The sequence below is a fragment of the Mytilus galloprovincialis genome, chromosome 10 (assembly GCF_965363235.1).
Source record: "Mytilus galloprovincialis chromosome 10, xbMytGall1.hap1.1, whole genome shotgun sequence".
Lineage (NCBI taxonomy): Eukaryota > Metazoa > Mollusca > Bivalvia > Mytilida > Mytilidae > Mytilus > Mytilus galloprovincialis.
The window spans coordinates 4,059,835-4,188,234 of record NC_134847.1 but is presented as its reverse complement, the minus strand read 5'-3'; the positions used below and the strand labels follow the sequence as shown (position 1 = coordinate 4,188,234).

The following is a 128,400-nucleotide window of genomic DNA, read 5'->3' as shown; positions in this document are numbered from 1 at the left end:
AAAAATGTTTGTTTCACCCTCAGCTGCCACTATATGTAATGATAAAATTGAAAGAAAAAAATTGTTTTCGACTTGTCGCGAAAAAAAATAGATTGTTTTTTCGCCGAAAAAAAAATTTGTCCAGAAAAAAAAACCATAGCCCCCCCCCCCCCCCCCCCAGAAAATCAAATGGTTGCTGCCTTATATCCTGAGAACAGTCAATGATTTATTTTCCTGGAGTTATCAGATGGAAACAGTCACAAGAAAATTATTTGGACTGAATTTGTAAAATTTGATATGTCATCTGAAAAGTATATTGTTTTGCACATCAATATTGATACTTCTTAATGTTTGGTTATACTTGAATATGCATGAAATATTTCCCACTGAAAGTAACGTAAGCAACAAACAACAAAATGTATCCGTATTTGCGTAATGCATAAGTCTATATGAAATGAGAAGATTTATACGGTATGATGAGTACCAATGAGACAACTCTCTACTAGAGACCAATTGACATAAAACGTTACAGTTTCTACATTAATGCTAGCAAGACAAATCTTTGTTTGGCTTGCTTGCTTTGTTTGTATCAATGTTTGCTCAAGCATGGCAATTAAGATAGGCGGGGCTTCAGCTTGTATACATCATACTTAAATTGTATTGGACGTTATGTTTGAGGTTAAGGACACATAATTTTAAAACATCACATGACAAATATTCTCACGTCATGTTTCCTCACCTGTAAAAATACAATAATTTGTCAATGAAAGAAAAATATAAACTTTGTTCTTGTATGAGGCTGAGAAACTGGCCTTGAACATTGACTTAATATTGTTTTTTTATATAACATATCAATCTATTAGTTCAGTCAGTTATTTCCATGTCTGGCTGCCCTTCCATTATGTTACTCAAGAAAATATTCCAAAAAAATGGGAAACAATTGTATCGAAAAAAGAAAATCGAGTGCACCTTTTTATGTTAGGGTGTGTTTGAGATGAATATTTTGTCTTGAAAACGTACAAAGTAAGAGTATTTGATACATCATCTCGCTTCAGATTCTATCATTTTTATATAGCAAAGCTACAGGTTGGCTTTATAACATAAAAAAAATCACAGTACTAAAAGATGAAATATGTATTGTATATTTACAGGTAAGGAAACATGTGAGAATATGTGTCATGTGATGTTTTAAAATTTAATGTCCTTAACCTCAAACATAACGTCCAATAAAATTTAAGTACGATGTACACAAGCTGAAGCCCCGCCTAGTTTAATTGCCATGCTTGAGCAAACATAAATACAAACAAAGCAAGCAAGCCAAACAAAGATTTGTCTTGCTAGCATTAATGTAAAAAAAAATGCAATGTTTCCAAATTAGATCCGAAAAGAAAAGAAGATATATATTTTGCTTTTATTAAAAAAGTTTGACGGGAATTGCAAGTTAGACGGGTCAGACTTGTCATAAAATTCACTTTACTTTCTTTAAAAACGGAACGATTAAATTAAGAAATGAAAGGATTGTCAGAAAAAAAGGGTTAGTTATATTTTCATCTCATATGTTTGTAAGCTTTGGATGATAAGGAGAGGTATATAGCCACGCGTCAGGCCCAATGTTATTTTCGTTTTCAAGTTTTCTATACATATCTTCTTCTTCTTCCAAGTAAGGAACCGTATTCATACTGAATGTGTATGGTCCCGCGAAAACTTAGCGCATTACCGGGCAAGGCAGCAAGTCCTCTCAAAGTTATATACATTTAAAACATTCGCAAATTTACATGTTCAATTAAAATTATGTACACTCTATGCTGTTCACTTCCTTCCAGAGCCTACTTTCAGAGCAGCTCTGAAACCCTCTATCGAGTCGGCTGATGTTGTTTTAGCTGGAAGTTGATTCCAATCCCTGATGGTCTTTGGGAAGAATGACTGTCCATAGGTTTCAGTTTTTGTTCTTTCTTGGTAAAAGCGGCCTATACCTCTGGTCCGGCTGTCATTGGGTATTAGATATTGTTGTCTATCTATATCAATAAGCCCATGCTGGATTTTAAATATAAAAAAGAAGATGTGGTATGATTGCCAAGGAGACAACTGTCCACAAGGGACCAAAATGACACGGACATTAACAACTATAGGTCACCGTACGGCCTACATAGTCTGTTGGGTTTTCTACGTTCTTCTAGGCTTTCCCACTGTAATTGTTTAACAATGTGTGCTACACAGCCAGTTGTTCGGTCTGAGTAGTTATTATAAACAAATCTTGCTGCTCTTTTTTGAACTTGTTCCAATGATTTAATCTTCTTCTGGTTCGATGGATCCCAAACTGTGCAGGCATATTCCACTGAAGGTCTTACCATGGCTGTATATGCTGTTGCTTTTAATGGTTTTGTGCAGTCTTTTAGATTTCTTCGGATAAATCCCAATGTTTTATTTCCTTTCCTTTGCACCAACATTGTCTAGTGTATGTCCGTGGAGTTTATATGATGTATCTCTCACTTCTTTGTTTTTCTGAGTTATTCTAATAAATATGCATTTTTTGGCGTTAAAACTCATTTGCCATTTATTCTCCCATTCTTCCAATGATGTTAAGTCTTTTTGCAAAAATCTTGTTCAGTGAAGGGAAATCGCAGTTTAACGCTTCCCAAATTTGAAAATTTGAAAAAAAGATGATTTTTTATCTTATCGTAATACAGAACCTCATCACAACTTAAGAACCTCATCTAAACGAACAACCCCAGTCATCGGATTTTTTTTTATACTTTATGGTCTTGTTGATATTATCTGACTATCAAGAAAATTCTATCTGAGGAAATATATGCAGATGATTCACCATATATATATATATCCATCGTCCCGAATCGACAACGTTGAAAACGTATGAAAATCGTCCAGTGGACAAACTTGCAAGACATTTCATTTCTTTTAAAACGAAGTCATTTTGACTACGCAAATTAAAGTTAAAGTACAATAACGGAAAAGCACTATTAAGCATGCAACAAATCTGAAATTTCAATAAATAACGTCGCAAATGACAGTTCATCTTGTAAAAAGCGGCGAAATCCGACATTGGACATCTTGCAAGACATTTGCCAGAAGCCGTTGCATTTTTATATGAGGTGTGAGTGCTGCAAAAAATTCGATTTTGAATTGGTCTATCTATGTACTTTTATGAGCATAATTTACACAAACGAAATATCATATTTATATAATAGTTCTCGAAAAACTGGTCATTATCGTGATATATGGACTGCCCGTAGGACAGTGGTATTCACTGCGACAGCGATAATGACCTCGCCTTTGGCTCAGTCATTATCACTATCTTAGTCAATACCACTGTCCTGTGGGCAGTCCATGTATCACGATAATGACCAGTTTTTGCAAGAACTATTATGTTTATTTCATTGAGAAACCATGTTTTGGAAAATTATCGTAAATTCAAAATGCCTAAAGCGAACTCGGGTAGTTGTACGATTTCTATGACAAAGAGTGAAGACCAGTCGTAGTAATACTGCCATTCATTTTAGTGCAATTTTTCAGTATATAAATACTTAATCAAGTTATATATATATCTTTAATTTTACATTTAACGAAAACATATAATAAACAATTCAACAACTTAAATATAATATTAAAATCAGGAACATGTTTCATAAAAGGTAAATCTCTCTAAACAGAGAAGCCACGCCTCAGCGGTCATTATCAGACGGAAACCACGCCCCAACGGTCATTATCAGACGGAAACCACGCCCAACCGGTCATTATCATGTAAAAGTTCGTTAACGACCGGTTTTCTGGTCCGTTTTTTCTGTTAATGACCGATGGAATTTATTACTGAAGAATAATGAATGCCATGTGACCTCTTTTTATCCAATAAGAGAATCTTATTCTCAACCGATATGAAATAAAATCTTATATTTTAAAACCTATAAATTTTGATAGCTTAACATTTTCCTAAATCTGACCATAATGAACACTATTTGTTTTTGCCAAAATATAGCGTTGGTCGTTACAGGAACGCATATTCAGTAATATTGTAATACTCTCTTTATAAAGCATGTCATTCATTCAAAAATCGCGGATATAACAGTTTTGAAGAACACAAACACCCCTGCTAAGGTTATTATGTGTATAGTCTGTTACGTCTGACACGCATATTTTTGACGTTTTGTCAATATGTTGTCCTTATTTTATACTATTGTTAAATATGATAAAACAATTTGTAGTATTTTTCGGAATAATACTTACCTGTCTAGTCTATGGATATAAATTTTATATAACTTAACTGTTATGATTTTATAGAAAAACTGTTTATTAGTGTTGACTGGTTGATTACACGGTATTGACGCAATAACGTCAGTGCACATGAACTTGAAGTAAAAAAGGGAAGGTATAATGGAATATCCGAGCCAAAAAGGATTCGGTAAATAATGTAACCATGAAATTGTTGAGTATACACAGTTTTTTCCTGTCAATGTCCACCACTTTACCCTTACTATGCCAAAAGCCGATAGTGGTATGCAAGGACAACATAAGACATATGGTCGATACAAAACACACACACACAACTAACAAAGAATTCAGACACAAGTTACCAAACTGAGATTACTAGCAGTTACTGACAGAAAGTGCAAAGCCTATAACAAGTAACAAAACAATTATGTATCCAAGGCTAAACTATCAATAAGAAAATGGATTTAAATTACTATAAAGAAATATTAAGCAGTCAAACATGTCAAAGAAACACGAACTTGTGCAATGCCAAAATTAAAAAGGACTGTTTAAAATGCTTATAGCTGGGGATATTATGGGGTTTTATATTTATAATATTATTTTTGTTTTTTAACTTGAGTTTGAGTTTGAGTTTGAGTTTGAGTTTGAATTGTAATTGGAGTTAAAATTTAAATTCAAATTCAAATTCAAATTCAAATGGCAAATTCAAATTGAAATTTAAATTCAAATTCAAATTCAAATTCAAATTCAAATTCAAATTCTTATTCAAAAATTCAAATTCAAATTCAAATTCAATTTCAAAATTCAAATTTACTGCTTAATCATCTCATCACGCTCCGAGTATCAGAGGTGGGTTTAGAGGGGAACAGGGGGCCATATTGATCCAAATTTTTTTGTTATTTATATAGAGAATTACTGAAGCATGAGCAGACCCCCACTTATGATTTCTATATAAAAATGAGAAGATGGGGTTTGGTTGCACAGGCACTTGTCTCAGAATATTTTTTTTCCTATATACCTTAATATAACAAGTTATATTAAGGTATATAGGAATTTTTTTTTTCTGAGACAAGTGCCTGTGCTTGTGATAATTAAAAGAATTATTTCCATATGTGTAGGTGTAAACCCCAAAAGGTGTCCCATGAAATTGTGTCTTCTTGAACTATATTTCACAGTTCATTTGTTTTCATTCACGGAACAGAATATCACATTTGTAAACCATAAAATAGTGTCTCTCTTAGTGAAAAATTGTCCCTAGTATTTGGACATAAATTCATGGATGTTTTATAAAAATATGTCACAAGGGACAATTTTTCATAGTGTAGCTATTTGTTTCTGTCCCTAAAGAAGGATAATAATTACAATCTAAATATTGATATAAATTGTAAATATGAGCTATACTAACTTAAGATATTTGTTTTTTGTTTATTGCTATTTGTACCAAAATATCTGTCTTTAAGTAGAACTATTTTCGAGTGTTTGTCCACAAAATGCATGAAATATTTTGTCACTGGACTTTAATCAAACATTAATCAATCAATCATTTGAATTGTTTAATATGATATACATGTAATTTGAATTAGATTGTTCGCAGTTCAGAATGTTGACAATGATTTTTGCCTTCTATTAGTTGTTTGCTTCTATATTTATAAATTTGGTGTTGAAGTGAGGTCTATTTTTATCTCGAAATTCATGCACACAAAAAAGGTCCAGACCAGAATTTCAGGGAATTAAGGAACGCTTGTTATCATCAAGAAATATATATATGTATAATAGGATGTATGAGTTAAACATATCGTCATATCAACGAGACACTTATTAAAGACAACAACATAAGGTTTACAAAAAATACATATATTTTGATTGCTAAACTGAAAAATTTCATGCATATTCGGGTCGATAATTAACATCTGGTAAGCTTAGGATATAACTTTCAACAAAGGAGAATCTCGTTTTCCTGTAAATTATATGTGTGTGCGTGTTTGAGTTTAGCTTCTTAAACTACTCCCCCAATTCTGGGTATTTGTTGAATGATGAACGAAAATTGACATTCTTGGAAATTCCAATTAATGAGAGATAAAGAATATATTGATGGTGCAACTTTGTCCTAACAGCATGAAGTAACAATGTATGCATGAAGCCTCTAAAACGTTTAGTTTTACTTTTTGGAAAGTTCCAGAAATAGGCTGTGCACACCGATGCTTATAGAAGCTTTCATAAGGAAGGGTTGAGCACTAAGTCATTTTTACGAACAGCTCAATCTTTATGAGCCTGTAATTCAATAGTTGTCATTAGTTGCTGTCTGTCATATTTGTTTTTCATATATTGCTATATCGTACTATAGGGTTAACAATATAGGTTTCTTTAAATACTATTCAGTGCCCTATTCTTGTTCAAATTATTATGCTGGTGCCTTGTGGTAAGTTATCTCGTATGATTTTTTTTCTCAATTTTCCTTATTTTTATATAACAGGCTAAGCGATTGGGAATACTACTTCATTAGTCTTCTAGAACTAAACAAATGGGAGGTATATCAGGCTGTATTTATAATGTGGTTAATTTGTGCAAAGTTAGGACTAATACTGTTAAAATAAATAGAGAATGTGTCCTTGGGACACATATATAAAGTTATAAAGGGACATAACTGAAGAACAAATAAAGTGACACTTCCCAAATTTGTACTACATCAGGGTTTTTATGGTAATATAAGCATTGTGTATAAGTTTTATAAATTTAGTTGCGTCAAACTAAAGTTAAGAGAACAGAAACAAATAACTCAACAGTTTTCTATTTGTAAAGGGCATAACTAACTCTAGTAAAGGAAAGTGAAACCCCAAAATTCAAACTTGATCTGTATTTTGTGGTAATAAGCATTGTGTATGAGTTTCATAACATTTGGGTGAGGCAAACTTCAGTTAGAGAAAGGAAACGAAAAATTTAGCAATTTTTCTATTTGTAAAGGGCACAACTCAAGAACGGTAAAAGTGACGCCACAAAAATTCTTTTTTGTTTTGTGTTAATTAGCATTGTGTTTCATAACATTTGGATGATAAACTTAAGTTTAGAAAACGGAAACCAACTTTGGGACGTACCTTCGTACAGATGGACAAGGGAAAACCTTAATGCCCCCCTGCACTACGGCTGCGGGGGCATAAAAATCAACTACAGAGTATATTTTTCTTTAAACTAGTCTTTTTCATATTGCTTCTGGTGATTTATTTAATTGAATCAGAATATAGTATCCAATTGGATGTGCCATATATGTAATACTCTTAAGTGACAGTCTTGTATTAAGCAGGGTCCATACGCACACAACATTGAAATGGTCTTTTCCGGAACGTACATGTAATGTCTGTATAAAAAAATAATTGTAGAAACAATATCTTAGAATATTTTTTATTATTGAAAATAGCTTCCTTTAACGAACAAGTAAATAAACCCTACAACATACAAATATAGCTCAACATATAATATCATTCATACAACAGGATTTCACAATGCAATGGATTTTCTTACATAATCAATATATACTTAGAGACTTTAATGTCACTACAGTTGAATTTATATTACTATAGAATAAAAATGAAATGTTACAATTTTTGGACGATTAAGTAACTACATGCATAAATTATTTTGTTTGGTGATTTCTTATTGCAGCTCAACTTTTTACCACATAACTCTGAAAAAATTTAAAATGCATTTTTACATTATTTCCACCACATTCTATCTTGATAAAGAAAAGATATATCAAGTTTAACGGTAAAAAATTAGTGTCATTTTATGCTTTATATTTAATACAGATAAACAATAACCCATTTCAACAACAAGTAAACTTTTCACCTACAAATAAATATTAACCCCTTTCACCTAACATGTAAAATTTCCATTTATGCATTATTTGTTCATACACACAGAAAAATCATTCAAAACCCTTCGACAAATGAAAAGTGATTTAACAATTTTAATGACACATTTTTAGTCAAAATCTACTAATAAGGTCACATTATGTAGCCTTTAAAGCTTTGCTAGTGCTGTTTAGTGAAAAAGTATTGACAGAACTTAAAAAACACATAGCAATTAGAATTGGTCTTTTAAACTATCTTTGGTACTTCAGTGCTAAAGGAGGATATATACCCCTTAAGGTAACTCAGGTAAGGACATGATTCTTAATAAATTAGTTACCCTTACAGTATCTGGTATTACGGGTATGTATCACATGGTAGTTTTAGAAAAATAGACTTGAAATTTCTATCTTTGTACCCGATATACACAGAATGCATTTGTGATTCAAATATTTATGATTAAACAGTCATACTTATGATACTTATAAACATTTAAATGAAATGCTGCAACAAAAAATACTCTGCAGGTAACTTAACCTACAAGAATACATACAATTGTGAATGCCGAAGAAAAAAAACCTTTCAAATATTCTCTCCCACATTTTACAATATTAAGATTGGTTACATTGTCATTTTATAGAATAAATATATCAAACTCTAAAGCTGAAAAACTTGCCATAATTGACAAAAAGTTTGAATATTTGCATCAAATTAAATTTAATTCTTAAATTATCATTGGAGGATCCAGGGGTGGGGTGGGGTTCCAGGGGTTGGAACCCCCCCTTTTTTTGGCTGATCAATGCATTTGAATGGGAGCATGTAGCTTGAACCCCGCCCCTCCCTTTACTCTGGGTTGGGACCCCCCCCCCCCTTTTTTAAACGGCTGGATCCGCCCCTGATTATTATACAGCTGCTTTTCTTAAATTCAAGACAAAAATATACAATGTGGTGATTGCTGGCTTGATATACTAGATATAATACCCTTCTCAATAAACATTTGCTATACAGTAAGCAATAGACATATACACTACACAATAATAATTTAATTCAATTGATTATAGAGGACGAAAACTACTTAAGTTCAAACACCTGTTCAAAATAAACTATTAAAGAACTAATAACATTGACAAAAACAGAAGATTTTTTATCTTTTAACACAGTGGCACATTGTTAAAACATAATATTGAAAGTAAAAGCATTTCAATATATTCACAAAAACTGACAATAAGTTTGACCTAATGCCTATAGTAAGGTCTTCAGAAGATATGTATTGTAAATTTCTACATCTTGCATAATAATATTTCTAATGTATTTAACTATCTTACGATTTTCTTTTTCTTGATATTTTTTTTATATTCTAATGCAACAAACTAAAATGATAAAAGGATTATTTCTACACTCAAAATGAGTAAGATTTTTCCAAATAAAGTTATATCTCCCTTTTTTTTTTTTTTTTTTTTTACATTTTTCCAATTGAAAACACATGTGTCTATAAAAGGTGATTATGTCAAACACCATAGAGACAGCAGCAACCCATTAACACAAATACAAAATTTATTACCAAGATTGGAAGATATTCACTTTAAACACATGAACTCCAAAACTGAAAAAATAAAGTATACACCAGGTTATCTCCCTTGTAAACTAAGACACTTTCCAACAACCAATGGAACTGTTCAGCTTTCAGTAGCCATTTTTGTTTTAGATTTTTACATTTGTGTGTATATTCAAAGCAAGGATTCCCAGAAATTCCACTTAAAATGGATGATGTTTCAATTATAGAAATAACAATAAAACATACTCAATTTACAGTTTCCTTAAGGAATGACTTATATATTTTCTGTCTATGAAGAAATAACATAAAAAATTTGGTGCACACTGAATAACCGGCGTAGCTGGTTATTTTGAAGTGTGCACCACATTTTTTATATTATTACGAATAGACAGAAAAAATATTAGTTATTTCTTATAATTTAATTCTAAATTCCATTTTAAATCTGAGAAAACCATGAAAAAACGTTGATGACGTCACGGTCACATGACTAAATGATGTCTATGGGCTGATAAACAAAACAACTTCAGCCAATCAGAAGACATGTTACATCCAAAATTAAATTATAAAGATATAGTTCATGTTTTCCATGATGACCAAACACATTTCTTTAACTTAACACTTAACAGAGCAAATGGGTTAATAAACCATTCTGAAATCTGTTGAAGCCAAACAGATAGAATAGCCCCCCTTCTAATAATTTATTATGCTTAAAAATAAGTTTTATTCCTTATATAACAACTGATACCAATAAAATGAAAGAAAATCTGATAAATGTGGGAAGGTAGAAATGGAATATTCAATAGAACAGCCCTTTTTTTACATTCATTGATAAAACAACTAGGTTGAGATGTACCTTTAGCAATGGTCTTTTTTCATAACATCTAGTCAAAAGTCAGTAATATAAAAATAGATTATTGCACTGGATAAGAAAATATTAATTGTAATTTAAATATAACAGAGAAGAATTCCTTGTGCCTTTGTAATCTGAACTTTGAAGATGATTTCTAGTCTGAATTCTTCTGTTTACTGAAATACTTCTGAGCTTCCTTAGGGTCTGGAATGATCTGAAAATAGAAAAACAATGATCAAATCATCCTTTTCTTATGTACTATTAAATACAGAAATTATTGTAATGGGTTTAATTTCTATTACGTTATGTATAGAAATAACTAACAGAATAAACCCTAACAAATAATTAACATAAAAAGAGCATTACTTTCTCAAATTGGAAACCACCAAAATAAATCAGAATGAAATCAGTTTAATGCTAAAAGGCATAATTTTGTATTGTCAAAATATATATTATATATAACCAAAAAAAGTCTTTAACAGAGACTAAATATGATATGAAAAAGAAGTTGTGGTATGAGTGATAGTTCTTTTGACCAGAAAAAAACATATTTTTTCAAACTTATCAGAATTGACAATACTACATACCGTATCACTGCCTGGTTTCCACCCAGCTGGGCATACTTCTCCATGCTTGTCTGTATACTGGAAGGCCTGTACTAATCTCAATGTCTCGTCAACAGATCTACCCACAGGGAGATCATTCATTGTGATCTGTCGTAATATCCCTTTAGGATCAATGATGAACAAACCTCTGAAAATATCACACAAAAATGGTTCAGAATAATACAATAGTGAACAAAATGAATGATCAAGTGAAACATGGGTTAAAAAATGTATATAATACATGTGAATGCGTATCAAATATTTGCAATGTGACATTTGAAATGTAATTTTAATGTAGCACACAAAGCCTGTTTAATCCTGACACATTCTTTACATGCATTTCACAAGTCAAGAAACTGTAATCCAGTTGTTGTCGTTTTATCCCGTCTTCTCAATATTGCGTAGTCATTTGTTGTATAGGTTAAAATCAGGCAGTTGTTTTCCTCTTTTCTTTTTTTTTCATATTTCATCATGTCAGGCATTTTATTGCTTTTTTCTTTTTTTTTATCAAATATTGTTTTTCTCATTGTTAAAAGCCTACAGTGACCATAGTTAAATACATCCACATCCTTGTCTCTAATGAGTAATTGTCTCATTGGCAATCATACTACGTCTCCTTTTTCATGCTTTTTTGGGGGAATCAAGAATTATACTTTGTGTTGTTTGGTCACTTGTTTAATATTTTTTTATATTTGAATTCTCAGATGATTTATTCTACAATCATTTGTTTTGAAGTAGTGAAAGCTAATAAACATAATAATTATGATAAAATTAGGACAAAAGTTTTTACCTTAAACTATGTCCTAAATCTTGTAAGAATACACCATACGCTTTGGAGATTTCATGTGTGATGTCAGACAAAAGAGGAATTTTGATTGGTCCTAGTCCTCCCTCGTTTCTAGCCTTACTTATCCTGAAATTACATAAATATTAAGAGGGAAAATTTTGTCAATTTTATCCAATATAAACCAGATGTTACATCCAATGGTTTGCAGATGACAGGGATCCAGTTTACTTATTGTTATTGCAGATGACAGGGATCCAGTTTACTTACTGTTATTGCAGATGACAGGGATCCAGTTTACTTACTGTTATTGCAGAGGTGTATTTATGTTACTACATGATTCTGCCTTGAAATTTCGGTTTTTAAAGGTTTAATTCATATACAACAGCAATGTATTGTCTTCTTGTAAGTAAACCCACTGATGATAGGGACACACCCATATCGCTAGCTTTTCAGTGTTCTAAATAAAACTTATGGGACTGAAAATTCCTAAAAATTAAAAGCAGAGGTTTCTGTTTACCCTCTAATAAAAAAGTGGTAATACAATGTATATACATTGTGTATACAAATAAAGTACATCATCATGATCATTGTACATACAGCGAAACCTTTGATTTTTTGATTTTTTAAAATTGACATTTAACCTCTAGAAGAATCAAGCTCTCCTTATCTTCACATAGGGAATATGATCATAGGCAGATCCAGGGGGCCCCCCTTTCGGGGGAAAAATTTGGTTGATTATATTGGGAATCATTGAGCATGACTGGAGCGGGCCCCCCCTTAGGTCAGTCAGCGGGCCCCCCCTTAGGAAAAGTTCTGGATCCGCCACTGATGATGCAAGACTGTATTTATGGTACAAGCAAGTTTGTGAGGAGTGGACAATACATAATAACAGATGTATAGATACATGTATTATAATTCTTTATCAGTTTTTCTTGCAAGGGAATGAAAAATAGACTAATATCAAAAAGAGGTATGAAAAAAATCAGTTCATTCACAAACAATGATGTTTTAACTTACCAAGCTAAATGAGTAAATTGTGAGTCTACAGAACATGCAATGACCTGAGTGTTTATCTTCTCAAACTCTTTAGCCCTGTCACTAAACGCAATAATTTCTGTTGGACAAACAAATGTGCTGTAAAAATAAAAATAAATATTTAAAATGCATAACAATTTTGTACTATACAGTCAAATATATTAATGATCAAATTTTCTTTAAAACCATACACCTTATGAAGACAACTTTGACTTACTACTTTGGATGATTGTTGACATTCATTTTCTTTTCTCTTTTTATGTATTTTTTAATTTACATTATTTGTCATGTTGAACATGTTGAATACATCATGTATGTTGTACACTTGGATAACACAAATTATCATACATGTAATATGTGCTTTAAGTTTAATCAAATTAAATATTTTGATTTTTTTTTTAAATAAATCTGTTATCATGGTTATAGTACATGTATTACTGTATTTTTGGATCACTGATCAAGTACAATGCTCTTGGATCATCTGATGTTGACATGTTGAAGAAAATAAATAAAAGTACTTCTGCTTGTTAATCATGTTGATCATAACATTGTGTCTTAATTCATACTGTATTAATTTTGATTTGCTCCTTGTGGGCACTTTGATTAGCAATAAAATATTTGTTTGTTTGTTTATTCAAGTGATTCAAGTTCTAACAACATAAAACATAATAAAACAAATATATAATTATCACATGTTTCTTCTTCTTCAATTAACAGGTAAGTAGGTATTTTTATTTCAAATATAACTAGTGTTCTACATGTTGTATGACAACATTCATGACAGTAGTAAATACCTTTTGTTACCAGAAGTTCACTACAAAGTGCTACTTACAAATCAAGAGGATAAAAGAAGAATACCAGCCATTTTCCTTTGAAATCTACTAGTCTGATATCCTTAAATGCTCCATCAATCACAGCTGTACCATTCCAATCAGGAGCTGGCTTTGAAACTGAAATAAACAAAATGACATGTATACCAGTGAATACTCTTAGTGTATGCGTCTTCCCTTAACTTTAGTTTAATTTTGACAATTTAATCTGTCCATGGATGGAGTTTACACTTCATATCCCCGTGGTAACCATTTAGTGTATCATTTCTTCAACTTTCCTCATGTTCATCTTGATATATTAATGTTGATTATAATAAGCATGACATGTAATTAATTTCGATATTTTAATAAAATATGACATTAATGATAAAAGACTGCATGTAATCATGGTTATGCCTTATGAGGGGGGATAGGAGGGGTCCTGTTCCCGAAATCCAGGGCTTAAAAACATGAAATCCCCAAATCCTGGGCTTAAAAAAACGAAATCCTGAGGTCCCAAAATTGGAATAAAGATATTCCCGGATCCCGAAAGTGTCAATCCCGAAATCCCGAGCATAAAAACACCCGACCCGGAGTCCTGATAAAGGTCCTATCCCCCCTCCCTTATGGATGTACTCAGTACTTGGAAGTTTATCCCAAATTGGTATATTTAACTTTATGAACTTGTGCTTATCTTATATTGTATTTATTATCGAACCCAAATGGGATTCTGTGTCTTGAGTGTAAGTTTTGTTTTTATATTAATCAATTGAATAATTTTTCATTTAAGGTGAAACATACTGACAGCTTGACTCCACTGAATTGCGTGTCCTGACGTTCTGCGAGTTTCCTGTGGATAGACATGCCCTCCTGGAGATGCATAACATTGCCTGTCACCACCAAATGTGTAGCACTGTCCGTCATCGGCTGAGGAAACTGGCAAAACACCGACAAAGAGGGAGAAGCAGACAACTGAAAACACATGTACCATTTTGCAACGTAGACTTCCGTTATGATGATCTCTCTAGATTTTACCTCAGACTCAGTGATAACACTAGAACAGCTCAGTTTAAAGTGTTAATTTGAGACATTATCGGACAATCATGTGTACCAACTGTGCACCCATGCCTTGATCAAATAAATTATAGAATACCTCTTGCAATATCTCAAAAGGAAACGAAACACAATTTTTATATAATTTCAATATATAAAAAAGTAACCATAAACAAACAAACTGAGAATATTTCACTTGCAAATCACGGTTTATAAGGCTTATATTGTTTAAAAAATTACCAGAAACGTTTTCACAATGAGGTCTGATTGCAGGGAAATTGACTAATTACATGTTATATATTCGCTTATTGTAAATTTTCACACACTATAATTTCTGTAAAGCATAAAAAGTAAATTCACAAAAATACTGAACTCCGAGGAAAATTCAAAACGAAAAATCCACAATCATAAGAAACAGGACGTTTCGGCAATAGATCCAGTTGGGACTTGGTTGATTCGGCCTTTGTCGTTACGACCGTGTACCACTCCGGCCATGTTGAAAACGTAGCAATCATACTTTTAATTTATATTAAAGATATTTGTTGTATATTGAAACGAAACTGGGGTACTGTCTATGCGACCTTAACCGAAACTTTATATAAACTAGACAGAACCTAATTTTTTATTTAATCTATCTCGAGGGTAATTTTCGGCCTATGCTTTCGCTCTAGGACTTCTATTAAAGTGATGCCCGTCTAGAATATATTAAGAGTTTTATTAGGTATAATTTTTACCAGTCTATGCCACCAGATTATAATTTATTTAAACATGTGTTCTGGAACAAGATGTCTGAAGTTCAGTACTCTCCAAGTCTCAGTTAAGTGTGACTTCTGGATTCTATCACCAATGGTAAATAAAGAAGGTCTAGACTACTCCGAGGGCCAACCAGATCCTAACCTTTGACCTAGACCGCAGTCATGCTATCCTAGTGTCAGACTAAATGAACAACTGGAATGACAATCTGGACCGTTACCAAATATACAAGGATCTGATAATACCAATTTACTAGAGAAATCACAGTCCCAACACTATAGTTTGGGTAGTGGTCCAGAAATATACTGCACCTATATAAGTATGTCTAGTTATTTTTATTGCTCAAATATGAAGTACCATCCCACGCTAATTCTATATTATAGATCTATATGGGTTAGAGTAAAACTAAAAACACTTCCAATAAACCTTGAGGTAAACAATAAATAAAGGGACAGACAGACCGACGGACCAAATGTGAAATAGCCCGACCCAACAAGTGTGGTCGTTTCAAGTACGACACCACAGGGGTAGTTCAGGATTTCCAAACACGTAATTAGATTTATATACCAAATACACAAGCAAAAAGAACCAGAAAATTTATTTATCATTTATTTTATATACCTTTTAAAACTTAAAGGCATACATAGTATTTGAAAGTTAGTTAGAAGCTGATTGCAGATAACACTAAACTTTGCTTTTTTATAATCGATGTGATAAGAACTTCTTAGAAGTACACAATGCTTAACTTCAAACGGTTGCAAATGGTCACATTAAAAAAATATTTGACATAATTAAGGAGATCTAAAAGTCCTTATAGCTGAGGTTAAGCTTATAATCATAAGAAGGTGTGGTATGATTGCTAATGGGATATCTCTCCACAAGAGACCAAATGGCATAGAAATTAACAACTAAAGGCTGGGAACAGTATATCTAATATAAAATCAATCAATTTAAATTAACTATGGAGCAGTCAATGAATTATATCAGAAGTCCATTTATACTAGTAATGGTAATGGACTTCTGATTAAATATATATTCCTGGGTTTACGAAATATGGGGGAGAGAACCGATAATCAAAATATAACGGAAGTTCAGGACATTTTTTTTTTTAAATACGCAGGTTAAGTACCTTGTGTTATATCAAGGTATTTAGAGTAAATCAAAGCCAAGCACATGTGCCAAAGCTGTATATTTATAAACAAAAGTCATAATTTTCAAACAAGATGTCTGAAGTTCAGTACTCTCCAAGTCTCAGTTAAGTGTGACTTCTGGATTCTATCACCAATGGTAAATAAAGAAGGTCTAGACTACTCCGAGGGCCAACCAGATCCTAACCTTTGACCTAGACCGCAGTCATGCTATCCTAGTGTCAGACTAAATGAACAACTGGAATGACAATCTGGACCGTTACCAAATATACAAGGATCTGATAATACCAATTTACTAGAGAAATCACAGTCCCAACACTATAGTTTGGGTAGTGGTCCAGAAATATACTGCACCTATATAAGTATGTCTAGTTATTTTTATTGCTCAAATATGAAGTACCATCCCACGCTAATTCTATATTATAGATCTATATGGGTTAGAGTAAAACTAAAAACACTTCCAATAAACCTTGAGGTAAACAATAAATAAAGGGACAGACAGACCGACGGACCAAATGTAAATAGCCCGACCCAACAAGTGTGGTCGTTTCAAGTACGACACCACAAATGTAACACAGACTTTACAAACAAAACTAGTTCAGGATTTCCAAACACGTAATTAGATTTATATACCAAATACACAAGCAAAAAGAACCAGAAAATTTATTTATCATTTATTTTATATACCTTTTATAACTTAAAGGCATACATAGTATTTGAAAGTTAGTTAGAAGCGGATTGCAGATAACACTAACCTTTGCTTTTTTATAATCGATGTGATAAGAACTTCTTAGAAGTACACAATGCTTAACTTCAAACGGTTGCAAATGGTCACATTAAAAAAATATTTGACATAATTAAGGAGATCTAAAAGTCCTTATAGCTGAGGTTAAACTTATAAACATAAGAAGGTGTGGTATGATTGCTAATGGGATATCTCTCCACAAGAGACCAAATTGCATAGAAATTAACAACTAAAGGCTGGAAACAGTATATCTAATATAAAATCAATCAATTTAGATTAACCACGGAGCAGTCAATGAATTATATCAGAAGTCCATTTATACTAGTAATGGTAATGGACTTCTGATTAAATATATATTCCTGGGTTTACGAAAAATGGGGGAGAGAACCGATAATCAAAATATAACGGAAGTTCAGGACATTTTTTTCAAATACGCAAGTTAAGGGAGCTACCATTTGATTTTTATGGGGGGCTAGAATGAAAAATTTTGTCCTGCATTTTTTTTAGTTGTAATCTTTGTCCTGCCTTTTTATTTTTCACTCTATTCGGTCCTTCATTTTTTTTTATTAGTTTATCCTGACTTTTTTTACCTAAATTGTCATCCTGCCTTTTTTTTTTTGCAAAGTGTCTCATCCTGCCTTTTTTTTTACTCAAAACTCCTGTCCTGCCTATTTTTTTCAAATTTCATTCTTGCCCCCCCCCCCCCATAAAAATCAAATGGTAGCTCCCTAAGTACCTTGTGTTATATCAAGGTATTTAGGGTAAATCAAAGCCAAGCACATGTGCCAAAGCTATATATTTATAAACAAAAGTCATAATTTTCAAACATATAAAAATAATACCAAATTCACTTTGTTAATATAAGTGTTCATGCAGTTATACATTACTAACATTAAAGAAGAGGGGGGGGGGGGGAGATACAAGAAGGAAAGTCAAACTCATAGATAGAAAATAAACGGATAACGCCATGGCTAAAAACGTAAAAAGTCAAACAGACAAATAATAATAATAATACATATGAAGCAACATAGAAAACTGAAGACTAAGCAATACGAAGCCCAATAAAAACTGGGGGTTATCTCAGGTGATACGGAAGGGTAAGCAGATCCTGCTCCACATGTGGCACCTGTCGTGTTGCTTATGTTATTACAAACCCGGTAAATAGTCTAATTCTGTAGGTCACATTCATGAAAAGGGAAAGGGGTTTTAGTTATGACGTAAGGAATTAATCATCTGATCACCACCAAAAAAAAACCATCAACTATTTCATTTATATAGAACGAAATATAAAAATCACGTGTTGCTTTTCTTTTCTCATGGTTGGTCTGATTTGGTAAATGAACACTTTATCACAATATCTATCATACAAAGCTAACGAAGCACCTGCTGGTATTTTCGAATAAATATATCGGTAATATTTTTCAGAAAGTTGCTTTTATTTATATTTTTTCGTCAATGATATTGTATTTTTATTTTCGCTTAAGTAGAAGTATGAGAAAACAACAATAAAGTATGAGTTCGAAACTGTGGCTTGATTTAGAGGAAGTGAACATTACCAAGGTATCGCCGTCCAAACAACATAAGCGTATCCGCTTCAAAGTTATTTCCGTTTATTTACATTTTATTGACTAAACCGATGAATTCATGACATAAAACAGGTAATACACTACCCATTTATATACAACACATAAACATTTTGTGGTTAAAATGTCGCAATAAAGGGCAATATTGATTCGTTCTTACTTGACAACTAGCATGTGCGTGTTCAGCTTCTTATTTGTGTTTACCTTACAGCTTACATCTGTACATGCCAGCTCCGTGAGATACATGTACAAGTCTATTCTGATCAAAAATAACACTAATCATAAGGGAACTTATTGCCACAGAAATAAGACCAGGCTGCAGGCAAAATTTATTGTTATTCTATTTATATTATGAAGACGGTGCTGACATCAAATACATGTTGCTTTATAACCTGGTCGATTCGTTACTACGCTGATTAGTAACCGAGACGTTTCGTACCTGGTGTAATTATATATAGTTATAAAATGTTAGTTTAAATCAAATAGTTTAAATGAAACAGTTAAAGTTATTATTTATAAATGATCAAATTTTTCATCTAATAATAACAATATTGTAATGTTTTTTAATTTAAAACTTTCTTAAATCTTTTTAATTATTGGCTACTTGGTAAATACGCTCGGTCACAGCTTTAATGTTTTATGACAACTAATGACAGGTAATACAGGGCTCACGCTACCAGGCGACTTGGGCGAAGAAGTCGCTTTCTCGACCGTCACTTCGCTTTCCCCGACCCCCAAAAGCGAAAACAAGTCGCCCTGTTCTTGACGATACTCGCTTTCAGTTGCTTCCGTCATCGGACATTTTCAAATTTTACCAAGTTGATGAAACATCAATTTTTTATTGATAATTAAAGAAATTCAGACATAAACGATTAATTATCTTTAGAAAAGAGGTTGAAGCATTGTCTTCGCAGTGTGTAGCAGGTTATTTGATAAAAATACGACCGCCATTGACCGATTTCTAAACTACGGATCTGAACCGGACCAGCTATGACCGAAATCCGTACTTTTACAATAATTACTACGGACGTACGGATGAAACAGCTGACAGAGGAGTATTGATCCCAAAGGGAAAAATTACGCATTCTACACGTATTAAGAGACTTTTGGTTACATCTAATTGATTGGTGTATATAATTCCCTATATATTTTTATGGATTGTTTCAAACTATTGATTAAAGTTGCTTAACTCTGAGACTATTATACTAATATCAATATATTTTGGTCCAGCTTAATAACTTTTATATTTTATATATGAGAAACACTGAATTTCATACACAAGATAATTTTTAATTAAATTGTAATTGATATACGTATTATAATTATTTCTTTACTTTTTTTAAAATAAAAATTATTTTCTTTTAGTGCTAGATATTTACTTGGTAGTTTCTCACAAGAACCTTAGTAAAACTTAAACAACTTTTAATTTCAAATGTTACTTTAATTGTAATTTTTTACTCAGATATGAATTGAACAATATAAAAAGAACATTATTTACATATATGGCCCTTTATACTATTGTAAAATCCAAACATTGTAGCGCACCGTGCGAATGAGCACTTCTCTTTCAAATCTCACCACTTCTCCCTATCAGTTTCAAAAAAAGAAGTCACTTCTCCCTATAATTCTGAAGTAGTGTGAGCCCTGGTAATAAAAAGTAATTATAGTAGGTGAAAAATAATGAAGTTGGTTAATGGCACACGACCTAAAAATAATTATTGTTTATTTTTTTCTCACTTTTACACGCAATTGCATTACCCTCCTCCTTTTTCACCCGTGCTGGGGACTGGCATTGGCGGAGTTAAAGTTTTTTTGTTTTTTTCATCACACACCACCTCAGAGATTGTACAACTCGCAAAATATGTCAAGCGCTTAGGTGTTCCTTCTGTAGTAATAGGCTCCAATATCGTCAGACTAAAAACAAGAAACATGAAAGAAACAACTTATGATAGAAAAAAAGAAGATTAATAAAGAACTCAGCATCATAAAGATGAGTGGTGTCAAGTATTGGAGACATCAAAGCACGTGGCAGAAGACTAAATATTTTGATAAAGACAGGGTACATCTAAATGATGATGGACAATTTAAATTCTTCTGTTCTATTCGCATGTGTGCAAAACTGTACTTGTAAAGTGTAAAATTATGTGCAATCAATTATTTAATAAACGAATATAGATATATGTATGTACATCAATAGGTCTTTTTATTATTTTTTAAGTAACCTAAATGTACGACTCATATTATTATTATATATTGATATAAGGTTACAAAACGCCTCAGGTACGAAACGACCTAGTAAGTTACAATCAACTAGTTACGAAACGACCTGCACCCTTGACGTCCTACAACAATCACTTTTCCATTGTGGCTTCAGATATTTTGTATTATGTCGTCAAAATTTTTCGGGAACCTGTTTGATGTCCAGTTATGGCGGATAAAAGCGATAAGGTGTAAGGGTATTTGATATCCACTTTCATCACAAGTCAAGTGTGTTATTCAGTTTGAAGGGTATTCTCTAGGTACGTGAAACATGTTTTGTCTCAATTTAATCAATTACAGACAGAATGATGAGTGTTTATTCATTAGAAATGCAAGGGAATGTTGGTAATATCTATGGAATAAAAACAATAAAACACTTTCATTAGCTACACGTATCTTGACCATGTGAATTTTCATACGAGTGTATATAGTAAACCTACAATTAACAGAAACAAGTGTCTGTGTCCTTTATATATCTCATGTTTTTACTTTTGATGTTTACAAAAAGAAACGAAAACCAAAAGACATGAAAGAGATAAATATTTTTCTGTTCAAGGTTTTTCAGGCCTATAGTCATGATAGTCATTAGTGGTATTGACCCTTCTATCATTTATGCCTCCTTCAGAAACAATTTAAGCTTCAGGGAAATTACTAATAAATTTTAAACATTTAAAAAAGTTCATCCAAATTTTACTGAGATATCCATGGATTAAACTAAGGTTTTGTAATTTTCATTTTGTAGGGTGCATGTGGAAAGCCAAGTATAGAAACATTTAGCCTTTTATGCATTTTAGCTGAATTGTCTCTACATTTTGTAGATATGTCTCTGAAATAAATGTTCTGATGTGATTGTCATGCAACAATATTTTTTTTTCATTTTGACAACAAATGTTTTAAAAAGAAAGAGATATACAGTAGGAACTTCACTTGTGTGGTTTTAAGTAGTGGCGGACCAATTTGCAGTGTAAAATTGTCTATTATAGTTAATTAGAACATTTTGCCCAAAAAATACAATTAAGCATGTGCATTACAAGACCTAACTTAATTTATAAAGTTAATACTATACTACATATACATTTAAAAAAAAAAAAAAAAAAATTCAATTATGATAAAGAACTTCACCAAGTTGGGGTTATGCTAGATTAATGCCTAAAGTATACACCACCGTATTGATAAACATTGTGAGCCAAATCAATTTTATGCCCAACTTAACGATAGTAGAAGGGCATTTTGTTTTCTGGTCTATGTGTTTGTTCGTCCATCTGTCCCGCTTCAGGTTAAAGTTTTTGATCAAGGTAGTTCTTGATGAAGTTGAAGTCCAATCAACTTGAAATTTAGTACACAAGTTCCCTATGATATGATATTTCTAATTTTAATGCCAAATTGAGTCATCTAGACACCCAAGTTCACAACAGTTTCTTTAATTACTTGTGTCATAATCAATTTCCCATTTTTACCAAGTTGATTGAACAGTAGTTCTTTCATTTATAAGCAAATAAATTTCTTTTGAAACGTGGGGAAAACATTGACTTAACAGATTGTTTGTTTGATATTTCAAAGAAACCACTTTTTAAAGAGTGTATCTTTTTTTTCATTTCCAGTTCTCAAGAGTGTATGTTTATATTACATTCTGACTTTCCACAAAATAAAGGAGAAGGTCTGATAAGGGCTTAATCTAGTAGTGTTGGATAATCTGTTGAAATTACCAACCGATTATCTATTACAATCGGTTGACAGCAACCAACCGACTATCAATTATAATCGCATCATAATACCTTGCCCTTTTTTTTTCAAATGAAATCCTGCATTTAGTCTCATTGTACATGTCTAATGTGTATATTCCATATCATTGCAGAGTTTATATATTCATATTTGATCTTTTGTTTCCTTTTCATATTTTATTTAGCAATTAAAACAATGAATTAATAAGGATCAAGATTCAGATTGAACATATTTTATCTCATAATTACAACATTGATTACCAACAGTGACACTTACATTTCTAAATTTCAATGGTGTAACTCACATTACAATTTCAATAACATAGCTGTACATATATATACATTTGAATGCTTCTAATTAAGAAACGATATATAAAGTTTTTAACTTTAAGAAATTTAAAATTAACAGAAAAAAATAAAACAATGCATTTGCATTGAAATATAAACAGTAAACAAAGGGGATTAAGCCAATGTCTTTTAATTCGTGTAGAATGCTTTTTTTCACTTTTGTGATCATTATTTTTCTGTCAATTGTGTAATTGGTGCGTCTGAACTTATAATTGCAAATGCGGAATTATTACATAGTTGAACTGTATCCGATTTGTGATTTTTATATTTTTCAATAGCGGAAAAATTTCAAAAATAAACAATGTTTGACAAGCAATTTGGAAAGGAATATGACGTTTTTGACGCTACAAATGGATAAAATATTAATAAAAGGCAATTTGCAACACTCTCAAGTAACAAGTTCCGGTATTGAAAGAAAGTATTTCATACAAAGTTATTAATTTTAGATAACATTCCATCAATCTGTATATATTTATAGTCAATGCTTTTGTCACATTTATAAAGAAGGAAATTGGTTATGTCTTTTAATTATAGGACGTTTGACATTGTTATTGTCATCGACTAATATTTTTTGTTATTATTTGTTTGACTGCGCATATAAAATGCAAACCGCAAACGGACCGAAAGTTGATAAGCTAAAAGTACGGAAACTATAACGACAATTGATTTAACAAAATCCCAATCGATTATTGACATCGCCAGGCCCAACCAACTGATTTTCGACTTATTCCGATCATCGGAACAACACTCTAATCTAGTCTTTAATTTGAAGGACATCTGGTGAAAATAGTTATTACATTTTAGCTCACCTGGCCCACAGGGCCAAGTGAGCTTTTCTCATCACTTGGCGTTCATCGTCTTCCTTCATCCGTTGTCGTTAACTTTTACAAAAATCTTCTCCTATGAAACTACTGGACCAAACTTGGCCACAATCTTCACTAGGGTATCTAGTTTAAAAAATGTGTCCGGTGACCCGGCCAACCAACCAAGATGGCTGTCATGGCTAAAAATAGAACATAGGGATAAATGTTGATTTTGGCTTATATCTTTGAAACCAAAGCATTTAGAGCAAATCTGACCGGTTGTTTATCAGGTCAAGATCTATCTGCCCTGAAATTTTCAGACAAATCAGACAACCTGTTGTTGGGTTGCTGCTCCTGAATTAGACATTTTAAGGAAATTTTGCAGTGTTTGGTTATTCTCTTGAATATTATTATAGATAGAGATAAACTGTAAATAGCAATAATATACAGCAAAGTAAGATCTACAAATAAGTCAACATGACCAAAATTGTCAAGTGACCCCTTAAGGAGTTATCTTCTCCTCTGAAACTACTGGGCGAAATTTAACCAAACTCTGCCACAATCATTAATGGGGTATCTAGTTTGAAAAATGTGTCCGATGACCCCGCCCATGAACCAAGATGACTAAAAATAGTACATAGGGTAAAATGTAGTTTTTGGTTTATATCTCTGAAACCAAAGCATTAGGAGCAAATATGCTGTGGAAAAAAATGTTCATTAGGTCAAGATCTATCTTTTTGTTGTGTTGCTGCCCCTGAATTGTAATTTTAAGAAAATTTTGCAGCTTTTGGTTATTATCTTGAATATTATTATAGATAGAGATAAACTGTAAACAGCAATAATGTACAGCAAAGTAAGAACTACAAATAAGTCAACATGACCAAAATGGTCAATTGACCCATTAAGGAGTTATTGCCCTTTATAGTCAATTTTTGTAAGTTTTGTAAATTTTTGTGTAAATTTTTACAAATTATTTTCAACTGTCACTTCTGGGCCAAATTAATTATAGATAGAGATAACTTTAAGCAGCAAGAATGTCCAGTGAAGTAAGATCTACAAACACATCACCAACACCAAAACACAATTTTGTAATGTGTTCTTTGTTTAATATGCACAAAGACCAAGGTGAGCGACACAGGCTCTTTAGAGCCTCTAGTTTAAACACTTTTAAAAGTGTTAACTTCATTATAAGGTATAATTTTTGCTGAAAGATAAGCCTTACTGTGACCTATACTTTATATCCACATCCATTGGTCTCCGGGGGATAGTTTTCTCATTGGCAATCACCACATCAATAAATCTTTGGGAGATAGTTGTACCATTCAGAGATCTCCATGGATGAAATTTAACAATGGAGGAACTTTCACCATGACAAAATTCAGCGTCTATACATGGTGTAATCGAAAGTATTTCCTTCCTTCATTTCCATGTATAAAGGAATTGTGGCCAGGCTGATTATATTGCTTATTATATTTATCTAATTATAGAATAACCAAAATGATCATTGATTGTTATTAATGACAATGGCAGTTGTTATCCAATTATCCATACATTTCAGTTAGCAAATATCAATGAATATACTATTTATCATTTCAACTCCATGAATGACAATAGTCAAATTAAAGAGATTCCCTTGATTTATGATATCATTGCATCATTTTATTTTTAGAATGATGTTAAAATTAGACCTGCACCCTTTAAAACTTGAAATGCCCTGTTATAAGCCTCATCTTCAAAATTCCTGACCAGCATATGGCATCCTTTCAGTCATTCCCTGAAACAATTTGTAGGTAAAACACTGACCAATATGTAAAATACAGAGTGATATTTCAAAGTGAACCACCCAGAATCACCAGCATTCACTGTGGAAAATCACCTGTAAGAGTGATTTTTACCTGAATCACCTTTTGTATACTGTACTACAATTGTATTGTTTTGTATATCACATGACAACAAATGAGAATTATTTTCTAAGGTTCTGTCAATAACATGGTGAGATAATTCTATGAATTATTCATATCCTTCATCACTTAATGTTCCATGATATAGCTTATTGATCTACAAACAAAATGATCATCAAATTAATTAATCGAATCGCTATGCATTTTTTAGTGGTAATATTTCTCGATTGGAAACTAGATAATGTCATTTGATTTGTATGTGATATTTTCACTTTATCACTATTTAATCGGAAATTGCATTGGATGGAAGCGTTGATTTATATTTTTAAAATACAAATCTAAAGAGTTTATTATTTTTGTTTTGATTAAAGCTATAGTCATGCTAGTTCATTACATACAAATTTAATGAGTTGATTTTCATTTTGGGATATGTGTTTTTGACTCATCCTTCACATACAATCCCTTAATAACATTATGATATTAAATATAGATATGAAAGTCTCTGATGTTGTTGTACATGTGTGTTAAAAGAATTCACTCATACATGTGTTTTGTTCTATAAATTTTGCTTCTAATCCAATAAGAAAATAAAAAAATAGATATAAAGGGCTTACATGTATGTTTACATGAGTTACATCAGGTGGTTTACATAAACATATTTCAGGTAGGACAACACTAAGATTTTAGTTCTCCCTAATTAGACAACTTATGCTGATGTACCCCAAAAAAATGAAATTACTCCTGTACATGTACATCTCTAAAATAAATGAGACGTCATATCCATTCTAAAGATACTTAATATGACTGTCAGCTTCTAAAGAAAATTCTGGTGATAATTTGAATTCAGTTATATTTTTTTCATGAAATATTAAATAATTGTTTTTCACTAAAATAAGTATTTTTGTTGTTATTTTGTTGTTGTAATTAATGGAATTCAATAACTAATTAATGGTTATTTTTATGTTTAAATTATTGATAATAAGTAGCTATAAACATGATAAACTGAAGAGACAAGGATACACAAGTGAACAGGTTACTTTTCTCTGGAACTTGCCTACAACAATACGTACACCTTATCGCTAATCCCGGCTGACCCGGCCGCTTGAACTTTTGACACACACAACAATCACTTTTCCATTGTAGCGTCAGATATTTTGCTTTATGACGTCAAAATTTAACGGGAACCTGTGTGATTTCCAGTAATGGCGGACAAATAGCGATAAGGTGTATTAAACATAAAGTCATAAGGATATTAGATTGAGGTGGATATAAAATCAGCAATTTATTTAACTGTGCTTGGAAATTACATCAGAAATTGATTTTAGATATATGGTAAAACAAAGTTCACACTTACAATCATGTCTATTAGTGCTAAATAGTTTTTAAAAGGTTTACAGACAATATTTCAAATTTTTTTATCTTGTTCTTTTTTTTTTTTTTAGAAGACAGTCAGGATGACCACTACAGAGTCTCCAAAAATAGAAGTCACCAGTTTTGATGATGATGATGATGACGAATTAGAGAAAGAATTAGACTCATTTATAGAAGAAGAAGAAAATAAAAAAGCAGATAGAGAGAAAGAAGATGACGAGCTGTCAGATAAAGATAAAGGAGATGACGAGGTATCTTTCTTTCTTATTCTTTCTTTCCTTTTTTGAGTACCTTGTATTTTTTAAGACAAGTCCTTAGACTCTATCTTTCACACATTATTAGAGGATTTTGTAACATCATGTACTGTAAACCTTGCTTTTTTCACTTATGGATTAAGTTTTCGACTTGATATTGATGTTTTTGCCTTAAAAAAAATTAATTATGTGCAAATGGTGTGAATGCAAAATTTTGGCAAAAAATAACCGTGAAAATCTCCATGTTTGCAGAAGAATAAAAAAAATATACATGTTCCCACTCTCAATTTTATAATCACATTTTATAGCTGTATGTCTGATGTAAAATTGCGGCAAATTTGTGATATTATTATTCAGAATCATTTATTGAAATTTGATTTTTGGTCACTGGGGAAAAATTGTATATTTATTGATATTAAATATTTTTGGTTTTAACCAAATTCTTCATAAATACCTTCAGTAAATTTGTGACTAGATTTCGCTTTTGACTGTCTTGCAAAGCAAAGTGACAGTCGTGAATTTGACTTTGTCGTCTGCTAGAGTGAGCCCTGATCATGACTTTGTTGTCTGCTAGAGTGAGCCCTGATCATGACTTTGTTGTCTGCTAGAGTGAGCCCTGATCATGACTTTGTCGTCTGCTAGAGTGAGCCCTGATCATGACTTTGTATGTTAAAATTTGTGGTTTAGAACTTAACCCACAAAATCCATGACATTTTGTTGGGAAGAATTATAATAAATCCACAGTATACCTTTAAATTTTATTTGATAAAATTTAATATAACGCTTAGAAATTTTGAAAGAAGACAGAATAAATGAGTTTTTGACAAAAAATATTTATACATCTCTGCAGCATATACATGTATAAACCATGCATAGAAACTCGCTTATATTATTAAATGCATTTTGTCTTGAATAATAAAATAACAGTTAAATGACTACAATATCTTTATTGTCAATCTGGCTGCCAAGCTGTGATTTAAAGGAACATTAATTTTAAAAAGAATTTAATTTATGTATTATGTAAATTGATATGGCGGTATTTAACAAACAAATATATGTAAATAAATGATCTTGTATGTATAAAGAGGTGATCTCATGGTGTATTTAGTGCAGAAAATGGTACTGTGCAGAGCTAAACCCAAATATTTGTATGCTCCTGTGATGGCGGCATTAAGTGTTTCCTTTGACCATTGATCTTTCTGTTATTCCGTCTTTCCATTCGTCCCATTTTTGTTGTAAAGCTTGAAAGGGGGCATTTATGTCCTAAGACACATTCTTCTTAATTTTATTATGATAGTAGTTTGTAAAATCTTTTATTTGTACATTTCATCTTTGGCTTGAAATGTTTTCTACTGTTTGTTTTTATTGTTTGTTTTTTATCTTTATTGAAAAATCTAAAAATTGTTAGCATTGACTGGTAATTTGAGAAATTTTTGTTGTTTTTGTTTTGCTGTTCTAAAATTGCTTAGTAATATATAAAAGGCGGGAGATTGCAGTAAGAAGATGTGGTATGAGATTTATTCAGGAAGGGTGTTTATGGTCTTGAGATATGATGAAGACCATCTTAAAGATATAACAAGTACTATAATGAGGGTATATTTAAACATTTCGAAAATAATAAATGGATTTTCTACACATTTTTTTACACACAGTTGTCGAGGCCATATTGTTTTACCCTTGTTTTTCTGTAATTTTAGATATCCTTGTTTTTTTACATTCCCTCATGTGTGGTACAATTTATACTTGATCAACTTTTAAACCTTTTTTTGTGGGGGTAACCTTTTTATGCCCCACCTACGATAGTAGAGAGGCATTATGTTTTCTGGTCTGTGGCTCCGTTCATCTGTCCAGTTTAAAGCTTTTGGTCAAGGTAGTTTTTGATGAAGCTGAAGTCCAATCAACTTGAAACTTAGTACACTTGTTGCTTATGAGATGATCTTTCTAATTTTTAAGCCAAATTAGACTTTTTACCCTAATTTCACGGTCCACTGAACATAGAAAATGAAAGTGGGAGTTTCAGGTTAAAGTTTTTGGTCAAGGTAGTTTTTGATGAAATTGAAGTCCAATCAACTTGAAACTTAGTACATATGTTCCCTATAGTATAATCTTTCTAATTTTAATACCAAATTAGATTATTACCCAATTTCACGCTCCATGGAACATGGAAAAGAATAGTGCGAGTGGGGCATCCGTGTACTTTGGACACATTCTTGTTTCTTTTGGTCTCTAATGTTCTCTAATAGATATATAACCCTCATCTCTTTTACAGGGATACACTTGCAATGCTTATCTACAAAGGGTCTGCTATTTACATAGGGTATAGAGAATTATGGTGATCAAACCGAATTACTAAACAAACTAAATTAGCATTGTAGATTTAAGTTTAAAGGATTATAAGATTAAATGGTTTGAGCATTATAATCTTAATTTAAAAGGAAAGACAGGTGTCCTTTTCACAAGAAGTGAAAAAGTTTGTCCCAATTTTTCTTTTTAAATATAGATACAAAAAAATGTGTGACTGAGTAAGATTATGTAATTCTTATATAAGAACATTACATTTTAAGTTTGCTAAGATATGACAAACGTTGTTAAGTTTAACTAAGATATGACAAACAACAAACTGAAAAAAACGATTCTATTTTTTTCTGTTATTTAATTGTTGATCAATAGATGAAAACGTTAGATTAATTAGCACAATTTTAGAAAGTGAAGCAAAGTGATGGAATTCAAGTTAGGAGATTTATCACATACCTTTTTTTTAAACGTTATATAGAAAGCTGCAACAGTTTCTGATTTTACAATATTTTATATCAATATTGTAAGGAAATAAACATTTAAATGACTTTTTTGTTGAGACAGAACTAAAGAAGATATTTTCATGAATTTTTCTAATTTATATAACATTATCAATCAAGAATGATAAATGAACTGATTTTTCTAATCAATCGGTAACCAATTTTGCAGGCCTATTATGATAATTATCTCCCTTTTATGATAACTTTATGACATGTGTCAGGCCATAAAAGAACTAATAAAGACTTCATACAAAAGAGCTCATAGACTTTCAGATTTATGTTTAGATAATCATTTTGTAATGAAAGCGATGGCATTTTGAAAAGATATGGGATTTAAATTTCAATGATACTTTTGTATCACTTTAAGAAAATTAATGGACTTAATCAAAGATAAGGGGACATAAATAGTAGTTTGAAGTATTTATAATCCCTAATAAAGGGGGAAGTTTTTGTTGTTAGATGATATACATACTTTGTCCTAGATATAGTTAATTAAGTCAGGCATTGTTCTTTCTTGTGTAAATTCAGAAATTATTGAAAGGTTTTTATTAAAGCGAAAAATGCAACAAAATTTAGAATCTCATTTTGTTATATTTTATAGTGGCATATCCAGGGGAGAGTTCTGGGGGTTGGACCCCCCTTTTTTTTTGGACAATCAATGCATTTGAATGGGGACATATAGTTGGAACCCCCTTCGTCCTGGGTTGGGAACCCCCCTTTTTAAAATGGCTGGATCCGCCCCTGTTTTATATGAATTAAACAGGATTTTCTCCAAATTGTAAAAATTAGAATTGCATTTAAGTTTAAAATGACAAAATCACATTAATAAATGCACGCAATAATTTCAGAATTTACAGTAAAGAAGTCTGCATTGTTCTTTCCTATGTAAGAAAAGCAGTGGTCTTTTTATTGTTAACATCTATTTATCCTATACCACAAAAAAAAAATGAGAACATTTGGTATGAGGGGGGAAGAGGATAACAATTTATTTCCCAAATATAGTTAATTCATGTGTAAATGGAACACTGTTTTGTTTCTTATATTTTTTTTTATCCAATACAGAAAAAATAAGGAAATTGGTGTGGTTGTAAACTTTGTACTACATATGTGTATAGTCCTTGATTCAAGGGAAAATAAAATAAATGTGATAATTTGCTGGTTTTTTTTAGTGTTAATTTTCTTGTTCTGAAGATAGATCTTAGGAGATGTAGGATGGTTGCAATAAGACAAATGTTGCACTTAACACATTTGTACATAACGTTGAAGGAACTTACTTTAAGAGGCATCTAATGTTGGCAAACAACAATTTATATAAAAAAAAAATTTTTCAAAGAATTAACATTTTTCGCAGGGTTTCTGAATCCAAAGTTTTAAGCTGTAGTTATGGCAAATCAGCAGAAAATATAAGCATTTAAAAAGGATTTATGGCTTTTATTTGGGGGCCATAATTTATGACTTATTGAAACAAAATCTACAAAAAAGTAATCCACAAATATGAGTGCTTACACATGCATACATAAGTGGAGAATACAAATAAAAATTGAAAGAATATTTATTATCTGTTTAACCATGATAGTCCTTGATAAAGTAATTTTAAGATAAAATTGTAAGTTGTTTATCATGGAAACAATGTATAATATAAATTATACGACTTTTTTTGCTGTTTTAAGTAGTTATATTTTGGATTGTGCTATAGAGTGTGGTCTGTTTAATTTGTAAATAAGAGCTTTGGATGCCAACTTAAAGGATGAAGAACAGCAATAAAATGATCCAATGATATTTTTTTAACAATGTTAAATATCCTCATCCTGTAGTTTTTTTCTCCTAATTATATAAAGGTAAAAAAGTCATCTTTAAATTCTTATTTTGTGTCACAATGTTAAACACGATCAATTCTCAACAAGTCAAAAGGGTGCACTACCGGTAAATTTAAATACACATTTGTGAATTTGAAACTTAATTAGATCTTGCTCCGCCTACTAATAGAATTTTATTTTTATAATATAAAGGTGACAGCTTTGATCAGAAGTATGATATTTGTATGATAATACCACAAGGGAAATGTCCGGACGAAATCAATAACAGTGGTATTGTTTGTGTCAATAGCAACAGATAAATCCGAACATCAAACATGAAAGACTTTTTAATACCGTCAAGTATAAGCCTAATAACTGATAACTGGTTGCCAGGCCAAATTTAAACGTGTTGTCATCGGTAGCTGTATAGAATAAACAAATACAGATGAGCAGAAATGTTTACTAGTGAATACCATTATTGAATTTTCTTTGTAATGCAAATATTAAATAATTAAGAGCATTTTTCTGTTTTTCTATTTTATCTGATTTATTCATTAATGTTTGGTTTTTGGATTAAAAATTATTTTGTCTTTACAGTAAAATCTGCATTTATCATTTTAACAGCTATGGCAACCCTTTTATAGCAAATGATTGTCTTTAAAGGATGGTTTGGTTCCTCATCTTTTAAGAGAGCTGTCTAGTTATATGAACCTCTGTATAAACACTAGCTGTTCATAAGCGTACATTATTCTCTTCACCCTGGGTTTTCTTTTGTTTACCAGTTTGACTGTTATTACTTTTTTAAATATTTTGATTTTTATTTAACATGCAATGCTTTTCATTTGAATGGTCAAATACAAGTTTTTCCAACTCATTAAAGTGAAATATTTAATTTTTTTTTACTCCTTTAAATTAAAATATTATTAAATCTCCAAGGTTTAAATTTGATACAAGACAATATTTATTAACTCTGTTACAAAGCTATTATTTTCTTATTTATAATCCCATTCATAGATAATAGACAAATCATTGGTTTCAACTTTCAGGTCGAAAGCCAGGATGTCTATCAGCAGAGTTTAAAAAAAATGTCTTGTGGAGAGTTGTCTCATTGGCAATGATACCATATATTATTTTTACATCATAAATCTCAGTGGTGGATCCAGCCATTTTAAAAAGGGGGGGGGGGTTCCCAACCCAGAGTAAAGGGGGGGTTCCAACTATATGCTCCCATTCAAATGCATTGATCGGCCAAACAAAGGGGGGTTCCAACCCCTGGAACCCCCCCACTGAATCTATGTCATTTGGTGGCTGGTGGAGAGTTGTCTGATTGGCGCTAATTCTAATTCTTATTTTCATATAGTATCATGAAGGTTTATAAAGATGATAGTTTTGCTATTTTATAGATGCTGTAAAACAAATGACCTTTTACTGAACAATACAGTGTTAAAAAGTTGTGGATAAATCCCATCATTAAATGTTTACTAGCGAGGGAACGTCATGTTTCATGATGTTACATGTATTTGATAGTACGATCAAAATAAATAGTTTGACAATTTCAGCTGTCTCTTAAGAGATTGGTATCTAATAAGGCCAGAGTTTGTAATTCTCAAAAACTATTAATAATATTAAAAATAATAAAGAAAAAAGATTCACAATAAATAAAAAATGTATACCGAACAGATGACATAAAAAAAGTCGCCTCCTTTTAATAACATGTTTGTTAAACTTTTTAATTATTACTTTCAATGTAAGCATAAAAAACGTTTTGATAAATGAAATGCTCCTCTGCACTGAAACATATTTTACTACTTTTGGCCTGGATTTATATTTATTGTTATAAATGTGTCTCTGCTGAGATAAATTTCCCAACAAAGGAAAGGTTATATTCTCCATTTCATTGTCGTTCATATTTTACTATCAAATTCAATTCTATACACAATTCCGTTTACAGGCAAATGTATGTTTATTTCTTAGTAACCTATCTTAGTGTTTTCGATATAATTATCTGCTAAAATGGAGTAGAAAGCAGAATTATTTGGAAATATCGTAGAAATGATAAAGAGACTTTTCACATGAAGTAAAGAGATAATGTTAATAAATTCAAAGGAAAATGAGGAGGATTTCAGATGCATGGAATTATATCTTCAGAAAAGTAATGTCAATAATTGGGGAATCGGCTTAGTATTTTAGAGAAAATGTAGTTAGTATGATATAAGGATTAGATCTTTCTTTGGAGAATAGAATATTGACATTCATAGTATTGGGATATTTATGCGGTTGATTGGTGCATATAAATTGGAATGGAAGTGCAATTGTTTATCATGTTAAAAAGATGGAATGGTAAAGGAATAGTCATCTTTGATAGCCAAGGGTTACGATCCACTCCCGTCCTCTTCAGTGAGGCTAGCCAAGATTAGGAATTGTATGGTGCTTGAGACATTACTTAAATATGTTAAAGGAGAAATTAGGAATACATTCAACCCAACAACACATTCCAAAAGCCAATTGGAGAAAAAAACTTAAAAAAACTTTGGGATTTGCTGCTTTTATAAAACATACTGATATATAGGCAATTGATAAGTAAATGATGAACATTTTTTTAACCTTTTGAAAATTTCATCAGTTTTAAAAGAGAATAGAAATGCTTTTCTCAAATGCATTATATTCCTTCAATCCATTAAAATTGATACTCATGGAAAAAAAATGAATCTACAGGTCAATGTGAATTCATTTTAATATTCGACTGTAAATAATGATAAAAAAACATAAATGATTTATTTATTTTGATATGGTAAAAATCTTATATTTTGTAGATTTAGCATACAACAGGGAAACAGCTTCAATAACAGAGACATTTTTTGCAGTTTAAATTATAAATTAAAATGTCTCTTATATTTTAGGATAATGATGAATTAAAGAATAAAAGAGATAAAATTGAAACTGAATCTCCAAATAAAAGTGATGATGAAGAAGACAAAGGTCAAAAAGGTCGATCAACTGATGATGAGGATTCTGAGCTTGAAGATTATAAAATAACTGAAGACCAGAAGAGAGCCTTGGAAGAAATGGAAATGATGAAAAGTGAATTAGGGTTACCAGGTAAAGCTGACTTGAAGGCTGTCTGGGAACCTATAATTGCTTATTTTTGTGTGAGGGCTGTAGAAGCTTAAATTCTTATTCTGTTAGGGAACATCATTAGAATGTGTATACTGGGTATTTTCTTATTCTGTAAAAATGAGGAGATTTTGGCCCAATACAAAAAAGAATAAAATGTGAAAGAACAACTTGAGGTATTAACATACATGAGGGTCTGGTGTTCCTTTAATTCTGTATTTTTAAAAAATCTTTAGGCAATTTTTTTCTATTCTTTCTATTTTAGTTTTTGGTCCATTTTGCTTGATTCTTTACATTTTTAGGACTGTCAGGTTCTGATTGCTGTTCCTTATCTTATGTATTTTTTTTAACCTTTTGTAGAAGAAGACCCCCCTGAGTATGATGTGAAAGATAAATTGAAAATTTATAATGAAGAGTTAGCCAAAGACCCGACTCCACCAGACAAAAGGAAGGATTCAAGAGTTGGATTCAAAGACACTCTTGTTGATTTGGTGGTGCCCCCTAGTGATGATGATGAAACACCACGACCCTCTGAAAAATCAAAGACAGATTCTGAAAATAAAAACAATAATAGTGAAAAAATTGTCATAGAACAAGATGGTAAATTTGAGGTTGTAAGTTCCGATGATGTCAGAGCCAAAGATATGGGACTACCACAGTTTATTGACGAATCGTTAGACGAGGATAACAAGGAAAATCGCTCATCATCGTCCTCCCGCCAACCTACACCGCCGTCCAATCCACGTCCATCTAGCAGTTCTTCCACTTCTAGAAGAGTTGTTCGTCCTGGTTCATCAAAACAGCGTGCTCAGTCGGCACGAACAACACACGACTCTCATCGACCATTAGAAAATTTTTCATATAACTCACCTTATGCAATGACACCTGAGGATAAGAAACTACTGAAGCAGCAACAGGAAGAAAAAGAAAGAAGAAAACAGGAGGAAAAGAGAAGAAAAGAAGAGGAAGAATATACAAAACAGCGAGATAATGATGACATTTTTCAATCTTGGTGGTCGAAAAAGAGAGAACAAAAGAAGGAACAACAAAAACAGGAAGATCAGGAACGAAAGAAGAATGGAAATCATGAAAAAGTAAGAATAATATATAGGTGAATGGAGGGGATCAGGGGTTTATAACATCAATAATACAAAAAAACCTAAGGTCATACCAGATGGGCTTAAAAAATCGTTTAACTTATCATCGGCTTGGGTGATTTATCTCATGGTTTGATAAAAAGATGGAGTCTTTATGAGAATTATTCCAAGATCATGTGAATTCTTAGATTATAACTTTTTACTTCTTATTGACTATGGAGAGGTAGTTATTAATTTGGACTATTTACATTGTTTGAAATGCCAGATAGATGGTTCATAAAAGAGGGGGAGAAAATACCATGGGACCAACAAAAAATTTAATAAAAAAAGACAAGACCTGATGACCAAATGAAAAAAAAAAAAAAAAGACAACTGTACAAAATATACTACACCGAAAACTAAAGATTGACTTTTATATTAACCTCAACGAAAACTGAATAAATATATATCCTTAGAATATCTTACCAATAATTTACACTTATGTAAAAAGCCAAGTAATAAGAATTGTGTCTTTTCAGTAACAAATCAGAAATTGATAGTTTAAACATATTTATTTATAGTGGATTGGGAAACAAGTTTTGCAACTTATATTAATCCCTTTCCACTTTGCTGGTGTGAGTGCTGCCTTGAAGCGGAAATTAATAGGGTACTACATAAAAAAAAGTATGTAAATCTTTTTCTATTATCAAAAGCATTTTATTCAAGGTTTCAAAAAACAGCCTCATTTTTCTGGTCATGACTAATATACAATTTGATTTTGACTGCTGGTGCACGGCTCAAGCGGATATAATATGTTGATTTGCCATTTAGATATTATTTAGAAAAAAAAGTTAGTTCACAGAATCCATATTAAAAGTACAAGTATAGTTTTTTCTAACCATGTATATTGTTGAGTATACAATGTACATATAATGGCCATATTTACAGGAAGTTTCATTGTGTTGTTGTCTTGTTGATGTTTGCCCCATCCTCTTATTATTTGTTTATCCTGCCTGTTATTTGTATTAACTATATCAATGATTAACTATCAATATTTTTTTTAAATACTGATTTCAATTTGGCTGGTTGTATCAATATATGATATTAATTTCCTTCACATTTTGTCCACTTGTCATTTGTATTTGTATAAGTAATTATTGCCAACTTCACAACTGCTGCTAAACTTTTTTTTTACAGAATTTGACAGGCTTTTCATCCTTTAAATTTGGGATTTTTGTACACTATACTTTTTTTTCGAAATTTTCTGATAATTATCTTAGCTTATATTTTGCAATCTACTGTCTACTTTTAGATACTGACTGATATTCAGACAATTTTTATACATGTACTATCTATCACTAAAAAAGTTTTGAAACAAATTCACTCATCAGTGCTCATTGCAAAATGCAATGTTGGGAATTCCACAGTTTTGATAACATCATTATTCCATGAAATCATTGCTTTATAGAAAATATATATACCTAGGACTTATGACACACTGTGTTGCATGGGGTGCATGTCTCATATATATACATGTAGCTAAGTTCTTAGTCATAGTGGCATGTACAAGTGCTTGTTCGTAATAAATAAATATTTATTTTTGCACAAATTAAAGGCCCTAATAAAAAAATCCTGGATTATCTTTCCCTACCACCCTCTTTCAGAGCATTTGATAAACAAACTAATTATTAATTCTGGTTATTTGTTTTATTTTGCTACATGTAGAATTCTCAAAATAAATAACCAAAGATAACTTACTCCTTTACCCTTCGCCCAAGTGTAGAAAATATAGGATACTGTGAATTCATTATTATATTTGGATGACAATTTTTCATGGATTTCGCTGGGAACCATGAATTTTAATGTCCAACGAAATACAAATTTTATATACTAAACCAAAATGCAAAACCACGAAATATATATCCAAGAAAAAAGTAAAATAAAAAAAATACTGAACTTAGAGGAAAGTCAATTCGGAAAGTCCATAATCACATGGCAAAATCAAATAACAAAACACATCAAAAACGAATGGACAAAAAGTGCAAGTTTTCCTCAATTCAAGAAAATTGGTACCCACGAAAATAATTGAATCCACAGTAATTAATGTTCTTAATAAGCAGCTGTAATGAAGTTGGTTTTAATTTTGTTTTGTGGCTGATTGTATGTATTTGCTGTGAACTAATATATTTAACTATCTGACTATAGAAATATCGCAGAGACCAGCAGGACGAAGGGTCAGGTGATCATCTCAATGACAGCGATGATGACGAGGAGGTAGGATAAATCTTCTCACTAGAGGGCTCTGTTGTTGTTCTATCTAAATTCTAATGCTTGTAGCATGTCATTATACTTCTAATATGGTTTCTGGGTCGGACCGGTCGTGTTTTCCCTATTACTATGCATGAAACAATGGTTACATTTATCTGTTGTCTATAACTTCCATTTTGTATGAAAAAAAATAAATGAACTTGTATGTTCACTGAATCATAAATGTTTAATTCTTTTAATTATTCATACGAATAAGATGTTAATTATTACGTGGTAATTCCAGAAATTAAAATCTTCTAAATTATGAATTTATAAAAAGAGATACAGCCTTGAAAACTTAACTGTAGACTGTCTACTAAGTACTGTACTAGTACATATATGTAATTTTCCTACCAATAAATTGTGTATTGATTTTTTATTGAGCTACTATATAATAATTGTACTTTGAGCCCTCTAGGAGGAGCAAATTATGGCTAACAACTAACAGCACAATGTTTCACTACTCTCATTCCAAAAAAAAAAAAAAAGAGGAAATTTTTTTTTTCAGTTTATCTCCATTAATGATTACTGTTTTAACTATGAGACTGAATGTTGACCCAAATTATTTTAATTTCATATTTTGGACCAGCATGGAGATGAGAATGAGTCCATTACTGAATCAGAGGTAGGCCCAAACTTTATACTGTAAGAGAACATAGCCCATTGACACCTTTTTGAGTGATTGTGCAGAATTGCTTTATTTGTCTGTTCTTGTAAAGCTTTAAAAATTCTTGAAATTTCTTTTTTGAGAACCTGGTCAACCTTCTTGTACACCAGATAATGATTTTAATTTGATTACAAGGGATTTTTATGGGACAGGTATCCAGTTTACTGTAGATCATCACTTGATCCCTGCTTCATAATTCTGCTGTTAGCCAAAGGCTTCATTTATTGCCTGTAAAAAAACAATGTCTTTGGGATATACAGGTGCTATGATCTTAAAAAAAACCAATACAACTTACACAAATTGAAAAATGATAGTTTTTTGTCTAATTTTTCAATTTTTTTTTTTTCTAATTGTACATTTGTTGTCTCCCTTTGGAAGAGGTATATTTTGCTTTTGTATAACAGCAGGTATGACATAACAACTGTCTTTATAAAATTTAGACAAGACACAACAAATACTTTATTAAAGTCCACTTGTTACATATAAAATTTAGACAAGACAAGACAAATACTTTATTAAAGTCCACTTGTTACATATAAAATTTAGACAAGACAAGACAAATACTTTATTAAAGTCCACTTGTTACATATAAAATTTAGACAAGACAAGACAAATACTTTATTAAAGTCCACTTGTTACATATAAAATATACAACTTTTTAAAACACAAGTTAACAAGAGCCACTCTATAAAGAGTTATGAGAGACTTATTATATTTAAAAATGTGAATATTGAAATGCTTTGAACCGCCTTAAGCTTGTATACTGTGAAATTAACCTTTATTTTATGATTACTTTCTAAGTTATGTTTCACAGACATATTCTAAATGGGAAAATTGAACTGAAACAAACTAATTCAATTACCGGTATATAGAATTCATGATCAATTAAATTTGATTAAAATATTCAAACTTTTAGTTCTTGTAAAAAATAGTTAATTTGTCGTTTAGCTTAAAAATATCTCCTGCTGATATAAGAAATACATGTACCTCTAATATAAGGAAGCTAGAAGGCATTGTTAAATGATTTTAAGAAACACTTCAAAAATTTAGATTTGCTTTTTTCTATATTTCATTTTTAATTCTAATATTTCATGTATCTATTACACTTTTAATTTTAATTTTGCACTTCTTTTATAGATCTGAATAATTCTATGATCTTTTTAACCCTGAGATTGTATGTTAGAATCCTACACATGGCAGGTGTGGTAAACTCCTATCTTAAATGACAAGGATTCTCAGTTTTCCTGCCAAAGCTCAGTTGTGGTTCTCCAGCTACAGCAACAAATAAAACTGACCCTCACAAAATAGCCAGTAGTGCCGAAAACAATGTTTAACATCATTCAATCAAAAACAATACATTTTAATTGATTGAATGAGAGTAGTGATCCATTTGCTGTTTATAAACTTTTTTAAGCCATAAATGATTATTAACAGTTGCCCTTCTTTGTATTGATTTGTTTTGCTGATGTAATCATTACTTTTATATAAATATTTTACTTTTGGTCATCAGTGCTAGTAAATTTTTCATTCTAAGAATAAGTGGACACTTTGATTTATCACTCATGACATTAATCTGTCACCAGAGATTTTAGTTATGGCAAGAGACACATAAGTTTGTCACCCAAAATGTGTGAGGTGGTTATCAAAAGAAATAATTAGAGATGAAGAACTTTTGATAACATTTGAAAAGGAATGAAGAGGTGAAAATTGTACCTTTTTAGTTTATACTTTATTTGATTTTTAGATTAAGCCACTGAAATTTGTACCTGGTTGATAATTATAGTATCACAATTTTTTATAGACATTGAAGTTACCAGCTATTACTTATGGCAGATTTTACAGTATTGTGTTCTGTCTCCTACTTTCATGTTGCTAATGTGACGGAGACAAAAATGAGTAACGTTAGCGACATTTGGACATGTCACATGAGCAACAACATCTTTAAAAGTTAACATGTATGCACACAGTGATGTTTAATATATGCCTGGAGTAATAAAATTGTACAGTCTGGTTTAGAATTTCTAAATATACAGAATGTCATTTGCAGGTGTACTTTATATCAAATGAATACACAAGAAACCAATTCGTAATAGTAACATTAGCAACATCTACTATCATGACATTATGTTTTGTTGCGAACGTCTTTTTGATGGACGGAATACATTTAAGGTCCTCTTGTAACGATATTACATACAACTTACCTTCTTTGCTTCCCCATCATGTGAAGGAACTGACTCCGAATCTATTTCTGCAAAGGGCGATATCGTAACTCCTATACAGGAGAGTTACAGATATAAATATATGTTGCTCACGTTACACTGATTTGGACGGAAACCTCGAACAGTAACGTTCGCAAAAAATAAAACAGCCAATGATATTGATTCCTCAAGTCCTTTGACCCCCTTACGTCATCCAAATTTAATATGATTGCTATTTTCAATTATTTATAAAACCCGGGATAAAAATAACTACAATGGGCTGTCTGAGAACTAACAAGAAAATTGCGATCGTGACATACCACAATGGACGGAAAAGACGTGACGTTAGCAACAATATTATTAAATTACCTTTTTTAGCCTTTACCAATAAAAATCTGCCTTAAAGTTATGATTAAAACACAAAAGAAGACTTTTTATTAAAATATAAGTCCATGTTATTAGGCTCCACTTATAAATAATACTTCAAAATTCCACTCCAAATAAGCTGGATGTCAGTAAAGTAGGTCATGATGTCTATTCCATGTCCAATATTTTGAAATTGAAAACCCTCTAATTCTAACATAAAACACAAACACAGAGTAATTTTTATTTTTATTTACTCAGAAAGACACATTTTATTCAATAACATAATGCATTACTCCATTACACAGTCTGTTTCACAGTTTCAGCAATTGCTTTTTTGATGGATACAAAAAACAATAATTCCTTCTTATTGTAAAATCTGCCTTACATATTTAAGTTGCTTATCATAAAAAGAAGTTTTGAGTGACAATTTAAGGTCTCTGAAGTCAGGTTGAAGGGCTTTAGACCGGCAAAGTCATAATACAAATTCGGACAGAAGCAATTCAAACAAGGGAAACTGTATGCTTTAAAACTTGTTTTATAAAATCATTGAGATGATCACAATTACAAACAAATCATAGACTTGTTCATGTTTAAAAAAAAAAAGACTGTCATATCATAGTTGGATTAAGAATAGTTGTATTATTTCAAAATCACTATTGAAGATTTTTTTGGTCACAGGCATCATTTAGCATGATTCATACTTTGTAAAATAATACGCTCGAGTATATTTGTGTTTAGGTAGATGTGCATTTGAATGATTTAATGTTATAATTTTTGGTTATATTAGACATAGCTTTAATCAAAAATAGGCTTTGTTTGTTAATATTAATTAGTATGTGTTTGTCCATACATCTTTCTTGTTGCTAATGTTCATATATTGATTTTTTGTTGCTATTGTCTGTAGTTGTCCTCACACTATTCTTGTTGCTATTGTCAGAACATCATTCTTGTAACGTTCTTGTTGCTATTGTCAGTACATCAATCTTGTAACTTTCTTGTTGCTATTGTGCTTCTGTACATCTTTCAATTGGAACAAAGAGGTAAAATGCAAGTATTGTCTTTTATCTAACAAACCATTATAGAAAGTGAAACTCTAAATTTCCAAGAAAGTTTTTTGTGTTTTTGATCCTTTTTATACGACCGCAAAATTTGAAAAATTTTTCGTCGTATATTGCTATCACGTTGGCGTCGGCGTCGTCGTCGTCGTCGTCGTCGTCCGGCGTCCGAATACTTTTAGTTTTCGCACTCTAACTTTAGTAAAAGTGAATGGAAATCTATGAAATTTTAACACAAGGTTTATGACCACAAAAGGAAGGTTGGTATTGATTTTGGGAGTTTTGGTCCCAACGTTTTAGGAATTAGGGGCCAAAAAGGGCCCAAATAAGCATTTTCTTGGTTTTCGCACTATAACTTTAGTTTAAGTGAATAGAAATCTATGAAATTTTGACACAAGGTTTATGACCACAAAAGGAAGGTTGGGATTGATTTTGGGGGTTTTGGTTCCAACAGTTTAGGAATTAAGGGCCAAAAAAGGGCCCAAATAAGCATTATTCTTGGTTTTCGCACAATAACTTTAGTATAAGTAAATAGAAATCAATGAAATTTTAGCACAAGGTTTATGACCACAAAAGGAAGGTTGGGATTGATTTTTGGAGTTGAGGTCACAACAGTTTATGAATTAGGGGCCAAAAAGGGGCCCTATTAAGCATTATTTTTGGTTTTTGCACCATAACTTTAGTATAAGTAAATAGAAATCTATGAAATTTAAACACAAGGTTTATGACCATAAAAGGAAGGTTGGGTTTGATTTTGGGAGTTTTGGTCCTAACAGTTTAGGAATAAGGGGCCCAAAGGGTCCAAAATTGAACTTTGTGTGATTTCATCAAAAATTGAATAATTGGGGTTCTTTGATATGCCGAATCTAACTATGTATGTAGATTCTTAATTTTTGGTCCCGTTTTCAAATTGGTCTACATTAAGGTCCAAAGGGTCCAAAATTAAACTTAGTTTGATTTTAACAAAAATTGAATCCTTGGGGTTCTTTGATATGCTGAATTTAAAAATGTACTTAGATTTTTAATTATTGGCCTAGTTTTCAAGTTGGTCCAAATGGGGGTCCAAAATTAAACTTTGTTTGATTTCTTCAAAAATTGAATAAATGGGTTCTTTGATATGCCAAATCTAACTGTGTATGTAGATTCTTAATTTTTTGGTCCAGTTTTCAAATTGGTCTACATTAAGGTCCAAAGGGTCCAAATTAAACTAAGTTTGATTTTAACAAAAATTAAATTCTTGGGCTTATTTGATATGCTTTATCTAAATATGTACTTTGATTTTTGATTATGGGCCCAGTTTTCAAGTTGGTCCAAATCAGGATTCCATATCAAGTATTGTGCAATAGCAAGAAATTTTCAATTGCACAGTATTGCACAATAGCAAGAAATATCTAATTGCACAATATTGTGCAATAGCAATTAATTTTCAATTGGAGTTATCTTTCTTTGTATAGAATAGTAGTTGATAATATATGTTGGAAATTTGCCAGACATGACTATGATGTCATTTTCTATTTTTATTTGCCAATAACTTTATGTAAATAACTTCATTGGAAATTTGCCAATATAAAATGTTGCTGATGAAGCTTTTTTTCCTTATCTTATCTAAAATGTTTTAGATAATGTATGTTGGAAATTTGCCAGACATGACTATGATGTCATTTTCTATTTTTATTTGCCAATAACTTTATGTAAATAACTTCATTGGAAATTTGCCAATATAAAATGTTACTGATGAAGTTTTTTTTATTGTTTTATACAATAAACAATGAATATTCACTTTTACTACCAACCAATCTTTACCATTCAGTGATAACAAGCACTTTATTTTACATTTTAATATTTTATGATGTATTTAAAAGAGTAGTTATTGTTGCAAACTCCATTAGAAATTTGAATTGATATCAGTTTTGGAAAAAGGGAAACGGGGATGTGAAAAAAGGGGGGGGGGGGGTTAAATTTTTCTCATTTCAGATTTCATAAATAAAAAGAAAATTTCTTCAAACATTTTTTTGAGAGGATTAATATTCAACAGCATAGTCAATTGCTCAAAGGCAAAAAAAAACTTTTAAGTTCATTAGACCACATTCATTCTGTGTCAGAAACCTATGCTGTGTCAACTATTTAATTTTAGATTTAAATAAGAAGAAATCTTTAATTGATTTGTAAAATCTTGACATTTGTTTTGTGTAAAAAAAACCCATGTAATGTCAAAAATTTGATCACAATCCAAATTCAGAGCTGTATCACGCTTGAATGTTTTGTCCATACTTGCCCCAACTGTTCAGGGTTCGACCTCTGCGGTCGTATAAAGCTGCGCCCTGCGGAGCACCTGGTTATATGACTGCAAAAATTAAAAATATTTTGGTCGTATATTGGTATCACGCCGTCAGCGGCGTCATCATCGTCGTCAGCTGCGTTCGAAGACGGATTATTTCTGGATAATAAATTTTGAATAATTAGAAAGAAATCAACAAAATTTTAACACAATGTTAATATCCACAAAAGGAAGCTCATATTATGTCAAAAATCTGATTGCAATTCAAAATTCAGAGCTGTATCAGGCTTGAATGTTGTGTCCATACTTGCCCCCACTGTTCAGGGTTCGACTTCTGTGTTCGTATGAAGCTGCACCCTGCTGAGCACCTGGTTTTCTTCTAAAATGGTAATTATATAAATAACCTTTGAAATGCAAAAGTGATTAGTAAGAAAAGATCAACAAATCTTTCAACATTGAGGAAATGGTAATTGTTTTGAAGGAGTTATTGACCTAAAAAGAGATCTTCCAAATTGTTAACATGGGTAAAATAGTTACTGTCTATACAGTAATTATTGCATGCATTTATTATTGCGATTTTGTCATTTTAGTCTAAAATGTTATTATAATTTTTGCAATATTGAGAAAAATTTTGTTTAATTCATATAAAAAAATTCAAAATACAAGTTACAATTATTGCAATCTGTCGCAATTTTTGTGATTATAAAAACACAGCAACAATTTCATCTTCTAAAAGATGATTTTAATACTTTCTAAAGGTTTTGCTCTATAATTGGGAAACTAAAATAGTCAAAGAGAAACTTTAAATTTTAAAATTTAATTGGACAGCATGGCAATATTTCCTAGTTAGACAATATATCTGAAATTGTAAGTCATGTAAGTAATGGACCAAAACATGACAACTGTAATTTTTACTTTTTTGTGTTTTTGGTAAAATTTAGTTGATAGAGAGTTATTGTTCTTAAATGTTGATTTTTAACCGACTTAACTGTTTTGTATTATATCTTATAAGTTTGAACAGCAAAAAATTATCAGCAACATTAGATCTACAGGAGTTGTTGCCCTTAATCACAATATTTATTTCACTTCTATAATTTTCAAAACTATATAAGCAATATACAAAAAAACAAGAATGTGTCCTCAGTACACGAATGCCCCACTCGCACTATCATTTTCCATGTTCAGTGGACCGTGAAATTGGGGTAAAAACTCTAATTTGGCATTAAAATTAGAAAGATCATATCATAGGGAACATGTGTACTAAGTTTGAAGTTGATTGGACTTCAACTTCATCAAAAACTACCTTGACCAAAAACTTTAACCTGGAGCGGGATAGACGGACGAACGGACAGACAGACAGACGGACGGACGGACAACGGACGGACGGACGAACGGACGCACAGACCAGAAAACATAATGCCCCTCTACTATCGTAGGTGGGGCATAAAAAACATGTTCATCAAAGTTATCAGCAAAAGACAAAATTTTGGCCCCTATTTCCTTCTCAATCCAAACATTGTTGTTGCAATTGTATCAATTTTATGCAAATAAACTAGTCATAAGCAGTAGCTCTTACTATACTTATTACCTTGTTTGTGATGAAAACTTCTGAAAGCAAGGCATTTATGCTTTTCCTAGGGTGGCAGTATTTACAATATATCTCATATCTAATTTTACAGAGGGTGACATAATTTACAATAAATCTCATTGTGAATTTCATCTAGGGTGAAAGCCTTTTCAATATATCTCATTCATACTAACATCGAGGGCAACAGTATTTACAATATATCTCATTACTATTTTCCCTGAGCCTGAGGTTGACATCATTAATCAGCATGTATGATATAAGATATATCTCATATCTACTTTACCTAGCATTTACAGTATATCTCATTGTTTCTCTCATAGGGTGACAGCATTCTAACTCATCTTATTATATTAATAGTGCTACAACTAAAGCATTAGTCAGTCAGTCATGTCAAAATATCCTTATTGCTCAAGACTACGTTTTCATTCTCCAGTTGACAAGTTCTCTCTTATCAGGAGGCTTTTATTCTAAATATTGCAGCGGGCATCACTTTTTATCTTTAGATAATTAAATATGGTATAAATATGATACCTCAAACACCTAGTTATATGTAAACAAAAGTGCTATCAAAGGTTTTCCTGGACTAGTGTTAGCAGTTCATTTGATACAATTGAATTTATTTTTAGGCAAAAGAAATAGAAGAAGCATATAACAATTGGTTAAAGACAAAATCAAGACAAGTACGAGAAGAAAAATTGCTGAAAAGACGTCAAGAAAAAGAACAGACTGATGGGTTTATTATCAGGAGTAGAACAGATTGTGATCAAGCTTTTAGAGGGTATGTGTATACAGGGTGGCAGGGTTTCTGCTGGCGGTTGTGAAAAAAAGAATTGTGACGATTAAAATTCATCATTTGCGAAAGAAATTGGCGAAAGAAATGCATAAACGATTTAATATTGCATCCATCTTGTTTTTTTTATTTATTTTCTGGGTTTCTCGGACTTTACCTGATCAGACAGTACTCAGAATTCACCTTGAACTTATTAAGATTTTGACAGAAATTAATAATCAGCTGATTGCATTTAATGGCTGCAGGCAACAAATGACTAATTAATAAAGGGGTTGATTATATTGTTTGACAAAAAGATATTGTTAAATTGCGTCCATCACATGTCACATAAAGGATTTATTAACCACTTTGAAACACACATGTTTGAAGCATACTTTTGACGTCTCGATCTATCCATCTTTTAAAGATAGTCCACAAAGAAAAACTGCTGTCATGAAGAAAAATGTCCAAAGGAATAAAAAATCGCCAACTTTAAACTTTATCTTATTACTATGATTTAGATAATTGATTTATGAGGGCACTTTAAAGTAGTTTTGCCGACGCACGTGTTTCACACATAGCTACGGTCTACGTCTCAAATTTTTCATTTACTATGGTCCGGAAAAGAAAACAATCGTTATGAAGAAATATATTCAACAGGGATAAACTCTCAATGTAATGACTATCCCTTAAATGAGGGAGCAATTGCAAGTGATAAAAAATAGTTTTGTTGTAAAAACCACTTCTCAGTATACTTACTAAAGAGCACATATTTATATTATTTGAAGAAACTTTTCCCAAAGAACTATTCATCTATCTGGTAATATCATGGTAAAACGTGTTCTAGAATTTTGTTATATTCCTGGACTTATATCTTCTTTATGATAAAAAAGTTATTTGATCGCACTTTTAGAAAAGTTGTTCCATGCAATTATGATGAATCCCCCCCCCCCTTTTAAAGTTGAAAAAAAGCAAAGATTTTCTTTTTAAAAGTAAAATGTTAAAATGTTTATTCATTACAATGTAAACTTGAAATAAGTTTAAGAGGATAATCATAGACAACAATGGGGCTAACTTATGACTTATGGTTGTTTTGTTGGGGGCGAGGGGAGGGGGGTGTCATGTGGTATATTAAAGGAAAAATATTTTAATCTTACTTGTCTAAAAAAATATTGAAGTGGCAGAAATATATTGTTTTGGCAAAAAAAGTGGCGAAAAAAATAATTGACCTAGGAGAAACCCTTCTGGGTGGGCAAGTGGGAAAAGCCAAATCCATGTGGTCTTTTGTCAACCTTAAGTGTTCTCCCCAGAACTTTCAAATAGCACCATGGAAATTAACAAGGAACTGGTTTTCCAAAAAATAAAGCACCATGGCACATTCTATTATAAAATCATCCAAGATAACACCATAGTAGAATAAGATGTGGGGTCACAGTGCTTTAGAGTAAGATTAAGATGAAGAATAGTTTTATTTGTCAATCAAGACGCCCATGAAGAACAGAATAATAAATACAAATTGTGATATATAAACATGATACACAAGATTAACATTGATTTTTGTCGAGCCTGCAACTTTTGTTGCAGAAAGCTCGACATAGGGATAGTGATCCGGGGGCGGCGTTAGCTAACTTTTTAAAAGCTTTATATTTAAGAGGGTGGAAGACCTGGATGCTTCATACTTTGTATATAGATGCCTCATGTTACGAAGTTTCCGTCAGTCACATGTCAAATGTCCTTGACCTCATTTTCATGGTTCAGTGACCACTTGAAAAAAAAGTTCAGATTTTTTGTAATGTTGAATTCTCTCTTATTATAAGTAATAGAATAATTATATTTGGTATGTGCGTACCTTGCAAGGTCCTCATGCCCGTCAGACAGTTTTCACTTGACCTCGACCTCATTTCATGGATCAGTGAACAAGGTTAAGTTTTGGTGGTCAAGTCCATATCTCAGATACTATAAGCAATAGGTCTAGTATATTCGGTGTATGGAAGGACTGTAAGGTGTACATGTCCAACTGGCAGATGTCATCTGACCTTGACCTCATTTTCATGGTTCAGTGGTTATAGTTAAGTTTTTGTGTTTTGGTCTGTTTTTCTCATACTTTATGCAATAGATCTACTATATTTGTTGTATGGAATGATTGTAAGATGTACATGTTTAGCGGGCAGATGTCATCTGACCTTGACCTCATTTTCATGGTTGAGTGGTCAAAGTTAAGTTTTTGAGTTTTGGTCTTTTTATCTAATACTATATGCCATAGGTCAACTATATTTGGTGTATGGAAATATTTTATGATCTATATGTCAGTCTTGCAGGTTTTATTTGACCTCAACCTCATTTTCACGGTTCATTGCTCAGGGTTAAGTTTTTGTATTTTGGTCTATTTTTGTCGAGCCTTCGACTTTAGTCGAAAAAGCGAGACTAAGCGATCCTACATTCCGTCGTCGTCGGCGGCGGCAACAAATATTCACTCTGTGGTTAAAGTTTTTGAAATTTTAATAACTTTCTTAAACTATACTGGATTTCTACCAAAGTTTGACAGAAGCTTGTTTATGATCATAAGATAATATCCAGAAGTAAATTTTGTAAAAATAAAATTCCATTTTTTCCATATTTTACTATAATTGGACTTAGTTTTTTCTGCGGGGAAACAAAACATTCACTCTGTGGTTAAAGTTTTTTGAATTTTAATAACTTTCTCAAACTATCCTGGGTTTGTACCAAACTTGGACAGAAGCTTGTTTATGATCATAAGATAATATCCAGAAGTAAATTTTGTAAATAAATAAATCCATTTTTTCCATATTTTACTTTTAAATGGACTTAGTTTTTCTGCGGGGAATCATTACATTCACTCTGTGGTTAAAGTTTTTAAAATTTTAATAACTTTCTTAAACTATCCTGGGTTTGTACCAAACTTGGACGAAGCTTATTTATGATCATAAGATTGTATCCAGAAGTAAAGTTTGTAAATAAATAAATCCATTTTTTCCATATTTTACTTTTAAATGGACTTAGTTTTTCTGCGGGGAACCATTACATTCACTCTGTGGTTAAAGTTTTTAAAATTTTAATAACTTTCTTAATTAAACTATACTGGGTTTGTACCAAACTTGGACAGAAGCTTATTTATGATCATATTAGATTGTATCCAGAAGTAAAGTTTGTAAAAAGATTACTCCGTTTTTTCTGTAATTTACTTTTAAATGGACTTAGATTTTCTTACAATCATAAAATAGTAACAAGAGGAATATTTTTATTGATTTTTTTCCTCATTATTGTTGAGCCTGCAATTGACAGCAAAAATAGGCTAGACACTGGGTTCCGCGGAACCCTTACAAATTTTTCTTAAACTATAAGTAATAGGTCAACTATATTTGTTGTATGGAAGCATTGTTAGCTGTACATGTCTGCCTGGCATGGTTCATCTGACCTTGACCTCATTTTCATGGTTCATTGGTCTTTGTTTAGTTATCTTGGTTAATGCTAAGTTTATGTGACAGTTTTTAATAAAGCTTTATACTTAGGGCTATCAACATAATATCAATAATTAGTAAAGAAGGCGAGACATTTCAGCGTGTGCACTCTTGTGTTGATTACAGTGATAAAAAAATAAAACAAAAAGTATCAATAAAAGCAGATGTAAGGTACTCAATGAGACAGCAATCATCATGAAATATAAAAAAAATAGTCTTTTAAAAATTAGAATACAGCATTTCATCCTATTAAAATGTAATGAACATTATCTATTTCTTTTCAGATGGTTGAAGAGAAAGAATTTAGAAGCAAAAAGACACAGACAGGAAGAGAAACAGCTAGCAAGAATGCATCGCCTTGCAGCACGGAAAACAAGGAAATCTCTTGCTCTCGCCAAAGCCATAAAACAATCAAATGCATTTAAATATGTGGACTATTATGGCTATAGGTTTTAATCATTGCTATGGAAACTAGCATGAAAAATGTAATGGCTTATGGGATGTATGACTGACCAGGAAGAGAGTAGATCTGAGAATTGCTATGGTTACTTCATTATATCTATTACTGCCAGTTTCTATGGCAACTATGATGTTTCCATGGCAAGGTACAAAGTTTCTGTGATATTTGATTAAATTTATCTCTTTAGGAATGGTGTAGAATGATGATTGTAATTTGTTATTATATTTTATCAGGAAAATCATGTTCACGATTGATGAATGTGTGTGTGTAAGTGTGCCATATTCTGTATTCATGGAGAACTTTGATAGATGCCTATTTAGGGCAGGAGATAGAGGGCAGAAGATGTACTTAGAAAATCAAGGTATCTTTTAGTAGACCAAAAACAGAAGAATATAGAAACGTTTTCGGAGAAAATTGAATGTTTTATATTTTTGGTAAAAAGCAGAACAGAGCTTTAAACTATGTTTATGTTTGGGTTTAAGGGTCCTTGTTTCTCTCCCCTTTCCTGCTGAATACAGAGTATAGAATAGAGTACAAATGCTTTAGTCATTGATATGTAATTTTTTGGTCAACTGTTTTATACTGTTAAAAAAATGAAATTTAGGAAAAAACATTCCATGTTCTAAATAATTCATAATTCTACTTATTCTGGTCCTTTGGACCAATATTTTTTTTAATAAAGTTAGTCAAAATATTTTTTCTGTAATTTTTTCCTGTTATTAATTTTATGTTGCTTTAATGTATCATGTCAGTGTCAATATAATCCACAGAACAAGTGTTTATACATGTCCTATAGAAATAGTTAGTATGTCATTTTCATTATATGTTTTTCCCGTAAGTTAAAAAAAATGAAGTTTCCTAGAAACAGTTTAAAAAAAATTATTGACAATATTAATCAAAATTATACCCAGACCTCATTTTTTTGGAAATATTAGTAATAAATGCAAAACTTAATTTTTTAATTGGTTTAATTCAGTTGAAATATATATATTTGATTTGCTGATGACTTTATTTAAAAAAAAAACACCTGAAAATATCAAAATAGTTAAACAAACATCAAGAGAAATTTGGGATATTTCTTCTTATGGATCATGTTTGACAAAAAAAAATTCAGAACAAAGAATATTGTTTTTTAATGGAATTATAGTTGGAGAATTATGCAGACCAAATATTTTCACTCAAAAATTTATATATTATGGATTCAATTTTTTTCCAACATTTTAGCAATATCTGTATTCATTTGATATAATCATGATACTCTTATAATTGTGCTAGGTTGTTCTGAATATGCATGAAATACTTGCCACTATACATTAAGGAAGCAGCAAGGAAGCTTATTATGAACACAGAATGGATGATATTTACCTGAGTTATCTCCCCTAAGTTGTTGTACAATTTGTGTTATGCAAGCTATATCTACAGTTGGCAAATTTTTGCATGCCAACTGCAAATTTTTTAATGAAATTCAGTGGTCCTTGTGGTGGATTGATTTGATGCTCTCTTTCTGTCAATTTTAAATGACAGATCTGCACTGAATATTCCGCTGAGAGATTATTTAAGGCCAGATACAGATTGTTGAATCTTCTTTATTTGTACTTGATATTTGGTTTGTTAACTTTCTGTTTAAATAAAATATGGCAAGGGTTTTTAGATTGGATAAAAATATTGCTCCCTTCTCCCATTTGAAATTAAGTGTTGTTGAAAAATCTACAGATTCATTGTTTATGGTCTCATATAAATGTTTCTCCTACGCATTATGGCCTATTATGTTTACTTCTTCTGTCATGTGAAATCTTGAATAATTAAAAACAAAAATAGATTTTACGCCTTAAATAACTTTATCATGTTTAGAATGGCACAATATCGACAATTTCATTCTGTTGAAATAACTCTTTTTGTTGAATATTCACATTGAATGCTTATGATTGTGGCCTTTTCACTGAAACATCAGTTTATCTTTACCTTTGCTTGTTGGAATTAAAAATTTCGTCTGGAAAAAAAACTTCATTGTATTTTTGTATTCCTTTTAATGTTAAATTGAATGTTAAAGGAATGTATTTGAATTTTTGACTATACTTCTATAAGACCCCTGTATGATTGGGTTGACCTAACTAACTGGGTTTTGTTTAAATTACTTCTAAATTTGATGTTTTAATATGCTTGATAGGTATGAGTGTAATCAATAGCATCAAGAGTAAAACTTACCTAGGAATTTTTTTTCTTGAATTTGTTGATTCATTTGCTAAATTTTATCAAAGAAGGTACCAATGATATACCACATGTTGAGGTACTGTCTTAGAATTATAATTTATTTCAAACATATGAGGAACACATAAGAGTAGGCACTACAAAGTTATACATAGATGAGGGGATTTGGAAGGAAATACCTAAGATTATAGATTTCCAGATTTAATTGTCATAGAACTAAAATTTTATCATCTTTTGTTTTTCCTTTTTTAACCAGGAAACATATTTCTCTCACTTTTATTCAGTAGAGTAGATAGACAATTGGAGCCATATAAATTTGCTTTCATTTGATTGAATAACATTTTGAGATACTCCCTTTCCATTATTAACTCATGTATCTGAATTAATGGATTTTACTGTAGTTTAATGAATTATTTATACTTATTATGCATACAATTGTTTTTATATTGTAACAGAATGTGTTTGGAAGTGAGTGCTGTCATTATACTGTGTCATTTTATCTGGTAGAACATTTTACAAATAAATAAATATTTTATAAATATGCCTGTTTTTGATTTATGTGTGGAAATAAGTTGTAAATTTTGAATCATCCTTCTCTAATATTGAAAATGAAAAGACTGTATAATATAATATTTTGAACATGCTAATCAGATAGTACAAAAGTAGTTAAGACCTTAAAAAAAATTACCAGGAAAATGACCTACTGTCCGTTTTCTTTTGGAGAAATTGCCCTTAAAATGATGATAATTATCATCTTACAATGATCTCAATTTAAGGGTTCATTGTTACCATGCCAGGCTTTCAATCCTTCCATACAGCAAATATAGTTGACCTTTTGCTTATAGTTAAAGAAAAATTAGAGGTCAAGGTCAAATAAAACCTATATGAGACTGACATGTACATTATTACATATTTCCATACACAAAATATAGTGGATCTATTGTATATAGTGTGAGAAAAAAGACAAAAAATCAAAAACCGAACTTTGACAACTGAACCATGAAAATGACAGTGCGACACGAACACCCTACAATAATTCAATATACTGAATATAGTAGACCTATTGCATACAGTATAATAAAAACAGACCAAAAACCAAAAACTTACCTATAACCACTGAACCATGAAAATGAGGTCAAAGTCAGATGACACCTGCCAGTTGGACATGTACATCAAACAATCCTTCCATACACCAAGTTAACTTGACCCATTGCTTATACATTTAGTATCTGAGATATGGACTTCACCTCCTAAACTAAACCTTCGACACAGATTATTTAAGTGAGGTTGAGATCAAGTGAAAACTGTTTGACAGGCATGATGACCTTGCAAGGAACTCACATATCAAATACATCTATCATACTCATAATAAGAGAGAAAGTAACATTACAATAAATCTGAACTTTTTTTCAAGTAGTCCATGAACCATGAAAGTGAGATTAAGAACAATGAAACATATGACAGACTTCATATGATAAGGCATATGTACAAAAAGTGTGAAGCATCCAGGTCTTCCACCTTCTTAAAAACAAAGCTTTTTACTTTCTACGACAAAAGTCGGAGGCTCCACAGAAATGGAGAATTAAACTTTGTATTATAGCTAGCTTAACCTCTCACAGACACATAAATTTCCAATATGTTGACAATAATGAGTGAGCAAAACAAACTGACATATGTAAAAATGTCAGAAACTGGGTTACAGCAGCTAACAGTCAAAACAAATACTAGTAACTATTTCAAAAAATAAAATAAAATGGCATACAGACACTCTATAGACAAAGCAAATTAGTAAAAATGAAAAATCAAAGCGCTGTAAGCACTGTAGGCAGTTAACCAAAAACCAAGGCAAACATAATTATGAAAACTGTGGCAAAGCTGCTTCAACTTTTTTTAAAGATTTAAAAGAACAAGCATTAAAAATTCATATATAATTGTACATTTATGTTCATTTAATGAATTAATCATTAAGGCAAATAATTCATATTTTATCAAGGTTTTCAATAGCAACGCACATGACCACGAATGAGTCAGCAGTGGTACAAATTTGCAATGATTGCAGTTCTTCTAGTTGATCGTAATTGTTCGTATTAGTTGACTGTTAGTAGTTCAAGATGACTTTAGTACGAGCTTGTAAAAGTATGAATGGACTTGCTTCCCTGGAAAGAAAACTGAGTTTGTGTTGTACAGTACAAAAGTTATGAGACACAAATCAGACAAATGTTTACTACTACAGGGATCAAGGGCGAGGTCTGACTGACCTGTCCATAGTAAATGTAAATGACGCCCACCTTCACACCAAGTCCATGATGTCTAAGTTTGGCATAAAATGAGGGTGTTAGGGTCTAGCAAAGTGATATGCATATGTGTCGCATATGACATTGACCTTGTATGTCATTCAATCTTTTTTGAAATGACAAACAGGAATGAATATGGTTTAGGCGTTGGTATCTCAATCTTTTACAAGTTCTCAAAACACACACAAGAGGGTGTGGGATGACCCTAGGGACTACCCCTATTTTCATTTGATTTTTTATATTGTCTTATATATGAGGGGGAGGACAGGGGGGTACCCTTCTCCCACCCCTCTTCTCCTTATTTTTTTTGATTTACCGGAAAAAAAGAGAGATATTTTATTTTTTCATATTTTATTTTTTCTCCAACTTTTTCTCCTTTCTCCCAGCCTTCCTCTCCTTTCTCCTACCCCCTTTCTCCTTTCTTCCACCCCTTTCTCCTACCCCCTTTCTCCCTGTCTCCCTTATCCCTGTCCTCCCCCTCATATATGGTTTATGGATGGGGATCTCGGCCGTTATCAAGTTTTCAAACAGGAGGGGGTTGGGGACCCCAGTGACTTCCCCTATATTTCATTTGATTTGTTATATTGTCCAATACATGAATATATATGGTTGAGGGGTGGGGCTCTCATCTGTTTCTAAGTTATCAAATCAAACAGGAGTGGGTAGGGTGATCCTAAGGACTCTCCCTATATTTCATTGGATTAGTTCTCATACATTAATATATATGGTTTAATTTAAAGGTTTATCTTGACTGTTTCCAATTTCTCAATCAGGTGACTGCAGGGACTCCCCCTCTATTTCATTTAATTTAGAGTTGGGGATCCCAACTTTTTCAAAGTTCTTCAACATGAGGGGTAGGGTGACAACAGGGACTTCCCCTATATTTCATTTGATTTGTTATATATATAGTCTTTATATACATGAGTATATATGGTTAAGGGGTGATGATCTCGAATGTTTCCAAGTTTTCAAACAGGAGGGTGTACAGTGACCATAGGGACCCCCTTATAATTCATTTGATTTGTAATATTGTCCCATACATAAATATATATATTGTTTAAGATTGTGGATCTCGACCATTATAAATTCTCAAACAGATAGGGGTAGAGTGGCCCCACGAACTCCACCTATATTTCATGATTTGTTATATTGTCCCCTACATAAATATATATGGTTTAGGGGTGGGGATCTTGACCGTTACCAAGTTTTGGTCATTTTTGACTCTTGTGGATAGTTGTCTCATTGGCAATCATACCACATCTTTTTTTTATATAAGAAACTTCCAGCTATTTTAACTGATTTATCAAAATTGAGAAGACAAAAATACCCCTTGAAATTGCAGTAATATGTTCAACTTGAAAAGCATTTAACATGCATTACCAACATTTATCACTGATAAAAAAAAATTATACTGTTACCAGGAAAATATATATTGTTAAATAAACTGTTCCCAACTGTCACAATGTATTGGATTTTCACATTCAAATTGGTGTACAAATTATTTTCTGCTTTTTCTTTCTTTTACATATGTCTTTCGGTTTTCAATTCTAGTGTTTATATTTATTTACCATGCATAGATGTATTTTGTTACCCTTATCCGCTTCCGGAATCGGATCCAATATTGTAATCTCGCGGCAGCCATTTTGGTTTCAATGTTGGTTTATACGACCGCATAATGAAATTTTAACACAAGGTTTATGACCACAAAAGAAAGGTTGGGATTGCTTTTTGGGAGTTTTGGTCCCAACATTTTAGGAATTAGGGGCCAAAAAGGGACCCAAATAAGCATTTTTCTTGGTTTTCGCACCATAACTTTAGTATAAGTTAATAGAAATCTATGAAATTTAAACACAAGGTTTATGACCATAAAAGGAAGGTTGGTATTGATTTTGGGAGTTTTGGTCCCAACAGTTTAGGAATAAAGGGCCAAAAAAGGGACCCAAATAAGCATTTTTCTTGGTTTTCGCACCATAACTTTAGTATAAGTTAATAGAAATCTATGAAATTTAAACACAAGGTTTATGACCATAAAAGGAAGGTTGGTATTGATTTTGGGAGTTTTGGTCCCAACAGTTTAGGAATAAAGGGCCAAAAAGGGACCCAAATAAGCATTTTTCTTGGTTTTCGCACCATAACTTTAGTATAAGTTAATAGAAATCTATGAAATTTAAACACAAGGTTTATGACCATGAAAGGAAGGTTGGTATTGATTTTGGGAGTTTTGGTCCCAACAGTTTAGGAATAAAGGGCCCAAAGGGTCCAAATTAAACTTTGTTTGATTTCATCAAAAATTGAATAATTGGGGTTCTTTGATATGCCGAATCTAACTGTGTATGTAGATTCTTAATTTTTGGTCCAGTTTTCAAATTGGTCTACATTAAGGTCCAAAGGGTCCAAAATTAAACTTAGTTTGATTTTAACAAAAAATGAATCCTTGGGGTTCTTTGATATGCTGAATCTTAAAATGTACTTAGATTTTTTATTATTGGCCCAGTTTTCGAGTTGGTCTAAATCGGGGTCCAAAATCAAACTTTGTTTGATTTCATAAAAAATTGAATAATTGGGGTTCTTTGATATGCCAAATCTAACTGTGTATGTAGATTCTTAATTTTTGGTCCCGTTTTAAAATTGGTCTATATTAAAGTCCAAAGTGTCCAAATTAAACTAAGTTTTATTTTAACAAAAATTCTTTCTTGTGCCTCTTTGATATGCTGAATCTAAACATGTACTTAGATTTTTTATTATGGGCCCAGTTTTCAAGTTGGTCCAAATCAGGATCCAAAATTATTATATTAAGTATTGTGCAATAGCAAGAAATTTTCAATTGCACAGTATTCAGCAATAGCAAGAAATCTTCAATTGCACAGTATTGTGCAATAGGAAGAAATCTTCAATTGCACAGTATTGTGCAATAGCAAATATTTTCAATTGCACCGTATTGCACAATAGCAAGAAATATCTAATTGCACAATATTGTTCAATAGCAAGAAATTCCAATTGGATTTCAATTGGAGTTATCTTTCTTTGTCCATAATAGTAGTTGAATCAACTTAAATCATTGTTTTATACAATATACAATGTATATTCACTTTTACTACCAACTGATAGATTAAAACAATCTTTACCATTCAGTGATAACAAGCACTTTTTTACATTTTGTTATTTTATGATGTATTTAAATGAGTAGTTATTGTTGCAAACTTCATTAGAAATTTGAATTGAGATCAGTTTCGAAATAAGGGAAAGGGGGATGTGAAAAAAAAATTGGGGGGGTCAATTTTTTTCATTTCAGATTTCATAAATAAAAAGAAAATTTCTTCAAACATTTTTTTGAGAGGATTAATATTCAACAGCATAGTGAATTGCTCAAAGGCAAATTTTTTTTTAAAGTTCATTAGACCACATTCATTCTGTGTCAGAAACCTATGCTGTGTCAACTATTTTTGACAGATAGTGAGATACGATTTTACTCGGATTTACACATTATTTATCGGCGATTTTATGTATAAAGCTAGCGGTTGAATAAATTGAACATCGCTGTCATGAATAGTAATGATGGAAATAAGTTTGAGATCGTTTATTAGGAAATTTCTCATTAAAAGTTTGTACGATCACGAAAAATAAATGAATTAAATTGGATTTAAAAATTACAGACAGTCTACCCTCTCGGTCTTAATGATAATATCATGGGAATTGGCAATATATCAAGAACCGATTATGTTAACATTTTGGATATAGTTTCTGAAACTGTTCTTAAAAATCGTTCTCATGGACGCAGAAAAAATCGCAATCAGGCAAAGAAAATTTCGGACCAACCATACAAATATTTTGGACCTAATTTCTATTTCAAAAAACAACGGCAGACATTATCTGTTAACCAAGCTTTGTTCTTTACCTATACATAAATTAAATTAAATTTTAGAGGATTGCAACACAATTTCATATTACAGTCCTAAGTATGAAATTGTCCAAATTATAATGGCATATTGTTATTCTAAACTGTTTCCAAAAATTGATCGCCCTGAAGATCATAAAAAAACATTTTATTAAAATAAAGTATGTCAATAAAGGTTTTGATTTTGTAAATATTGCCGGTATTTTTAACGACCATTCTGTTAAAGACCAAATTCCTGGATATTTTGATAATACTGAACTCCCTCTCATTTGTTATATTTACAAGAAATCTACCCGAAAATATGTGTTTAATTATATCCAATTGTGTAAAGATGTAAATATCACTGAAAATACACCTATGTCGTGAAATTGCAGTAATTCAGAATACACCTATGGCCCAATTTCCCATTTCGACTCACTCCGTGCCTACTGTTTGAAATGGGTAAAACGGGAAAAAGCTGACAAAAAATCTTTGGACTCTTTTTTTAATTCAGTAATTAAGATAGTTGATATTCGACTACAACATTTTAAAGAACATTTTACCATAACAAAAACTATAAAAACCCTATTTCGCGTTTCAAAAATAAACTAACAGAACTAGCCAAGGAATTTGTTATTTCCCGGCTGATAAAGCTGCTGATAATATCATTATTGTTTGACGTAAATTTTATATAGAGGATCTGTAAAAGGAAATCACGAATTCACCAACATTCCAACTGACTTCATTTTCAGAAAACGACATATGTAACAAACATAAACTTTTAGCTACTTCTTTACAAGCAGAACCAAACACAATGAAAGTCCCAACTATGTACTGGCTTCCGAAGCTGCACAAAAAACCTTACAAATATAGATTTATTTCATCTTCTAGCCATTGTTCAACTACTAAATTGTCTGTTTTACTTACTAGTACACTTGGTACAATAAAAAACCTGATAATAAATTGTTCAAATAAGGCCTTTGAAAATAGTGGAATTAATTACTTTTGGAGTGTCAAAAACTTGATACTTGATAAATTGCATGCATATATTGGTGATTTTGAATCTGTTCAAAGTTTTGATTTTTCTACCCTATATACCACTTTGCCTCATATTCTTATTAAGAAAAAATTCACATCCCTAATTAACTGGGCATTTAAAAAGTCGGAATGCGAGTACATATGTTCAAACTCTTTAAGATCATATTTTTAGTAGCAATAAACAAAAGAACTATGTCAATTGGACATGCTTTGATACTATTTATGCACTTGAATTTTTACTTGATAACATTTTTGTTCGCTTTGGAGATTCCGTATATCGTCAAGTTATTGGAATTCAAATGGGGACTAACTGTGCACCACTTATTGCGGACCTGTTTTTGTATTGTTATGAGTTACAATTTATGACTAAAATTAGCAAAGACCCATCAAAACAACATTTGATACAAAAATTTAACAATACTTTTATATATTTGGATGATATATTGGCTCTCAATAATGACGACTTCAGTATGTATACTAAAGAAATTTATCCTGTAGAACTTACTTTAAATAAAGCTAATGATAACAATGACCACTGCCCTTTCCTCGATCTTGATATCTATATCATAAACGGGAAGCTTAATACAAAAAATTATGATAAAAGAGATGATTTTTCATTTCCTATTGTTAATTATCCATTTTTAGATGGTGACGTTCCCTTGTCACCATCTTATGGTGTTTATATATCTCAACTTATACGATTCGCTCGTGTATGTAACAACGTATTAGATTTTAGCGAGAGAAATTTATGTATTACTGAAAACTATTACACCAGGGTTTTCGATATCACAAACTGGTCAAAACATTTACTAAATTTTATCACCGGTATAAGGAAATAATTCGTAAATATAACTCAACATGCAGACATCTTATACGTTCAGGGATTTCACATCCAATTTTTTATGGAAATATTCTTTATAAAGCACAAAAATGTCAGTATTCACCTCAGAAACTAACGAAACCTTTAAATAGACTTATTAAAAGGGGATATAGTTACGATACTGTTGTCAGGTCATTAAAGATTGCATATTTTGGCTTTAACATTGATTCACTGATAGGGTCTTTGCATCGGAACTAAACACATTTATTTCTAAAAAAAAACAGTTGTTGGCATGACACGGGTTATTTTCTTCCCATATATTTTATGATAGTATGATACTAAACCCCTAACGGGAGGGATTGTACCTGATATTCATATGATGAAGACATAATCTTTCAATCAGTTTAATTGAGGTCTGGAGCTGGCATGTCAGTTAACTGCTAGTAGTCTGTTGTTATTTATGTATTATTGTCATTTTATTTATTTTCTTTTGTTACATCTTTTGACATCGGAATCGGACTTCTCTTGAACTGAATTTTAATGTGCGTATTGTTATTCTTTTACTTTTCTACATTGGCTAGAGGTATAGGGGGAGGGTTGAGATCTCATAAACATGTTTAACCCCGCCGCAATTTTGCGCCTGTCCCAAGTCAGGAGCCTCTGGCCTTTTTTAGTCTTGTATGATTTTAAATTTTAGTTTCTTGTGTATAATTCGGAGTTTAGTATGACGTCCATTATCACTGTACTATTATGCATATTTTTAGGGGCCAGCTGAAGGACACCTACGGGTGCGGGAATTCTCGCTACATTGAAGACCCTTTGGTTGCCTTCGGCTGTTGTCTGCTCTTTGGTCAGGTGGTTGTCGCTTTGACATATTCACCATTTCCTTTCTCAATTTTATTTGGTAAAGATGTTTGCAAAGTTATTTTTTTTATATTCTTTCAAGGTCTGTCGGGCATAACGTGCGTAGCTAGTAACCAAGTAAAAAGTCCGACTGCAAAAGTGGAAGCTCGCAGACCTCGGACCACCTTTAATTTGAACCCCTGCGTCCAAATTGAAAAGATACGAAAATTTCGTCTTCTTTTAAATTCAAAATTGCCGCCAACAACGTGATCAGTTGAACTTATATACGTAGTTGACTACGTATTGACGACAAACAATATTCCTACGACTTTTGCAATTTGGGAAATCTTAACTACTTGTCTTTAGAAATTTTCGGCGATTAGATATTTCATACATTTGTTCTTTGACATCTTAGCCAAAAGCTCAGGGGATAATAAACTACATAAGGATTCCTAATGTGCTCTACTTCCTATGTGCAACTTTAAAACTTTTGGGGAAATCGACGATCATTTAAGGTTTTTCTGGTCATATTTTTTGTAATCCAGAATGAAAAGTATAAAAAAACCTGTCCAATAAGTTACAAATAATATAGTAGCCAGCTAGATGATAACAATGGCACGTATTTCAGCATGCTCGCATAAGGCAGCTTAACTGCCTAACAAAAAAATATCATAGCACAATAATACGGGGATGTATAAATATCAATCCACTCGAAAATTTTGATGTTAAAATATACAAACACAACAAAAAAGAACACTTTAACACGTAAGATTATAAACAACGTCGGTACCTAGAATCTGTACTTCAAGACCATCCTGTATTATTTGTAAAATCGATACGGAATATTTATCAACAGGGTTTTGATATCTTCGAATGAACTTTTTTTTTAAAGGATGCCATGTTCTTTGACATAACCCTAGCATGCCTAGTTCATCAACTTTCTGCTCGGACACTGGTAATGTTTTAAAAAGTCTGAGTAGCACCTTCAAGCTCATATATGTCCCAAATTCAGTTCAATTATGTGTATTGCTGATAAGGTGATTGATATTTCAAAATTATAATTGTCTCGTTTGCTTAGATTCTTTATGCTGAGATGACCACTTGATATGTAAAATTCGAGGTAATTGCATAAAAATTGTCGGTAAAAGCCGGGTACATTTGACCATGACCTCATTTTAATGAATTAATGGTCAGATATAAGGTTTTCTACGTTAAGTCGTGTATTTAGAATCTCATCAATAGGCCAACTATATCTGGTGTACCAAATCATTATAAGATGTACATGTCTGTCCGGCATGCATCATATGGCACTACCCCAATTTCATGGTTCATTTACCAAAATGCAGGTTTCATGATTATATTTTATATCAATAAAAAAATGAAGGTGATCTATTTTTGTTGTATGGAATTATTGGTATGTGCATGTACATGTTGGACGGGAAAGGTTTATCTTGATTATTACGGATGATTAATAATGATATGATTATGTGATACCTATATTTATATTCATACCTTTATTTACAATATTCTCAATACAAAATTAATCGTGATCAGTAAAGCGAGACATTCAAGCGTGTGCACTCGAATTACCACTTTTTTGCATTAATGCCTTTAATCTTCATAACAATCGAGATGGAAAGAAACTTTAAATAACATGAACGATTAACGCGACAAGGTAGGTCAAAAGTGTCGGAAATCGTTAGTAAACCTTTTTTTGAGACAGAGATTCTAAATGACGATTTTCACTGAGTTTTTGCCATTTAACTTGCAAAGCTTAAAAGATAGGTATAAACTTTAAAGAAAAATGACCAACAAGAAAAGATGTACAGATTGTGTCAACTCTGCTGTAGATTTTCAGTTGAATCATTATTAAGAGTCACATTTCTTCTTATAGAAATTACTGCCCTTCAGTTACAATTTGTGATTTTGTCAAAAACTCTATAAATAAAGGTATACTAAATTATGTATGTTTGTCATGTTGGTTCACACATCGTTGTCAATATAATGGAATATTATGCGACTGGCATACAAGTGAGATGTTTAGCTAAGTATCATACCAGATTTAATCCACCATTATCTTCTTAAGAACATGCTTGTACTAAGCTAGTCAGGAATATGGAAGCTGCTGTCCATTCGTTTGATGTGTTTAACCTTTTGATTTTGACATTTGAGTAGGGACTTTCCCTTATTTTATGAGTGCTCATTATTGAAGATGCACATAGACCAGGTGATCGACACATACAGTATGTTTAAGGTCTCTTGCTGTTAATTATGTATGCATTGGCGACGCTTATCTTGATTCTCCTTATCTCACTGTTACTTAAATTAATTCGATTCCCTAGATATATGTTTTCCTTCGTTACTGTATGACACAGAATGTGAACATCAGTAAAATAATATAACCAGTGGCGGATTCAGAAAATTTCCTAAGGGGGTCCCTAATTAAGCTCTGATAATGGGCTTATTGATATTTTCCACACCGTTTTTAATTGATGAAAACAGCATTAAAACAAAAACAAACAAAACAAGTATAATATCCCTGCAGACACATTGTAACTTGCTTTCGTTGTTTTACATTTCTAGCTTTATCGTTCAACCAGTGTAAAGTGTGACCTTTAGTTGTTTCTTTTTGCACATAGTGTCTTGGATGGGGAGTTGTTTTGGCTTTCATACCACATCTTCTGATTCTATTATGTCTCATATTCAAAACGTTAAACAAAAATACAAGAGCCAAATATGAATTCTGGCGTTGTATTTTTACAGTTTTATTGTAGTTATATACAATTCAGATATTAAACAAATAAGGTAGGAGTGCGAACGGAAATAAACATTGTTACCTTTTTTTCCATGTTGGTCATCAGTTAATGTATCTTACCTGAGACTACTATAACACAGTAGAGACACAATAGTGTTATAGTAGTCTCAGATCTTACAAACACATTTAAAAAGTGCAACGTGAAAATTCTTTAAGAGATGCATTTCAACAGTGCCGACTGTCATTCTTGTTATTCAAAAGCCCTTTTGTCAAAGAAGTAGGTTCAGTAAGACCCTTTTTAGCCCCAAAATTTAGCAGTTTTATAAAGTTGTTAAAATGTAGAATTGGAAAGAAGAAAGATATGGGCTGTTTTTGTCAATATAATGCACATTAATAGGGTACTCTCATCATTAAGATATGCTAAATTACTGAAATCCTCGAAATGTTTGCATTTTGGTTTATTTTAGACGGTTTCCGTTTGAAATGGAAGTGGCCGCATTTGTGGTCATTCTTCATATCTAAATGTTAGTTGTATTTGATGATAATGCATAACATATATAAAGGTTGAGAATGAACACCGATGCGCCCACTTTCATTTTTGACAAAAACCATCTGAAAAGTGACATATTATGACATATTTAATAGATTTTTCATATCTTATCTTGAATTGGAGCGTTTTTAGTGACTAAATCAATTAAAATATTTCGCACATACTAATTGATTCGACTAAAGTAGACACCTAGATCAAATTCATTCGTTCAAAGTGTGTTAATTTACGTTATTTTGTTATTTTGATTGAATTAAGCCTTCCAATTGATATTTATCGTGTGTTTATCTATGTTGTAATGTTATACTATTGTTCAGAAAAAGGGAGAACGTTTGGTACCATTAAAACGTTTAATCCAGCTGCAAATGTTTGCATCTGTCCTAAATCAGGAATCTGATGTACAGTAGTTGCCGTTTGTTTATGTAGTTTATACGTGTTTCTCGTTTTTCTTTTTTTTTTAATACAGATTAGACCGTTGCTTTCCCTTTTCAATGGTTTTACAGTAGTAATTTTGGTGCCCTTTATAGCTGGTTGGTCGGTGTGAGCCAAGGCTCCGTGTTGAAGGCCGTACAATGACCTATAATGGTTTACTTTTATAAATTGTTATTTGAATGGAGAGTTGTCTCATTTGCACTCATGCCACATGTACACAAGTGTTTAAAAAGTGTTCAAAATCTTTTGTCAGATGAACCTGAAATTTGAGTCCATAATCGGCACTTAACGGAAATACTCCTTTACGTATACAAAGCGGCGTTCTCACAAAAACCTCAAACAAGTGTTAAAGTTATCCCAAGTATTGTAATTGTAATATACATGTTATTCTTTATCAATGAATCTTTCAGAGTTAGCTGATTGTTTAAATAATAAAAATTGACTCTTTTTTATCTCTTGTTCTCGAAATATGAAATGTAATAACGTATCATTTAACGTTATACAAAACCGCGGTTTCGTTTCGATTTGCAACTAACATTTTCTTGGTAGATGTGTCATAATGCAGAACCTGTGGATTCACCAGTCCATCTTTACTTGATAAAAGTTGTCTGTAGCGTTGTCCATCAGGCGAGATGACGACCACATTGCGAGAAGTATATCCCACTACAAACACGTTACCATCATTGTCTACAGAAATACCGAATGGACAGCTCAGAACATTTTTATCACAGAACGTCCACAGTATGTTACCATGGTAATCACAACAGGTTATACTATGATTGTCACTGTTTGTGTAGAACAGTTTGTCACCGAATGTTGTAACGTACGCTAAGGACGAAAGTTTGTTATTGGTAACAGTTGTAATGGATTCATCACTAAGACAAATCTTCTGTAGTCCTTTCTCTTTGGCACAATAAATCAAATGTCCTTCTATGTATGCTACCCCATCAATGGCTGACGTAACTTCGATTGTTTTCTTTAATTTTTTGTTCTTTGTGTCGATTATTTTTATCTCCTTTTGATTAGCAAATGTGACAGCAATACAATCATCACCGATAAATGCCACATCAAATGTAGGTCCAATATTATCTATTTCGAAATCCTTTGATCCGTCAGCCTTGAATATGATTGTTTTGTCTTGTTTATAACAAGCGAATACCATCCTACCATCTGGGAGCAGTGAACAACCGTGGACATTTGACAACGATGTATTGATACGTTTCTGTAACGTCAATGTCAGGTTATCGATATTTTTGGTCGGAATAGCTACCATAATCTGAGCTTGTTTTTGCTTCCGTTTCTTGATAGACAAATTGCATGGTTCACAACTAACATTAATTTCTCCAAACTTCTGCACGCTGGCTGTGATTTGCGCAAAAGACTTGGTAAATTGGCATGAAATATTGACTCGGTTTGTGGTGTCACTCTTTATAATTGAGTGAAGGAATTTTTCGGCACCGGAAATATCTGTTTCGAAATGTTTTATGGCCAAAAATGCTTGCAGTTCGGATGCATGCTGTTTTATATTAGCAACGGTTTCTTTGAATTCTGTTATCTCTCTTTCCTTTGTTTTAAGATCAGTTAACAATTTCTGTATTTTGCTGTTCTCTTTTTCTTCGGTTGCTATTAATTCTTTCAACAAATCATCCTGAAGTTCATCGAGATGACGATAAATCTTTGTCCTGGTTTGTTTTATTTCTTCTTCAATTTCCCTTTTCTGTTTTTCTAACGATGTTAAATTATCTTCCCTGTTAGTTTTAATTAGTTTAATATTCTCAGCGACTTCCAGCAGGGTTTGTTCGATTTCGTAAAATGCATTTGAAGTTTTGACGTTTGTTATGAGTTCATTGATGTCGGTCAAACCTTTACAATCATTATGAGACTTCACACATTTCTTACAGCACGGACAATCGTGCTTTCTACAGAAAAGCTCGTATTTCTCATTATGTTTGTTACAGATCGTGGCGATTTGGAGAATGTCTTTTGGTAATTTCTTGTATTCTGCGATGGAAACAGTTTCGTGGTTTCTTGATGCCTTTGAAATACTATGATGTTCCCTACAACCTCCGCATAGTCCTTCCTCACATTCAGAACACCATACTACTGATGGCTTGGTAACCTGACGATAATCGCAGACACCACAATTACTCCATTTACTGGCCATGTTTCTGCAACATATATAACACAAATTGAAAGTGCATGTATTACTATAAGTAATACATAAAATGTTATTTTAAGGGAAAAATTCTTTTTCACGATTTCGAGAAAATATGTGACAACATTTATTATTGTGATAACCAATTTACAAAAATATGTGATGAGTAATTTCTACAGATAGAATCGCGATAACGAATTTAATCTGAAAGACAATTCGTCAGTGTAGTTCAGTATTTGTGCTGTTTTGTAACGAATCATATAATATGTGACCCTTCATATGTGATCACGATGTTTTATTCGTGCATGGTAGCGAATTGAATCCGTACCGACGAATTGGATTCGTACAGTAACTTGGCGAATTAATTTCTTTATGACGAATTCTGCAATGACTTATTCCTAAGATTTGTTATAAAAAATTGCATTCCAAGACATAGAATAACTAAATCGGTAGTATTGTTCATACTTTTTCTATGCAGTCTTAATATTAACCGTAAACAAAAATGAAATCAAAATAGGTAACCAAAATTTTATTAAATACAAAAAACATTAGTAATACATTCAACATGTTTAAACATATAAATCTTGTGAAAGACACAAAACGAAAGTTGATAAGACAAATAAAAAAATCAAGACATTGGTGCGTGTGTGTGTATATATGTGTGTGTCTGTCTAAGTTTTTTTGTTTGTGTAATGATTATTGAATGTATATTTTACAGGAAACAATTGAAACAAAGTACATACCTCAATCAAAATAAACTGTAAATATATCCTTATATGTCTACGTAAAAGGTAGATGGTCACGTGATTTAAATATGTTAAGTCAGGGCACATAACCCTTCGCATGATTGAATCGGGATACTTTTACCAGAGACATATAATACAATTATATGTCTCTGCTTTTACATATGTTGTAAAATGAACACATAGAAAATACAAATGATTAATTTGATTTGGTTTTGATGCATATTTCAAATTTCAAATATGTATTTTTGACAAAGAGCAATTGAAAACAGAAAGTGTACCTAAGATTCTATAAAAAATGTGGTTATAGTAAATATAAAATGCGTATATTAATAGGATACCGATGTTCAAAAGTCATATTAACTCGATTGAGATTGACATCGAACCTCCAACCAATTCATGAAGGGTACACTGATACCCGCGGTAGCCCGCTAGCACGGCCGTCCACGTCCCTTTACCCGCGGTAGCCCGCTATCAGGTCGACCACGTACACTGATACCCGCGGTATTTATATAAGTTTTTCTTGTTTCCGAATCCCTGTATTTCATATTGTATAATTATATTTTGTGCACTTCTTGAAATAAAATATTGTTTAAACTAACCAATTCATGATGGTGACCGTTAAACTTATTTAGTGTAGATTTCAGTCGTCCTTCTTCATATCTCTGTTGGCACATATTTTTTTAATTTAGGAAATCCCCTGTTCATGAATTTAATAAGAAATGCAATTGTCATGAGATGGAACTGAGAAATTGGTAGTTGGCAATTGAAAAGTTGAAATCTTCACGTCCTAAATCATTCTAGTTCCAGTTATAGTCAATATCGAAGAAAACATCGCAATGTAAAAAAAGATCTAAATTCTAGTTTCGGTAATAACCTGAATTCGTAAGTTCACTGGAATAAGGGTCATTGTCAAAAAAAACATGCAAAATATGTTAGTTGTTCTTTTTAAGTCACAGACATGAAAATATATCGAAATAACACTTGAATATATTAGTTATGAACGTTTTGTGATACACTATATAGAGTTTATTTAGTCGTGAGCCTAAATCCATCAATTGGAAATACAACTTTAAAATTTTGATGGGTCCAGTCAAGGATTGTGCCAGGCAATGGGCCGAAAGCAAACTGACAATGACAAAAAAATAAAAAAGACAAACGACCAAAAGACAAACTGTTCATAAAACACAACACAGAAAACTAAAGACAAAGAAACAATCATACTCTTTCAAATGATATTTTAATGTTATCGAAATAATTGAGTATTGCATCATCATGCACTTTTTTTCTTATTTCGAATTCATTACTCATCTATAAGGTATTATCGAAAATAATATTTCATTCCGTGGTTGTTAATTTATCGTTTAGAATTTCCCTTGGAGTTCTGTATTTTTGTTATTTTAGTCTTCCGTTTAGAATACTTTCCTCGGAGTTCGGTAATTCTGTTATTTTGCTTTATCTCTAAGCAAATGGCAAAACGATAACCTCAAACACACTTATAACGAATGGATAACAACTGCCGTGTTCCTGACTTTGTACAGGCATTTTCGTCTGTAGAAAAATGGTGCATTAAACCTGGTTTTATAACTAGCTTAACCTCTCACTTGTCACATTAAATTCCATTATATTGACAACGATGTGTGACCAAGATAAACAGACAAAATAGGTAAAATGTCAAAAAGGGACACAGCAGTCAACATTGCGTTATAATCTAAATCACTTTAAAAAAATGATGGCATCAAAGAAAAACAAAAAGGTAAATAGACAGAGCAAATTAGCATAAAAGAAAGACAAGAATACAAGTACACAATTAACATAGTAAAATAACACAATGATTTTATTTCAAGATCATCGTGTATTTATATTTGTGAAGTTGATAGTGAATATTTATCAAGAAGGTCTCGGTAACCTCCGATGAACTTTTATAGAAAAGGGACGAGAAGTTCTTTGACATATTACCCATGGCTTATCAACTTTCTGCTCAGACATTGGTGACGTTTTACAAAGTGAGTAGCAAATACAAGCTTTTGAATACTGAATTAGTTGGGAAATGTAGATCTTATATGCAGGTGAAGTTGGTGTATCGCTTACATGACTAAGGTGGTAAAATTTCAAAATTATAATCATCTCGTTTGTCATAGATACCGTTTATGTCAAATTTGAGGTATATGTCTAAAAATGAGGTAATGGAAGCCATATCTGTTGTTTCTTTAAGTTCAAACTCTTGGGAAATATCAATGAAATCCTATCAGAAAAGTTTGGATTTTTAATTGAAATAACAATGATCATTAAAAGAGGGACGAAAGATACCAAAGGGACAGTCAAACTCGTAAATCTAAAACAAACTGACAACGCCATGGCTAAAAATGAAAAAGACAAACAGAAAAACAATAGTACACATGACACAACATAGAAAACTAAAGAATAAACAACACGAACCCCACCAAAAACTAGGGGTGATCTCAGGTGCTCCGGAAGGGTAAGCAGATCCTGCTCCACATGCGGCACCCGTCGTGTTGCTTATGTGATTATAAATTCGGTAGGTCAAATTCATGAAAGGGAAGGGGATTGTAGTTACGACGTAAGGAACATATCCGATATCATTTGTGAAACGGTTATTCCATAACGGTCAACCAACTCGTGATGGCGTCCGTAAAATTTACGAAGGGATGATTTCAACTTCACCATTTGGAACTCTTGGTTTAATAGCTTCCTTGTGAGCAGTAACCCTCTATCAAGAAAATCATGATAGGAAATGCAAGCACGGGAATATCGTATCAATTGGGAGATATATAATTTATCTAAATGTGAAATCAAATGATCTAGCTTATTTGTTCTTATTGTATTTGAAAAGTGTCTTAAGGAACACCGACTTATTTTAAATCTAATGTCATATGAAACTTCAAATTAAAAAAAAAGGATGCATATGTTTTTATAAATAAATGGCTACTTTTTTTTATTATTATAAAACTAAAGTTCATATACTTTTTTCTGAAGAAACTTATTTAATTTGTTCAAATTAAAAAAAAAAAAAATTATTGTTGGCTTCCAGACAACAATTCACCGACATATTTTCCGTATGCAATTACCTCGGCGTGGCCTTTCTCTTAAAATTAAGGTGATCGCAATAAGTGCTGAAGTGAAAACCAAATTGGCAGAGAGAGTCAGCAAACGTTAACATCTCTCCGTCATCGAAATAAACAAGCTATATCTTATTCATGTTATTGTACATGTGATTTCCTGAATATCAATGCTTCTTTGTTGGTTGTTGACAATCGGTTAAATTCAGCTTCATTAATTAGGTGCCATATTTTCACAACAACACTGACCAAGAGAAATATTTTTGGGCTCGTTCACAGAAGACATAGTAACTTTTATGATATATGCATCATTTTTTTTCATAAATAAGGCCGTTAGTTTTCTCGTTTGGATTGTTTTACATTGTCTTATCGGGGCCTTTTATAGCTGACTATATGCGGTATGGGGTTTGCTCATTGTTGAAGGCCGTACGGTGACCTATAATTGTTAATGTTTGTGTTATTTTGGTCTTTTGTGGATAGTTGTCTCATTGGCAATCATACCACATCTTCTTTTTTATATCGTTTCATGTGACTTTTAGAAGAGGTCGGCAAGGAGAGGCGCACACTTCTTTTTTTTGTGTATATATTTAAATTTTCATATGAGTAAGTCAAAACGAACAATTTTATCGATAAAGTTGACGGCCTGGAAGACCGAGAGACCCGCGGTAGCTCGCCCGCGTCTAACGTGCGGCTTCCCGATGAAAATTTCACCCACGTAAAAATTTTTTTATCGAGGGTATAGTTTGCCGGCCTGGATGGTCGAGAGACCCACGGTAGCTCGCCTGCGTCTAACGTGCGGCTTCCCGATGAAAATTTCACCCACGTAAACAAAATTTATCGAGGGTATAGTTTGCCGGCCTGGTTGGTCGAGAGACCCGCGGTAGCTCGCCTGCGTCTAACGTGCGGCTTCCCGATGAAAATTTCACCCACGTAAAAATTTTTTATCGAGGGTATGGTTTGCCGGCCTGGATGGTCGAGAGACCCGCGGTAGCTCGCCTGCGTCTAACGTGTGCGGCTTCCCGATGAAAATTTAACCCACGTGAAAATTTTTTATCGAGGGTATAGTTTGCCGGCCTGGTTGGTCGAGAGACCCGCGGTAGCTCGCCTGCGTCTAACGTGCGGCTTCCCGATGAAAATTTCACCCCCGTAAATTTTTTATACCGAGGGTATTGTTTGCCGGCCTGGTTGGTCGAGAGACCCGCGGTAGCTCGCCTGCGTCTAACGTGCGGCTTCCCGATGAAAATTTCACCCACGTAAATTTTTTTTATCGAGGGTATGGTTTGCCGGCCTGGATGGTCGAGAGACCCGCGGTAGCTCGCCTGCGTCTAACGTGCGGCTTCCCGAAGAAAATTTCACCCTCGTTAAATTTTTTTACCGAGGGTATAGTTTGACGGCCTAGATGGTCGAGAGACCCGCGGTAGCCTGTCCGCGTCTAACGTGCGGCTTCCCGATGAACAATTCACCCACGTAAAGATTTTTTACCGAGGGTATAGTTTGCCGGCCTGGTTGGTCGAGAGACCCGTGGAAGCCTGTCCGCGTCTAACGTGCAACATCCCGATGAAAATTTCACCCTCGTAAATTTTTTTTACCGAGGGTCTAGTTTGACGGCCTAGATGGTCGAGAGACCCGCGGTAGCCTGTCCGCGTCTAACGTGCGGCTTTCCGATGAAAATTTCACCCTCGTTAATTTTTTTACCGAGGGTATAGTTTGCCGGCCTGGATGGTCGAGAGACCCACGGTAGCCTGTCCGCGTCTTACGTGCGGCTTCCCGATGAAAATTTCACCCTTGTAAAATTTTTTTTACCGAGGGTATAGTTTGACGGCCTCGATGGTCGAGAGACCCGCGGTAGCCTGTCCGCGTCTAACGTGCGGCTTCCCAATGAAAATTTCACCCTTGTATATTTTTTTTTACCGAGGGTATAGTTTGACGGCCTCGATGGTCGAGAGACCCGCGGTAGCCTGTCCGCATCTAACGTGCGGCTTCCCGATGAAAATTTCACCCTTGTAAATTTTTTTTACCGAGGGTATAGTTTGACGGCCTCGATGGTCGAGAGACCCGCGGTAGCCTGTCCGCGTCTAACGTGCGGCTTCCCGATGAAAATTTCACCCTTGTAAATTTTTTTTTACCGCGGGTATGGTTTGACGGCCTCGATGGTCGAGAGACCCGCGGTAGCCTGTCCGCGTCTAACGTGCGGCTTCCCGATGAAAATTTCACCCTTGTAAATTTTTTTTTACCGAGGGTATGGTTTGACGGCCTCGATGGTCGAGAGACCCGCGGTAGCCTGTCCGCGTCTAACGTGCGGCTTCCCGATGAAAATTTCACCCTTGTAAATTTTTTTTACCGAGGGTATAGTTTGACGGCCTCGATGGTCGAGAGACCCGCGGTAGCCTGTCCGCGTCTAACGTGCGGCTTCCCGATGAAAATTTCACCCTTGTAAAAACAGCGTTATCCAAAAATCCTGGGGAGAACACTGCATGTACAAGGATTTAGATTTTTGATATTTTGACCCAGTGGTCAAATTGATCCACATTCATGAGGTCTAAAGGATCCAAAATTGAACTTTATTTGATTTCATCAAAAAATTATTTCTTGTGGTTCTTTGATATGCTGAATCTAACCATGCATGTATTTATATTTTGGATATTGGACCATAAAAGGTAAATGTCCAATTTAAAATTATTAAGTTTAACTATTTAATTACAGTCCAAATTCAGAGCTGCATCAAGCTTGCATGTTGTTTCCATACTTGCCCCATCTGTTCAGGGTTCGACCGCTGCAGTCGTATGAAGCTGCACCATGTGGGACATTTTATTAAAGAGTGTATCTTTTTTTTTCATTTCCATTTGTTGTACCCCAAGTGTGTACGTTATTACATTCTTACTTTCCACAAAATAAAAGAGAAGATCTGATTAGGGCTTAATCTAGTCTTAAATTTGAAGGACATCTGGTGAAAATATCTATTTCATTTTTTAAACACTTTTTAACTTCAGTATAACATGTACATGTATAAGGTATAATGTAGCTCTCAAAGATAAACAAAAAAGCCTTACTGTGACCTACATGTATACTATATATCCATATCCATTTGTCTCCGGGGGATAGTTGTCTCATTCGCAATCACAATGCATCCACTGGTCTCTGGGGAATATTTGTCTTATTGGCAATCACACCACATCAATAAGTCTTTGGGAGATGCAACATTCGGGGATCTCCTTGGATGAAAATTTAACAATGGAGGAACTTTCACCATGGCATAATACAGAGTCTAGATCAATGCATGGTGTAATCGAAAATATTTTATTCCTACATTTCCATGTAATAAATTATGGCCAAACTGATATATTGCATATTATATTTATCTAATTATTGAATAGCCATTGATTGTTACTAATGACAATAGTAGTTGTTATCAGTTGTTTCAGTTGGCAAATATGCTATTAATCATTACAACTCTATGTACATTTTTGTAACCTCTATGACAATAGCCAAATTAAAGAAATTCACGGTTTAATTTCACCTGATTTATGATACCATTGCATCATTTTAGAAAGATGTTAAAATGAGACCCCCACCCTTTAAAACTTGAAATACCCTGTTATTAGCCCATCTTCAAAATTCATGATCAACAGCCATTCCCATAAACAATTTGTAGGTAAAACACTGACCTACAAATGTATATGTAAAATACAGAGTGATATTTCAGAGTGAACCACTCAGAGTCAGAATCACCAGCAAGAGTGATTTTTACCTGAATCACCTTGGCCAAGTTCGGATGGAACTCGAGTACTGACTCTAGTTCCATATGAACGGTAAATAATTTTGAAGAGTAAGGACTCTAGATTACCGGAAATACAAGGCCCCTTCTCTGAATATGCTTACATTCAAATTTGATTGGATTGACGTAATAACATCCGGGATATCGAGTCGATCTCTAGTAACCCTGCCACAACCCAGGGCTCATTGAGTTCTAATGGTGGGAAAGCTATATCCAATCATAACAGGTGTTATATATGACCATGTCAATCCTATCTACTCTAGATATCCATCCGAACTTGTATACTCTGCTACAATTGTATTGTTTTGAAGATTACATGACAACAAATGAGAATTATATTCTAGGTTCTGTCAATAACATAGTGAGATAATTCTATGAATTATTCATTTCCTTCATCACTTAATGTTCCATGATATATATTGCATATTGATCTACAGACAAAATGATCATCAAATTAATTAATCGAATCGCTATGCATTTTTTAGTAGTAATATTTCACCATTGGAAACTAGATAATGTCATTTAACTCGCAAGTGTTATTTTCATTTTATTATTAAATGGGACTTTGCATCGGAGGGAAGCGTTAATTTAAATTTTTGAAATTAAATCTAAAGAGTTTATTATTTTTGTTTTGATTAAAACTATATTGTCATGCTAGTTCATTACATACAAATTTGATGAGTTTATTTTCATTTGGGGATATGTGTTTTTGACTCATCCTACATGTACAATCCTTTAATAACATTATCATGATATTCATTTATATGAACGTGTCTGAGGTTGTTGTACATGTGTGTTAAAAGAATTCACTCATACAGGAAGACATGTACATGTGTTTTGTTCTTTAAGTTTTGCTTCTAATCCAATAATAAAAAAAAACTTAGATATAAAGGGCTGACATGTATGTTTACATCAGGTGGTTTACATCCCCATATTTCAGGTAGGACAACACGAAGATTTTAGTGCTCCCTTATTAGACAACTTACGCTGATGTACCAAAAAAATGAAATTACTCCTGTACATGTACATCTCTAAAATAAATGAGACCTCATATCCATTCTAAAATATGACTGTCAACTTCTCAAGAAAATTCAAGTTATAATTTAAATTCAGTTAATTTTTTTCATGAAATATTAAATAATTGTTTTTCACTAAATAAGTATTTTTGTTGTTATGTTGTTGTTGTAATTAATGGAATTCAATAACTAATTAATGGTTATTTTTATGTTTAAATTATTGATGATAAGTAGCTATAAACATGATAAACTGAAGAGACAAGAATACACAAGTGAACAGGTTACTTTTCTCTGGAACTAATGTCTGTAACAATTAAACACAAAGTCAAAAGGATATTAGATTGAGGGGGATATTAAATCAGCAATTCATTTTACTGTGCTTGGAAATTAAACCAGAAAATAATTTTTCTATTTATAGTTAAACAAAGTTCATACTTACAATCAAGTTTATTAGTGCTAAATAGTTTTTAAAAAGTTTACAGACATGACAGACAGTATTTCATTTTTTTTATCTTGTTTTTTTTTTTTTACAGAAGACAGTCAGGATGACCACTACAGAGTCTCCAAAAATAGAAGTCACCATTTTTGATGATGATGACGATGACGAATTAGAGAAAGAATTAGACTCCTTTATAGAAGAAGAAGAAAATAAAAAAGCAGATAGAGAGAAAGAAGATGATGATTTTTCAGATAAAGATAAAGGAGAAAATGATGAGGTATCTTTCTTATTCTTTCTTTCCTTTTTTGAATACCTTGTATTTTTAAGACAAATCCTTAGACCCTACCCTACCTTCACCCATTTCACAACATCATGTACTGTAAACATGGCTATTTTTCAATTGGATTAAGTTTTTAACTAAACTTGATATTGATGTTTTTGCATTCACAAAATAATTTTCAGTGCAAATGATGTGAATGCAATTGGTGAAAAATAACCGTGATAAAATTTCCATGTTTGCAGAAGAATAAAACTCTCAATTATATAATAACATCTTATAGCTGTATGTCTGATATAAAATTGTGGCAAATTTGTGAAATTGTTATTCTAACTCATTTATTTTATATTTACCTGAATATTAATCCTTGGTCAATGAGGAAAAATTGTATATTTATGGATATTCAATATTTATTTAGTAAATTTGTGACTATATTACACTTTTGACTGTCTGGCAAAGTGAACAGTTTTAATGCGAGTTTGTTGCCTGCTAACTTGACTGAGCCCTGACTTCTTTGTATTAAAATTTGTGGTTTACCTTTACCCACAAAATCCATGAAATTCTTGGGACAAATATTAATAAATCCACAGTATACTTTTGACAAAAAATATTTATGCATCTCTGCAGCATATATTACATTTGTATTAACTATGCAAAGAAAACGACTTATATTATTAAAGGTATTCTGTCTTGAATAATAAAATAACAGTTAAATGACTACAATATCTTTATTGTCGATCTGGCTGCCAAGCTGTGATTTAAAGGAACATTAATTTTAAAAAGAATTTAATTTATGTATTATGTAAATTGATATGGCGGTATTTAACAAACAAATATATATGTAAACAAATGATCATGTATGTATAAAGAGGTGTATTCAGTGCTGAAAATAGTACTGTGCAGTGCTATACCTTAATATTTATCCCCCCTGCTGTATGTAGGTAATGGGGCCATTAAGAGTTTACATTGATTGTTAGTCTTTCTGTTACTGTGGATTCATTATTACTCATTGGATACCAATTTTCGTAGATTAAGTGGGTATAGGTGAACCTCAAAATTAATGGTTTAACAAATGACAAGTTTTCTAAAGGCTTGTAATAAGTCTTCAGCAAAGTCACAGAATTCAATATGACCGAAAATGCAATATTTCCTTCATCCACGAAAATTATGTACCCACAAAAAATAAATGAATCTACAGTAGTTTGTAAAATCTTTAATTCGTAAGTTGTATCTTTGGCTTGAAATGGATCCAGGCAGTGGTTTCTTCTGGGTTTTCTTCTTCTCATTATTGAAAAATCTACAGAATTGTTAGCATTGACTGGTAATTTGAGCATTTTTTGTTGTTTTTATTTTGATGTTCTAATATGTTTAGTAATATGTAAGAGGCAGGTAGAAATTAGAAAATTTGGTATGAGTGGCAATGAGACATCTCTCCATCCATGTCACAGTGTGTAAAAAGTAAACAATTAAAGGTCAAAGTATAGCCTTCAACACAGAGCTTAAATTCAGATCAATTGGAACATAAAACCAAAACAAAATTTATCATGGTGATGTCTGGCAACTGGACATTGTTGAAGGCTGTATTTTGACAATGAATAAAAGGAGTGTAGTTTCAGGGGCGGTTCCAGCCATTTTAAAAAGGGGGGTTCCTAACCCAGGACAAAGAGGGGGGTTCCAATTACATGTCCCCATTCAAATGCATTGATCGTCCCAAAAAAAGGGGGGTTCTAACCCCTGGAACCCCCCTCTGGATCCGCGCCTGAGTTTGATGATCTAGTTAAGATTTAGCTGTTTGTATAGCAGTTATTACATTTGTACTTTAAAGCGCTGTTAAAGGTTTAAAGCCAAATTAGAAGTATTTTGATTTTTAACAAGTATTAATAATTATTTATATTTATCCAGATTTATCGAGGGAGGGTGTTTATGATCTTGAGATACAATGAAGACCATCTTTAGGATATAACAAGTACTATGAGGCACTATGAGGGTACATTAACACATTTTGGAAAATAAAATCTATTTTCTACACATCTTATTATGCTTAGTTGTCTAGTCCATATTGTTTTACCCTTGTTTTTCTGTAATTTAAGATATCCTTGTATATTTTTGGGTTCATATTTGATGTATCCCCTCATGTGTGGTACAATTTATCCTTGATAACTTTTTAAACCTTTTTTGTGGGGTGACCTATTTTCTTTTGGTCGGCAAGTTGCTCTCTGATAGACATATATTAAATCCACATCTCATTTAAAAGGGATACACTTTTAAAGCCTATCTACATAGAGATTTACATCGGGTAAAGAATTATGGCGATCAAATTGAATTACTCAACAAACTTAATTAGAATTGTAGATTTAAGTTTAAAGGATTATAGGATTAAATAGTTAGTGCGTTATAATCTTAATTTGAAGAGAGAGACAGGTGTCCTATTCACACCAACAGAAAAAGTTTGTCGCAAGTTTTCTCTTTAAATATAGATACAAAAAATGTGTTGGTGCGAAAGATTATGTAATTCTTATATAATAACATTACATTGTTAGTTAGCTAAGATATGACAAACGTTGTTAAGTTAACTAAAATATGACAAACAACAAACTGAAAAACGATTCTATGTATAACTGTTATACAACTTTTGATCAAGAGATAAAAACGTTAGATTAATTAGCACAATTTTAGGAATTGAAGCAAAGTGATGGAATTCAAGTTAGGAGATTCATCACGTACCTTTTATTTAAACGTTATATAGAAAGCTGCAACAGTTTCGTATTTTACAATATTTTATATCAATATTATTAGGAAATAAACGTTTTAATGGCTTTTTGTTGAGACAGAAGTAAAGAAGATATATTTTAAATTAATCTAATTTATATAACATTATCAATCAAGAATGATAAATGAACTGATTTTTCTAATCAATCGGTAACCAATTTTACAGTCCTTTTATGATAATTATCTCCCCTTTTATGATAACTTTATGACATGTGTCAGGCCATAAAAGAACTAATAAAGACTTCATACAAAAGAGCTCATAGACTTTCAGATTTATGTTTAGATAATCATTTTGTAATGAAAGCGATGGCATTTTAAAAAGATATGGGATTTAAATTTCAATGATACTTATGTATCACTTAAGGAAATTAATGGACTTAATCAAAGATAAGGGGACATAAATGGTAGTTTGAAGTATTTATAATCCCTAATAAAGGGGGAAGTTTTTGTTGTTGTTATAGTGAAAAGATGATACATGTAGATACATACTATGTCCTAGATATAGTTAAATCTGCATTGTTCTTTCCTGTGTAAGAAAAGCAGTGGTCTTTACTGTTCCAATCTTTTTATCCGATACCAAAAAAATGACATTTGGTATGAGGGGAAAAGAGGATAACAATTTATTTCCCAAATATAGTTAATTTTATATGTACAAATGTAGAACAGTATTTTATTACTTGTATTTTTTTTAATTTTTTTTATCCAATACAGAAAAATAAGGAAATTGGTTTAGTTGTAAACTTTGTACTATACATTTCTTGATTGAAGAGAAAATAAAATAAATGTGATAATTTGCTGGTTTTTTTTAGTGTTAATTTTCTTGTTCTGAAGATAGATCTTAGGAGATGTAGGATGGTGCAAAAAGACAAATGTTGCACTTAACACATTTGTAACCAACGGCGAAGGAACTTACTTTAAGAGGCATCTAATGTTGGCAAACAACAATTTATATAAAAAGTTTTTTTCAAAGAATTAATATTTATCGCAGGGTTTCTGAACCCCAAGTTTTAAGCTGTAGTTATGGCAAATTAGTAGAAAATATACGCATTTAAAAAGGATTTATGATTTTTATTTGGGGCCATAATTTTTGATTTATTGAAACAAAATCCATAAAACAGTAATCCACAAATAAGAGTGCTTACACATGCATACAGAAGTGGAGAATATAAATAAAAATTGAAAGAATATTTATTATCTGTTTAACCATGATAGTCCTTGATAAAGTAATTTTAAAGTAAAATTGTAAATTGTTTATCATGGAAACAATGAATAATATAAATTATTCGACTTTTTTTGGCTGTTTTAAGTACATGTAGTTACATTTTGGATTGTGCTGTAGAGTGTGATCTGTTTAATTTATGAAATTTTTTCTCATTACATAAAGGTAAAAAAGTCATCTTCAAATTCTTATTTTGTGTCACAATGTTAATCACGATCAATTCTCAAAAAGTCAAAAGGGTGCACTAAATTTAAATACGCATTTGTGAATTTGAAACTTAATTAGATCTTGCTCCGCCTACTAATAGAATTTTATTTTTATAACGTAAATGTGACAGCTTTGATCAGAAGTATGAAATGTATATATGAGATAATACCACAAGGGAAATGTCCGGATGAAATCAATAACAGTGGTATTGTTTGTGTCAATAGCAACTGATAAATCCGAACATCAAACATGAAAGACTTTGTAATACCGTCAAGTATAAGCCTAATAACTGATAACTGGTTGCCAGGCCAAATTTAAACGTGTTGTCATCAGTAGCTGTATAGAATAAACAAATACAGAGGAGCAGAAATGTTTACTAGTAAATTCCATTATTGAATTTTCTTTGTAATGCAAATATTAAATAATTAAGAGCATTTTTCTGTTTTTCTATTTAACCTGATTTATTCATTAATGTTTGGTTTTTGGATTAAAAATTATTTTGCCTTTACAGTAAAATCTGCTTTTATCATTTTAACAGCTATGGCAACCTTTTTATAGCAAATCATTGTCTTTAAAGGATTTGACTGTTATTACTTTATAAAATATTTTGATTTTTATTTAACATGCAATACTTTTCATTTGAATGGTCAAATACAAGTTTTTCCAACTCATTAAAGTGACATATTTAAATCTTTTTTACTCCTTTAAAATATTATTAAATCTCCAAGGTTGAAATTGAATACAAGACAATATTTATTAACTCCGTTACAAAGCTATTATTTTCTTATTTATAATCCCATTCATAGATAATAGACAAATCATTGGTTTCAACTTTCAGGTCGAAAGCCAGGATGTCTATGAGCAGAGTTTTTTTGTTTAAAGACTAATGTCTCTTGTGGTATTTTATTTTTGCATAGCTGGTTGAGAGTTGTCTTATTGGCACTCATTCCATACCTTATTTTATATAGTATCCTGAAGGTTTATTGAAAGGATGATTTTGTCATCTTATAGAAGCTGTATGATAAATGGAGTACACCTTTTATTGAACAATGCAGTGTGAAATAGTTGTGTATAAAGCCCATCATTATTATAAATGTTTACTGTTGAGGGAACGTCACCTTTTATGATGCTACATGTATTTGATAGTATCTTTATACATAGTTTTACTATCCCAGTTGTCTCTTAGAGATTGGCATCTTTCAGGCCAGAGTTTGCAAAATTACAAAAAAAAAAAAAAAGATTTACAAAAATTCAAAAATGTTTATACCAGACAGATGACCAAAAAATAATCACCTCCTTTTAATGATATTTTTTTTCAATTATTACTTTAATTAAAATCATAAAATAATGCTTAAACAAGTGAAAGGCTCTTCTAATGTGAATCATTATGTTGTTACTTTGGCCTGGATTCATATTTATTGTTATAAATGTGTCTATCCTGAGATAAATTTCCCAACAAAGAAACATTTCATTGTCATTCATATTTTACTATCATATATTCAATTCTTATCCCTGTGCAGTTTACTGGCAAATGTATGTTTATTTTCTTAGTAACCTATCTTAGTGTTTTTGATATAATTATCTGCTAAAATGGAGTGAAAGCAGAAATATTTGGAAATATCTGAGAAATGATAAAGAGACTTTTAACATGAAGTAAAGAGATAATGTTAATAAATTCAAAGGAAAATGAGGAGGATTTCAGATGCATGGAATTATATCTTCAGAAAAGTAATGTCATTTATTGGGGAATCGGCTTAGTATTTTAGAGAAAATGTAGTTAGTATGATATATGGATTAGACCTGTCTGTGGAGAATAGAATATTGACATTCAGAGTTACAAGGATATTTATGTGGTTGATTGGTGCATTTAAATAGGAATGAGTTGACTGCAATTGTTTTTTTATGATAAAAAGATGGAATGCTAAAGGAATGGTATGGTGCTTGAGAATATACTTGCAAGGCCGTTAGTTTTCTCGTTTGAATTGTTTTTCTTGCCTTTTATAGCCGACTATGCAACATGGGCTTTGCTCATTGTTGAAGGCCTTACGATGACCTATAGTTGTTTATTTCTGTGTCATTTCAGTCTCTTGTTGACAATTGTCTCATTGGCAATCATACCACATCTTCTTATTTATATTAAATATAAGGAGAAATTAGGAATACATGCAACCCAACAACACAATCCAAAAGCTGATTGGAGAATTTAAAAAATAACAACACTACTTTGGGACTAGCTGCTTTTATTGCACATACTCATAGGCAATTGATAAATAAATGGTGAACATTTTTGAACCTTTTGAAAATTACATCAGTTTAAAAAAAGAATAGAGATATTTTTCTCATAGGCATTATTTTCCTTCAATCCATTAAAACTGATACTCACGAAAAAAATGAATCTACAGAACGTGTGAATTTGTTTTTTATGTATTTATAGTAAGGGACAACATCAAAAAATCGATGAAGAATAACAAACTTAATTCAAATAGTTCGGGGGGTGGGGGTTATTTTGTTTAATTGACATTTAAATTGAAAAGGGGGGGGGGGGGTAGATGGTCAGTGAAAAAACTATGTGAATTAAGTTTTTTATCCTACATTGATCTTTTGATGTTGTCCCTAAATAATAATAAAATAAACATAACTGATTTATTTATAATGATATCAATATTGATATATGGTAAGAATCTTACTTTTTTTTAGTTTAACATTGAAGCCGCACATCGATAACAAGAGACATTTTTTGCAGTATAAACATTTTAAAATGTCTCTTATATTTTAGGATAATGATGAATTGAAGAATAAAAGAGATAAAATTGAAACTGAATCTCCAAATAAAAGTGACGATGAAGAAGACAAAGGTCAAAAAGGTCGTTCAACTGATGACGAGGATTCTGAGCTTGAAGATTATAAAATAACTGAAGATCAGAAGAGAGCCTTGGAAGAAATGGAAATGATGAAAAGTGAATTAGGGTTACCAGGTATAGCAAACTTGAATGCAGTACGGAAAACCTATAATAATTGCTTATTTTTGTTTGAGGGCTGTAGAAGCTTATTTTCTTATTCTGTTAGGGAATTTCATTAGAATGTGTATACTGGGTATTTTCTTATTCTGTAAAAATGAAGAGATTTTGCCACAATACAAAAAAGAATAAAATGTGAAAGAACAACTTGAGGTATTAACATACATGAGGATCTGGTGTTCCTTTAATTCTGTAGTTTTAAAAATCTTTAGGCAATTTTTTTCTATTCTTAATATTTTAGGGATTTATTTCCTCTATTCTTCATGTTTTTGGTCCATTTTGCTTGATTCTTTACATTTTTAGGACTGCCAGGTTCTGATTGCTGTTCCTTATCTTATGTTTTTTAAACCTTTTGTAGAAGAAGATCCTCCTGAGTATGATGTAAAAGACAAATTGAAAATTTATAATGAAGAGTTGGCCAAAGACCCGACTCCACCTGACAAAAGGAAGGATTCAAGAGTTGGATTCAAAGACACTCTAGTTGATTTGGTGGTGCCCCCTAGTGATGATGATGAAACACCACGACCCTCAGAAAAATCAAATACAGATTCTGAAAATAAAAACAATAATAGTGAAAAAATGTCATAGAACAAGATGGTAAATTTGAGGTTGTAAGTTCAGATGATGTCAGAGCCAAAGACATGGGACTACCACAGTTAATTGACGAATCGTTAGACGAGGATAACAAGGAAAATCGCTCATCATCGTCCTCCCGCCAACCTACACCTCCGTCCAATCCACGTCCATCTAGCAGTTCTTCCAGTTCTAGAAGAGTTGTTCGCCCTGGTTCATCAAAACAGCGTGCTCAGTCGGCACGAACAACACACGACTCTCATCGACCATTAGAAAATTTCTCATATAACTCACTTTATGCAATGACACCTGAGGATAAGAAACTACTGAAGCAGCAACAGGAAGAAAAGGAAAGAAGAAAAAAAGAGGAAAAGAGGAGAAAAGAAGAGGAAGAATATACAAAACAGCGAGATAATGATGACATTTTTCAATCTTGGTGGTCGAAAAAGAGAGAACAAAAGAAAGAACAACAAAGACAGGAAGATCAGGAACGAAAGAAGAATGGAAATCATGAAAAAGTAAGGATAATATATAGATTAATGGAGAGGATCAGGTGTTTTATAATATCAATAATACAAAAAAAAACAAAGGTCAAAACAGATGGGCTTTAAAAATCATTTATCTTATCATCAGCTTGGATGATTTATCTCATGGTTTGATAAAAAGATGGAGTCCTTATGAGAATTATTCCAAGATCATGTGAATTCTTAGATTATTACTTTTTACTTCTTATTGATTTTGGAGAGGTAGTTATTAATTTGGACAAGTTACATTGTTTGAAATGCCAGATAGATGGTTCATAAAAGAGGGGGAGAAAATACCATGGGACCAACAAAAAATTTAATAAAAAAAGACAACATCTGATGACCAAGTGAAAAAAAAGAAAAAAAAAGACAACTGTACAAAATATATTAACCTCACCGAAAACTGAATAAATATATTTCCTTAGAATATCTTACCAATAATTTACACTTATGTAAAAAGCCAAGTAATAAGAATTGTGTCTTTTCAGTAACAAATCAGAAATTGATAGTTTAAACATATTTATTTATAGTGGATTGGGAAACAAGTTTTGCAACTTATATTAATCCCTTTCCACTTTGCTGGTGTGAGTGCTGCCTTGAAGCGGAAATTAATAGGGTACTACATAAAAAAAAGTTTGTAAATTTTTCTATTATCAAAAGCATTTTATTCAAGGTTTCAAAAAACATCCCCATTTTTCTAGTCATGACTAATATACAATTTGATTTTGACTGCTGGTGCACGGCTCAAGCGGATATAATATGTTGATTTGCCATTTAGATATTATTTAGAAAAAAAAGTTAGTTCACAGAATCCATATTAAAAGTACAAGTATAGTTTTTTCTAACCCTGTATATTGTTGAGTATACAATGTACATATAATGGCCATATTTACAGGAAGTTTCATTGTGTTGTTGTCTTGTTGATGTTTGTCCCGTCCTCTTATTATTTGTTTATCCTGCCTGTTATTTGTATTAACTTTATCAATGATTAACTATCAATATTTTTTTTAAATACTGATTTCAATTTGGCTGGTTGTATCAATATATGATATTAATTTCCTTCACATTTTGTCCACTTGTCATTTGTATTTGAATAATTAATTATTGCCAACTTCACAACTGCTGCTAAACTTTTTTTTTACAGAATTTGACAGGCTTTTAATCCTTTAACTTTGAGATTTTTGTACACTATACTTTTTTGTCGAAATTTTCTGATAATTATCTTTTAAGTATTTGCTTATATTTTGCAATCTACTGTCTACTTTTAGATACTGACTGATATTCAGACAATTTTTATACATGTACTATCTATCACTAAAAAAGTTTTGAAACAAATTCACTCATCAGTGCTCATCGCAAAATGCAATGTTGGGATTTCCACAGTTTTGATAACATCATTATTCCATGAAATCATTGCTTTATAGAAAATATATATACCTAGGACTTATGACACACTGTGTTGCATGGGGTGCATGTCTCATATATATACATGTAGCTAAGTTCTTACTCATAGTGGCATGTACAAGTGCTTGTTCGTAATAAATAAATATTTATTTTTGCACAGATTAAAGGCCCTAATAAATAAATCCTGGATTATCTTTCCCTACCACCCTCTTTCAGAGCATTTGATAAACAAACTAATTATTAATTCTGGTTATTTGTTTTATTTTGCTACATGTAGAATTCTCAAAATAAATAACCAAAGATAACTTACCCCTTTACCCTTCGCACAAGTGTAGAAAATATAGGATACTGAGAATTCATTATTATATTTGGATAACAATTTTTCATGGATTTCGCTGGGAACCATGAATTTTAATGTCTAACGAAATACAAATTTTATATACTAAACCAAAATGCAAAACCACGAAATATATATCCAAGAAAAAAGTAAAATCAAAAAAATACTGAAATCAATTCGGAAAGTCCATAATCACATGGCAAAATCAAATAACAAAACACATCAAAAACGAATGGACAAAAAGTGCAAGTTTTCCTCAATTCAAGAAAATTGGTACCCACGAAAATAATTGAATCCACAGTAATTAATGTTCTTAATAAGCAGCTGTAATGAAGTTGGTTTTAATTTTGTTTTGTGGCTGATTGTATGTATTTGCTGTGAACTAATATATTTAACTATCTGACTATAGAAATATCGCAGAGACCAGCAGGACGAAGGGTCAGGTGATCATCTCAATGACAGCGATGATGACGAGGAGGTAGGATAAATCTTCTCACTAGAGGGCTCTGTTGTTGTTCTATCTAAATTCTAATGCTTGTAGCATGTCATTATACTTCTAATATGGTTTCTGGGTCGGACCTGTCGTGTTTTCCCTATTACTATGCATGAAACAATGGTTACATTTATCTGTTGTCTATAACTTCCATTTTGTATGAAAAAAAATAAATGAACTTGTATGTTCACTGAATCATAAATGTTTAATTCTTTTAATTATTTATACGAATAAGATGTTAATTATTACGTGGTAATTCCAGAAATTAAAATCTTCCAAATTATGAATTTATAAAAAGAGATTCAGCCTTGAAAACTTAATTGTAGACTGTCTACTAAGTACTGTACTAGTACATATGTAATTTTCCTACCAATAAATTGTGTATTGATTTTTTATTGAGCTACTATATAATAATTGTACTTTGAGCCCTCTAGGAGGAGCAAATTATGGCTAACAACTAACAGCACAATGTTTCACTACTCTCATTCAAAAAAAAAAAAAGAGGAATTTTTTTTTTCAGTTTATCTCCATTAATGATTACTGTTTTAACTATGAGACTGAATGTTGACCCAAATTATTTTAATTTCATATTTTGGACCAGCTTGGAGATGAGAATGAGTCCATTACTGAATCAGAGGTAGGCCCAAACTTTATACTGTAAGAGAACACAGCCCATTGACACCTTTTTGAGTGATTGTGCAGAATTGCTTCATTTGTTTGTTCTTGTAAAGCTTTAAGCTCCATGTTGAATGCCGTACATTGACCTATAAAGGTTTACTTTTATAAATTATTATTTGGATGGAGAGTTGTCTCATTGGCACTCATACCACATCTTCCTATACCTATTAAGTCTTGAAATTTCAGTTTTCGAGAAGTTGCCTTTATATCCTGGTCTGATACACCAAATATTGCTTTTAATTTGAATCCAAGGGACTTTGTTATATTTATAAATTACCTGTTTACAAAATTTTGAATTTTTCAAATACTAAGGCTTTTCTACCTCAGGCATAGATTACCTTAGCTGTATTTGGCAAAACTTTTAGGAATTTTGGTCCATAATGCTCTTCAACTTCGTACTTTATTTGGCCTTTTTAACTTTTTTGGACTCGAGCGTCACTGATGAGTCTTTTGTAGAGGAAACGCGCGTCTGGCGTATATACAAAATTTAGTCCTGGTATCTATGATGAGTTTATTATGAGACAGGGATCCAGTTTACTGTAGATTGTCACTGGATACCTGCTTCATAATTCTACTGTTAGCCAAAGGCTTCAGTTGTTGCCAGTAAACAGCAATTCTTCGGGATATACAGGTGCTATGATCTTTAAAAAAAAACTATACAACTTACACAAATTGAAAAATGATAGTTTTTTGTTAAATTTTTCAAATTTTATTTTCTGGTTTTTAATTTAACATTTGTTGTCTCCCTTTGGAAGAGGTATATTAACTGACTTTTTCATATATAGACAAGACAAAACAAATACTTTATTAAAGTCTCACCACTTGTTACATATAAATTATACAGCTTTTTAAAACACAAGTTAACAAGAGCCACTCTTTAAAGAGTTATGAGAGACTATATTTAAAAATGTGAATATTGAAATGTTTTCAACCGTCTTTTGCTTGTATACATTGAAATTAACTTGCATTTTATGATAACTTTCCAGACATTCTAAATGGGAAAATTGAACTGAAACAAATTAACACAATTTTTTTAATTCAATAATTAATTAAATTTATGTTTTACTTAGATTTTTAGTTTTTGTAAAAAATAGTTAATTTGTTGTTTAAATCCTCTGCTGATATAAAAAATACATTTACCTCTCATAAAGAGGAATTAGAAGGCATTGTAAAATGATTCTGAGAAACAATAAAAAATTTAGATTTGCTTTTTCTATATTTCATTTTTTAATTCTAATATTTCATATACTATTACACTTTTGATTTTAATTTTGCACTTCTTCTATAGATTTGACTAATTCTATGATCTTTTTAACACTGAGGTTGTGAGTTAGAATCCTACGCATGGCAGGTGTGTTAAGGGCATACGATACAGTTACATGGGAAGTAATGACGTTGCAAACGTAAATTGTTATTTTCTCGACGTCAAACTATGACTTATCGGGAAACGGTTCAGTTTTCGACTGATTTTTATCATTCAAACTTATTTAAATTAACTTGAAAAAGAGTTCATGGACCCCTATGTTTTAAAATGCCATTTGGTTTGATTACGTAAGTAGAACATGTGCGCAATTTTCATGAATACGTAAATAGTGCATTTTTTTTAAATTTTAATAAATACAGAGCAAAAAATGATGTTTTTTTTCTACATTCATTAACATTTGATAAAGATGAGTTATTTCTGAATAAAAAATGTGTAAGTTTTATGATACTTATAAAATACAGAAATTACAAATTATTTAACAAAAAACAATTTGTGTTTATCTGTTAAAACAAAAAAGTTATGTCTTTCTTTCAAAAGGGAAAATACAGCCACAAATCCGAATTTTGAGCAAATATACAAAATTTCAACCTCGTTTTACTCAAAAAGTAGCACATGAAGGTATATTTTTTATTACATATTTAATTTAATCAGATAAAAAGTAGTCTATATGGAAATTCTTATCAAAATGTAAATACGGGATCAAAACTGTATTGTATGCCCTTAAACTCCTATCTTAAATGACAAGGATTCTCAGTTTTCCTGCCGAAGCTCAGTGCACAATATAGCCAATAAAGCCGAAAGCAATGTTTAACATCATTCAGTCAAAAATCTTTTAGGTCAACCCAGATTGTTGTTAACCACATGTGTAAAACAATACATTTTTATTGATTGAATGAGGGTAGTGAAAAATTTGCTGCTTTAGAAATTTTATTTTGAGCCATAAATGATCATTAACAGTTGTCCTTCTTTCTAGTGCTTTGTTTTGCTGACGTAATCATTACTTTATATATATTTTTGGTTGTCAGTGCTAATAAATTTTTCATTCTAAGTAGAAACAAGACACTTTGATTTATCACTCAAGACCTTAATTTGTCACCAGGGATTTTAGTTTTGATAAGTCGGTCACCAAGAATGAAGATTTGTCACTAGAAATGTTTAAGGTGGTTTCGTGAAAAATTAGATACATAAAAGTTTTAATTTCATTTAAAAAAGAAAAGAATGAAGGGTTGACAATTTTACACTTTTGGTTATTACATGATTTGATAAATTCAGCCCGGGGGGGGGGGGGGGGGGGGTTACTTCCTATATTTTTAGTTGTATGAGTGTGCCGCAAAACAGGGTCCCTTTTTCATGCCCTGCTGGTTAGAACAGGGTCCCTTTCTCATGTCCTGCTGGTTAGAACAGGGTCGCTTTTCCATGCCTTGCTGGTGAGAACAGGTTCTTTTTTTAAACAAAAGTATTTGTCTAGTACAGGATCGCTTATTTAACTGTTTAAGATACAGTCTACAACCCGAGTCTAGAACAGCATCTATTTTATATGGTCTACAACAGGGTATACATTTTCTGAGCGTGTCTAGAACAGGGTATGTTTTTCCATATTTCTGTTTAGAACAGGGTATGTTATTCATTGTTTTCTGGTTAGAACAGGGTACGATTTGGCAAGTGCTGTCGGCACAGGTATACCCAAAAGGATAGTCAGTAACCCCCCCCCCCAGGATTCAGCCACAGTTTTTATAGAGAGTGAAGTCACTAATAATTGGTTAAACTCAGTCAAGCAATAAAATTTGAAATGCTGATGACCCAAAAGTAAATATTTACATTTTAAATCAAAAGCAATTCAAACAAGGGAAACTGTATACCTTAAAAGTGGGTTCATAAAATCATTGAGATGAGTATGACCATATATAAAACACAGAGATGATCATGATTATGACTTAACATCGGTATTCAAAAATAAATAACTGATTATGATTAAATTATGATTAAACAGGTATAATGCTGATTATGATTTAATCAAAAAGATGCTTGAGTATATTCCTGTTTGCATAAATGTGCATTTGAATAATTTACTATTATAATTTTTATACGCACGTCGTCTTTTAGACGGGACGTATTATGGTATACCGTTGTCCGTCTGTCCGTCCGTCCGTCCGTCCGTGCGTCGTCCACACTTCGGACAATAACTCAAAAACACTTTCACCAATTTCCATGAAACTTAAGTGAATTGTTTATATCTATTGACGTAAGCTCCCTTTCGTTTTTTTTTAATTTCAGATTTTAAGTTTTGGATTTATGGGGCTTTATTCATAAAAAAGGGGGGATTTTCAACACTTCGGACAATAACTCAAAAAGGCTTTCACCAATGTCCATGAAACTTTGGTGAATTGTTTATATCTATTGATGTAAGCTCCCTTTCAATTTTTATAAATTTCAGATTTTAAGTTTTGGATTTATGGGGCTTTATTCATAAAAAAAAGGGTGATTTTCAACACTTCGGACAATAACTCAAAAAGGCTTTCACCAATGTCCATGAAACTTTGGTGAATTGGTTATATCTATTGATGTAAGCTCCCTTTCAATTTTTATAAATTTCAGATTTTAAGTTTTGGATTTATGGGGCTTTATTCATAAAAAAAGGGGGATTTTCAACACTTCGGAGAATAACTCAAAAAGGCTTTCACCAATGTCCATGAAACTGTGGTGAATTGTTTATATCTATTGATGAAAGCTCCCTTTCAATTCTTATAAATTTCAGATTTTAAGTTTTGGATTTATGGGGCTTTATTCATAAAAAAAGGAGGATTTTCAACACTTCGGACAGTAACTCAAAAAGGCTTTCACCAATGTCCATGAAACTTTGGTGAATTGTTTATATCTATTGATATAAGCTCCCTTTCAATTTTTATAAATTTCAGATTTTAAGTTTTGGATTTATGGGGCTTTATTCATAAAAAAAAGGGGGATTTTCAACACTTCGGACAATAACTCAAAAAGGCTTTCACCAATGTCCATGAAACTTTGGTGAATTGTTTATATCTATTGATGAAAGCTCCCTTTCAATTCTTATAAATTTCAGATTTTAAGTTTTGGATTTATGGGGCTTTATTCCTAAAAAAAAGGGGGATTTTCAACACTTCGGACAATAACTCAAAAAGGCTTTCACCAATGTCCATGAAACTTTGGTGAATTGTTTATATCTATTGATGAAAGCTCCCTTTCAATTCTTATAAATTTCAGATTTTAAGTTTTGGATTTATGGGGCTTTATTCATAAAAAAAGGGGGATTTTCAACACTTCGGACAATAACTCAAAAAGGCTTTCACCAATATTGTCCATGAAACTTTGGTGAATTGTTTATATCTATTGATGTAAGCTCCCTTTCAATTTTTATAAATTTCAGATTTTACATTTCCGTGTTATGAATTTTTTTGCTTAAAAAAGGGGGGATTTTCCAATTTTGGGACAATAACTAACACTTTCACAAAATTTTATGCAACTTTGATAAATTGTTTATATCTATTGACATAAGCTCCCTTTCCATTTTTATAAATTTTAGATTTTACGTTTTCTTAAGTAATGAATTTTTATACTTAAAAAAGGGGGATTTTATGAAACTTTGGTGAATATATTAATGTAACACCCCTTTTGATTTGTATATATATTTCTAGTTGATCATATAAATTCATTTAAAGCATAAAAGACAAGTTAAAAGAGCAACGGGCGTATCATGCGCTAAAGCGCAGCCCTTTATTGGTTATATTAGACATAGCTTTAATCAAGAACATGCTCTGTTCATTAATGTTAGTCTGTAATTGTCTGTACATTTGTCTTGTGCTAATGTACATATATTATTTTTTGTTGCTATTGTCTGTAGTTGTCCTCCCACTATCCCTGTTGCTATTGTCAGTACATCAATCTTGTAACGTTCTTGTTGCTATTGTTCTTCTGTACATCTTTCAATTGGAACAAAGAGGTAAACTGCAAGTACATGTATTGTCTATTATCCATCAAACCATTATAGATAGAAAAATCTAACTTGCCAAAAATGTCCAGAAAATGTTTTTTACCCTTTGTCCACCTACAATAATGTATTTCATTCTGACTTTCATCAAGGGTGAAAATATTTACAATATAATCTCATTCTGACTTATCTAGGGTGCATTATTTATTAGCATTTACAATATATCTCATATCTACTTTTACCTAGGGTGACAGCAATTACAATATTTTTCAATCCTACTTTTACCCAGGGCTAGGGTGACATTATTCATGATATATATCTTTCTTACTTTCACAGAGGGTGACATCATTTATTATCGCCTCAGATTATCGCTTACAATATATCTCATATCTATTTTTACCTTGGGTGACAGCAATTACAATATTTTTCAATCCTACTTTTACTCAGGGCTAGGGTGACATTATTCATGAAATATATCTGTCTTAGTTTCACAGAGGGTGACATCATTTATTATTGCTTACAATATATCTCATATCTATTTTAACCTACAGTGAAAGCATTTACAATATATCTCATTCTAAATTTCATCTAGGGAGATAGCCTTTTCAATATATCTGATTGCTACTTTAACCTAGGGTGACAGCATTTACAATACATCTCATACCTACTTTCCCTGAGGGTAACATCATTTAAAATATATCTGATTCCTACTTTAACCTAGGGTGACAGCATTTACAATATATCTGATTCCTACTTTCCCTGAGGATGACAGCAATTCCAATATATCTGGTTCCTACTTTTACAGAGGGTGACATCATTTAAGCATTTACAATATATCTCATACCTACTTTAACCTAGGGTAGCAGCATTTACAATATATCTCATACCTACTTTAACCTAGGGTAGCAGCATTTACAATATATCTCATACCTACTTTAACCTAGGGTAGCAGCATTTACAATATATCTCATACCTACTTTAACCTAGGGTAGCAGCATTTACAATATATCTCATACCTACTTTAACCTAGGGTAGCAGCATTTACAATATATCTCATACCTACTTTAACCTAGGGTAGCAGCATTTACAATATATCTCATACCTACTTTAACCTAGGGTAGCAGCATTTACAATATATCTCATACCTACTTTAACCTAGGGTAGCAGCATTTACAATATATCTCATACCTACTTTAACCTAGGGTAGCAGCATTTACAATATATCTCATACCTACTTTAACCTAGGGTAGCAGCATTTACAATATATCTCATACCTACTTTAACCTAGGGTAGCAGCATTTACAATATATCTCATACCTACTTTAACCTAGGGTAGCAGCATTTACAATATATCTCATACCTACTTTCCCTGAGGGTAACAGCATGTATGATATATGATATACTGTGGATTCATTAATATTCATGGGATACCAATTAACATGGATTTCATTGGCACTGGAGAACCACAAACTTAAATGTTCAACAGATTACAATTTGTCTAAAGAAGTGTATGCAGACTTTGCCAAAACCATGAAATTAAATATCCATGAAAATACAAGTTTTCCGCAATCCACGAAAAATGGTATCCATGAAAATAAATAAATCCACAGTATCTCATATCTACTTTTACTAAGGGTGGCAGCAGTTCCTATATATCTTATTGTTTTCTCATCAAGGGTTACAGTGGCAGATCTAGCTATTTTAAAAAGGGAGGGGGTTCCAACTATATGTCCCTATTCAAATGCATTGATCGGCCCAAAAAAAGGGGGGTTCTAACCCCCGGAACCCCCTCCCCCCTCCCCTTGATCTGCCACTGGGTTACAGCATTCTTACTCTCATCTTAGGTTAACAACACTGAAGCATTATCAGTCAGTCATGGTAAAAAAATACTCATTGCAGATGACTGTTTTCATTCTCTAGTTAACAAGTTTTCACTTTGGAGGCTTTAAACTTGTTTCTTTCTAAATATCGCAGTGGACAAGACTTTTATCTTTAAATGATTAAATATGGTATAAATATGATACCACAAACTCCTAACTATATGAACGAAAGTGCTATCAAAGGTTTTCTTGGACTAGTGTTAGTGGTTTATTTTTTTACAATTGAATTTATTTTTAGGCAAAAGAAATAGAAGAGGCATATAACAATTGGTTAAAGACAAAATCACGACAAGTACGGGAAGAAAAATTGCTGAAAAGACGTCAAGAAAAAGAACAAACTGATGGGTTTATTATCAGGAGCAGAACAGATTGTGACCAAGCTTTTAGAGGGTATGTGTAAACAGGGTGGGCAAGTGGAAAAAGCTAAATCCATGAGGTCTGTTGTCAACCTTTGGTGTTCCAAACAGAATTTTCAAATACCGTAGCACCTTGAAAATTATTATAGCACTGGTTTTCCTAGTCCGAGATTACTCTGACGTCCAACGGCTGTTTTGCCACACGGCCCCAGCTTGTCTGGCAAAACAGCTGTTGGACGTCAGAGTAATCTCGGACTATGGTTTTCCAAAAAAATATAGTACCATGTCTCTTATACATTCTATAATAAAAATCATCCAAGATAACACCATGGTAGAAAATATAGCACCAGAATACCACAGTGCTTAAGGCCCTGGGGAGAACGCTGAACCTTTATAATGATTTATTTACTTTTTTGTCCATCTAAAATTGTCCATTGTTGTTTTTTTTGTCCTTTCAACTGATGCTGATTTATTGTTCATAAGGTAATAATTTTCATAGATTTCTTGAATATAGGTAAACAATAAATTTAAGGTTAACAAAATTGCAAATATCTAAAAGGCTTAAAGGTAGAAATATGACTGTATCTGTGAAAATACTATTATTCTATGTTGTGTCTTGTGTACTATTATTTTTCTGTTTGTCTTTTTATTTTTTAGGCATGGCGTTGTCAGTTTATTTTCAATCTATGAGTTTGACTGTCCCTCTGGTATCTTTTGCCCCTCTTTTGCCCCCAATCCCCTCATAAGGAATCTACATTTTTTAAACTTTTGCTGAAGCAGAGACAAGATTTCTATAAAAAAAAAGATGAATTTCTGGTTAACCTATACCCAGAAAGAGTAAAGCAACTGGTAATAAAATAATAATGAATCTACATGTATGTGTATTGTATCAATAAAAGGAGATGTAAGGTACTCAATGAGACAGCAATCCACATGAAATTAAAAAATAATTCTTACTCTTTGAAAAATTAGAGCCATTTATCCTATTGGAATGTAATAAACATATTCTGTTCCTTTTCAGATGGTTGAAGAGAAAGAATTTAGAAGCAAAAAGACACAGACAGGAAGAGAAACAGCTAGCAAGAATGCATCGCCTTGCAGCACGGAAAACAAGGAAATCTCTTGCTCTCGCCAAAGCCATAAAACAATCAAATGCATTTAAATATGTGGACTATTATGGCTATAGATTTTAATCATTGCTATGGAAACTAGCATGAAAAATGCCACGGCTTATAAGATGTATGACTGACCAGGAAGAGAGTAGATCTGAGAATTGCTATGGTTACTTCACTATATCTATTACTGCCAGTTTCTATGGCAACTATGATGTTTCCATGGCAAGGTACAAAGTTTCTGTGATATTTGATTAAATTTATCTCTTTAGGAATGGTGTAGAATGATGATTGTAATTTGTTATTATATTTTTATCAGGAAAATCATGTTCACGATTGATGAATGTGTGTGTAAGTGTACCATATTCTATATTCATGGAAAAGTTTGATAGATGCCTATTTAGGGCAGGAGATAGAGGGCAGAAGATGTGCGTAGAAAATCTAGGTGTCTTTTAGTAGACCAAAAACGAACATAGAAACATTTTTGGAGAAAATTGAATGTTTTATATTTTTGGTAAAAAGTGGAACAGAGCTTTAAACAATGTTTATTATTAATGGTTTAACAATCCATGTTTCTCTCCCCCTTTCCTGCTAAATACAGAGTATAGAATAGAGTACAAATGCTTTAGTCATTGATATGTTATTTTTTGGTCAACTGTTTTATACTGTTAAAAAAAATGAAATTTAGGAAAAAACATTCCATGTTCTAAATAATTCATAATTCTACTTATTCTGGTCCTTTGGACCAATATTTTTTTTTAATAAAGTTAGTCAAAATATTTTTTCTGTAATTTTTTCCTGTTATTAATTTTATGTTGCTTTAATGTATCATGTCAGTGTCAATATAATCCACAGAGCAAGTGTTTATCCATGTCCTATAGAAATAGTTAGTATGTCATTTTCATTATATGTTTTTCCCGTAAGTTAAAAAAAATGAAGTTTCCTAGAAACAGTTTAAAAAAAATTATTGACAATATTAATCAAAATTATACCCAGACCTCATTTTTTGGAAATATTAGAAATAAATGCAAAACTAAATTTTTTAATTGGTTTAATTCAGTTGAAATATATATATTTGATTTGCTGATGACTTTATTTAAAAAAAAAACACCTGAAAATATCAAAATAGTTAAACAAACATCAAGAGAAATTTGGGATATTTCTTCTTATGGATCATGTTTGACAAAAAAAAAAATTCAGAACAAAGAATATTGTTTTTTAATGGAATTATAGTTGGAGAATTATGCAGACCAAATATTTTCACTCAAAAATTTATATATTATGGCTTCAATTTTTTTCCAACATTTTAGCAATATCTGTATTCATTTGATATAATCATGATACTCTTATAATTGTGCCAGGTTGTTCTGAATATGCATGAAATACTTGCCACTATACATTAAGGAAGCAGCAAGGAAGCTTATTATGAACACAGAATGGATGATATTTACCTGAGTTATCTCCCCTAAGTTGTTGTACAATTTGTGTTATGCAAGCTATATCTACAGTTGGCAAATTTTTGCATGCCAACTGCAAATTTTTTAATGAAATTCAGTGTTCCTTGTGGTGGATTGATTTGATGCTCTCTTTCTGTCAATTTTAAATGACAGATCTGCACTGAATATTCCGCTGAGAGATTATTTAAGGCCAGATACAAATTGTTGAATCTTCTTTATTTGTACTTGATATTTGGTTTGTCAACTTTCTGTTTAAATAAAATATGGCAAGGGTTTTTAGATTGGATAAAAATATTGCTCCCTCCTCCCATTTGAAATTAAGTGTTGTTGAAAAATCTACAGATTCATTGTTTATGGTCTCATATAAATGTTTCTCCTACGCATTATGGCCTATTATGTTTACTTCTTCTGTCATGTGAAATCTTGAATAATTAAAAACAAAAATAGATTTTACGCTTTAAATAACTTTATCATGTTTAGAATGGCACAATATCGACAATTTCATTCTGTTGAAATAACTCTTTTTGTTGAATATTCACATTGAATGCTTATGATTGTGGCCTATTCACTGAAACATCAGTTTATCTTTACCTTTGCTTGTTGGAATTTAAAGTTTGTCTGGAAAAAAACTGTTCATTGTATTTTTGTATTCCTTTGATGTAAAATTGAATGTTGAAGGAATGTATTTGAATTTTTGACTATACTTCTATAAGACCTCTGTATGATTGGGTTGACTGGGTTTTGTTTAAATTACTTCTAAATTTGCTGTTTATATATGCTTGATAGGTATGAGTTTAATCAAAAGCATCAAGAGTAAAACTTACCTTCAATTTTTTTTCCTTTAATTTGTTGATTCATTTGCTGCATTTTATCAAAGAAGGTACCAATTATATACAACATGTTGAGGTACCTTCTTAGAATTATAATTTATTTCAACCTTTTGAGGAACACATACAAGTAGGCACTACAGAGTCATACATGGATTTGGAAGAGTATGCCTAAGATAAGAGGTTTCCAGATGCAATCTTCATAGAACTAAAATTTTATCATATTAATTTTTTTCCTTTTGTAACCAGGAATTTTTTTTCTCTCACTTTTATTTAGTAGAGTAGAGAGACAATTTGAGCCATATAAATTTGCTTTCATTTGATTGAATAACATTTTGAGATAGTCCCTTTCCATTATTAACTCATGTATCTGAATTAATGGATTTTACTGTAGTTTAATAAATTATTTATACTTATTATGCATACAATTGTTTTAATATTGTAACAGAATGTGTTTGGAAGTGAGTGCTGTCATTATACTGTGTCATTTTATCTGGTAGAACATTTTACAAATAAATAAATATTTTATAAATATGTCTGTTTTCAATTTATGTGCTGTAATAAGTTGTCAGTTTTGAAAAAAAGTAGAATCACAAAATACCTTACTCTGAGGAAAATGCAAAACGGAAAGTCTGTAATCAAATTGGGAAATCATAAGATAAAACACATCAAATGAATGGACAACAACTGTTATATTCCTGACTTGAATCATCCTTTTATGATATTGAAAATGAAAGACTGTATAATATAATATTTTAGAAATGCTAATGAGATAGAACAAAGTAGTTAAGTCAATATTTAATAACACAGACCAAGAAAATTTTACCAGGAAAAAAAAAACTTGAAATGACAAGATCTACCTACTGTCCATTTTCTTCAAACGTTTTGGAGAAATTGCTCATAAATGATGAATTGCACAATTTGCTTTTAAATTTTGACTATTATCTCGAATACCATTAAACATGTAGTTATAGTAGTTATCAAAGGTACCAGGATTATAATTTAGTACGCCAAACGCGCATTTCGTCTACATTAGACTCATCAGTGACACTCATAACAAAATATTTAAGCCAAACAAGTAAAAAGTTGAAGAGCATTGAGGATCGAAAATTCAAAAAAGTTGTGCCAAATTCGGCTAAGGTAATCTATGCCTGGGATAAGAAAATCCTTAGTTTTTCGAAAAATTCAAAGTTTTCTAAAAAGAAAATTTGTAAAAATGACCACATTATTGATATTCATGTCAACGCCGAAGTTGGAGTTATTGTCCTCTATAGTTGATTTTGGTAAATGCCAGTATGTGAGACTTGTGAATTAGTTTGGTGGTAGTAGAGAACACTCAATTGCATTATATTTAAGAAGACCTGAATATTTGATATCTTGTACATAGTTGCTCTTATATTTAATGTGTTTCCCTCAGTTTTGATTTGTGACCCGGATTTGGTTTTTTCTATCGATTTATGAGTTTTGAACATTGGTATACTACTGTTGCCTTTATGTATATAGTTAAATATGTGGCATATACTTCACCTGACCATTGTTTTTGAACTTATTTTTAAGGGTTCAACTATATTTATTGTCTCGCCTTGATTGAGTCAAAAAGCCAGACAAAGGTATGCTGTTTCCGGCGATGGCGGTGTTTACAATGTATTAGTTTGTGATAAGGTCTAGTTTATGCTGAACCACAAGTGGTAGGTCAATCACATTTAGTATGCAGTTGTATAAGCATTGGCACATGGTACTTTATTTGGCCTTTTGACATTTTTACCAGGCCATTCATTAGGAGGCGGTACCCGGTACTTTTACCCTCCTACGCTACTGATAAGTACCGCCTGAATTCAGGAATTTTTATATAAGATGTTCATTGAATACATTGAAAAGTACCATCTACAAATAGGAATGTACTGGTCAACACGAAAGATAATGAAATCCCTGTTTTACCTCACCTGGCCTAAAAGGCCATGTGAGCTTTTCTCATCACTTGGCGTCTGTCGTCGTCGTCGTCTGTCGTCGTTAACAATTTTTCAAACATCTTCTCCTCTGAAACTACTGAATGGATTTGAATGAAACTTAAAATGATTGTTCCTTAGATTATCCTGCACAAAGTGTGTGCTTCGATTTTTGATCCGTCAAAAAACATGGCCGCCGTTACTTAAAATAGAACATAGGGGTCAAATGCAGTTTTTGGCTTATATCTCAAAAACGGAAGCATTTAGAGCAAATCTGACATGGGGTAAAAATGTTCATTAGGTCAAGATCTATCAGCCCAGAAATTTTCAGATGAATCAAACAAACCATTGTTGGGTTGCTGCCACTTAATTTGGTAATTTTAAGGAAATTTTGCAGTTTTTGGTCATTATCTTGAATATTATTATAGATGAAGATAAACTGTAAACAGCAAAAATGATCAGCAAAGTAAGATCTACAAATAGGTTAATATGACCAAAATTGTCAATTGACCCCTTAAGGGGTAAATGTCCTTTAATGACAATTTTTCACAATTTGTTCATCATATTTGCTAACTTTAAAAAATCTTCTCCTCTGAAACTACTGAATGGATTTGGATGAAACTTAGCATGATAGTTCCTTAGATTATCCTGCACAAAGTGTGTGCTTTGATTTTTGATCCGTCAAAAAACATGGCTGCCCTTACTTTAAATAGAACATAGGGGTCAAATGCAGTTTTTGGCTTATATCTCAAAAACGGAAGCATTTAGAGCAAATCTGACAGGGGTAAAAATGTTTATTAGGTCAAGATCTATCAGCCCTGAAATTTTCAGACGAATCAAACAAACCATTGTTGGGTTGCTGCCACTTAATTGGTAATTTTAAGGAAATTTTGCAGTTTTTGGTCATTATCTTGAATATCATTATAGATAAAGATAAACTGTAAACAGCAAAAATGATCAGCAAAGTAAGATCTACAAATAAGTTAAATATGACCAAAATTGTCAATTGACCCCTTAAGGGGTTATTGTCCTTTAATGACAATTTTTTCACAATTTGTTCATCATATTTGCTAACTTTAAAAAATCTTCTCCTCTAAAACTACTCAATCAAATTCAACAAAACTTCAACTGAATGATCAGTAGGGTGTATAAAATAAAGTTTGTGTTTTATTTTCTATTTTGTCTAAAAACATGGCCGTCATGGCTAAAAATAGAACACAGGGTAAAATGCAGTTTTTGGCTTATATCTAAAAAAACTCCAGCATTTAGAGCAAATAAGACTAGAAGTTAAAATATTTATTAGGTCAAGGTCTACCTGTCCTGAAATTTTCAATTTGCAATTTGCCAAAAAAATAATTTGTTGTGCTACTTCCAAAAAATAGAAAATATTCTGACCAGAAAAAAAACCATGTCCCCCTACAAGTTAAATGGTCCATGCCTAACTGTTATTAATGAAATCATTTAACTGTTTTGCTGTTATTGGAGCCCCTTGCCCCTTCTCAGCAGTGGAATAAATCCAAATCATGAATGAAGAAATTCGAAAGAATAACAATTTAATAATGTAACAATAACAATTTTATTGTTAAAATTCTTTTATTGTAACTATAACGTAATAAAAATAACGTCCTGCCGCTCTTCTTGTATGCATATTATATTAGAAGGAAACGTGTATACAATAGACAATAGACAATATTTTATTGGCACAAACGCATTTACAATAAATGGTAATGACCGAATGGATAAACAATTTGCTATACATGGTAGTAAAATACAAACAATTATATATATATGTGAATAAACGATTAAAGGTATAATGAAAATCTATTACAATAGATTACTTCTTGCATTAAAACAATTTGTTACGAAAGAGGAAGATAATTTTAGTGCCTTATAGGATGTATTATTAAGTATGAGATTTATTATATTTTTATCACACAATGTGGTTACACTTTTTCCTGTAATATTAAACATTTTTAATACAAAAGACTCTCTAATACTGGAGTAACCGCTACAGTGTAGCAACATGTGCTGTTCATTTTCAATTTCGCCACTTTTACAGATTTCACAAATTCTTTGATCTCTGGGCATTTTTAAATATCTTCCTCTTTCAATGGCAAGGTTATGAGCACTAACTCTTAATTTACATAATGATGATCGATCTGATCTATTTTTTAAAGCATCAACATAACCTGCTCGTTCATTAATTTTGTAGACACTCTGGAAAAATATTAATTTAGGAGATGCTGAAATATTTGCATGTTGTTCCTGAAAACCCTGATCAGTTAGTCTTTGTTTTATGAAACCAAACAGGGGTTTAATAGTAAGGTTATCATTTGACAAATAAGATAAACCTAAGTTTTGAATAATAATATTTAACTTTTTAACCCATGGGTTGCTTTTTTTGTAGCATTATATATTTGGTGAACTAAACTTCCTTCTGAAGTGATTAAATGATCCCAGAATTTAATGCTAGATAACATTATCCTATTTTTCAATGGCAGTCTTGCAAGTTCGGAACGACATGCATCATTCGAGGCCTTACAGTGTACTCCCAAGATTTCTTTAATAAATTTTATGTGCAACTTTTCGTAGGCATCACTGTCTTTAAATGTCGAAATAATCCCCCAGATTTCACTACAATAAAGGAGAATAGGGGCTACTAAGGAATCAAAAAGTTTTTCCAGAAGTTTACAAGGGTTATCTAATCCTATTGTTTTCTTTATTTTAAAATACGCTTTCCTAGCTTTTTCCATAAGCGAAGTGATGGCGACATTAAAACTGCCATTATATCTAATATTTATACCCAAGTAACAATAAGTATTAACTGTCTCTAAGGATTTGCCATTATAATAAAATTCGTTCAGAAAAGACTTTCCGTTTGAATTAAAAACCATTACTTTTGATTTCTCTGTATTGACTTGCAATTTCCAAGAAGAACAATAATTACTTAATGTATTGAGACAATTTTGCAAACCCTCTTTGCTATCAGATAATAATACAATATCATCTGCATACAAAAGTGCATTTAATGAAACATCACCAACTACAACTGGATCTGTATTAATATTTTCCAAGTCTTTAAGTATGTCGTTTATAAAAAAATTAAAGAGAAGAGGACTTAATACATCTCCTTGTTTAACACCACAGTTTGATTCAAACGATTGGCTAAGACCATTAGAAAATTTAATTCTACTTGTTGTATTGGAGTACATTGAAAATATTATATTAAAAATATGTTTTGGTACATTACTTTGTAGTAGTTTATGAAATAATCCTATTCTCCAAATTGTATCAAACGCTTTTCTGAGATCAATGAAATCAGCAAATATTTTTTTGTTTTTGGATTTATAATTGCTGACAATAGATTTTAAGGAAAAAATGTGGTCTGCAGTTCGACTATCTTCTTTAAAGCCAATCTGGTTATTACTTATTAATTCGTTTACATTTATATGAGCAAGTAATCGAGAGAGGATTATTTTATTAAACAATTTTCCCAGGTTTGAAGTAATGGATATCTCTCTGTAATTACCAGGGTCACTTTTACTTCCCTTTTTATGTAGGAGTACTAAAAATGATTCATTCCAAACTTTTGGAAAACTTCCATTATTCAAAATTAAGTTAAATAGCTTTTGCAATGGTTTTGTTAAGACTGATATTCCATTTTTCAACATTTCATTTGAAATAAGATCAGTAGCTGTGCTTTTCCTATTTTTAAGGGACTTAATTGCCTTTACAATCTCACTTGTTGTAATTTGTATTTTACATGGTAGAACTTGTATTTCTCTCCGACGCTCTCGGACGCGTCCGGGTTGTTTTTAGTGTGACCGACCGGAAACAGGGTTACACTAATGTCCTGACAATGTCCTGACAATGTCCTGACAAAGTCCTGACAGAAATGAAAATGCTAAATACTTTTTTATTATTGGAAGGATTTACTTGAAATTTGGAATCAAGCAAGATTAGAACTTATATTTAATAAATAAAATTTAAAAAAATAAAAAAAATATTTATAAGAGTTAGAAAATTTGACCTGACCAACTTGACTTTGAAACTACTAATGTCCTGACCGATATGTAACGGATAAAAAATGTTTTATTATTGACAAGATAGACTTCAAATTCGATACCACGGAAGATTAAAACATTTGATACAAAAATATAAGAAAAAAAATGAAAAAAAATATTTTTAAGAGTTAGAAAACTTGACCTGACCAACTACTTCTTTCCTGTGACTAGTAATGTCCTGACTGATGTAAAATGCTGATAACTTTTTTATTCTTTGAAGGATCGATTTCAAATTTAATGTCAAGGAAGATTATAATACTTAATATAGAGATACAAGAAAAAGATTTTTAAAAAATAATTTAAAGAGTTAGAAAACTTGACCTGACCAACTACGGCTTTCCTGTGACCAGAGACATTGTACATGTTGTATTATATGTCTCTGCTGTGACGAATGTCCTGACCGATGTAAAATGCTTATAACTTTTTTATTCTTTGAAAGATCGATTTCAAATAGATTATAATACTAAATATAGAGATACAAGAATAAGATTTAAAAAAAATAATTTAAAGAGTTAGAAAACTTGACCTGACCAACGTCGACTCTGCCCTGACTAATGTCCTGACCGATGCAGAAAATGTTGATATCTTTTAATTATTGAAAAAAATTACTTAAGTTCCTTACCAAGGAAGATGATAGCATAAAATATAGGAATTTATTAGAAAAAAAATGTTTGTTAATTTTTGAAATGTTAGAAAACTTGACCTGATCAACTTGATCTTGGTCATGATGAATGTCCTGACCGTTATAAAAATGCCAATAACCTTTTTATTATTTAATGAGATATTACCAAGTTTGGTATCAGGGAAGATTACAACACTAAGTATAAGAATATAAAATAAAAATATTTTAAACTTGACCACTGTTTACCTTTGCAATGACCGATGAAGAAAAGACAAATATTATATAACCGACTGTTTTTTTTTCTCTCTAAAGACAGAATAGACTTAATTCTTGAAAATTATATTGATATTTCATTTTTTTAAATTTAAATATAGTTAAGAAAGAACTTGGATGCACTTTTTATAATTTATAATATATGTGTAGAAGAAAGCCAAAAGACAGTGACATGATAAAATTATGTTTATTATAAGTTTTTATATTTCTATGTGATTCTAACATAATTCTACTTTGAATGCTTGTAAAAACATTATCTTGAAATCAAAAGAAGCCCATTTCCTGTCCTTTTTTTATGTTATTTGACATGTTTAATCCCTCATTAACTAAAAAAACAATTTTGTTTTTATTATTGAAAGAAATGACTTAATTATCATGATAAAGATCAATTAAGTTGGTCAGGTCAAGTTTTATAACATTTCAAAAATTAACAAACAATTTTTTTCTTTAATTCTTATTTTGAATAATATAATTTCCCTTGGTGAGGAACTTTAATTATGTCAATTCTTTCAATAACAAAAAAGTTATAAACATTTTCTACATCGATCAGGACATTAGTCAGGGCAGAGTCGACGTTGGTCAGATCAAGTTTTCTAACACTTAAAATTAGTTTTTTGAATATTTTTTCTTATATCTCTGTATTCAATGTTAGAATCTTCCTTGACAGTAATTTTGAAGTCGATCCTTCAAAGAACAAAAGAGTTATTAGCATTTTACATCAGTCAGGACATTAGTCACGGGAGGACGTAGTTGGTCAGGTCAAGTTTTCTAACTTTAAAATTTATTTTTTTTCCTTTTTCTTCTTATATTTTTGTATTAAATGTTTTAATCTTCCTTGGTATCGAATTTGAAGTCTATCCTGTCAATAATAAAACATTTTTTAGCCGTTACATATCGGTCAGGACATTAGTAGTTTCAAAGTCAAATTGGTCAGGTCAAGTTTTCTAACTCTTATAAATATTTTTTTTATTTTTTTAAATTTTATTTATTAAATATAAGTTCTAATCTTGCTTGATTCCAAATTTCAAGTAAATCCTTCCAATAATAAAAAAAGTATTTAGCATTTTCATTTCTGTCAGGACTTTGTCAGGACATTGTCAGGACATTAGTGTAACCCCCGGAAACAGTCTTTCCGTAACTTGATGGTAAGAAATATTACTGCATTCAGCCTTTTGAAAATATTTTCCTTAATATTAGTAAATCTTAGTGTTGTTGTTCATCCAGCATTGTTGGTATTGTTTCTCCATCGATCTATAAAGACTTTTTGTTTCGATTTTCACCGCTAGTTCTCTTATATTCAGGAAAAATAATTAAAACATTGGAAGCACGCGTGTACGTAGTCCAAATAATTATGCCGTCTAGAAAGGCTATTTTTGATTTTTCTGTTACGCCTTCCTACGTTAGAGGAAGGCGTCCAAAAAAAGTTATCAAAAAGCCGTACTTAAACGGCATAATTATTTGGACTAAATAGAGGAAGGCGTCCAAAAAAAAAATATCAAAAAGCCGTACTTAAACGGCATAATTATTTGGACTAGCGTGTACGTTATTTTTTGTATATCTCTGTCAGATGTCATTTGGTTTGCATTTCCTGGACAAGACGTTCGCAAATATTATTTTATTAAGAACAATAATTGTTCTTGATAAAATAAGCGTACTCAAGCTCATGAAACAAGTGCTCAGACTATACAGTAATTGGACAAGATTGAGTTCCCACTCAAAAAATGTCCTATCATTTTTACCAAAATCGATGTTTTTAAAAAAAAATATTGCCAAGTAACTACAAGACCGATTTTTATAAAATAAACACCAAAAGATGTAGAAATGTTTCAAGTTTTATTGTTTGTTTAGTCATAATTTTAATCACTCATTTTCATTTTCTGACGAGGAGAAAACAAATGCAAATTTTTACTATTTTATTTTGGTTAGAATGCATAGCAAACTGCCACAAGATGTACTTACAAACAAAAATATATATAAAAGAAAAAAAAAACAGATGTAAATAGACACCAAACAACGGTTTGGAAATTGGCTTATGCAGCCCCTTAGAAAAACTGCTGTGGTACCATTGTCCCTATATATGTTCTTTGTCCCCTAAGCATAATAAACAAGATCAAATCTTCAATTTTTATGCCCCACCTACGATAGTAGAGGGGCATTATGTTTTCTGGTCTGTGCGTCCGTTCCTTTGTCTGTCTGTTCGTTCGTCCGTCTGTCCCGCTTCAGGTTAAAGTTTTTGGTCAAGGTAGTTTTTGGTGAAGTTGAAGTGTCCATATATATGTTCTTTGTCCCCTGAGCATAATAAACAAGATCAAATCTTTAATCTTTATGCCCCACCTACGATAGTAGAGGGGCATTATGTTTTCTGGTCTGTGCGTCCGTTCCTCTGTCCGTCCGTCTGTTCGTTCGTCCGTCTGTCCCGCTTTAGGTTAAAGTTTTTGGTCAAGGTAGTTTTTGATGAAGTTGAAGTCCAATCAACTTGAAACTTAGTGCACATGTTCCTTATGATATGATCTTTCTAATATTAAAGCCAAATTAAACTTTTGACCACAATTTCACGGTCCACTGAATATAGAAAATAAAAGTGCATGTTTTAGGTTTAAGTTTTTGGTCAAGGTAGTTGTTGGTGAAGTTGAAGTCTAATCAACTTGAAACTTAGTACACATGTTCCCTATAATATTATCTTTCTAATTTTAAGGCCTAATTATATTTTTTTTATCCAATTCCACGGTCCATTGAACATGGAAAATGATAGTGCGAGTGGGGCATCCGTGTACTTTGGACACATTCTTGTTTTTTCACAAATACAAGCACTATAGTGAATGATTATCCATACATATGATAAATTCAATTGATAAGAATAAAATCACCACAATTCAAAATTTTATGCCAAAATTATATTACACAATGCACTATACATGTATGTTAGTTTTTGGATTTCTCTAGAAATAGAAATAAGAGCAATATGGAGTATATCTGTATTTTTATGCAGTTCGTGTACATTTACAAGAAATAGAAATAAGAGCAATATGGAGTATATCTGTATTTTATGCAGTTCATGTACATTTACAATGTAGTGCATGTTTTTAAAGGCAGCTTTCCTTTAATGGTATCTAGGCTCCAGCGATTTTGTTTGCTTCATGGGGGGTATAATGAGTTAAGGCAAATTATCCTACTTCTGAATGTTATATGCATTGTTTTTAATTTTAATTAATTGCAACCAAGTCTTATAAAACAAACTGTGTTATGTTTTATTTTTAAATTGTTTGATAAAGCTGCATTTTGCATTAAAAAGTTCCAAAATGTAATCAGAACACAATAACTTAGTTATTTGTAGTGCAACATTACAAAAATAGTAGTTCCGACTGGTCAAAATCAACTCGAGATTTCATGTTTATTAGAGTTGTTTTAGGTACAGCACTTGAAATCTAGAGTGGCTAAAAGACCTTGCCAATTGTTTGTATACATGATATAGTGATGTAAAGTTGTTGTATATAAGATATGATAGAAATCATACTGTTCACAGGAATTCGTCATTTCGTCCATTGCCAAATCTTGTTGGTTATTAGATAATCTATTTATTCTAGGTCTTTTAAAAGTTTTATAGACTGAATGAATACAATATTCAGTGTTGTACAAATTTAACCCAAAAGAAACATTGCATTTGATATTTTTCCAAGCTCTTGTATATGCCTGATAACGATTACTAAGGCACATTAATGATCTTGTAGAAAGAATCAGAATGAACATCTGATTAAGTAAGAAACGACTTTGGCCAGAGTTTATTATGTGTAAATGTAAAAAGTAGATAATTCAGCGCCGTAAGTGTCTTCTATTTTTATATATATATATATGAAACACTTCAAGTTCATAACATTAAAGGATAATCCTAAATATTTTATTAAACTGAAACAAGAGTGCATTTTGAAAAAAATAACGTTTGCTCAAAGAAAAAATTGTAATTTATACAAAAAATATTTACCAACATGAAATACACATGTGAGTATTATTTCAGTCTGTATTAGAAGTCTTAGGTGCATGATGATTGATTACATGTACACTGTTAGTGTCAAAGTTACAGATGCTCCTAGCTTCAACAAAAACAGAGTTCATGAAAGCAATAAATAACAAATCAGTTTCTTGTCCCCACATGCAACAGAGTTCCAACTTGAGGATGCCTATGTTCGAAAGTTCTCTTGTTCATTTGATGATTTTTACACATTCTTTTGTGATTTCGCAGTCATTCAAGATGCCAAGAAGAAAGAACTGGAAACGTTCCAAAGCCATCATGGGGGCTGCCAATCCAATGACGAAGACTGGTGACCAACACTCAGTAGATGACAGAGAGGAGGAGTCTGCCCTCATTTATAAAAACAGAAAAACAAATGCCCCTTGTGGGAATACTATTGAAAATGAGCCTGAGGAGTCTGTCCTCCCTAAAAACAGAAAAACTGAGCATGCCCCTTATGGGAAAACTGAGCAGATTGTACATTTCACCTCTTGTAGGAAAACTGAACAGATTGCAAATTATGTCCCTTGTGGGAAAACAAGAACTATTCTTACTGATACTAAAAGTAAAAATACTAAAGAATATGCGAATGATACACCTATGAACTACTCAATAATAAATGCTCTTCATATTTTTGATAATGTTACGTTGACTTTTGGAAGGTTTGATCAATTTGATGGTCGTTTTTCCAATTTTACTAGAGGAAATCAATGCACATGCAATTGTTTAATTTATTTGGCCTTTGCAACTAAGAATATAGATGACCAACAGTATAACTTAGATGAAATTTTGGAAATAGGAGATCAAGTTTATCTCAAAACTGTGCAGAATCTCAAACAGGAAGGTAGATTTAGAAACATGTTATTGACTTTAAACGAAATTCCAAATGTCTTTGAAATTAGAGGACAAAAAATTATAGTGGAAAGAAAAAATGTCTTGTTTGGTACTGCTGTTCAATTTGATTCAACAAATGACTTCCTTACATTACAAGAAGCCCTTGTAGAAGCATTTAAAAAGGCTAAGGCTGCTTTAGTTATGATAGGCGCTATATGTTCTGGTGTTTATTTTGACAACGATACTTATTTTTTCTTTGACTCTCATTCACATGACAAGTCTGGTTTATATGAGCCACGAGAGTCTAAAGGCATGTCAATACTCATAGGATTCAGAGACATCCAAAGTCTGGTGAATTATATGTACTCTCACTACACAAGCATGCATATTGATTTACAGTCACAGTATGAAATTCTTCCAGTGAAGTTAATTGACATGGACAACTCATTAGTACTTCAGAGGCAGACTAATAGTTATTTTAAAGATCAAAATCGTAGAAATATAATTCAAATTTCGACCAAAGCCCTGACAGACGAATGTGATAAACGTAAGATATATATGAAAACATACATGCAAAGAAGAAGGGAAGATCCATACATACACCAAAGAGAGCTTAATGCTAAACAAAAGGCTAGAGAAGATGATGAAGTCAGACAGAAAGAACTTGATGCTAAAATATTGAAAAGACAAAATCAAGCTTACAAGTCTGAAGAAAGGAATAGAGATCTTGATGCAAGAAAGAAAGCTAGAAAGGATGATGAAGTCAGACAGAAAGAACTAGATGCCAAGCGAAAAACGAGAAGGGATGATGAAGTCAGACAGAAAGAACTAGATGCCAAACGAAACACGAGAAGGGATGATGAAGTCAGACAAAAAGAACTAGATGCCAAGCGAGAAACAAGAAGGGATGATGTAGTCAGACAGAAAGAACTAGATGCCAAGCGAAAAACGAGAAGGGATGATGTAGTCAGACAGAAAGAACTAGATGCCAAGCGAAAAACGAGAAAGGATGATGAAGTCAGACAGAAAGCAGTAGATGCCAAGCGAAAAACGAGAAGGGATGATGAAGTCAGACAGAAAGAACTAGATGCTAAGCGAAAAACGAGAAGGGATGATGAAGTCAGACAGAAAGAACTAGATGCCAAGCGAAAAACGAGAAGGGATGATGAAGTCAGACAGAAAGAACTAGATGCTAAGCGAAAAACGAGAAGGGATGATGAAGTCAGACAGAAAGAACTAGATGCCAAGCGAAAAACGAGAAGGGATGATGAAGTCAGACAAAAAGAACTAGATGCCAAGCGAAAAATGAGAAGGGATGATGAAGTCAGACAGAAAGAACTAGATGCCAAGCGAAAAATGAGAAGGGATGATGAAGTCAGACAGAAAGAATTAGATGCCAAGCGAAAAGCTAGAAAGGATGACCAAGTGAATGAAAAAGAAAGATTATGTAAACAAGCTTCTAGAAATAGAGATCGATCCAAGATTAGAAACTATGATAGATCAGTTAAGAGTCAAAAGAGGAAGGCAGAAGAATTTGCCTGTCATGAATCAAAATTAAAGAAACAAAAACAGCAAGGCTCTTCTCTTGAACAATGCATTGATATATTTTCTAAAAACATTATTGAAGGTCCGACTTACCTGTGCACATCATGTACTCAGACATGGTTTAGTAATTCAGTTGTTAATGCTTGTAGAATAAAGCAGACAGTTAAGGGTGATTTGAAGCAATGTTTTACTGATAGAAAATCTGTCAACAATATTGAATGGATTTGCAATACATGTTTACAATCTATAAGACAAAATAAAATACCAAGGCTTTCTGTTGCAAATAAAATGGGATTTCCAGTAAAACCAATAGAATTGAATCTGTATCCATTAGAAGAAAGGTTATTGTCATTAAGAATACCATTTATGCAAATTCGGTTGTTACCACGAGGAGGTCAACTTTCAGTCAAAGGAAATGTAGTAAATGTACCTGTCGATGTACAACCTACAATTAATTCCCTTCCTCATACTCTGGAGAAATCAGGTACAATACCAATAAAACTGAAAAAAAAACTGTCATATAACAAATGTGATTTCAGTGAGAATGTTAGGCCATTTGCTGTACTTTGTGCATTGCATTATCTTATGCAGAATAGTGACTTGTACAAAACCTCTGGTGTACAAATAGATCAAAACTGGATAAGAGAAATCACTGCTGTACAAAACAATGATGAAAGTGAAGTAGCTAATAATACCAGCAATGAAGATGAAGAAACAAGCACAGGTGATAAATTTGATGAAATCAATGAGGAGGAACTCCATGCAGGAAATACTGACACGCTTTTAGACGAAGTGTTCGATGAGACCAGTAACACAGGCAGTTCTCAGTATGTTTTTGCTCCAGGTGAAGGGCAGAGACCATTGAGTTTGTACAATGACACAGATGCTGAGTATTTAGCATTCCCAAGTATATTTTGTGGACAACGCAGACCAGATGAGATAGCAAAGAAAGATTAGTTTCTGTGCATTATTCAGATATTGTAAAGTGGGAACTGAGATCTGTAGACAGAAGAGTTGCACAGTCAGTACCAAATTTGTTTTTCAAATTAAAGAAAATACAAATGAAACATATAAATGATAGAGTAAATCTTGCCTTACGTAGATGCAAATCAGAAGGGAAAAAATGGACAGAAAGAGACTTTTTGAACCCTTCAACTGTGAATGATATAGTAAAGTTAGATGAAGGATATTACATTTTCAGATCACTTAGAAACTCTCCTGTTTACCTTGAGAAGAGAAAGAAAGATGTATTTGCAATGATCAGACAGTTAGGTTTACCGACATGGTTTGGTTCCTTTTCTTCAGCAGATACAAATTGGAAGGATTTACTTAGAATTCTTGGAAAGTTGAATGATGGTAAATATTATTCTGATGATGAATTGGATCAAATGGACTGGAATACAAAGTCCAGACTAGTACAGAAAGATCCTGTCACATGCTCTAGGTTTTTTGATTATCGTGTCCAACAATTCATCAAGACAGTTTTACAGAGTGATCATGACCCTATTGGGAAAGTGATTGATTATTTCTATCGTGTTGAATTTCAACAAAGAGGGTCACCCCACATTCACATGTTGATATGGATTGAAAATGCTCCAATTTATGAACAGGATTCAAATGAAGACCTCGTTCAGTTTATTGACAAATATGTACTAGTAAGTTGTTCATTATCATCTGCTCCAGCTGATTTGGTTAGTTTACAAGTTCACAAACATTCAAAGACGTGCAGAACTAAAGGTCGGCCAATATGTCGCTTTGGGTTTCCTTTGCCACCTTTGGATGAGACAGTAATTTTAGAACCATTAGATGAAGATATTGATAAATACAAGGCAATTTATAAAGAAGTCCAAACCAAGGTCGATTCACTTTATACAATGGATAACGTTGAAGATATTACTTTTGATGAGCTTCTTAACAATGTATTACAGTTAAGTCGAGAGGATTATATTAAAGCAATCAGAAGCAATCTATCTAGTGCAAAAGTGTTCCTTAAAAGAAAGCCAAGTGAAGTTCGTGTAAATCCATACATGAAAGCATTATTACCGGCATGGAAAGCAAATCATGATTTGCAGTTTGTCCTAGATCCATATGCATGTGCTGTATACATTGTTTCATATATAAGCAAGTATCAAAAGGGAATGAGTGGATTGCTAGACCAAGCTGCAAAGGAAGCTAGAGAAGGAAATTTGGACCTCAAGCGACAAGTTAGGCACATTGGAAATTATTTTACAAATTCAGTCGAAACCTGTGCTCAAGAAGCTGTGTATTTATTGCTACAAATGCCTCTGACAAAAGCTACCAGACATGTAGTATTCATAAAGACTTCTCCACCTGACAAGAGAACTTTCTTGCTAAAACAAACATCAGAGCTTGAAAAATTATCCCCTGATTCTACTGATGTAGAGTCAAACAATGACATCAAACGTTATTCAAAAAGACCAGCACTTCTACAAAACTGGTGTCTTGCAGACTACATATCTCAACTTGAAGTGAAATTTCCTGCTTCAGATGACGAACAAAACAAAAGTGAGTCAGAGAATGAGTCTGAAACTGAAGATGAGCTAGAAATGTCAAATGAGAATCATAGAAAAATAAAAATTACTCTTAAAAATGGCATAATCATTCGACAAAGAAAATCACAAAAAGTGATTAGGTATGTCCGATACAATAGAAAAACAGATTCTGAAAATTTTTATAGGGAACGATTGCTACTGTTCTATCCTTGGAGAAATGAACAATCTGATCTAAAGGGAACAAACGAAACATATGAAAGTATGTACAATTCTGTTCGAAGAATAGTAGAGAGTAAAGCCAAACAGTATGAACATAATGTTGAAAAACTTGACAAAGCCATTGAGGAAGCAGAGAATGATTGCCATCAATATGATGAAATAGCTCCCGGAACTCAGAAAGTAGAGCTTGAAGATGTTGAAGAAGGGTCAACAGAGGCAGATCAGTATGTACATTTCAACCCAGATAGACCAACAGAACATAGACATTATGATATTTCAGAAGAAGTTGGTGTAGCAGCTAGAACAATAGATGTAAAAAATCATGCCAATCGCATTGAAGATGATGACTATTACAAGCTCATACGGTCTTTAAATAATAAACAAAGAGAATTTTTCCTTCATGTACTCACATGGATTAAAAGAAAATGTGACCCATTGTATCTGTTCTTGACAGGTGGTGCAGGTGTAGGAAAATCTGTAGTAGTCAAAGCTCTATTTCAAGCACTGCATAGACATTTGTGTTCCACCGAAGGTGAAGATCCTGATGATATAAGAATTCTGTTATGTGCTCCAACGGGAAAAGCAGCCTATAATATTAATGGTTTGACCATACATAATGCTTTTCAAATACAGCCCAATAAAGGATTAAATCAATCTCTGTCATGCGATGTTCTAAATACTCTAAGAATGAAATACAGAAATTTATCAGTTGTAATGATTGACGAAATCTCAATGGTTGGAAACAAAATGTTCTCCCTTTTGGATGCTAGATTAAAGAAAATCAAAGGCAGCAACCAGATATTTGGAGGTGTAAGTGTGATTGCAATTGGAGACTTCTTTCAACTGAAGCCAGTATTTGATGGTTGGATTTTTCAGGATCTTAACAAAGGCATATCTGCTCTTTCTCCTTATTTGTGGAAGGAGTTATTTAAGGTTCATGAACTTACACAGATAATGAGACAAAAAGATGATATAGAGTTTGCAGAGTTGTTGAATAGGTTGAGACTTAATAATCTCAATGACAATGATTTTGCTATTCTTAATACAAGGACTGTCCGGATTGAAGATCAATCATACAATAAAAACAGTACACACTTATTTGTACAAAATGATCTTGTTGATAAATTTAACAACAAGTTTATAACAAATTTGACATCTGAGAAAGTAAGTGTAAAAGCTGTAGACACCGTAGTTGGAGACTTTTCCCCTCCTATTAAAGCAAAATTGATCAGTTCTTTACCTGGAAAGCAGTCTGACACAGCCAATTTAGCCAAAGAAGTGGAGCTAGCTATTGGAATGAAATATGACCTAACAGCTAACATTGAAGTAACAGATGGTCTCACCAATGGTTCATCTTGTCAGGTGAAATTATTTGAGTACAAGACGAAATCGCAAAGACCAAGTATAGTATGGGTCAAATTTAATGATGAGAAAATTGGAACAAATACAAGAAAAAAGTATAACCACTTGTACAGTCAAAATATTGACAAAAGATGGACACCAGTTTTTTATATTAAGAGATCATTTAGTTATAGATACAAAAATTTTGAACAAATCCAGATGCCTCTTCGACCTGCTGCTGGAAAAACAATCCACAAGTCACAAGGTGATACTTTAAAAGAAGTAGTTGTGAGTCTTGATTCTAAATGCAAAGGGAAGATTCCTCATATTCATTATGTTGCTTTAAGCAGAGTAACAACTTTATCAGGATTGCAAATACTTAACTTGAATCGAAAAAATATTGCTGTGTCTGACTGTGTCAAGGATGAAGTTGAGAGATTGAAATCTGAGGCGGTCCTTTCATTGTGTTTCAAACCACTGTATTCTTTGCCAAGTGAAAATTTCAAGGTGGTTTTTAACAATTCGAGATCTATGCATTTGCATCACGAAGACATTAGAGCAGATCCCAGCATTATGGATGCTGATGTCATTGGTATCGCAGAATCAAGTTTAATTCCTTCAGATTGCAACGAAAATTACTTATTTCCTGGATTTCAAACACCTATTCGAGTTGATCAAAATCAAAAACGTCCAAATACTAGACCTCCCCATGGACTTGTTGTATTCTTGAAAAATGGCTGTTTACTTCAAAGACAATTGCCTTATTCAACACCTACATTAGAATTTCTACTAGTGGAAATAATTGTGCCTAACAAAGGACTCTTCTAAGTAGTGTTTGTCTACAGAGCATCAGAATGTTCCCTTAAAGATTTGAAGACAGCTTTCCTCTATGATCTTGCTCCTAATTTGGATTTACAACACTCAAATTTAATTATAATGGGAGATTTTAACTTTGATTTGCTATCTGGACATGATAATTTCCTGAACTTTATGTTAGACACATTTATGTGCTCCCAAATTCTTACTAAGCCTACCAGATTATACACAACATTATTAGATCATATTTTCCTAAATATTGATAAAATTTTTCATTATGAGACAGATATTCTTGATGCCTATTGGTCCGACCATCAGATTATTTATGTTACAGTTCAGTTACATTAAACGTATTAAAGTAAAGAAGTGTAAAACCCACCACATTTTTTTAGACATTTAAGTTTGTTCAATAGAACAACCTTAAATGTCCAAAGAGGGGTTATTTTTGCTCGTGGGTTCCCCTCACCATCTTATAAAGGTTGGGGTCACAGACAAATTTTGTTCATGTGAATTTCACACAAAAATCATGTGAAATTCACATGAAATGATTGTGAAATTCACGTGAAAAAATTCATGTGAATTTCACATCAAAACAAATTCATGTGAATGATATTCATGTGAAACTCAAATGAAATGAGTTCACACGAATTTCATGTATAAGCTCAATTCATCACATGAATTTCACGTGAAAATTAAATTCACATAAAATTCACGTGAACAAAATTTGTCTGTGTAATTGTGGAAGGAACTGACAATACAGTTAAAAGAGTATGAATGGTAACGGGCATAATTGGCCTCTGAAAACCAAGATTATTATATTTTGTTAAACATGTTTATATCAAATATTATATATCACACAAAGAAATAATCCACATTTCAAAATTTTGCTACATCTGGAGCCAAAAGGACCATTACCATTAATACTGCTTTCAAATATACTTAAGTTTTATAAGAAAATGTGACAAAAAATCTAAATAATTTATTGTGAAGGCTGGAAAAATTGGGTACATGTATAAAGGGGATGAGAATCTAGGATATATTTTTTGGTCCATTAGAATAAATGTTGAATAATTTTTATTGAAACATTTTGAAATGTTTTAAGGACAATAATTGAGGTATCATTTGTGTTTTATTTTTAAATTCTTTGATATTTGTAGTTGATTGATCAATTTGTAGCATACAGTGATGGCTGTGATATAATCTTGATAATTTAATAGTACAAGTATCAGATAAGATGAATGATCTTCATGTTGTTAAAATAATTGTAGAAAAATAAATCACTTCACGATATACATGTTTTAATACAGTTAAAAGTATTTAGTATATAAGCAGTTATAAAACAGGTTTAATTGTTAGCAATAACCTTTTTTTTTTTAAAGCAAGCAAATTTTTTAAAAACATTTATATTATAAGAAATAGCTCGAAGAAAAGTTCTTTTATAATGTAATGTCAGTGTCTATGCTAGGATAACAGGTGTCCTGTGCCATGCACGAATAACAAACAAGAATGTGGTGGCATAAAAACCTGATACATATGCAGGAGCTCAGTCTCCCAATACAGACACTAGACTCGCATATGCGACAGTGTCACAGGGCCAGACAAAACAAAAAAGTCATCTATGGTCATATAATAATTAAACTTTATGGATCTGATTTAAATGATAGTTTGTTATTTGTTTCTATAATTTTTCATGAGTATATATTGTTGTTTCAGAACTCTTTTTTATAACTGCTTATGTACTAAACACTTTCAACTGTATTTTTGATTCAATTTATATGTTGATGTGTAGAGCATATTGTAAGCAATATATATTGCACTGTTATAAAATCTAACAAGGACATTTACTATAATGATTGACTAGTATGCATGAAGCATGGACTAATTCAACAGTTGAGTGAGATGTAAAGGCTGACATTGTATATATATATATATATATATAGACTTTCTGAGAAGAGAATGTTTTATAAATGTATCTCCATAGAAGCATGACACATTCTATCTCCATAAAGGAAATAAATGCATTGTAATTTATTGTGAAATCAACTAGATATGTATATAAATAAAACGTAAAAAGCAAAATAGTGTGATTTTGCTTGGCTTTATTTCTTGGATTTCATTAAAAATGACAGCCACAATAAGAGCAATTTTTGTCTTGCCTGCAACTTCTGTCACAGAAAACAAGACTTAAGGGTAGTGATCTGGAGATGACAGCGACAGTGTTAGCTCTTGACTTAAAAGCTGTATATTTCAGAAGGTAGTAGACCTGGATGCTGCATACTTGGTTTATAAATGCCTTATGTAACAAACTTTATACAAAAAAAAGAAGATTTGGTGTAATTGCCAATGAGACCAACTCTAAACAAGAGACCAAATGACACAGAAATTAACAACTATAGGTCACCAAACAGCCTTCAACAATGAGCAAAGCCAATACCGCATAGTCAGCTATAAAAGGCCCCGAAATGACAAATGTAAAACAATTCAATCGACAAAACTAACAGCCGAATTAAGATACAAATAAATGAACGAAAAACAAATAAATAACACAGCAACAAACGACAACCACTGAATTACAGGCTCCTGACTTGTACATGCCCAACTGGTAGGTGTCATCTGACCTTGGAGGCCATACTTTGACCTATAATTGTTAACTTTTTAACCATTGTGACTTGGGTGGACAGTTGTCTCATTAGCACTAGTACCACATCTTTTTATTTATATAAACCTAATATCTCAGATACTTTAAGCATCCAGTCAATTATATATGGTTATGGTATGTTTGAAAGGTGTACAATATTTGTTCTGGTTAAAAGTAAACCCAAGAGAAAAATTAAACCCAAAAAATTTGATAACTTTGAAAGTGCCAACATAGTGACTAATTCAGTTGAGAACAATACAAAGGCAGTAGTCACTATTCCATATAATACAGATCCTTATAAGAACTTTTTCTTTGTCAAGAGCATAATACATTGGAAATAACTGTAAGATATTATTGTATGCGCAAATACAGTCAAGGCAGCCCTCCAACACCGTCAATAGGTGTATAAAAGTCTGTTTTAGTCGATTAAAGAGCTCATGTTTCTTTTTTGAACATATACAGGCTTTAAATTTCATTTACTTACTTATTAAGAGTAGAGTCAACATTCACAACATAGACAGTGAAGTCCTCAATATTATATTATGCCATCTAAGATGTATGGCTGTTTTAAAAAACATTGGGGCATTTAAATTTTTTCTGTTGTGCCTTTTCACCAGCTTCCAATATTATATTTCAACACACTTTATGTATGGAAAAACCTTTTGATTCTAAAAATAGAATGGAAATGGGGAATATGTCAAAGAGACAACAACCCAACAATTCAGCAGAAACAACCATCATTAATGAAAGCATAATTCGGTTTTTAAACGAACTAGGGTACATGTGCGTATCACAGAAATCATCTAAATATATTTTATTTCTGTTTCAATATATTCTTCCTGAACATAACTCTTCTGAGACCCTTACTTTTGCAGGATTGTAAGTCACCATATGTACTAGTGCATGTAGTTGATCATATTACTTCTAGTTGTAGTGGCATGACTATGACTATAAATATAAAACTATCAAAAACAAAGCACAACAACAACCAAAAATTCAATGCACACAATATACTAACTCAATTAATCAGCTATTTTTAATGAGAATCTTAGGTAAAACGCCTTAGTTTCCCAATCACTGACTAAACTTCTTTTATTTCTAAACATAATTTTTTTTTTCAGTACAACTTAAAAGGAAAAGTGATTTCAATAGGAGAAACGAAAGTTGTGGAGATGTTCGGTAATACGAAAGAGAAAAAAGAAATAATCATTGCAGATTCCACTGGGAATGTTAAAAGTGCTGTTTTTGAAAACCTGATTGCCGAACTACAACTTGATAATTGCTGCACACTAACAAATCTGTCTTCAAGAAAATATAGTGATTTTTACCTTACCACTACAAAATCAACAAAAATTACTGTTCAGGATGATGACCTAGGAGAAATAAATGATGATATAGAGGAAAATGAACTACCAGAAAAGATTGGACAGATCCAAAACATACAAATAGTGAAAAAATTCCATTGTGGATCATGCAACAAGAAAATGGACATTCCAGAGGGAATAAAAAAAATAAAATGCCCTCACTGTAATTTGAAAGGAAATGTTGAAAGTTTTCAATTCAAGGTTACAAGCAGATTTAACTTGAAAGAAAACAAAACAACCACACATCTTGTTGCCTTCCACGACACAATTTCTGACTTCCTTAATAGTCAGAACAGATCTGACTATCTAAATGACATTGACCAGCTGGAAGACTATTTTCTTGATATAATCTCTATAAAGTGCACTGTAAATGAAGATGTTGTCACAAAATTTGCTTTGTAGACAAGAAATGAACATGCACAAGTAACATGCTTGCATACAAATGAACAAGTACTTCATGTGTTTATGTTGACACTATGATCATGATTATTGAAATATTGTTGTCAAGAGTTTTAAATCAGTATTTTTTTCCCTCCATCATGAACAGTTGAAAGCTGGTTTTGACATTGCTTCACTCTGCCCATTTGTTCGCATACTAACATGGTGAATACTTGTGTATCTCTTCAAAATTTAAGAAAAAATATTGGTCATTAGAATTTTTAATGTTAAAATAACAAGCAAAATGTTATACAACATGTAGAAATTAACTTTTCTGTAATAATAATTATGGACTTGTCTGTATTTTTCTTTTAATGTTATTATAAAGATACTTACATGTAAATATGTTCAAAAAGAGACAAAGTTCTCTATTTCATTTAAGGATGTCTGCTGGTCATGTTTTTGAATTCTTGTCATTTTTTTTTATTTTCTCAGGTTTTATTCATACAAATGCATTAAATTTGTTCAATAGATCTTTTAAGACAATTTGAAGTTTTGTCTCACCTAGCAAAACTTAGGGATAGTGATCCGCGGCATGAAATCCTTGTTATTTTTTCTTGGTTTAAAGGGTAAAAAACAATTCCAATGTTAACAAATAGCAAAGTGAAGAAAACCCTTTTCCTGCCATTTTCTAAATGTCTCATATTTTGAAAACTACACACGAGACTAAAGATTTTATTACTTTATTTTGTTTGAATATCAAAGTTGTTTTCATTGTAAGCAACCGCATGAAATCCTTGTTATTTTAAATTTGAGCAGCAGACATCCTTAATTGCATGCATCTTTTTTCTTTGTCTATCCCTTACTACAGGTATTTACGATGATTAACTATAAATCGATATATTTTTTATCTTCAAGCAACACCGTTGTATTGTGTTTTAAGGTTTACAGATGCCTGTCCTTCCATTTGTCTTGAAAACTGAGATTTTCTCAGCTACTTTGCATCAGATTGATTTAATATTTGGTATGAAGATTACCTCAGCTTTGTTGTGACAAGTTGTAAAGTATAAGTGCTTTTGGCATGATCAACAAACTTCATCTTGTTTGCCGATACTATAAAATGTTAAAATTTTCGTAACACTTTTCTTAGCTTAAATGCTGTACATTGGTTTGGCATTTTGAAGTGGTCAGTTGTACAATGCTTAGCAGTCAACTATTTTAATTGAAAGAGATGTCAATTTAAAACAAAATCACATAAAATTGGCTAAAAATCTAAAAAAAAAAATTTTAGACTCGAAAAATCAATATGGGAGGGGATGAGAATTGAGGATTTTTTATTGTGGCCATATTTTAACACACTAATACTATGGTACTGAGGTAATCTTCATAGTCAATGTTTCTTAGTTAAGGGGTTCAAAGTTAAACAATGTCCAACATAATCTACCTACCTATTCTCTACCTAGCAGGGTAAAATTTTATTTTAGAAAAAGATGTATAGTAAGTACATGTATGCAAGTTTTTTCTCTTAATAAATGATTAGTTAAAAAAATTGTCTTGATCATTTTTGTCGAGCCTGCAACTTTTGTTGCAGTTAGCTTGATATAGGGATAGTGATCCGGCGGCAGAATTGAATAACTATATTTGGTACGTGCGTTCCTTGCAAGGTCCTCATGCCTGTCGGACAGTTTAAACTTGACCTCGACCTCATTTCATGGATCAGTGAACAACGTTAAATTTTCGTGGTCAAGTCCATATCTCAGATACTATAAGCAATAAGTCTAGTAGATTTGGTGTATAGAAGAACTGTAAAGTGTACATGTCCAACTGGCAGGTGTCATCTCACCTTGACCTCATTTTCATGGTTCAGTGGTTATAGTTAAGTTTTTGTGTTTTGGTCTGTTTTTCTTATACTATATGCAATAGGTCTACTAAAATTGGTGTATAGAATGATTGTAAGGTGTACATGTCTAGCTGACAGGTGTCATCTAACCTTGACCTCATTTTCATAATTCAGTGGTCAAAGTTAACTTTTTTAGTTTTGGTCTATTTTTTTAATACTTTATGCATCAGGTCAACTATATTTGGTGTATGAAAATATTTTATGATCTATATGTCAGTTACGCAGGTTTTATTTGAACTTGACCTCATTTTCACAGTCCATTGCTAAGTTTTAAGTGTTTGTGTTTTGGTCTCATTTTCTTTATTTATAAACAGTAAGTCATATACTAGTATATTTGTAATATTGAAGAATTGTTAGCTGTACATGTTTGCCTGGCATGGTTCAATATGTTCAATAAGGCATTGTTTACCAGGTGAGCGATTCAGGCTCTTGAGAGCCTCTTGTTTTATTTGAGCGTCACTGATGAGTCTTTTGAAGACGAAACGCACGTCTGGCGTAAATATAAAATTTTAATCTTGGTATCTATGATGAGTTTATTTTACAACCACTGCGTCGATGCCACTGCTGGTGGAGATTTATTTTCCTGAGGGTATCTCCAGCCCAGTAATCAGCTCTTCTGTGTTGACTTGAGTTATCATTGATATGTTCATAGTTGCAAATTAGCTGTTAACAAAATTTGGAATTTTTGAAATACTTAGGCTTTTCTACATCAGGAATAGATTGCCTTGGCTGTATTTGGCAAAATTTTGAGGACATTTTGGTACTCAATGCTCTTCAACTTCGTACTTTATTTGGCCTTTTGACATATTTCATTCGAGCATCACTGATGAGTCTTTTGGCGTAAATATAAAATTTCTATCCTTGTATCTATGATGAGTTTATTTTCCATGGAGATTATTTGGACCTACCCCCTCATTCATGGTCTATTGACTTTGAAACTTTTGCTCAGTTAACATGTATAAGTTTGTTATTAGATTTTTTTATGCCCCACCTACGATAATAGTATGTTCGTTCCTTTGTTCTTTCGGCTGTCTGTTCCGCTTTAGGTTAAAGTGTTTGATCAAGGTAGTTTTTGATGAAGTTGAAGTCCAATCAACTTGAAACTTAGTACACATGTTCCCTATGCTAAGATTTTTCTAATTTTAATGCTAAATCAGAGTTTTGGTCTCAATTTCTTTAATTTCGAGCTTTAAAGAAATAATGATCAGTAAGACAAGATCTAAAAATATGTCAACTCTGCCGAAAATTTCAGTTGAATCCTTAATGGAGTTATTGCTCTTTAATAAGGAAACTTTATTGGTTTTTGTTTTTAAAAAATCAACCGAAGATATTAACTGTAAGTAGTATAAATGACCAGCAAGACAAAAACTAAATTAGTCAGTCCACTTCTATATAAATGACTGCCTTTGAATGACAATTTTTGTCGAGCCTGCAACTTTTGTTGCAGAAAGCTCGACATAAGGATAATGAACGGCGGCGGTGTTAGCTAACTTCTTAAAAGCTTTATATTTTAGAAGGTGGAAAACCTGGATGCTCCATACTTTGTATATAGATGCCTCATGTTATGAAGTTTCCGTCAGTCACATCTCCAATGTCCTTGACCTCATTTTCATGGTTCAGTGACCTCTTGAAAAAAAAGTTCAGATTTTTTGTAATGTTAAATTCTCTCTTATTATAAGTAAGGCAGCAACCATTTGATTTTCTGGGGGGGCTATGTTTTTTTTTGGAAAAAAAAGTTTGTTTCCAGTTTTTGGAGAAAAAAATAATTTGTTTTTGATTCTGAGAAAAAAAATTGTTTGTTTCACCCTCAGCTGCCACTATTTGTAATGCTAAAATTGAAAGAAAAAAATTGTTTTCGACTTGTCGCGAAAAATAGATTGTTTTTGGCCGCAGGCGAAAAAAAAATTTGTCCAGAAAAAAAACCATAGCCCCCCCCCCCTCCCCCAGAAAATCAAATGGTTGCTGCCTAATAGGTTAAACTATATTTGGTATGTGCCTACCTTGCAAGGTCCTCATAGCTGTCAGACAGTTTTTACTTGACCTCGACCTCATTTCATGGATCAGTGAACAAGGTTAAGTTTTGGTGGTTAAGTCCATATCTCGAATACCATAAGCAATAGGTCTAGTATATTCGGTGTATGGAAGGACTGTAAGGTGTACATGTCGAACTGGCAGGTGTCATCTGACCTTGACCTCATTTTTATGGTTCAGTGGTTATAGTTAAGTTTTTAAACGACCGCAAAATTTTTGCAGTCGTATATTGGTATGACGTTGGCGCCGTCGTCGTCGTCGTCATCCGAAGACATTTGGTTTTCGCACTATAACTTTAGTATAAGTTAATAGAAATCTATGAATTTTAAACACAACGTTTATGACAACAAAAGGAAGGTTGGGATCGATTTTTGAAGTTTTGGTCCTAACAGTTTAAGAATTAGGGGCCAAAAAAGGGTCCAATAAGCATTTTTCTTGGTTTTCGCACAATAACTCTAGTATAAGTAAATAGAAATCTATGAAATTTTAACGCAAGGTTTATGACCACAAAAGGAAAGTTGGGATTGATTTTGGGAGTTTTGGTACCAACAGTTTAGGAACTAGGGGCTAAAAAAGGGCCCAAATAAGCATTTTTTTTGTTTTCACACAATAATTGTATATAGTATAAGTAAATAGAAATCTATAAAATTTAAACACAAGGTTTATGACCATAAAAGGAAGGTTGGGATTGACTTTGGGAGTTTTGGTTCCAACAGTTTAGGAATTAGTAGCCAAACAGGTCCAAAATTAAACTTTGTTTTATTTCATCAAAAATTGAACTATTGGGGTTCTTTGATATGCCGAATCTAACCGTGTATTGAGATTCTTAATTTTTGGTCCCGTTTTCAAATTGGTTTACATTGAGGTCCAAAGGGTCCAAAATTAAACTTAGTTTGATTTTAACAAAAATTGAATTCTTGGGGTTCTTTGATATGCTGAATCTAAACATGTACTTAGATTTTTGATTATGGGCCCAGTTTTCAAGTTGGTCCAAATCGGGGTCCAAAATTAATCTTTGTTTGATTTCAACAAAAATTGAATATATGGGGTTCTTCGATATACTGAATCTAACCATGTATTCAGATTTATGATATTTGGGCCCGGTTATCAAATTGGTCCACAGTGAGGTCTAAAGGGTCCAAAATTGAACTGTATTTGATTTCATCAAATATTGAATTCTTGGGGTTCTTTGATATGCTGAATCTAACAATGTATTTAGATTTTGGATATTGGAATACCACAAAGGGATGGTAAGAAGTGTCTTTGGGAGTTATGGCTCAAACCGTTAAGGAATAAAGTGCAAAAAAGGGGGAAAAGGGTTTCCAGGTTAATGGACAATTACTTAAGTACAAAACATAATTTAAAAGCAGTGTAAGGTTGGAAATTGAAACACATTTGAATATCTCACCTAAACTGCTTTAAAATTATGTATATTGGAAATTTGCCAAAAACTTTATTATTAATAAATTCCATTGGAAATTTGCCAATAACTTTAGTTTAATGAACCTCATTGGAAATTTGCCAATATAAAATGTTGCTGGTGAAGCTCTTTTGTTTATCTCACCTAAACTGCTTTTAAATAATGTATATGTGAAATTTACCAATGACTTTAGTTCAATAAACTTCATTGGAAATTTGTCTATATAAAATGTTGCTGATGAAGCTTTTTTGTTTATTTTTAGCCATGGTTATTGTAGTTTCAAGACAATAAATTTGAGTTATCTTTCTTTGTCCAGAATGGTTGTTGAATCACCTGAAACCAATGCTTTCTGAAATATTCTTTGAAAATTGGAGTTATCTTTCTTTGTCCAGAATAGTAGTTGAATCAACTTAAATCAATGCTATATACAAAATACTATGCAATATTCACGTTTACTACCAACTAATAAATTAAAACAATCTTTACCATTCAGTGATTACAAGCACTTTTTTTTACATTTTTAATATTTTATGATGTATTAAA

At 32.0% G+C, this 128,400-nt stretch overlaps 2 protein-coding genes and 1 long non-coding RNA gene across 8 annotated transcripts; 1 reads left to right on the top strand and 2 right to left on the bottom strand.

Annotated features, from left to right (window-relative positions):
• Window positions 1-10,478: 10,478 nt before the first annotated feature.
• Window positions 10,479-14,711, bottom strand: LOC143049680 (peroxiredoxin-2-like). Its single transcript, XM_076223336.1, has 6 exons — window positions 14,488-14,711; window positions 13,710-13,827; window positions 12,860-12,976; window positions 11,846-11,968; window positions 11,038-11,203; window positions 10,479-10,664 (listed from the first exon to the last, which is right to left on the bottom strand). Exons 1-6 carry the CDS (start codon window positions 14,675-14,677, stop codon window positions 10,605-10,607), a joined length of 774 nt encoding a protein of 257 aa, XP_076079451.1. The 5' UTR covers window positions 14,678-14,711; the 3' UTR covers window positions 10,479-10,604.
• Window positions 14,712-18,912: 4,201 nt separating this feature from the next.
• LOC143049677 (uncharacterized) lies at window positions 18,913-98,273 on the top strand. 6 transcript variants are annotated; one of them, XM_076223329.1, is made up of 8 exons: window positions 18,913-19,043; window positions 27,443-27,622; window positions 35,117-35,315; window positions 35,691-36,424; window positions 38,612-38,680; window positions 39,303-39,338; window positions 96,434-96,585; window positions 97,573-98,272. In XM_076223329.1, the coding sequence occupies exons 2-8, from the start codon at window positions 27,455-27,457 to the stop codon at window positions 97,742-97,744; spliced, it is 1,530 nt and encodes a 509-aa protein (XP_076079444.1). In that variant the 5' UTR covers window positions 18,913-19,043; window positions 27,443-27,454; the 3' UTR covers window positions 97,745-98,272. The 6 variants fall into 6 exon arrangements, with proteins under 6 accessions (XP_076079444.1, XP_076079445.1, XP_076079447.1 ...); XM_076223330.1 differs by lacking the exons at window positions 96,434-96,585; window positions 97,573-98,272 and adding exons at window positions 47,492-47,643; window positions 51,398-54,322; XM_076223332.1 differs by lacking the exon at window positions 38,612-38,680 and having other exon boundaries at window positions 97,573-98,273.
• LOC143049679 (uncharacterized) lies at window positions 66,731-69,338 on the bottom strand. Its single transcript, XR_012970287.1, has 2 exons — window positions 69,283-69,338; window positions 66,731-68,552 (listed from the first exon to the last, which is right to left on the bottom strand). It is a non-coding gene; the product is annotated as an uncharacterized LOC143049679 (long non-coding RNA).
• Window positions 98,274-128,400: the final 30,127 nt, after the last annotated feature.

Coding starts and splice junctions, on each gene's coding strand:
- LOC143049680 (XM_076223336.1), bottom strand. CDS start 14,677: ATGGTACATGTGTTTTCAGTTGTCTGCTTCTCCCTCTTTGTCGGTGTT. Junction 13,828..14,487: donor TCAGTGGAGTCAAGCTGTCA/GTATGTTTCACC, acceptor TGTTTATTTCAG/TTTCAAAGCCAGCTCCTGAT. Junction 12,977..13,709: donor TTCTTTTATCCTCTTGATTT/GTAAGTAGCACT, acceptor TTATTTTTACAG/CACATTTGTTTGTCCAACAG.
- LOC143049677 (XM_076223329.1), top strand. CDS start 27,455: ATGACCACTACAGAGTCTCCAAAAATAGAAGTCACCAGTTTTGATGAT. Junction 36,425..38,611: donor AGAATGGAAATCATGAAAAA/GTAAGAATAATA, acceptor ATCTGACTATAG/AAATATCGCAGAGACCAGCA. Junction 38,681..39,302: donor ACAGCGATGATGACGAGGAG/GTAGGATAAATC, acceptor ATTTTGGACCAG/CATGGAGATGAGAATGAGTC.